This window comes from Elephas maximus, chromosome 19 (assembly GCF_024166365.1).
Source record: "Elephas maximus indicus isolate mEleMax1 chromosome 19, mEleMax1 primary haplotype, whole genome shotgun sequence".
Classification (NCBI taxonomy): domain Eukaryota; kingdom Metazoa; phylum Chordata; class Mammalia; order Proboscidea; family Elephantidae; genus Elephas; species Elephas maximus.
Genome location: NC_064837.1, coordinates 60,113,624 through 60,257,802, shown reverse-complemented (window position 1 = coordinate 60,257,802; position 144,179 = coordinate 60,113,624).

Sequence of the window (144,179 nt, the reverse complement as noted above, 5' to 3'; positions counted from 1 at the left end):
ATGCTCAGACTTGCCAATTATCTGGACACCAGTCTTTGAGAAAGAGAAAGTAACTTTATTGCAATGCGCAGAGCAAGGAGCCGGGAGGAAGTTCCTCAGATCTGGCTCCCCTAGCTACTGGGAAGTAGGTCTTATATGTAATTTGGGCAGCAAGATGGTGGCCAAGCAGGTGTACTGTAGAGGGAAAATTCTAGAATTCTAGAAGGTAGCCAGGAAACAGGAGGTGGTGTGGCTCTTGTCAGACCTCTAGCTTCAGAATAGGGTCCAGGTGGTGATTTTCCCTCTGATTTATTCCCTCTGTTTCTGCATCCTCTGATGAGGCCAATTAGCCATCAAAGCTGGCCCTTCTGTGTATGCAGAATGGGCTAAATCCATCCTGGGCTAGTTTAAGGACTAATGGAAATTTACCAGCTTTCCTAGAGTCAGATTACAAGATGAATGTTGCACACAGCCAGCCAGTTGGTGCATCACCCATGTCAGTAAACAGCACTGTGGGTGCTCTGAAAAAAGAAAAAAAAAAAAAAAGAGAACCTACAAAATACCCCAAGGAACAGAAACCAAAATTTGAGTATCTGCCTCAATGAGAGAGCGCTGGTCCTAGATTACAACTGAACCAATTGAGAAATATCTTTTAAGACCCTATTTCTCCTCTCTGACCCTACATCACTAAGGAGGGGCCAGTGACAACATAGTGGGTGAGGGAGGAAGAATGGAAAACTATGGTGGAAACTCCTACCTTCCCTACTATAGATTTCTGAGCTTCAAGTCAGGAGATCAAGGAAGAAGCTTTAAATATGATGAGACAGTGAAGGATTTTTTTTTTTTTTATGGTTTGTTTTCTTTTGTTTTTAAGCTCAAACTGGACTTTTGTATACCTGAGAATGCATTTACCAGAAATCGTCCAAAGATAGGGAGGAACATTCAACACAGCACTTTAAAAAATAAAAACTGTTGTGAAAGAAAAATACAAAGAAAATAATTGTGAGAAACATTTCACAGTTTTATCCCCAGGAACCCAGCTCCTTTGATCAACATGTATATGAATTTTCAAGTTGCATTACAAAACATTTTTTATCCTTTTATAGCATCTTCAGCAACTACTGGTATACAGCAGTGGGTGATACTATCAGAGGGGGAGACACCAAAATGACAATAAAATTTGTGTGCAGTGTTTTGGTAGAAATTTATTATTTTTTATAAAAATACTCCTGTAGTTAGTTATAACAACAAAAACATTTTTCATAAGCCCAGCTCACATGTATCAATATACCTAACATACCTACAAGGCTAAAATTCCATGCTAATCTACTTTTTGAACCTTCCAGTTCAAATCCTGCGGGACAGTTCTACTCTGTCCTGTACGGTCACCATGAGTCGGAATCAACTCAGCGGCACTGGGGGTGGGTTTAATGCACTCCAGTAAGAGCTGTTATTATTGCCCAATTACAATGACACTGGAATCATGTGGTTTTGTCTGCATGTACTACAAGCACACGCTGCTGTTTTTACTGCTGCTGGTGTTTTTGTAGTTGCTGATATTGTCAAATTCTCTGCTGTTTTACCTACAATATTGTGGCACTGAGGCCAAAGATGAAGAAATTGAAGATTTTTACCAGCTTCTACAGTCTGAGATTGACTGAACATGCAATCTGGATGCATTCATAATTACTGGTGATTGGAATGCAAAAGTTGGAAACAAAGAAGAAGGATCGGTAGTTGGAAAATATGGCCTTGGTGATAGAAACATTGCCAGAGATTGCATGATAGCATTTTGCAAGACCAATGACTTCTTCATTACACATACATTTTTTCAACAAAAACAGTGACTATACACGTGGAGCTCACCAAAGGAATACACAGGAATCAGATGGACTACATCTGTGGAAAGAGATGATGGAAAAGGTCAATATCATCAGTCAGAACAAGGCCAGGGGCCAGTTGTGGATCAGACCATCAATTGTTCATATACAAGTTCAAGTTGATACTGAGGAAAATTAGAACAAGTCGATGAGAGCCAAAGTATGACCTTGAGCATATCCCACCTGAATTTAGAGACCATGTCAAGGTTAGATTTGATGTGTTGAACGCTAAGGACCGAAGACCAGACAAGTTATGTAATGACTTCAAGGACATCATACATGAAGAAAGCAAGAGGTCATTAAACAGAGAGGAAGGAAAGAAAAGACCAAAATGTATGTCACAAGAGACTCTGTAACTTGCCCTGGAATGTTAAGTACCTAAAGCAAATGGAAGAAATAATGAGGTAAAAGAACTGAACAGAAGATTTCAAAGGGCGTCTCGAGAAGACAAAGTAAATTATTGTAATGATCTGTGCAAAGACCTGGAGATGGAAAACCAAAAGGGAAGAACACGTTAGGCATTTCTCAAGCTGAAGGAACTGAAGAAAATAACTCAACCCTCTAGTTGCAATAGTGAAGGATTCTATGGGGAAAATACTAAATGACACTGGAAGCATCAAAAGAAGGTGGAGGAATATACAGAGTCATTATACCAAAAAGGTCGACATTCAGCCATTTCAAGAGGTAGCATATGATCTAGAATCAATGGTACTGAAGAAAGAAGTCCAACCTTCTCTGAAGGCATTGGTGAAAAGCAACGCTCCTGGAATGGACGGAATACCAATTGAGATGTTTCAACAAACAGATGCAGTGCTAGAAGTGCTCACTCATCTATGCCAGGAAATTAGGAAGACAGCTACCTGGCCAACTTACTGGAGGAGATCCATATTTATGCCCATTCCCAAGAGAGGTGATCCAACCAAATGCAGAAATTATTGAACAATATCATTAATATCACACTCAAGTAAAATTTTGCTGAAGATCACTCAAAAGCAGCTGCAGCAGCGTATCAACAAGAAACTGCCAGAAATTCAGGCCGGATTCAGAAGAAGATGTGGAACCAGGGATACCATTGCTGATGTCCAATGTATCCTGGCTGAAAGCAGAGAGTATCAGAAAGATGTTTACCTGTGTTTTATTGACTATGGAAAGGAATGTGACTGTGTGGATCATACAAATTATGGATAACATTGTGAAGAATGGGAATTCCCGGACACTTAAGCGTGCTCATGAGGAACCTGTACATAGATCAAGAAGCAGTTGTTTGGGCAGAACAAGGGGATACTGCACGGTTTAAAGTCAGGAAAGGTGTGCATCAGGGTTGTATTCTTTCACCATACCATTCAATCTCTATGCTGAGCAAATAATCCGAGAAGCTGGACTATATGAAGAACAGGGCATCAAGATTGGAGGACCTGAGTTAACAACCTGAGTAATGCAGGTGATAGAACCTTGCTTGTTGAAAGTGAAGAGGACTTGAAGCACTTACTAATGAAGATCAAAGACCACAGCCTTCAGTATGGATAACACCTCAACACAAAGAAAACAAAAATCCTCACAACTGGACCAATAAGCAACATCATGAGAAACGGAGGTAAGACTGAAGTTGACAAGGATTTCATTTTACTTGGATCCACAATCAACAGCCATGGAAGCAGCAGTCAAGAAATCAAAAGATGCATTGCACAGGGCAAATCTGCTACAAAAGACCTCTTTAAAGTGTTGAAAAGCAAAGACATCATCTTGAAGATTAAGGTGCGCCTGACCCAAGCCATGGTGTTTTCAATAGCCTCATATGCATGTGAAAGGTGGACAGTGAATAAGGAAGACTGAAGAAGAATTGAGACCTTTGAACTGTGGTGTTGGTGAAGAATATTGAATTATACCGTGGACTGCCAAAAGAACGAACAAATCTGTCTTAGAAGTAGTACAACCAGAATGCTCCTTAGGAGCAAGGATGGCGAGACTACATCTCACATACTTTGGACATGTTATCAGGAGGGACCAGTCCCTGGAGAAGGACATCATGCTTGGTAAAGTAGAAGGTCAGCAAAAAAGAGGAAGACCCTCGACGAAATTGATTGACACAGTGGTTGCAACAATGGACTTAAACATAACAATTGTGAGCATGGCACAGGACCGGGCAGTGTTTTGTTCTGTGGTACATGGGGTCCCTATGAGCCGGAACCGACTAGATAGCACCTAACAACAACAACAACAGTATTTGTGAACCTATATCAATAACTTTTTTGAGAATGAAGTAGTAATTAAAGGAAAAGAAAGAGAAAAATCAAAAAAGGCTTCCTTTCAGTTGCTAATAATGTTGTAATTCAATGTAGAAAGATTTCACAAAACAATTTTGTTAGTATCCATATTTAAGCAATTTACAACTATATTTGTTGCATATTATTCGATAACTAAAACTGATAATAAACATTACTAAGGATTCTGTATGATCTGGTATGGGATGATGTCCACCATGGGGGGGTGGGGAAGGACGATACCATGAGTTACCACACTGGGCGACACTAAACCTAGTGACACCGCTGTCAGAAATTAAGAAGAATGAGCTCCATAATGCTCTTCCTAGCTTAGGAAATTCTCATTTGATGTTTTTAATAGCTTAATAGGTGAAAAGCAACCTCAACTTAATGGCTTTTTTTATTATTAGCATAGTTGAATGTTTTTCATTTGCATGTCTACTGTATTTATTTGCTCACTTTTAACTTAGTTGTAACATTTGCCAGTGTCTCTATTAGTTAATTATTTTCTTATAAATTTGCATGAGGCATTATAGAAATGAACCCTTTTCTCTATATAAGATGCAATTATTGCTATAATCTGTGGGTTGGCTTTTGTATAATTTTTTTTTTACATAAGAAAATTTTAAAACGTATTAAAACTCCAACTGTCAACATTTACTTTGAATTTCTCTACTTTGTAAATTTGAAACAAAAATGTCTTTTTTTTTTCAGTCTTTTATCTTGGAATGTCTAATGTTTAAATGTTTGATTGTTTCTTCCATCTGGAGTTTATTTGTTTAAGGCTCAGAGTTTGATAAGCATGAGTTGAGTATAAAAGCTTCACCAGGAAAATCCTGTTGTTTGTGAAGCTGTATAACTTTTAGCAATATTCACATTCTAGTTTAAAGCACAGAATTGTTCTCACTCTCTGGTAAAGACTGAAGAGATTTTTCCTTATAAAAAGAATCCAAAGTGTCTCTTTTTCTAAGTATCAAGATGCCTGAGCTCAGCTCTCTTTTTTCTGCCACAGTCCCTCCCTATTAGAATTTACACACCACCCATCGTCAGGGACACAAGCTGCTCAACAGTTTGTTAATGTCCAAGAAAGGCCATCACCTCTGAATCATATTTTCCCCAAACATAAATCCTTAGGCCAACAAAAGAAAGTGGTATTTTTCCATCTCCATAATTCCTGTTATTTTAAGTCTGTCCTTTAACCAAAGTGGCTTTCTGTTTCTTTTTCCTTGATAACTCACAGGTTCAAATGTAAAAATTTATTATTATAAGGAACAATTACGAGGTTCAAAGCATACTGTGTGCATTCCATGCTCCTAGCTTCTGGTACTGATATATGGAATGAAATACTTGTGGTTGTCTACTCGCATGAAGTGAATGGGTTCCAACTGCTGGTGGTGAGAGGCTTAATGAATGCCTGCCTTCATCAGACCCAACCGGGACCTAGCGTCATGGGAGGTTGCCCAAGTGGCATATTGCAGGCATCTCTAAAACAAACTTTTGACCATTTAACTTACCCATTCCAGTTACTCTTCAACGTCAACAATGGCAACCACAAGAGGGGGAAAAAAGAATGGCTTTGCTGATTTCCTTACTTTAAATATTATTATGCATTGTAAAATTCCTAGATCCCTTCCCCCAAGCCTTGAAGTAGATGAACGATGGACCTTTTTAAACACCTTTAATTTTTACTTTTTTAGGGCAGAATGTTCAGCATTTTAATAACTCCCTACTGGTAAAGTCTTCCTTACTTAATGAGATAGTACTTTTACACGACAAAACAGAACAACAATAACAAAAGGGAAGGGCATCCTTAGTAACTGTTGACTATTTCCTCACTGTAGCTGTTTACTTTCTGTAAAAGCAGGACATAATAGTTCCCTTTTCCGTATTTCTCTAACACACTTAAGATTATTTTAATATAGTACTTAAAGCATTGTATTTTAGTTATTTGTTAAATGTTTCTCCTCCCTGGGAATACTGAAGGCTTTTTGAGGACGATTTATCCTATTGATGCTTATTTGCCTAGCTCCTAACACATGGTAGATTGTTGCAGTGGTTCTTGTTGTTAGGTGCCATCAAGTCCATTTCAACTCATAGTGATCCCATATGACAGAGAAGAACTGCCTCATAAGGTTTTCTAGGCTGTAATCTTTACCGGAACAGATCTTCTGCAGAGACACTGGCTACATTCGAACTGCCAACCTTACAGTTAGCAGCTGAGTGCCTAACCACTGTACCACCAGGGCTCCTTCTAATACATGGTAGATAGTCAATGATGTTTTTGAATAAACGAATGACTTCTGATCTACAGTACTTTGAACACCTCGATATCTTCAGTTCCTTATATATATAAGTATCATACTATCAACAGTGCTTTTGTCACTAAATGTTCAATGACTATCAATAACATTTCATAGAACCCTAAGCAACACTGTAAAACATAAGTGCACTTGTTCCCATATACTAAATTCTGTGTCCTTTAGTGTGATAGTAGCCCTGGTGGTATAGTGGTTAAGAACTTGGCTGCTGACCAAAAAGGTCGGCAGTTTGAATCCACTGGTCACTCTTTAGAAACCCTATGAGGCAGTTCTACTCTGTCCTATAGAGTTGCTATGAGTTGGAATCAACTCAGTGGCAACGGCTTTTTTAGTTTTAGTGTGGCAGAGACTGCACATATTCACCAAAATCCATCGTCTTTTCCCATTGGCACACACAGTGAGAATACATTTCCCATTACCCTTTGCGATTAGATGTAACCATGTGACTTAATTCTGGCCAATGAAATGTGGGCAGAAATGACACTAGTTTCAGGCCCAGTTCAAACAAAGTCCCACAAGAGATCCTTGCTCTCTTTCCCCATGTGTCTCTGAGAGGAGATGAGCCTAAGAATCTAGAAAAAAGCAGAACCACAAGATGTAAGAAACTTGAATCCTTAAATGACCACAGAGAAAGATGCCTGATCAGGAACACCCACTGTGGACAACGATATGAGTCGGAAATAAATCATCATAGCACTCAAGCTCTGAGATTACAGGGTTTATTTGCCACAGTAGCTAAAGTTACCTTAACTAATTTTGAAATTGGTACTCTGAAGTGGGGTGCTCACATAGCACAAATCGTAAATTTGTGGCATTGGCTTACTGGTCAGTTAGTAAGAAGTAGAGAAACTGATACCTGAGCCTAGAAAGATGGAGGTCCAGTCCTTGTTATTTCTTGGCAAAAACATATGGTAGAACTATTAACCACTAAATAGAAAGGCAGACCAAACCATATGCCTGTTGAGCCTGTAGTTCTTGGACAAAAAGTTGGTAAAATGAGAGTGGTAATATCTGTTTGCTGCTATTGGCTGCCCTTAGTGAGATATTACAAGAAAGAGATGAGCACACACCAAAACTGGCTTGTTTAGAGGTAGAAATCAAGGTGGATATCAGATCTAGAGATCAACAATTTTTAGGATTGGAAAACCAAACCACTTCTGCATCCCAGATAATATTGAAAAAAGTCTTTGAATGACAATGACCCAATAAGATTCTTAACAAAGAAAACAATAGAATCCTAAGATACAGAACATAACAAGGGTATGTTCTTTAAACATATTGATTCAGACAGTTTTAAGGAGGCATGAAGGGGGGCGGGTGAGGCAGCCAAAAATAAAACAGGTTTAAGAAGTATCACTATGAAAGAACTTCAAATATAGTTGCTGACACATGGAATTGACTAGAAACGAAAAGATTAAAAAACCAATTTGTTTTGGAGACAATTATTTCACCAAAGACACCAGGAGGATGGACTAAAAATGCCAGCTGCTTGGGCCTTAAGATTACTTAGCAGTCTCCCAATTTTCCCCAATGGCAAGGAGAGTGTCCAACACCCACTTTAGGAAAGCCCTGGGGGATAGTGGACAAAGAAGAACCTCCCAGAGGCCTAAGCCAAGTATCATGGAGAACAATGGAGAGGGAAGGTCTTAGAGAGCAGAATTAGGGGCTAACTAAAGAACTTTCCGTATAAGGGGTCTTCAAAATATCTGCCTAGCAGTATTTCAAAATTCTATGGATCAATGACTCCTGGGAAACCCTGGTGAAGTGCTACGGCTGCTAACTAAAAGGCTGGCAGTTCATATCCAAAAGGTGCTCCTTGGAAACTCTATGGGGCAGTGCTACCCTGTCCTATAGCGTTGCTATGAGTCAGAATCAACTCGACAGCAACGGGTTTGGTTTTGGGGTTTAATGACTCCTGTGTGTCTCTCATTCTTTCCTTTTTAAGATGTGAGTTTAAAATATTGTTTATGTCTTGTCTTCCATGCGGGAGACCTAGGTTCAATTCCTGGCCAACGCACCTCAGGCGAAGCGACTACCCATCTATCAGTGGAGGCTTGCAAGTTGTCATGGTGCTGAAAAGGTTTCAGCAGAGCTTTCAGGCTAAGACAGGCTAGGAACTAATGCCTGGTGACCTACTTCTAAACATCTGCCAGTGAAAACCATATGGATCACAATAGTCTGATCTGCAAAAGAGCATGGGTATGGCACAAGACCAGGTCATCATGAGCTTGGGCCAGCTGGACCACTGGCATCACCACTGGATATTGAGTGTGGATTTGTGTGTGGGGGGGTGTGTGTCAGAAAGCATATAATTTTTCTTTTTAACTCTTAAGTTCAAGAAATCTCCTTCAGTCCTGATTTAGAGGTCTGAACATCACCTAAGGATCCTAGAATTTAAGCTTGAGGCAAGGACTGGTGGGGGCCTTGAGAAAGGGCAAGTGTTTTCCATGTATAGTAGAAAGGATGCAGAGGGACAGACTGGGCAAAAGCTGACTAGTTCTTCATCAAATACATTTTGTTTCTTTAGAATACATTTCCCAACTTCCACTGTACTAAGGTGTGACTATATAACTGAGTAATCCCAATGGAATGTTCTTATTGTTGTTCTTAGGTGCTGTCAAGTTGGTTCCAACTCACAGCAACCCTGTATACCACAGAACTAAACACTACCTGGTCCTGTGCCATGCTCAGAATCATTGCTATGCTTGCACTCATTATTGCAGCAACTGTGTCAGTCCATCTCATTGGGGGTCTTCCTCTTGTTCATTGACCCTGTAGTTTACCAAGCATGATGTCCTTCTTCACGGACTGGTCCCTCCTGACAGCATGTCCAAAGTATGTAAGATGCATTCTCGCCATCCTTGCTTTTAAGGAGAATTCTGATTTACTTCTTCCAAAACAGATTTGTTCATTCTTTTGGCAGTCCATGGTATATTCAATATTCTTCGCCAACACAATTCAAAGGCTTTAATTCTTCTTAGGTCTTCCTATTCATTGTCCAGCTTTCAAATGCATATGTTGCAATTGAAAATACCATGGCTTGGGTTACGTGCACTTCAGTCTTCAAGGTGAAATCTTTGCTTTTCAACACTCTAAAGAGGTCTTTTGTAGCAGATTTGCCCAGCGCAATGCATCTTTTGATTTCTTGACTGCTGCTTCCATGGCTGTTGATTGTGGATCCAAGTAAAATGAAATCCTTGACAACTTCAGTCTTTTCTCCGTTTATTGTGATGTTGCTTATTGGTCCAGTTGTGAGGATTTTTGTTTTCTTTATGTTGAGGTGTAATCCATACTGAAGGCTGTGGTCTTTGATCTTCATTAGTAAGTGCTTCAAGTCCTCTTCACTTTCAACAAGCAAGGTTGCATCATCTGTATAACACAGGTTGTTAATGGGTCTTCCTCCAATTCTGATGCCCCATTCTTCTTCATATAGTCCAACTTCTCGGATTATTTTCTCAGCATAGAGATTGAATAGGTGTGGTGAAAGGATACAACCATGATGAACACCTTTCCTGACTTTAAACCATGCAGTATCTCCTTGTTCTGTTCAAACAACTGTCTCTTCATCTACATACAGATTCCTCATGAGCACAATCAAGTGCTCTGGAATTCCCATTCTTGCCAATGGAATATGGGTGGAAAACCTGTTTACTACTTCGAGACCTGGGCTATAAAACCGTACACACAAAAGCCTCACTCTCTTTCTCCATTATGTTGACTGAATGGAGAGATTTTGAGGCCCTATAGGAGGGTATAGCCAGAGAATAGAAAGAATTTGGGTCCCTGAACAGTGACTTGGAAGACTGCCCCAGCATAAATCCTAGCATTGATCCCTGACATAAGAAATACACTTCTATTTATGTAGGCCATCGAGAGTTGGTCTACAGTTTATGTTGGGCAGAATAATACCACCATCATCCCCAAAGATTCTATAAACAGATGAGGCAGACATGCTAATACATTGGAAACATGCTATTTAACTTCAGACTAGTGAAACAGGATGCCCTTTTGTCACTGATCAAATTGTTAAATCGGTGCATTGGCTGGAGCTTTTGGTGCTTCTCTGAAGATTCCCTGGATCCCAACCTCTGTGGTGTTAAAACAAACAGAGTAAATATTTTCCTGCAGTTTACATCCCAGATCTAAATATTTCCATGCATGTACAGCTCACTTTTCTCCACCGCTCCCAGCAGGGCCCATGTAGACTTCGGCTGCCAAAGAACCTGGTTGAACTTGTCTTGGGAGGGGCTCCATCCCTGAAGACAGACAAGGCTCAGCAGAGGCCAACAGCAGCGTCTTTGCAGCTGTGCTACTCAGCTTGGCAGGGGCAGCTTGTCCAGCAGGTGTGCTGTCTGCTGACTTCAACAGGCAGGCAGGGAGGGAGGTTCTGTCCCTGCTGTCTGCTCCCTTAGTTTGAGTATCTGCCATTTCCCTTTTCACAGAAGCACCAACCCTAGGAAAACTGTGTTTTCTTTCATTAGCTTTTGGTATGCAATTCCTCATTTCCTTCTGAGGACAGAAATTGCCTTATTTCACAGGTGCAACTAGCTTAAGAAGAGGAAACTGCTTAAACAGAGGACTCAAAATATGCAACTTTACTTAAGCTAGTTGCATCTGTCAAATATGGCAATTTCACTAAGGAAGCTAGCAGAGAATACTAAACCCTTTGCCATCTTGCCATTGAGTCGATTCCTACTCATAGCAATCCTTTGGACAGAGTAGAACTGCCCCATAGGGTTTCCAAGGAGCAGCTGATGGATTTGAACTGCTGACATTTTGGTTAGCAGCCCAGCTCTTAGCCACTGTGCCACCAGGGCTTTGACAGTACTAGCAGACTGTTCTTGCTTTTCCTTGATGCCTTTGGGGTTTTTTGTGCTTTCAGTCCACAACGCAGTTAAAGGTATCTTAGAAAAAGAAAACACAATATCACAACTGAGTAGGGTGCCGTTTCAGTATTTCTTTAGACCATGTAGCATCTTGCACCCTTACTCCAAAGGTGTTTCAACACAATGGAAAAGGCAGTGCTCGAGTTTCTTTTTCTTTTTTAGTTACAGGCAGGAAATTCTCAAATTTCCATAACAAAATTCAATTTAACTGAACTCAACTGTGAACACTGACATCCATGTCTTGAGCTTAGTGAGGTGCTCTAAAATGGATGATAAAGTAACTCCTGACTGTAAAGTATGTATTTCCATTTACCTGTATGTAAAGTATGTACTTCCATTTACCTGTAGTTACCCAGTGTGCGAAGCTAACTCCGACAAGAATAGCTAGTGATATTATATAATAAATGAGAAGTCTCAGGTATTGCTCGGTAAAGTAGAGCATCAGCAAAAAAAGAGGAAGACCCTCAATGAAATGGAGATGCAACAATGGGCTCAAACATAGCTAAGATGGTGAGGATGATGAGGAACTGAGCTGGGACACTATGAGTTAGAACTGACCCAACAGCACTTAATAACAAATACAACAAAGTATCAGATGATTAAGTGACATTGGAATTTATCAGAAGGGAACATTGGTTTTAGGACAAAATAGATGCTGGCTGTTTGGGGATCAGTAGGGGGACGGTAACCCATCATTACCTGTTGGCTGTTGTTCTGTGAAAGTCAATCGCTCAGTGTACAGAGTCCTCACCTTGCAAATGAGCCTTATTTTAAATGGCTTTCCTGTTTTCTGTGCCTGATGATGAAGCTGCAAGACAAGTCACAGTGGTAACAGGTAAAAACATACTTCCAGAGAGGCAGAGCCAAGAGGGCGGAATAGAAAGACTCTTCCAGCGAGCCCTCTTTACAACAAAGACCAGAAAAAAACAAGTGAAACGAGTATATTTATAACAAGATAGGAGCCCTGAATATAAAAGGCAGGGGAGAAAGAGACGGTTCAGAAGCGGAGAGGAGTTATCAGGCCTGAATTGCGGGGAGCCCTCAGGCACCATTCCTGGAGAGGCAGTGGCAGACTGGTACTAGCATTCAGCTGGGGTTTCCTCAGGAAGAAGCAGCCAGCCAGCCAGCCTACTCACACCTCTGGAACCTGAGAATGGTGCTCTTGGCAAAAGCTAAGTACTTATGTGTATTTTACTGTTCCCACCCCTCCCCCCCCGAAGCTGGCTTCAGCAGCTGACCTTTCTGTGCCTGAGATAGGGCTGGGTGAGTGCCAAGAACCATCCTCCTGGCCTTGGAGAAGGAATAAATTTGCAACTAGGGGAAGAGATAACTTGCCAGCTCCACTAACTGGGGGAGCTCAGGACAGAAGCAGCTCTTCTCCAGGCATAAAGGGTCCGTGGACTTCGAGTACCTTTCCCCTCTGCATGGACCTGTGTGGGCCTATTTCAGGAGAATAGGCCCTTGTTGGCAGACTCTAACCATTTCAGCTGTGCAGCAGAGAGGTGGGTGTTTGATGTTTGACATTGCTTTGCCTATTGAACAGGGTCCTCACCTACCCACATCAGGGGCCTAAGGACTGGTAGCTCCACTCAGGTCACCCAGCCACCCAAGATAGGGGTCCAAGGATAACTGATACCTCTCAGTCCTTACAACCAAAAACACTGGGTGCCCATGGTCTGTCTCCAGAACCCACCCACCTGTACACTCCAGGGAACAGGGACACGCTTTCCTCAGAGACATGTGTGGGATGATTCTCAGCCCCCTGCCTTGTTCAGAGTGTGACCCCCTGCTGCAACTAGAAACCGGTACCTACACCAATCACCTCTGCCTCTCTAAGACTGTAGGACACAGCCTGCACCACACACTTGATGATCAGCCACCTGGACACCTAAGCTGAATTCATACAAGAAAAGTGAATGCACTTCTAGACTGATATACCTGATAACAGCTCATGGATAGGAAGACTTAACATTATAAAAATGTCTATTCTACCAAAAGTGATCCATACATTTAATGCAATTCTGGTCCAAATCCCAAGGCATTCTTTAATGAGATGGAGAAACAAATCACCAACTTCATATGGAAGTGAAAGAGGCCCCGGATAAGTAAAGCATTACTGAAAAAGAAGAACAAAGTGGAAGGCCTTACTCTATCTGATTTTAGAACCTATTGTACTGCCATAGTAGTCAAAACAGCCTGGTACTGGTACAACAACAGATACATAGACCAGTGGAACAGAACTGAGAATCCAGACATAAATCCATCCACATATGAGCAGTTGATATTTGACAAAGGCCCCAAAACAGTTAAATGGGGAAAAGACAGTCTTTTTAACAAATGGTACTGGCATAACTGGATATCCATCTACAAAAAAAATGAAACAAGACCCATACCTCACTCCATGCACAAAAATGAGCTCAAAATGGATCAAAGGCCTAAATATAAAATCTAAAACAATAAAGATCATTGAAGAAAAAATAGGGACAACCTTAGGAACCCTAATACATGGCATAAACAGTATACAAAACATTTTAAAGAATATAGAAGAAAAACTAGATAACTGGGAGCTCCTAAAAATCAAACACTTATGCTCATCCAAAGACTTCACCAAAAGAGTAAAAAGATCACGTACAGACTGGGAAAATGTTTTTAGCTATGACGTTTCTGATCAGCGCCTGATCTCTAAAATCTACATGATACTGCAAAAGCTCAACTACAAAAAGACAAATAACCCAATTAAAAAACGGGCAAAAGATATGAACAGGCACTTCACTGAAGAAGACATTCAGGTACCTAACAGATACACGAGGAAACGCTCACGATCATTAGTCATTAGAGAAATGCAAATCAAAACTACAATGAGGTTTCATCTCACCCAACAAGGCTGGCATTAATCCAAAAAACACAAAATAATAAATGTTGGAGAGGCTATGGAAAGATTGGAACACTTCTACACTGCTGGTGGGAATGTCAAATGGTACAACCACTTTGGAAATTGATTTGGCACTTCCTTAAAAAGCTAGAAATAGAGCTACCATACCATCCAGCAATCCCATGCCTTGGAATATAGCCTAGAGAAATAAGAGCCTTTACATGGACAGATATATGCAAACCCATGTTTATTGCAGCACTGTTTACAATAGCAAAAACATGGAAGCAACCAAGATGCCCATCAGTGGATGAATGGATAAATAAATTGTGGTACATTCACACAATGGAATATTATGCATGGATAGAGAACAGTGATGAATCTGTGAAACATTTCATAACATGGAGGAATCTGGAAGGCATTATGCTGAGTGAAATTAGTCAATTGCAAAAGGACAAATATTGTATAAGACCACTATTCTAAGAACTCAAGAAATAGTTTAAACAGAGAAGAAAATATTCTTTGATGGTAACGAGAGGGGGGAGGGACGGAGGGTGGGAGAAGGGTACTTACTAATTAGATAGTAGATAAGAACTACTTTAGTTGAAGGGAAAGGCAACACACAATACAGGGGAGGTCAGCACAATTGGACTAAACCAAAAGCAAAGAATTTTCCTGAACAAGCTGAATGCTTCGAAGTCCAGCAAAGCAGGGGCGGGTTTTGGGGACCATGGTCTCAGGGGACATCTAAGTCAATTGGCATAATAAAATCTATTAAGAAAACATTCTGGATCCCACTTTGGAGGGTGGCATCTCGGGTCTTAAACACTAGCAAGAGGCCATCTAAGATGCATCAGCTGGTTTCAACCCACCTGAAGCAAAGGAGAATGAAAAAAACCAAGGACACAAGGTAATTAATTACGAGCCCAAGAGACAGAAAGGGCCACATAAACTAGAGACTACATCAGCCTGAGACCAGAAGAACTAGATAGTGCCTGGCTACAACCGATGGCTGCCCTGACAGGGAACACAACAAAGAACCCCTGAGGGAACGGAAGAACAGTGGGATGCAGACCCCAAATTCTGGTGAAAAGGCCAGACTTAATGGTCTGACTGAGACTAGAAGGACCCCGGTGGTCATGGCCCCCAGACCTTCTGTTAGCCCAGGGCAGGAACCATTCCAAAGGCAACTCTTCAAACATGTATTGGACTGGACAATGGGTTGGAGAGGGATGCTGGTGAGGAGTGAGCTTCTTGGATCAGGTGGACACTTGAAACTATGTTGGCATCTCCTCCCTGGAGGGGAGATGAGAGGGTAGAGGGGGTTAGAAGCTGGCGAAATGGACACGAAAATAGACAGTGAAGGGAGTGGGCACTCTCATTAGAGAGAGCAGTTGGGAGTAGGAAGCAAGGTGCGTATAAGTTTTTGTGTGAGAGACTGACTTGATTTGTAAACTTTCAGTTAAAGCACAATAAAAATTAAAAAAAGAAAACGTTAGACAAAGTAAAAAAAATATTTTCAGAATTACCTTTGCTGGAAGATCTGCCCTACTTGGCTCCTTTCTCCCTGGGCTGCTGTGGTTCCCAGGGACTCTCAGCTTTCCCCATCCCAGCTTCCAGGCAGGCATTGGCATCTGGAAAAGGCGCCCTGCCTCTCTTCTTGCTTGGCTGGTTTGTGGGTTAATCCAAATCCACAACAGCTTGATCTTGCTTTTGCTCTCACCTGCCTTGTTTTTGCAGAGATTTCCTTAGCTGACCGTGCTCTTCCTGGCACTCTCACTGTCCTCATTTCTACATTTAAGCTCTCATCTCCATTCATGAGATTCTATTACCTATATTCTATTACCCCTGTGATCTCCCAAGTTTGACCTATCATTAACAGGATCTGCTCTGCCTTTGTACAAAAAGGCAGTCCAACATGGAGGCAAAGCGCACAGTTACTGATTAGATGTGTGACCTTGAGTGAGTCGTTGACTATCCCTCACCTTCAGTTGTCCTATTTCTAAAATAAGGATAGTAATTCCAATCTCAGGCCATCACGACGATCATGAGCCAGCTGCCTTGGAAGCAAGAGCCTTTTTGGAAGAAGTAAAGTCAAAACAAAAACACAAAATCCTAGCAAAAATTGTTATAATGTATCAAACTCTTAGTAGATGCCAGGTACCATGCAAAGTGCTTCATCGTAATATATAACCCTCCAGCAGAAATTCTAAGGAATTAAATAGCAAGAAGTTGTGCCACTTGGGAATCAAAACATGATTCCTCTTTTGCTGCTCTTCGCCACAGATCTAATCTGTAACCACTTCCTTGCACATGATCCTCTCTCCTTCCCCCCTTTCTTTTCCATTTTCACTGCCACCCATCACAGCTTAAGCCTTGGAAGCTTAACCAGTAACCAGCTGCCACTGAATCAATTCCCATTCATGGTGAACCCATCTGTGTCAGAGTAGAACTGCACTCTGTAGGGTTTTCATAGCTGAGACCTTTTGGAAGAAGATTTCCAGGCCTTTCTACTGAGGTACCTATGGGAGGGTTTGAATCACCAGTCTTTTGATTGGTTGTTATTGGTGGTGGTTGCTGTCAAGTCAATTCAGTTCCGACTCATGGCAACTCCATGTGGGCAAAGTAGAACTACTGCACAGGGTTTTCAAGGCTGAGACCTTTCAGAAGTAATCTCCAGACCTGTCTTCCAAGGAACCTCTGCATGAGCTCCAACCACCAACCTTTCGGCTAGTAGTTAAGTGCTTAACCATTTGCACCATCCAGGGACTCCTTAGAAGCTAATACCTCTGTATTTAAATGCTGCCTAATCCGTTTCTCTGAATCCAATTGAAGGGACCTGCACAATTCCCCTGCTTTGTCAGGCTTGGAGCAAGGTGAAGGCAATCCTCAGCTAGGCTGTGCCTTACCTGCTAAAGCAGGGCTTTTTTTTTTTTATCCATAATAGAGATAATAAGAATAACAACAACAACAGCTGAAGTAGTGTGCTGGAGCAAGGCCACTCTCCAAGCCTTGATACAAAACAGGATTGCTAATCTGAAGAGAACATAAAATGTCGAACAGAGTCCAAGATACTAAATCAAAACACAGTGCAAAACCCAGGCAGACTAACGAACAGAGAGTGTCTAAACACATTAAAATTCACCATTTTAAAGCGTACAATTTAGTGGCTTTTAGTATATTAAGGAAGATTGAGAAACCATCACCACTTTCTAATTCTAGAACATTTTCATCATTCCAAAAAGAAACTATGTAGCAGTGAGCAGTCACTTCCCTATTCCTCTGCCCCCCGCCCGCATCCCTGGAAACCCCTAATCTATTTTCTGTCTCTGTGGACTTTCGTGTTGTGGACAATGTGCTCCGACTTCTGGTTGGCATTGTTCTGCTGGGTGCATTTAAAGGAACTGGAATGAAGTACACACCTTGTGTACCTCTATCCAGTTAATTCTCTTCATGCGTTACACTAATTTTGCCAACCCCTTCCATCAAGATTTCAATGTTCCCTTTCCCTTCTTTTTCCCTTCCTGCAGAACTGTCTACATAGTGGAGCCTAAACTCCTTCATTTGACTTGACTGCTCAGCCTAAATTCCATCCTTCCAACAATTTTACACTTCTTTATCTTCAGACTTGTGCTCATATGCTGCCTCTACTAGGAATTCAAAAGCTTACATACTCCTTAAGAGCAGATCCACTGCCCCTCCTCCATGATGTTTCCCTTAATCCACCCAAGAAGTTAACTCTACCCTCTTTGATGACCTCCAGCTCCTCATGAACTCTGTACCACCCCATGGTACTTATAACTATAAAAAAATTTTTTTTTTATACTTTTAAGTACCATGGTTACCCCATTTGCTGTAGTTATTTCTCACCTCTTGACTTCGGACTCCATGACTGATAGCGTCAAGTCTCTGTCATTGTCTTTGTCACTAACAATGCCTGGCACACTGTTAGTGCTTAGCAAGCGCTTCCTGAATCAATATATGCGTAAGATCCCCAAAGTAACCTCAACTTAGATAACCATTACAAAAAGTTCTGGAATTAAAAGCCAGAATAATACTGTGTCGAATATTACAAATACAGTAATTTGACTAGATATTTATAAACTTTGAGTACAATAATAAATGCAAGACAGAACTATAAATTGTTGGAAATACACTTAAAGGCACTTATGTAACCGGGAGACTCATAAATTGAAATCTGGTATACCCCTTGGCTTAAGAGTGAATGGAGACCATTTTCCCAGTGACTTCAGATTGTTATCCTATTGAGATTTAGACGTTGATAGATCTCTGGAACAAAGAATCTGGACTCAATAATTTCTCCCTTCTTGGCAAGCCATCATCTTCAACACCTCTATTCTTATGCCTTCATGTGAAAATGATACTGTATTGCCATAATAATTGCTCCTATACACACAGGTTATACACACAGGGGAATCCGCTTATAGCTTTCATTTTTCCTAATAACAGTTCATGAGTCAGCCTGCCTTCCTAGCCAGTTTGCTTTGATCAGTGAAGAGTCTTCCCAAACAAGCTTCTTTCTTTTGGCATACATCTTAAAGTTTAATCATTTAATTCATTGTGCAAACATTTTATGAAAGTGCTATCGCGTGTGAGGCACAGTGTTCTACAAAGATAAGCTAAGGCTTCTGTCTTCATGGAACTTATGGTCTGGTAAGGGGCAAAGATAACTCAAGTTAATAAGAGGTTTAAATAAGGTATCTGTGAGCTCAGAGAATGGATGGGATGCAACAAAAGTGTTTTTCCAACATGCTTGTTTTTATCTGATATCGTTGCTGGGTGCCATTGAGTCAATTCCAACTCAGAGCGACCCTATGTGACAGAGTAGGACTGCGTCATAGGGTTTTCTTGGCTGTAGTCTTTACTGAAGCAGATTGCCAGTTCTTGCTCCCACTAAGTTACTGGGTGGGTTCTAACCACTGAACTTTTCAGTTGGCAGTGGACTGGTTAACAGTTACTCAACTGTGAATATCACACCTGATCATTTTTCCCTCTTTGCTCTGTCTACGTCGTTTTTTGTAACCTACCTCTAGCCATGTTATCTGACTTACAGTGCAAATTTTATGAATTAATTTTTGCCACTTTGACTTTCCCTTTACCCCTCCTCCCCCTTTTTTAAAATTGTGATTTACATAAAAGTAAACAGTAAATTAGTTTTTCATTAAATAGTTGATACATGAACTGTTTTGTGACTTTGGTTGCCAAACCCACAATGTGTCTACACTCTCCTCTTTTCCACCCAGGTTCCCTGTTTCCATCTGCCCAGTTTTCCCGTACCTTCCTGCCTTCTCGTCTTTGCTTTTGGGCTGGTGTGCCAATTAGTCTAGTATACATGATTGAACTATGAAGTATGTCCCTCATGTGTGATATTGTTGGCCCTATAGACATGTCTAATCTTTGGCTGAAGGGTGAACCTTAGGAACAACTTCAGAACTGAGTTAAAAGGGTGTCTGGAGGCCACATCTCTTGGGGTTTCTCCAGTCTCTGTCAGACCAGCAAGCCTGGTCTTTTCTTCTTTTTTTCTTTTTTGTGAATTTGAAATTTATTCTACATTTTTCTCCCACTCTGTCCAGGACCCTCTGTTGTGATCCCTGCTAGAGCAGTTGATGATGGTAACTGGGTACCATTTTTTTTTTTTAATTCTTTATTTCATTTTTACTTTTGTTGAGTTCTAGGTATCTCTTTAAGTCATGTAAAAAATATATTTTAAATGAGGTTAGATGTAAGTACTAATGCTAAAAATAATTCTGAGGATGGCACAGTAAAGAGAAATGTAGATTTCCTTGCACCTATTTACTCTAAGTGCAATCATATCATCGGAGCCTGGTGGTACAGTGGTTAGGAGCTCGCCTGCTAAACAAAGGTTGGCGGTTCGAGTCCACCAGCTGCTCGTTGGAAACGCAATGATGCCATTCTACCCTGTCCTATAAGGTCGCTATGAGTTGGAATTGACAGCAATGGGATTTTTTTGTTTTTTGTTTTATTGTGCTTTAAGTGAAAGTTTACAATTCAAGTCAGTTTCTCATACAAAAACTTATACACATATTGTTATGTGACCCTAGTTGCTCTCCCTATAAAGTGACAGCATACTGCTCCCCTCCACCCTGTATTTCCCATGTCCATTCAACCAGCTCCTGTCCCCCCCCTCGCCTCCTCATCTCGCCTCCAGACAGGAGCTGCCCACATAGTTCTATATGTCTACACGAGCTAAGAAGCACACTCCCCACCAGTATCATTTTATAGCTTATAATCCAATCTAGTCTTTGTCTGAAGAGTTGGCTTCAGAAATAGTTTTCAGTTTGGGGCTAACAGAGAGTCCGGGGGCCACGTCTTCTGGGGTCCTTCCAGTCTCAGTCAGAGCATTAAGTCTGGTCTTTTTTACTAGAATTTGAGTTCTGTATCCTACTTTTCTCCTGCTCCACCAGGGATCCTTTGTTCTTGTGTTCCCTGTCAGGGCAGTCATTGGTGATAGCCACGCACCATCTAGTTCTTCTCGGGCTGATGGAGTCTCTGGTTTACGTGGTCCTTTCTGTCTCTTGGGCTCATAATTATCTTGTGTCTTTGGTGTTCTTCATTCTCCTTTGCTCCAGGTGGGCTGAGGTATCTTAGATGGCCGCTTGCTAGCTTTTAAGACCCCAGACACCACTCGACAAAGTGGGATGCAGAACGTTTTCTTAATACACTTTATTATTCCAATTGACTTAGATGTCCCCTGAAACCATGGTCTCCAGGCCCCTGCCCCTGCTATTCTGTCCCTGGAAGTGTTTGTTGTATTCAGAAAGCTTCCTTAGCTTTTGGTTTAGTCCAGTTGTGCTGACTTCCCCGTTATTGTGTGTTGGCCTTCCCTTCACCTAAAATAGCTCTTGTCTACTATCTAGTTAGTGAATACCCCTCTTCCTTCCTCCCCATCCTTATAACCATTAAATAATGTTTTTTTTTTCTTCTGTGTATAAACCTTTTCTTGAATTCTTATAATAGTGGTCTCACAGAATATTTGTCCTTTTTCCACTGACTAATTTCATTGAGCATAATGCTTTTCAAATTCCTCATGTTGTGAAATGTTTCACAGATTCATCGTTGTTCTTTATCATTGTGTAGTATTCCACTGTGGGAATATACCGTAATTTTTTTATCTGTTCATCCACTGACGGGCACCTTGTTTGTTTCCATCTTTTTGCTATTGTATACAGTACTGCAATGAACATCAGTGTGTATTTATCTGTTTGTGTGAGGGCTCTTATTTCTCTCAGATATATTCCAAGGAGTAGGATTGCTGGGTCATATGATAGTCTATTTCTAGCATTTTAAGAAAGTGCCAAATCGATTTCCAAAGTGGTTGTATCATTTTACTTTTCCACCAGCAGTGTTTAAGTGTTCCAGTCTCTCTACAACCTCTCCAACATTTATTATTTTGTGTTTTTTGGATTAATGCCAGCCTTGTTGGGGTGAGATGGTGTATCATTGTGGTTTTGATTTGCATTTCTCTCATGGCTGATGATAGTGAGCATTTCCTCATGTATCTGTTAGCCACCTGAATGTCTTCTTTGGTGAAGTGCCTGTTCATATTCTTTGTCCATTTTTTTTTAATTGAACTTTAGATAAAGGTTTGCAAAACAAACTAGTTTCTCATCAAACAGTATACACATTGTTGTATGACATTAGTTAACAACTCCACGACATGTCAACACTCCCCCTTCTCAACCCTTGGTTCCCCATTATCAGCTTTCCTATTTTCTCCTACCCTCCAATCCCTGCCCCAGGGCTGCTGCACCCCTTTAGTCTTGTTTTGTTCTGGGGGCCTGTTCAGTCTGTGGCTGAAGAGTGAACCCCAGGAGTGGCCTCATTACTGAGCTGAAAGTGTGTCCAGGGGCCTTACTCTCAGGGTTTCTCCAGTCTCTGTCAGGCCAAGAAGTCTGGTCTTTCTTTCTGAGTTAGAGTTTTGTTCTACGTTTTCCCCCAGCACTGTCCAGGACCCTCTATTGTAATCCCTGTCAGAGCAGTCAGTGGTGGTAGCCTGGCACCATCTAGTTGTACTGGACTCAATCTGATGGAGGCCACAGTAGATGTGGTCCATTAGCCCTTTGGACTAATCTTTCCCTTATGTCTTTAGTTTTCTTCATTCTTCCTTGCTCCCAAAGGGGTGAGATTAGTGGAGTATCTTAGATGGCTGCTCACAGGCTTTTAAGACCCCAGACTCTACTCACCAAAGTAGAATGTAGAACATATTCTTTATAAACTATGTTATGCCAGTTGAGCTAGATGTTGCCTGAGACCATGGTCCTTTGCCCATTTTCTAATTGGGTTATTTGTCTTTTCGTTGTTGATGTTTTGCAGTGTCTTGTAGATTTTAGAGATTAGGCGCTGATCAGATTTGTTGTAGACAAATATTTTTTCCTGGTCTATAGATTGTCTTTTTACTCTTTTGATAAAGTCTTTGGATGAGCGTAAGTGTTTGATTTTTAGGAGCTCCCAGTTGCCTAGTTTCTCTTCTGGTGTTTGTGCATTGTTAGTAATGGTTTGTATACTGTTTATGCCATATATTAGGGCTCCTAGCACTGTCCCTATTTTTTCTTCCATGATCTTTTTTGCTTTAGATTTTAAATTTAGGCCTTTGATCCATTTGGAGTTAGTTTTTGTGCATGGTGTGAGTTACTGGTCTTGTTTCATTTTTTTGCAGATGGATATCAAATTATGCCAGCACCATTTGTTAAAAAGTCTGTCTTTTCCCCATTTAACAGACTTTGGGCCTTTGTCAAATATCAGCTGCTCCATTGATCTATGTATCTGTTGTTGCACCAGTACCAGGCTGTTTTGACTGCTGTGGAGGTACAATAGGTTCTAAAATTAGGTAGTGTAAAGCCTCTGGCTTTGTTCTTCTTTTTCAGTAATGCTTTACTTATCTGGGGCCTCTTCCCTTTCCATATGAACTTAGTGATTTGTTTCTCCATCTCATTAAAAACTGCTGTTGGAATTTGGATCAGGAATACATTGTGTCTATAGACCCATTTGGGTAGAGCAGACGTTTTCACAACATTGAGTCTTCCTGTCCATGGGCAAGGTATGATTTTCCACTTATGTAGGTCTCTTGGTTTCTTGCAGTAGTGTCTTGTAGTTTTCTTTGTATAGGTCTTTTATGTCTCTAGTTAGATTTATTCCTAAGTATTTTATCTTCTTAGGGGCTATTGTAAATGGTATTGATTTGGTGATTTCCTCATTGATATTCTCTTTGTTGGTGTAGAGGAATCCAACTGATTTTTGTATGTTTATCTTGTATCCCAATACTCCGTTGAAATCTTCTATTAGTTCCAGCAGTTTTCTTGTGGATTCTTTGGGGTTTTCTGTGTATAGGATCATATCATCTTCAAATAGAGATACTTTTACTTCTTCCTTACCAATTTGGATGCACTTAATTTCTTTTTATGGCCTAATTGCTCTGGCTAGGACCTCCAGTACAATGTTGAATAAGAGTGGTGATAAAGGGCATCCTTATCTGGTTCCCATTCTCAAAGAAAATGCTTTCAGACTCTCTCCATTTAGAATGGTGTTGGCTGTTGGCTTTGTATAAATGTCCTTTATTATGTTGAGGAATTTTCCTTCTATTCCTTTTTTGCTGAGAGTTTTTTCATAAATCGGTGTTGAATTTTGTCCAATGCGTTTTCTGCACCAATTGATAAAATCATGTGGTTCTTATCTTTTGTTTTATGTAATGGATTACATTGATTGCTTTTCTAATGTTAAACCATCCTTGCATACCTGGTATGAATCCCACTTGGCTATGTTGAATTATTATTATTTTTTTTTGATATGTTGTTGAATTCTATTGGCTAGAATTTTGTTGAGGATTTTTGCTTCTAAGTTGATGAGGGATATTGACCTATAATTTTCTTTTTTTGTGGTGTCTTTACCTGGTTTTGGCATCAGGGTTATGCTGGTTTCGTAGAATGAGTATGGGAGTATTTCTTCCTTTTCTATGCTCTGAAATACCTTTAGAAGTAATGGTGTTAACTCTTCTCTGAAAGTTTTGTTGAATTCTCCAGGAAAGCCGTCAGGGCCAGGGCTTTTTTTGTTGAGAGTTTTTTCATTACCTTTTCAATCTCTTCTTTTGTGATAGGTTTATTTAGTTGTTCTACCTCTGTTTGTGTTATTTTAGGTAGATAGTGTGTTTCTAGAAATTTGCCCATTTCCTCTAGGTTTTCAAATTTGTTACAGTACTATTTTTCATAGTATTCCGTTAAGATTCTTTTCAGTTGGGTCTGTTGTGATATTGCCCATCTCATTTCTTTTTTGGGTTGTTTGCTTCCTCTCCTGTTTTTCTTTTGTCAGTTTAGCCAATGGTTTATTGATTTTATTGATCTTTTCAAGGAACCAGTTTTTGGTCTTAACTCTTTCAATTGTTTTTCTGTTTTCTATTTCATTTAATTCTGCTCTAATTTTTATTATTTGCTTTCTTCTGGTGCCCAAGGGCTTCTTTTTCCACTCTTTGTATTTGTTCAAGTTGTAGGGCTAATTCTTTGATTTTGACCCTTTCTTCTTTTTTGATGTGTGCATTTATTGCTATAAATTGACCTCTGAGCACTGCTTTTGCTATGTCACAAAGGTTCTGGTAAGAATAATTTGATTCTATGAGTTTATTTTTTCTATTCTTTATTCCTTCTATAACCCAGTCATTTTTAAGCAAGATGTTGCCCAGTTTCCGTGTATTTGATTTTTTTTCCTTGCTTTTTCTGTCATTGATTTCACTTTTACGGCTTTATGGTCAGAAAAGATGCATTGTGATATCTTGATGTTTCGCATGCTGTTAAGGCTTGCTTTATGGACTAATGTGTGGTCTATTCTGGACAGTGTTCCATGTGTGTTGAAAAAGAAAATATACTTGGCTACTCTTGGGTGGATTGTTCTGTATATGTCTCTGAGGTCAAGTTTGTTGATTGTGCCGTACAGATCTTCTGGGTGTTTACTGAGCTTCTTTCTGGATGTTCTGTTCTTCACCGAATGTGGTGTGTTGAAGTCTCCTACTACTATTGTGGAGCTGTCTATCTCACTTTTCAGTGCTGTTAGAGTTTTCTTTATGTATATGGAGCCCTGTTTTGGGGTGCGTAAATATTTATTATGGTTATATCCTCCTGGTATATTGACCCTTTAATCATTATATAGTGCCCTTTCTTATCCTTTGGGGTGGATTTTACTTTAGAGTCTATCTTGCCAGTAACTACTATTATCAGTCCTTCTCTTTTTTGATTGTTGTTTGCTTGATATGTTTTCCATCCTTTGGGTTTTAGTTTGTTGTGTCTTTAAGTCTCAAGCGTGTCTCTGGTAGGCAGCATATAGATCATGTTTTTTTGTGTGTGTCCATTTTGCCACTCTCTGTCTCTTTACTGGTGCATTTAGTCCATTTACATTCAAAGTAATTATGGATAGGTATAAGTTTAGTGCTGTCATTTGATGTCTTTTTTTGTGTGTTGACAGTTTCTTTTTCCACTTAATTTTCTGTGCTAAGTCGTTTTTCTTTATACATTCTTTTTCTCTTTTTCATTTTTCTTGCTTTTGTATTTGCTCAGACTTTATGTTTTTCTTGTTTTTTATTTTGATGTGTAGTATTGTTAGTTTCTTTTGTGGTTACCTAATATTTACCCCTATTTTTCTAAGTTTAAACCAATCTTTTATTTCTTTATATCACCTTGACTTTCTCTCCATATGAAAGATCTACGACTACCTTTTTTAGTCTCTCTTTTTTGTTTTAATGTTGTCATCTTTTACATAATGATGTCTCTGTTTCCCTGTTTTGAGTGTTTTAGCTTTGATTTATTTTTGTGATTTCCCTGTCTGGGTTGATATCTCGTTGCTCTGTCCTGAATTCTAGTCTTGGGTTTTTATCTGATGTTATTGATTTTCTAACTGGAGGACTCCCTTTAGTATTTTTTGTAATTTTGGTTTGGTTTCCACAAATTCCCTAAACTTCTGTTTACCTGGAAATGTCCTAATTTTGCCTTCATATTTGAGAGACAGTTTTGCTGTATATGTAATTCTTGGCTGGCAATTTTTATTTTCCATCAAGGCTTTATGTATGCCATCCCATTGCCTCCTTGCCTACATGGTTTCTGCTGAGTAGTTCAAGCTTAGTCTTATTGACTCTCCTTTGTACGTGACTTTTCATTTATCCCTAGCTGCTCTTAAAATTCTCTCTTTACCTTTGGTTTTGGAAAGTTTGATTATAATATGTCTTTGTGACTTTCTTTTCAGATCTAACTTGTATGGGGTTCGATGAGCATCTTGGGTAGATATCTTTTTGTCTTTCGCAATATCAGGGAAGTTTTCTGCCAAAAACCTTCAACAATTCTCTCTATATTTTCTGTTATCCACCCCCACCCCTCCCCCCATTCCGGTACTCCAATCACTCGTAAGTTACATCTCTTGATAGAGTCCCACATAATTCTTAGGGTTTCTTCTTTTTTTTTTTTTAATTTTTTTTATCTGATTTGTCCTCAATATGTTGATGTCAAGTGCTTTGTGTTCAGTCTCAGTAATTCTGGCTTCCATTTCCTCAATTCCGCTCCTATGACTTTGTATTGAGTTGTCTAATTCTGAAATTTTATTGTTAATCTGGATTTCTGTTTGCTGTCTGTGGATTCTTACAGCCTATTAAATTTGCCATCAGTTCTTCTCCAATTTTCTTAAGTTACTCTAATGCTTTGCGTGTGTGCTGCTTGGCTTGTTCTGCATTTTGCCTGATCTCCTTCCTGATCCATTGAAGTGTTCTATATATTAATCTTTTGCATTCTGCCTCTGGTAATTCTAGAAAGCTCTCTTCAACTGGAAGATTTCTATTTGCTTTGGGAGCTTGCTGAAGCCATCATGGCCTGCCTCTTCATGTGATTTGATATTGACTGTTGTCTCTTAAAAAAAAAACAAACCAAACCCAGTGCCATCGAGTCGATTCCAACTCATAGCAACCCTACAGGGCAGAGTAGAACTGCCCCATAGAGTTTCCAAGGAGCGCCTGGTGGATTTGAACTGCTGACCCTTTGGTTAGCAGCCAGAGCACTTAGCCACTATGCCACCAGGGTTTCCTTAGCCTTCAATAATTTATTGTACTTATTTATTTTATGTTTGCTCATTGTTTTGTTTTGATTTGATGTGCCCAAATAGGCTGTTTGAGTAAGCTGGTTTGATTATTGGTACCTGTCTTAGTCATCTAGTGCTGCTATAACAGAAATACCACAAGTGGATGGCTTTAGAAAGGGAAATTTATTTCCTTACAGTAAAGTAGGTTAAAAGTCCAAATTCAGGGTGTCAGCTCCAGGGGAAGGCTTTCCCTCTCTGTCGTCTCTGGAAGAAAGTTTTCGTCCTCAATCTTCCCCTGTTTGAGGAGTTTCTCAGGTGCAGGGACCCTGGGTTCAAAGGACACTCTCTGATCCCAGTGTTGCTTTCTTGGTGATAAGGTTCCCAGCTCTCGACTTGCTTCCCTTTCCTTTCATCTCTTGTAAGATAAAAAGTGGTGCAGGCCACACTCCAGGGAAATTCCCTTTACATTGGATGAGGGCTTTGACCTTAGTAAGGATGTTACAATCCCAGGCTAATCCTCTTTAATATAAAATTACAATCACAAAATGGAGGATGACCACACAGTACTGGGAATCATGGCCCAGCCAAATTGATACGCACTTTTTTGGGGGACAGAATTCGATCCATGACAGTGCCTTTGAACCTCTGATGTCCTGTCACCAGGTGGTTAGAGCTGTTATTAGGTATATGAGCCCAGGAGTCCATTTAATTTTCTTGTATGGATTCAGCTCAGGTTTCCAGGTAGTCGGTCACCAAGTGTGTGGTACAGGCTCTAAGCTACAGTCTCAGACAAGCAGGTGTGATTGGTGTAGGCACAGGTATCTGGCTATAGTAAGGGGTCACGTGTTGAGCAAGGCAGGCGGCTGAAAATCACCCCTGAGAGTGTGTGAGGAAACTGTGTCCCTGTTCCCTAGAGCACGTAGGTGGGTGGGTTTTGCAGCCGCACTATGGGCACCCTATACTGTTGGCTGCAAGGACTAGGAGGCACCACCTATCCTTGGACCCCTGTCGCAGGTGGCTAGGTGGCGTGGGTGGAGCCACTAGTCCTCAGGCCCCTGATGTGGGTAGGTGAGCAGCTTGCTTAATAGGCAGAGTGGTATCAAACATCATGAACCTGTCTCTCCACCATATAGCTGAAACAGTTGAAGTTAGGCTTCAGGTATATAGCCTGTTGTACTGTGCTAATGAGGGCCTACACTGTTGAAATGGGCCCACACAGGTCTATGGAGGGGTGAAAGGTATTCAGAGCCCATGGACCCCTTATGCCTGTGCCTAGGCAAAGGAGCTGTTTCTGCCCTGAGTTCCTGGCTTAGGGGATCCAGTGGATTATTTTTTCCATTTGTCATTTTGTTCCTTCTCCAAGGCTGGGAGAATGGCCCATGGTGTGTAACAGATCCTACTTCTGGCCCAAGAAAAGTGACTATCACTGAAGTTGACTCAGGGCCAGACTCAGAGTGGGGAGGAGTCAGGTAAATGAGAGAGAGCTTTTGTCCAAAGGGGTGTTTTTTGCTTCACATGGTAAATTAGACTCAAGTATGTATCTTTTGACAATTGAGCAACTCTTTTTGTGGATTCTAGAGGCATGAGTGGACTCTCCACTACTTGGTCTCTCCTGATGTGAAAAATGCCTCCCAAATGCCTCTGCTTGCCTCAAGACACTCATGCCAATGGATCTGGCCTGCAGGGTGCCAGTTCCCACTGGGTCAGGTCTGGCAACTCCTCACTGCTTCTGAACCATCTCTCCCTTCCCCTGCCACTCAGTCTGATTCCTCAACTTTGTCTTCGATGTTCAAGGCTCCTAGATTGTCATATATAATTGATTCACTTGTTTTGGGGGGGGTCTTTTTTGTAAGAGGGACCACAGGAAGTGTCTGACTACTCTGCCAACTTGCCGCCTCCTCTCCATTTTTTTTTAAAATCATATACCTAGTTGAAAAATTGCAGAGGATATTAATTAGAGAGGGGAGACATATATGCATTTTTCATAGCCTATAGATGCGCATATTGTCTTAGACTGAATTCTCTAGAGAAGCAAAACCAGTAAATCATATAAATATACAGAAAGATTTATATTAAGGGAGTGGCCTGGGAGGTTGTAGAGACTGGAACATTCCAAGTCTGTGGATCAGGATGGAGGCCTCTCCTGATTCACACAACCACAGGGGCTGGTGAAACCAAGATTGGCAAGTCAGACAGCAGAGCTCAGGCTCACAGGCCACAAAGGCCAATGAATCCCAAGAACAGCAGGCAAGATGGCAGGTAAACTGCTAGCTTAAGTCCCAAGAATCAGAGGTTGCATGAACAGGAGCCAGCTGTAGGATCCAGAGCAAACAAAAGCCCTCTAGCCTTGCCAGAAAGTCCACCTATATTGGATGCAGGCCACACCCCCAAGAATATGCCCTTTCAAATGATTGGCTACTCACAGCAGATCCCACAATGGAGGTGATCACATTATACCAAATCTCATTATGGAGGTGATCACAACATCATACAACTGCCAAGCCACATTATAACTGCCAAACCACTGAGAATCATGGCCTAGCCAAGCTGGCACACAACCTTAATGATCACACATACCATTGCTTGAATTATTTGGTGTAAGCAGAGACACACATGAACAAAAGCAAAATAACTAAATATAGGCCTTGAAAACACTCAGTATGTGATCTGGGCTCACTTTAATTCTATCACATCCTAATCAGTCAATGAGGACTCAGGGAAGTTGAGATATCATGTTTGTTTACTTCAGTTAAGCAACTGTTATGGGTTGAATTGTGTCCAGCAAAAAGATATGTTGAAATCTTAATTCTTGATATCTGTAAGTGTGATCTTATTTGGAACTAAGGTCTTTACATATGCAACCAGCTAAGTTAACATGAGATAATAGTGAAGTAGGATGGTCCCCAATCTGATACGACTAGTGCCCTTTTAAAAAGGAAGAGTCCCTGGGTGGTGCAAACCATTAACACACCTGGCTGCTAATCAAAAGGTTGGAGGTTCCAGTCTACTCAGAGGCACCTTGGAAGAAAGACCTGGAGATTTACTTCTGAAAAATCACCCATTGAAAATCCAATGGAGCACAGTTCTACTGTGGCATACGTGAGGTCCCAGGAGTCAGATTCTACTTGATGGCAATTTTTTTTGGGGGGTGGGTCTTATAAGAAGAGAAGAGATACCAACAGATGCAGAGGGAAGACGGGGCATAAATTGAAGTGATGGATCTACCAGCCAAGAAATGCCTGGGACCACTGGAAGCTAGAAGATACAAGGAGGAATTCCTCCTCTATAGCCTTCAGAGAGAGCATGATATGCTGGCACCTTAATATCAGGCATCTTACCTCCAAAACTGTGAGACAATTAACTTTTGAGTTTTAAGACACCTAGTTTGTGGTACTTGTTAAACTAAATCCAAACCAAAAACCAAACCTATTGCCATCGAGCCAATACCAACTCATAGTGTCCCTATAGGACTGAGTAGAACTGCCCCATAGGGTTTCCAAAGAGCACCTGGTAGATTTGAACTGCTGACCTTTTGGTTAGTAGCCATAGCTGTTAACCACTATGCCACCAAGGTTTCCACAATTAAATCAGCAACTAATAATAAGCCACTACTCAGAGCTCTTAAATCTGCTGGGTGCTGTGGGTTATGAAGAAATAAACTGCTTGAGTCCTGCCCTCAATATTGCTGGTAAGGCACAGAACATAAAACACCACAAAATGCTGAAGTGCAAAGATACAACTCTAAGTTAAACTTTAAAAAAGTGGTTTACCCACGAAGGCTGGAGAAGTTAGAAAGGCTTCATTTGATGAGTTGAATCTTGACCTTGGCTTGAAGCCCAGGAGGAATTCAGATATGTGAAGGGCATCCCAAGAAGGAGGATGATCATAAGCAGAACCATAAATATGAAAAGGAGCCAGGCATAAGTGAGACCTTGTGAGAATTCTGCTGACACAAGTGGAGAATCCCACTGGGGACTGTTGGATAATAAAGAGAAGCACTAACTCCAAGCCAGATTCAGAAAAGCCTAGGAAGCTAGGCAGTTATTTTATCCTGGTTTATTTCAGTGTAGTCCCTGGGTGGTGCAAACGGTTAACACACTTGGCTGCCAACTGAAACGTTGGAGGATCACTTTTCCCCAAAGTCACCTTGAAAGAAAGGCCTGGCAATCTATTTCAGAAAAAATCAGCCATTGAAAACCCTATGGCGCATAGTTCTGATACATACGGGGTCACGATGAGTTGAAATCAACTCCACAGCAACTGGTTTGATTATCGTTTGTTTGTTTTACTTCAATACAGTCCAGCCTCCAACTTGACTGGGAAAACACAGCAGAAAATTCTCTCTCGTGTCTCTTTCTTTGAGCACCTACCTTTTTCCTTCATGTCTTTTTGCTGAGCACACTTTCTTAGAGTTTGTTAACAAACACGAGGATAGAACTATAAAGCATGCCAGCCCCAAAAAGGCTTATGACTTTACTTTTATTCTATATCTATTATCTTCATTAGACTGGCACAGTGGTTGAAGTGATGGACCGCTAACAGAGAGATCAGCGGCTCAAAACCACCAGCAGTTTCTCAGGAGAAAGAAGTGGTAGTCTGCTTCCATAGAGGTTTACAGCCATGGAAACCCTACAGGGTCATTATGAGTCAGAATTGACTCAATGACAGTGGGTTTTGTTTGTTAAGTCTTCTTTCTCACCCACATGTTGTCTTATATTTTTATAAGACTTTCTCCTAGAAAAGAAGTCCCTACTTTCTTCATATGTGATGTAATGGGGATTTATTTTTGGATTCCTTAATAAAATATCACCCTCCTTCTCATCATCGTTATCACCATTATCCATTTTATTAACCCCTTGCTTCCAACCGTTGCTACCTTGATTTACGCTCTTGTTCAGCATCTCCACTCTTTCTTTGGCCATTGGTTACAAGGCTCCAGCCAGCATTTCCTACAGCACTCAGTAATGCCAGGATAATCGTTTTTCCATTGAAAAATACCACACGTACAATATTTCCAATGGAAATACCACAAGAACAGTGTTTCCACTGAGCATACCACAAGAAGAGTGCTTTTGTGGTATCTAAATTTTGAGATGAACTCATAATGTTCATCTTGGATTCATTATAACTAGAGTTCCTACTTTCTGAAAAGTGCTGAAACGGGGATGGAATTTTTATTTGTAGTTAAAAAAAATACAGTAAAAATAAAAGTTAGGGGGATGCCAAAACAATTTTGCACTTGCTTTTGTGTGTGAAATAGATTTAGCAAGTAAAAAGGGGGGGGGGCAAAACATCACAAAAAATGTACAGAGAGGCTTAACAGCTGGAAAAGCAAGTGTGTGTACGTGTGTGTGTGCAAGAGAGAGAGAGAGAGAGAGAGAGGAAGAGAGAGATAACATTTAAAGCAGCCCAGCAGCTGGGAAAGCGACAACCTGTAAAAACACTTAACGTTTACAGCCACTCAGTGGCTGGAAAACTGACTTCTCATAAAATCGATTTAACATTTTGGTCACTGGTGAAGACATTTAATGCATGCATGTTTATAGATCTATGTTTACACTGTAGCCCCATGGATTTCCGTGGGTTTTAACAGTCATAGACTAGAAGAACTCATTTGAAACTGTTGAGGGTGTATGATATTTTTGCACCACAAAGAATAACAATGGTTACCCACACATGCAGATTGCTTTTAGGTATATGGGCAAGTATACCTAGAATCTGATTAATTACAGTCTCTTTATTAACTTGCATATTAGTACCATCTCCCTGATCTGTACTGCCCTACTTTCAAAAAGTCTTTTTTTTTTTTTTTTTAATATTTCCAGTTGGAATCATTCTCTTATTTTCCAGGAGTTTAAGACTAAGCCTTTTAAATCCTGATTTGCCCGTACTTTGGCAAACACAGTTATCTGTCAGGATAGTCCCATTTTTTCCATTTCCCTTGTTATGTCTTAAATCAGTTCAGCTAAAGAGGGTAACATTTTTTTCATTTCAGGTTCTTTCTTGGATGTTGCAGATAATAAATGTTATTCCTGACTGTTTGAGCAGGATTTTTTTTTTTAATTGAAAAAGTAAGTGGATTTTTTCAAAGAATTTACTTAAAACTTCTAAACTTCATAATACTGGAGCAAGTAACACTGGAAACATGCTTCTTAAAATACCACCCATTATTTTATGAAGATGTGCCAGTGAAGGTGGAAAAGTCACAACATCCAGAAGTTCAAGTTTCTATTTGTACAATAAAGATAACCATACTTGCTTTATCCAAGTGATGTAATAATATGGAGGAATGTGTTAATTTGATAGTGAAGCACTTGAAGGGAATAATATTATAAAATTGCATGATAAATCTATAGCTCTCATGCATTATGCTATGTAAGCAATAAATAGCACATTATAACTAAATGCCCAGTCAAAATTATGGTGATGGATATGTTCCTAGATTCCCATGAAGTGGGCATGTTTCATCCCTTTGAAGGATGAAAGTTGGAGAAATTGGAAAATCAAGAGATGGACCGTACAGAGATGATCATGAAGTTGTCCACTCTGAAGCCAGGTAGTCCTTTCTGTTGGCTTGCTTCTCTAATCAGAACCTACCTCTGAGCAGATGCATTCAAATGGATTAATTGCCCATTAAGCTATTTTATTTTACTTAAGATTTGAGTCCTTTTTGTTTGTTTAGAGAAAGGCTTCATAGTTATTTTTAACATTATTTTCTCAAAGCAGCTCTAGGAGGTGTAAGATCTTAGGCTATTATTGTAACATAATACTGTAGCAGAGTAAGTATGATGGAGGGTGTTGGGATTTGTTGTTGTTATTTGTTCTGGGGTTGTTGTTTATTTTTTTCTTATATGTACCCCAAAAAGAGACACTGCAGAGAAAATGGACTTCAAGCACCTTTTCCCTACGAGTCATTCTCATGGCATGGAACCCAAACGACATTGCTATATTTAGGGTCATGTTCTCAGCTAAGTTTCCCCCCCCCCCAAAATGAATAGAAATTCCTTGATAGAGAGAAACCCCAGGGGTTGCTGTAGGTCAGAATCAACTAGACTGCAATGGGGTAACGGGGTGATAGAGATGGTTATGACCTTGAAATTTCAACTCTGATTTCTCCAGATTAAAAACAAATATCAATAACTACCAGTGTTTAAAACACAATAAACCATAACTCTATAACCTTTGGCTCTAGCCAGGAGTGCCAAAATCTACCCGCAATTCTTTTATTGGATTTATATTGAATTAGGTTTAAATGGTATTAGAAATAAAATAAGAAAAAAGAAATAAAAGTTGTTAACTATTAGACATTTGGGAGATCCTTCTCCGAAGAAGCATTACTTTCTTCTAAAAGAAGCAAGGTTTGAGAGGGGTGTTATTGAACTTACTCAGAACTTCATAAAGAAGCTTGTCTTGTGTTCAATAATAGCATTAAATTAAAAACATTCTGTTAAGAAGGACCAAATATCAATATACCTTAGTGGTGAGGCTTGGATATTTCAAACTCAGAGGACAAACAAATAATGTTTTTTAAAGTGTGAACCAGAGGGCCATGAACTAACCCACAAAAGTCTCAACCGATGTCTAGGTTCCAGTTCACTGGTCGGGGTTTCCACGGGGTTCAAACCGCTGTCCTTTCCTCCTTCCCTGTATATATCCAAACAGTGCAGGTTAACCACAGACCCCAGTGCAGTGCAGTCATCCTTTCTGTGCGTAAGTGGCAAGGCTTCGATAATAAGGAAATTTCCAAAGTTCAAAAATTGTAAACAAGATAAATCAAGAACTACTACGGCAGAACCAGAAGAAATTGAAATGGAGAGTCAGTAATCTAATTGGCTTTGCCTTTTCCCCATTCTCTTGCTACTGAAGTCAAAGAGAGCTTCTTTAAGATGCACAAATGCATTGGGTAATGGGTTAACTACGCTTAGTCAGACTTCCGACATATATATATATTAAAAAAAAGAAATCCCAAACCTGTTGCCGTCAAGTTGATTGCAACTCATAGTGACCCTATAAGACAGAGTAGAACCACCCCATAGGGTTTCCAAGAAGCAGCTAGTGAATTCCAACTGCCAACACTTTTGGTTAGCAGTAATTGCTATACCACCAGGGCACCACAGGTTTTATAATTATAGTGTATTTTCAGAGGGATTAAATTTAAAGTGTAAATGAACTTGGAAGATGGCTGTATCCTCTTATTGATCCTACTATGACTCAAGGGAAAAGAAAACTGTCAGTATGGACAGAGTATGTGCAATCAATATTTGTTGGTAATGCGTAATAGTTGATCTGATATCTCACATCCCAAACTCAAGGTACTCTAAATAAAACCCAGCCCATTGCCATCAAGTCAATTCCTACTCACAGCGACCCTGTAGGACAGAGTACAACTGCTCCATAGGGTTTCTCAGGCCATCATCTTTATGGAAACAGACTACCATATTTTTCTCCTGAGGTGCAGCTGGGTTCGAACTGCCAACCCTTCAGTTAGCAGCCAAGCGCTTAACCACTGCACCACCAGGGTTCATAGACTCTAAATAGTAAATTAAATTTTATGGAACAGAACAGGTATCCACTTCTCGGGTTGTGTTTAATCTATAGCTGTTTTGACTCCTGGCCAAGAATTTTAAAATAACAGCAACAGAAGTGCAGAGGGTGAAGAAACAGGCAACAATGGCTGGATAAGAAGCAATGAGAGGCTACAGCAAAGATGCAGTTGGATCCAGGAGGCAGTAGAAACTAACACTAGTGAAGAGGAAAGCAGGGGAGAAACTTCTGGAAAAAGATACTCTCTTGGCAAGATAAATGGAAAATAAAACTACAGAATGAAAGACTGCTTAAAAAGCAGTCCCTAATCGTCTGCCAGCACAGGCTAATTTGTATTTCTGGAACTAGCAGAAAGGATGTCAGCTGAAGCCCATGTTAGAGTCACCTTGCAGCAAATGTTCCACCGTACATGTGCAGCCGGGAGGGCTTCACAAGTGAAAAATGACTTCAGGAACTCCAAACATCCCATTCCTGACTTCAGCTTAGGACATATGCTCTTTCTTTCTAATTGCACATGGAAATAAAGAGAACAGGGGTTGGGCTGTCAATTAAGATCTAAATTTGGCTCCAAGTGCAGAGAAATCGCACCCATCCAGCTGTAAATACTTCTCTAATGAGGTATGAAGGACTAAGCTGGACACCAAAGGAAATGTTCCAACTGGAGAGTCCCAAGAATTACAAGAGAGGTGGACAAACCATGTTAACTCCAGATGAACATTCTCATTCCTTAATTTCTGTTCTGGTTAGTGTGAAAACTAATAAGCACATGGTATTCTTTTTCTGTGCTCTTTTTCCTTCATGAAGATGGCTATTAGAATCTAGGTCCCTAGAAAGTAATTCCTCCTTCAATCTTTTCTTGCTCCTTCCCACTCTTTCTTTTTCCCTACCTTCCAGCCTTCTTATAAATTCTTAGTTAAAAAAAACAGATAAAGTACAGCTTGCTGAATTCTCACAAAGTGAACAAACCTGGTAAGCAAAATTAGAACACTTCACAAAATGGAAAATTTCCAGAGTAGCAGAAGCTCTGTATGCCCCACTTTCAGTCACAACCAAAGGTGAGCATAGTTCTAGCTTAAACCATCACCATCTGGCTATCAGTTTGTCATACTGGGATGGCTGCGTGTTGCTATGATGCTGTAAGCTGTGCTACCAGTATTTCAAATACCAGCAACATCACCCATGGTGGACAGGTTTCAGCAGAGCTTCCAGACCAAGGCAGACTAGGAAGAAAGGCCTGCCAATCTATTTCTAAAAATTAGCCAATGAAAACCTTATGGATCACAATAGAATATTGTCTGATATTGTGCTGAAAGACGAGTCCCTTATGTTTGAAGGCACTCAGAGTACACAGTAACCACAACAATAGACTCAAGCACAATCACGAAGATGGTGCAGGACCAGACAACTTTTCATTCTGTTTGTACATGGGGTTGTCATGAGTTGAAGTTGACTCCACAGTAACAAACAACAACAATGACTTAGAACAACCTAATTTGCTTATATTTGAACTTTATATGAATAGAATCATATAGTCCAGTCTGTTTTGTGTTTGGCTTCTTTTTGTTAAGCATTAAGTTTGTAAGATTCATCCATGTTGTTGTATGTAATAGCTTTTCATATTCATTCTCTGTTGTATGGATATACTTTATATGCTATTAATAGAAATTATGGTACATGTCTTTTGGTACACATGAGTATGTATATCCTTGGAGTGTACACCTAGAAAAGTAGAATTGCTAATGTATACAATATGCTTTTTTCAACTTTAATAACCATTTGGATTTCCTATTTATCAAGCTCCTGTTCAAACATTACACATTTCTGTTGGTTTTCTGCCTTTTTACTCTCTTAATGGCTTAGTTTTATGAACAGAAGTTCTTACTTTAATCTAGTTCAATTTATCCTTTTTTTCCCGTTTAAGGATGGTTAACGTTTTGTCTGACTTAAGAAATCTTTGCCTACTTGAAGATCATGAAAATATCTCCTATGTCTTCTTCTAGAAGCTTATTTAGATTTACATTTAGAACTGCCGTCCATCTGAAATCGACTTTTGTGTATGGGGAGAGTAGGAGGTGAGAGTAAAGACAGTTGCATCCACAACATTAATTCCCAGGACAGAGAACGTCTAACAAACATGAGGAGGTAGTTCTCATGTAAACATCTGTAACATGACCTGTTTGGTCCAGGAAATTCTTGCAAACCAATTTGTCCAGGCAAATATTTTATTTATGTGGGAAAACAGCTCTCCTATCAAGACAATAAATTTTTCACCTGAGCAAGTAGCTCACTTATGAAAAATAAGTTTACTTATCTAGAATCACTTCAAACCCCTGGTTTCTCTGTGTCCACCAATCCTGGAATACTATGTCATGGATTTTTTCCTAATCTCAATCATTTCCCAGGCTTGAAAGATCTATCTTTATCCCTTTATGCCCAAATCTCAAAGCCTCAAATATCCATCTCTGACTTTTGTCAAATATAGATCGAATAAACTTAGCTGGTTTGACCTACAGGGTCAGGAGATCTCCGGTGGAGCTGACAGCAAACAGAGGCAAGATGTATTTAGAGTCTTGGAGATATCAAGTTATATCAAATTGACATCCCATTTATTGGAAAGACCATCCTTTCTGTACCTCACTGAAGTTTTACCTTTGTAGTAAATCAACTGATCGTATATGTGTGTTCTGTTACTAAGCTTTCTGTTTTGTTGTGTGTTTGTCTTGATATCTGGGGTTATACATCCCCCAACTTTGTTGTTGTTCTTCAAGATTGTCTTAGCTACTTTTGATCCTCTGCATGAGTAGATAAATTTTTGAATCAGATTGCCAGTTTCCACAAAGCATCTCCAGGGCTTTCACTGATCTATTGAGAATTGAAATCTGCAAACTATTTAATCTTCCAAAGATATATTTATTTATTTAGGTCTTCTTTAGCTTCTTTCACTAATGTTTTACATCTATCATTATATTTATTTATAACTATTTCATTACTATTAACTCTATTGCAAATGGTATATTTATTTTATTTTATTTTCTATTTGTTTTTGTATCCAGAGACCTTGCTATATGGCTTATTAATGAAAATTCTTGATGAGTAGATTCTTGTGGATTGTCTGCTTATACACTCATGCCATCTGTGAATAAGGACCATTTTATTTCTTCCCAATCTATGGGTGTGAGTGCATGTATGTGTGTGAAAATACTTTTTATTGGCAAAGTGGCATTTGGCTTTATTGTAATAGGTCCGATCACCATGTTTTAAGTGGTCTTTTGTGGAGGTGACATGTGACAGAGGCAAGGTGTATTTAGTTCGTTTGAATTTCCATCCTTAATAAACTATGGGATTGAAATCAGAAGACCGAGTTCAAGTCTATCATAATTTTCAAAAGGGTAAAATTATGGCTTCCATACAAACATAATAAACACATGTAAAATTTTTTACTTAACTGACTAATGGATGAGGAAACTTGTAAGATGTTAATCAACTTCAAAAGAGAATCCGAAGACAAAAGCAAATACAGGCAGCCAAGAGTGCTGAAGTGAATTTGCTGATCAATGCAAAATGGGGCAATATCCACATTCCTTCTGCCTGTGTAAGCTCCTCTTACATTACTTGTGGTGCAGGTCTCCTGGCTGTGAATTCTCAAAGTTTCTGTCTGAGAAAGTCTTTATTTCTCCTCATTTTGGAAAGGTATACCTCCTGGGTAAAGAATTCTGAGCTGAGGATTCCTTTCCTCAGCTGCAGCTGCAGGCACTGGGTTCTCCTTAGGAAGCTAAAACCAAGTTAGGGTGAGGTCCACATTTTCTCCTATGCATGTAGATGGGTAGACGCCCACCCAGCACTTGCTCACTCAGTGGCCTCTGAGGTCATCTGCATCTATGTGACCTTCATCCTGCACTTTAATGAGATGGTCCTGGAGGATAAAAGCAATGCCCTCATTAAATCAGGCAGTGTAAATGTTCAACCTTTCTGGCCTGATTCGTTTGCAAAGGCCTTGGTCAAACAGCAACATTGCACTGGGACCTCATCTGCAATATAGGAGCTAGTGGACCTGCCCAGCAGGGGGCACTGCATCAGCAGGGGGACACTGCCCCCTCCACCACTGCTGCCCCAGCTGAGAAGAAAGTGGAAGCAAAGAAAGAAGAATCTGTGGAATCTTGAGTAGTAATGATGACATGAATTTTGCCTTTTTTGACTAAATCCCTTTTGTAACATGATCATTAAAAGGCTGAACTCTTCACCTGTTATTTATTTTGGAAAATTCTCAGGCATTACTCATTTATGTATTTCTAATGCCACATTTTCTCCTGTATTTTCCTTCTGGGATTTCAATTATATGTGTGTTTTATCATTTGATATTGTCCCACAGCTCTTTGATGCACTAACCACCACCTCCCCATGTGTGTTATAGTTTGGGAAATTTCTTTTGACCTATCTTTAGGTTAGCTAATTCTTTTTTTAACTATGTGGAGGCTACTGGTGAACCCATCAAAGACATTCTTCACCTCTGTTACAGTGTTTTATCTTTCTAGTATTTCCATTTTGTAAGCAGGGTCATAATAACAGTAGCTAAATCATCTGCCCAGCTCATCATAATGGCATCCAACTACCTGTCTCTCCACTGATGCCCATAATGTTCCATACGGGCAGGACATAGAGAGGTTTTACCCCCACAATTATTAAGTTTGGGGAAAAATTGTCACAAATACTTTATGCCCAAATAATTACCACTTATTCACTATTTAAAGGAGTCCTGGTGGTACAGTGGTTAAGTGCTTGGCTGCTAACCAAAAGATCAGCAGTTTGAACCCACCAGCCACTTCATGGGATAAAAATGTGGCAGTCTGCTCCCATAAAGATTACAGCCTTGAAAAGCCTATGGGATGGTTCTACTCTGTCCTACTGGTTGCTATGAGTCAGAATCAACTCAAAGGCAATGGGTTTGGTTTATTCACTATTTACTCACAAATCTGTGTGTTTTTTGTTTGTTTTTGTTTTAATATTTGACCTCTCCTTTGAGTTTTATGTACATGTATATACTCTGTAATGCACATTTGACTATTTTATGGTAATCACAGCTATAATCTTCCCTACACTATGGCCTGATCTTCCTCCTGTATTTCTATTTTATTCCATGGAACCAACATTCCCTGGGCCAGAAACCAGAGAGTCATTCTGGAGTCAGCTTTCTCCCTCAATACCCACATTCAATGAATCATACTCTTGGTTATTCCATCTCTTAAATACTTATCTAATTTTTTCCTTCCTCTCTATTCTTTTACCCCAAGCTTGTGTTGAAAATCACCACCTGAATTATCTCTTTGCCTCTGTCTTCTCAACTTCAATTTTATGCTCTATACTCTTCCCGTACTCCCATCTAAAGGATGACCCAGATTATCACCCTTCCTCATCACCTACTATAAGGTAAAATCCAAATTTCTTAGCATGACGTACCACTAACTTTCTATGTATTCCTTGACTGTATTCTACTTATATCTCTGACTTCTTGCCTTGGATTTTACATTCCAAATACTAAATTAAATTTGGTTCCTCCCTTCCCTCAACATACACACACACACCCACACTCCCCCAACATACACACATGTTGGTCCACAACTTTTTGCCTTTGCTTATCATGTCACTTTTAACTATAGTGCTTTTCATACTTCTTCACTTTCATTTATAATTCAAGACTCAGATCATGTGCTGTTTCCTGTAGGAAGCCTTCCTTGATTGCTCTAAGCTAAGCAAAATATTCCCTCCTCAGCGCCCTATGTTGTTGTTAGTTGCTGTCTTAGTCATCTAGTGTTGCTATAACAGAAATACCACAAGTGGAAGGCTTTAACAAAAAAAATTATTCTTTCACAGTAAAGTAGGCTGAAAGTCCAAATTCAGGATGTCGGCTCCAGGGGAAGGCTTTCTCTCTCTGTTGGCTCTGGAGGAAGGTCTTTGTCCTCAGTCTTCCCTTGGTGGAAGAGCTTCTCAGGCACAGGGACCGTGGGTCCAAAGGACTCAGTCTGCTCCCAGTACTGCTTTCTTGGTGGTATGAGGTCCCCACTTTCCTATCCGCTAGTTTCCCTTTCCTCTTATCTCTCGAGAGATAAAAGATGGTGCAGGCCACACCCCAGGGAAACTCCCTTTACAATGGGTCAGGGAGGTGACCTGAGCAAGACTGTTACATCCCACCCTAATCCTTTTAACCACAGGCAGAGATTATGATTTATAACACATAGGAAAATCACAAAATGGAGGACAACGACACATGGCCTAACCAAGTTAATACAGACATTTTCGGGGGACCGAATTCAATCCATGACAGTTGAGTCAGCTCTGATTTATGGCAATTGCATGTATAACAGCATGAAACATTACCCAGTCCTGTAACGTCTTCATGATCTAGGTGTTTTTGAGTCTGGAGTCCCATAGCATCTTGATGCTTACCATTTTATGCCTCTGTCTCCCTTTCTAGATTAAAAGCTTCTCAAGCATAAAGATATCTCTAATTTAACCTTTATCTTCTCAGAACCTTCCATGAGAAGATAGGTGAAGTTAGAGGGAAAACTCAGCAGATTCTTTGTTGGGTGAAATAACTTCTGCGACTCCATGAATTTTTCTAAGTTACCAAGCTGCTTACCAGGCCCAATTCTACCCGACATGGTCTCTTAAGTTCCCAGGGCATCTCTGTCCCAGCTCATCCCCTGCCAGCCCTTCAGTGGCTGGTGCCTCATGCAGAGAAGGCCCATCCCTGCCTGAGTCTAGGAGCTTCTTTCTTCTCCATTACCTCAGTGTCTGGAAGTTTCTGCATCTCTGTACTTTGATTCTGACAGAATTTCCATCATGACTTCAGTGAAGAGCTGTCACCCCAGTGCCATGTGCCATGGTTAGATGCTTATCCTGATGTTTGATCTTCTGACTCTAAGCTGTGGCTTCTTTTGCTCCCTTTCTCTCAATGTCTTCAACAAAGCTCTCTACTCATTTTCCTGTGATCCAGGTAGTTTCCAGCTAACCACCAGCTCTCCCTCCACAATTCTCCATGGCTTGGTTCTCTGCCCCTCCGAGAATGCCACATAGCTGGCACCAAGCTAAAACCTCAAGCACTAACCTTGGCTATAATGCCTTCTCATGCACTCTAAACAGCTAATGTGAATAATCCCATCTTCTGTACCTGTCACAACCAGATTTTCTTCATTTAAAATGTGGGATAACTTTCAGGGGCCTCCACTTTTTCTAACTTTCCATAGAAAGCCCTTAGCATTGCCAAACAAATCTGCCTCAGCCATGAATTACACTTAGCACTATCTATATAACCTTGGTGAAGTCAGCATGGGTAGGCAACTTGAAACATGTTGGTTTCACATCTGGATTTGCTCTGGGATTATGGGCAGCTTTTTTTGCAATCTGCTTGCATTCTACCTTTCCAAGTTTCAGTGGTATAAAACTGTGGTCACTTTTACTGACTAGTTTATGTGGGTGGTAATTAAACTTCCTGTAGAAGTAGTTTCTCTGGCTTATAGTCTGGGTGAGAGATGAATTTCTAACATTAATTACCAGTCTTTAACATTCTTATTATGATGTTGTGACTCTCTAAAATTGTCACTACCAAATAGCTTGTGCACCAGCCAAATAACATTTTTAGGTCTGATCTATTTCTACCACAAGAGAGATCTTAAAAGATGTATTTGAAAATGTATTTATTACCTAATTCCAAAATACCTGGGATGAAATAACTTTAATGTTTAATCTCCATGTGAAGGGGACATTTTCCTCTCTAATGCCAAACAATCTAGTTGTGGGTTAAATAGTCTCTTTGTACTAGATGTTCAATATTTGATCTTTTCTTGAGAAAGAAACATCTAAAATAAATAATTAAAAATTGTGTACAGCTTGCCCTTCCGTGCTCCTCATTCCATCTTGACCTGTGGCATGAGTTTTTTGGGGAATTGTGGCCAAAGCTCTCTGATTACCTTTGGTGAAACAGACCCTTACTAGTAATGCCAGAATGCCCCATATGCAAGTACTTGGAGCTCAAGCTACCAAAGAGTTTTAAAAGCAACAAAGATACAACAGAAGTCACAAGATGTCACAAGTGGAAGAAACTTCCGAGATCAGCTAACACAAGGACACATTTCTCAGATCAGAGTATCGAGAAAGGTAAAGTGACTCATCAACAAGTTTGTAGCAGAACAAGAATCTCCTGACCCATTTACCTGTTCATTCATTTATTTGTTGATCCATTCTTTTTTTTTTTTTTTTTAAACAAATATTTGCTGAGCACTAGTTGTGCTGGACACTCTTCCAGCCACTGGTATACAGTAATGAGCAAGGCAGATGTAGCCTCTGCCTTTGTGAAGTTTAACCAGTAACCAGTTGTCATCGAGCTGATTCTAACTCATGGCAACCCCATGCATTACATATTAGAACTGCCCTCCATAGTTTTGTGGCTGTGACTTTTTGGCAGCAGGTCTCCAGGCCTTTCTTCCTAGGCATCTCTTGGTAGGTTCAAACGGCCAACGTTTTGGCTAGTAGTCAAGTGCTTAACTGTTTGTGCCACCCAGGGACTCTTTCTGGAGCTTATTCCTAGTTCATTCAGCTAAATCCACAATATTGGTTTCTCCATTCAATCACCATGGAGTTGTAGAGGTGCCGGATGAAGTGAATGAACTCGCGAGATCACTGACAGCACAAAGAATTCAAGCCCAGAAATGTTGCTTCTTACTGACACACTCCATTGCCGCACTCCATACACACTGATCTCTCTAAAGCATAGCACTCCATTTCTCACTTCTGATTCTAACCTTGAATTAAACTGCCCTTTTACTATACCTTCTGACTACCATGTAACATTATGCAACATTCCTTGGATTCTCACAGCCTTAATCAAGACAAAGACCACCACATCCCAGTCCCAGACAGTCGTGAAAAGCAGATAATGCTATCTTCTCCAGGGATGAAGGCTGTATCTCCCTTTATATCAGTGGTTCTCCACCAGGGGCAATTTTACCTCCAAGAGACATTAAAGTGTTTGGCTGCTAAATTAAAGGTTAGAGGTTCAAGCGTACCTAGAGGCACCTCAGAAGAAATCCCTAGTGATCTACTTCCAAAAATTCAGCCACTGAAAACCCTGTGGAGCACAGTTTTACTCTCACACGCATGGGACTGCCATGAGTTGGAATCAACTCAACAGCAACTAGTTTTTGAAGACAGTTTGTGTTGTCACGACTGGGTAGGGGTACCGCTGGCATATAGTGAATAGAAGCCAGGGATGTTGCTAAATATTCTACAGTGCACAGGACAGTGCCCCCACAACAGAGAATTACCCACCCCCAAAATGTTAACATTGCGAAGCTTGAGAAACCCTGGATTAGCATTCTCTGGCAGCCTCTTACAAAAGTAACCTATAATCCCTGAGAGCATCATTGACTCTTCAGACCCACTCAGAATAACCTGGTATAATTGCTTTCGATAGTATCAAACACCAAACCCTTTGGAGGCACCCAAATCACCTTGATTGTTCTAGTTTAATCTTTAGTGAGAAGCTGGAGAATGTTAATCAACTCAAGCATATGCTCACATAAAATACATTCCAACAATTAATATGGAATCTTCAATAACATGAAACTACTATTAGTATTGGAAACCCTGGTGGCGTAGCAGTTAAGTGCGATGACTGCTAACCAAAAGGTCAGCAGTTCAAATCCACCAGGCACTCTTTGGAAACTCTATGGAGCAGTTCTAATTTGTCCTATAGGGTCGCTATGAGTCGGCACCAACTCGATGGCAACAGGCAACTATCAGTATTAGCTGTCTTTGGTGTTGCACTTAATGATAAATCAATTATAGCTTACGATGCCTACAAAAATACAGCAAAGAAAGTTTCCTCACAAACTTGGAAAAGAACCCCATAAGAAACCATAAATGATAAAGATTATGAATCCTTTCTGCAGAAATACAGTAATCGCATTTTGAAACAGAGTACTATCCACCTGAATTCTGAGCTGAATCAGTCCAAGAAAGTGGGACAGACCAAAGTATTTGCTTTCAATATCACCACTTCAACTCTTTGAACTACTCAAAGCCTTCATTTCCTATTTAACAAAATAAATAACAGAACTGGCGATGTCATGGTAATAGAATTTATAAAAATGAATTCTTTTAGCACAACTACTAAGGTAGTAAATAATTGCAAGATGAACAGCTCGCACACTACAAAGTGTGATATGCATAACCAATAGTCATCATCACGCATTGAATTCCTATCCTGTGCCACTTGTGGTCTTCAAAATTAAGGCTCAGAAGCCTTAGAAAAAAACAGGTAATATTTTCTCTAGTTCTGATAAGAAAATAAGCTTAACCAGACTGACTAACTTGCCCTAGCTCACACCATAAAAACAAAAACAAACCCATTGCCATCAAGTCAATTCCGACTCATAGAGATCCTACAGGACAGAGCAGAACTGCCCGTACAGTTTCCAGAGAATGCCTGGTGGATTTGAACTGTCAACCTATTGGTTGGCAGCCATAGCTCTTAACGACTACAGCATCAGGTTTCCCAACAAAAGAAAGCTAAATTCGTCAGGCCTAGCTCCAAGTTCCAAACTGCTTCCTCTCCAGCCCTGTCTCCACCTTCTCACTGTGGATCTTATGCTTATCTCCTGCCAGTTTAGAATTCCACAGAAGGACCCCACTGTATTCTCTTTCTACAGCTCCTCAGATTGTTCTGACATATTCCATGTTCTCTGAGAGTTCCCAGACTAAAGCATTAGAGAAAAGGAAAAGTCTACCAAGACCACAGTTCTGAGTTCTGTCATATTAACTCACCTGACACTGCTTAATTTTATGTCCACCTCCTTCAGATGAGGCACCACTAGCTAGACCAGCCCCATCCAGCCAGTGACCTAGAATTGCCTTTGATCAGAAGCAAAAGTGGTTTGTGGATCTGACTGGTTTTAGATGCCAAAAAAACAAATAAAATGATTTTTTTGGAGCTAGACAAACACTGGGAACGCTTACTAGCAACCACAAAGTTAGTGTATTTGATCTTCAATGCTTGACGTCAACACATGATTTTTAAATATCCTCTTAGTTGGCTTGCTCTCAATTTAGCATTTGATATGTTTATAGATATTGCTGTTAATAATATTGACACATACAAGGAATGGGAGTCACTTACAAGAAGAAAACACGCCGTTTAAAAAACAAACCAGTATAAGGAACAGTAGTTCTCCACCCGGACTGCACAATAGAAATCTCTTGGGTAGTGAGGGGAGGTGTTTAAGTACTATGCTCTCAGTTACTAAAGGAGCTTTAGTGGTGGCACAAAGGTTAAGCACTTGGCTGCTAACTGGAAGGTTGGTGGTTCAAATCCATCTAGCCTCTCCCTGGGAGAAAGACTCAACCCAGACTGACTGAGGAGGGGAGAGGGGTAAGTTGGTATTGATTTTAAACTTCCAGGTTGATTTTAATGAACAGCAAGGATTGAAATGCCTGGCACAAGAGAGGGTTCAGGACAGTCAGTCCTATGTGCAAATCTTAGAACCAGTGTTAGTAATGGCATGTTTTTGTTGTTGTTGGGTTCAGTTCAGTTGATTCTGACTCATAGCAACCCCATGTGACAGAGTAGAACTGCTCCCATAGAATTTTCTAAACTGTAATCTTTATGGGAGCAGATTGCCATGTCTTTCTCCCAGGGAGCCACGGGGTGGGTTCAAACCACCAACCTCCCAGTTAGTAGCCAAGTGCTTAACCTTCATGCCACCAATGCTCCTTTACTAACTAACAGCATAGACTTTGACGAAAACCCATATATAATCTCCTAACCTCATTTTCCTTGCCAGTGATGTAGGATAAATGGTACCTACCACTTTTTTTTTTTTTAACCACTTAATGATGTTGTAAGGATTAAGGCTAGGTACAAAATGCACCTGCCATTTAATAAAGGGTCAATATTTTTATTATTATTATCCTAAGATCCAAACATTCTATTTACATTCTCTTAAAGGGAAAGGATTTTAATTGTGAAATGGGTGAATAGAGAAACTTGACACAAGAACCTACTCGCCTATCTGTTTTATTTTAATAACTGGGTAAGCAATCAGGTCATGTGCCCTGCTTTCACCTGAGTTGAAATTAAGCCTCTCACTGTTGAAGTACAAAGGGCAATGGTGCTAGCTCTGATTGTGCAGGTTGCATTCCTTCACCATCACTAAGCTGTTCTTTCCTGGGATCCTGAGCACAGCAGGCTTAACCAGAGAATCAAAAGTAGGTAATGACTGCATGGAAACATCTACTACGAAGTGATTGCTTACTATGACTCATGAAGGATGCTAAGCACTTTACACTATTGTTTCATTTATGTTTTATAGATGCCAAAGCATAGGTATGATCTTGACCTTACCAACAAAGAAATTGAAATTAAGTAGTGGGCCAAAGTTTTCCCAGTTAGTAAATAGCATTCCTAGCATCTGAAAAAAAAGTTACACTTATTTAATTAAAAAGCCTATTGTTTTAACCAATCCATCTTCTTTTTTTCCCCAGTTGCTAATCAGTCAGTTCCAACTCATGGCAACTCCATGTGTTGCAGAGTAGGACTGTGCCCCATTAGGGTTTTCAAGGTTGTGACCTTTCAGAAGCAGATTGCCAGGCCATTTTTTTGAGGCATTTCTAGGTGAGTTCAAGCCACCAACCTTTCAGTTAGTAGCAAAGCACTTACTGTTAGCACCACCCAAACGCCAAAAAAGCCAAACCTGTTGCCACTGAATCGATTCCAATTCATGGCAACCCCATGTGTTGCAGAGTAGAACTGGGCTCCCTATGGCTTTCAAGGCTCTGACCTTTTGGAAGCAGATCACAACATCTTTCTTCCAAGGCATTTCTAGATGGTTTCAAACCACCAACTTTTTGGTAAGTAGCCAAATGCTTAACCTTTTGCATCACCCAGGGATGCCTAATCAATCCATTGTACATGGAATTAAAAGACAACACAACACAGACAGGATGAAAGTGACCACCAAGACAATGGATTGCCTTCTTGAGATTTGTGACTTTGTGAGTGAGCTAAACTGCAGGTGTGTAACTTTATCATAATAGCAGTTTTCTTGGGCTGATTGTTAATATGCAGATTTCTAGATGCTACCTGCCATTGATTCTGAAATTGTACATCTGAATTGACGTGATGGGGCTCTCAATCTACATTTCTGCATTCATTTGGGGAATCTCTAATTTCTATTTTGTTTTCTATAAGAAATGTGATTCTAAAGTATAGCATTTATTTTATTGGTTTAAACTTATTGTCCTAAAACAGGAGTCCTCTGGTCAAATCCAATCTGCTGCCTATTTTTTTTAAATAAAGATTTATTAGAACATAGGAACCCCCATTGATTTACATATTGTATGTGGCTCCTTCCATGACTGCAGAGTTGAGTAGCTGCAACAGAGACTATACGGCCAACAAAGCTGAAAATATTTACTCTCTGGCCCTTTACAGAAAACATTTGCCAACTCCTGTCTTAAAATAACTCTACTGCTAAGTTTTGGCAAAAATGCTGACCACTGATTAATTTGCAAATACTTTTCTATATCTAATATCATCTGAGTTCTTCAGCTTCTGGGATTCAATGAGTTTATGAAAAGCTTATTTTAGTCATGGAAAACATATCATTCGTTATGTCTTAGGACATGGTTGTCAGGCCAGTGCTTAAATAAATTTATTCCTTCTCCTAATTTCCGATGAATCAATTCAATGGCAATGCATTTGGTTTGGGGTTTAATTTCTGATTAGCCGCAAATTCAAAGGCAAGAGAAACAGAATTTTCTGTAACATATTATGACCAAAAAAAGCAGGTGCTTCCCAAATCTTCAAGATAAATGGACAGAAATCCAAGGAATCCATTAAGAATTCCTCTTAATTTATTTACTTAAAAAGAAAGCAAGGCACTGTCTTTTCCTGGTTGTCATATAATTAAAAAAAAAACAAATCAAGATTGAGGGGAAGAGCCAACTGACACTGGTGGAGGTAACTCCTTCCAGTTGCTGACTATTAGGAAAGTTAACCCACCTCTTCCTTCCCAACCCATCATTATGTAAAGGAAATAGTTGCCACATTATGTCAAGTTCCAGAGAAGGGAAAAGGGACAAAATATCAAGCCAGAGAAAAGACAGGAGATGAGTAAGAAATAGCCAAGGGTCCATAAGTATGTAGTTTGGAGGGTTAAAAGGAGGAAATGGCAAAGAAGGTATAGATCAATATGAAACCTGAGATTATGAATATCACCTTATATGGTACAAACATGCAAGAGATGCTCAATGCTTGTTGAACAAATACACTTAGAAAACTAAAGTGGAAATGAAGGTTCCAAAGAGAAACGCAATGCTAGGAGCTCAAAGAAAGAAAATAATAACATTATTTTTACACATTACCATCTAGTATCATATGAATGATCTCTAAGTATTTTCCCAATAGGGAAAATAAAAGCCCAAATTCCTCACTTTGAGTTTCCTGGAAGAGCTAAAGGTTTGACCAGTTCTAGACTACATTTTCTGCTCAGCCATTTGCCAGCATTTCTGGCATCAGTGGCTAGGGTCCAGGGACTGCCTTGCTCTGTCCCCATTGGCTTGATGAGCTGCAGATTTCTCTGTCTGGCTCAACAAGAAATGTGTACTGTCTGTGAGATGCTACTCAGCTGTTTTTAAGAGCTGAGCTACATACAGGTGTTTATGATTCTAGATCTCATTTGGGGAAACAAAATATTTGCCAAGGAGATTGCAGTGAGCATGTTTATCAGCCAAACATATGGCCTGAGGAAGGGAATGTCCAAGGGAACAACTGGAACAAGGCTCTTTCCTCAGCTCTGCAAAAGCCATCATTGCCTTTTGCCAGACTGTAGTATCAGATTCTAAGAAATGATCATTTGCTGGCAGGAGTGGGGTGCTGCACTTTTACCTAGATTTCAGGAATGGCAGTGATTCTTACACTCTTTTTCACACCAATGCACTGGTGGAGGTTCTATTTTAGCTTACATATGTTGACCAGGAATCCTACGGGTTTAATGCCAATTGAGTTGTCAATGAAATATTCTGGGCACAATGCTGAGTTCTATCTAGTACAACTTGGTTGACCTTGGCAGAAACCCTGATTTTTGCACTGTAGTCTATTCATATTTATGAAGCCACTCAAACCATAAAAAGAACCCTGGATATTTAGAGGATATTTAAAAACCATTTAGTCTATTTACATTCCATTAGACAGCACAGAACATGTAAGTAGAATATATTAACACTTTCAGATTTTTGTTGTTGTTGTTGTTGTTCTTATTTGTCCCTTTTCTACTTAATCTTAAATAAAACTAATTTGAATTATCCAATGTTCCTTACACACTCTTTGGGCTTTTCTACCTATATACTTTTGCTCATGTTATCCTCTGAGCTTAGAATACTTTATCCTGCCATCTCTGGATAGATCATTCTTTTATTTACTTATTCAAATTTCCATCTCAAATAGTCGCTTCTGAATTCCCTCACTCAAAAGAACTTCTGTCTCCTTTGAAATTCCACAAATTGTCTTTTCACCTTTTGCATTCCATTTGCCATTTTCTTTTCTTCTTTTTCCCCTGCATATGTTAATGTCCACACTAGTCTTTAAGCTCTTTGAGGGCAGAATAGTACAGTGAAACCTGTGAGATCCAGAACTTAACAGGATCGCCTTGTTTTTCCAGGTCTCACAAGTTTTCCACCTTTGACAGGGTGTAGTCTTTCCACTTTTCTGTCGCTCATTTTAGTGGAAAACATTTGAATGTTCCTTCTCTGATAGGTTTCCACCTTACACAGCTTTCAGCTTTCAGAATTTTTACTGTGTATGATTTATTTATTCATCTTTTCTAAGGCCTAGCAGGGTACCATGAACATAAGTCAGTATGCAATGACTACTGAATAAATGAATGAACAAATATATGACTGAAAATAAGAAGTGAAATAACGTGTTTCTTACCTAGCAGATATCTTAATAAAGCATCCACTCTTCTTAGACTCTCCTTCCATCACCTGACTCACATATGCCTCTTGAATCCTGGCAAGTTTCAGAAGTCATGCAGCCTGTTAGTGACTCCACTTCCTAATCTTACCCATCTTTGACTTTTCCAGCCTCTATATTTTTTTTTTTTATATAAACCACCAGCAGAGAGGTCTGTTTTAACATTTCCATATTTCTACATAAGAGATAGTAGATTTCTCTTTTGGTGAAATAAACTCATATAAAAGCCAGCTGTGCCTCTTTGATTAGGTTATTTTGACCTTAAAGACATTTCTGGAACTAACTGTGTTCAGCATTAAAGAATGTAAATTATGAAATTATAAGGCACATCTTTTTTTTTTTCTTGTGAGTTTTTCAGACGTGTGTTAAATCTTTTAATTATCTGGCAACGTGTTATTTTAAATCTTACTGGTGTTGAAAGCAAGTGCCCTTAATTCTTACAGAAAACCAAGCCAATTACAAAGACGTGAGGACTGTCTCCATAAAGTTTTGTTGAGCGTTCAAGCTTTAACTTAACATTGAAAATGCATTCGGTGGCAGCACTAGGTGACTGAGTAATATTATTCCTGGAAGAAAATGATGACATCATTTCGTTATCCAGCTCACTTGGAATTCTGTAACCACTGAGCTAAATGAGAAAGTATGATAGACTATATCCACCCAGTTGTTGTTCTTCTTCATATAGTCCAGCATCTCGGTTTATTTGCTCAGCATACAGATTGAATAAGTATGGTGAAAGGATTAAATCCTGATGCACACCTTGCCTGAATTTAAATCATGCAGTATCCCTCACAGCAACCCTATAGCGCCCCATAGAGTTTCCAAGTAGCAGCTGGTGGACTCGAATAGCTGACCTTCTGGTTATCAGCTGAGCTCTTAACCACTGCACCACCAGAGCTCCTCATAAAAATAATAGTAAGCAGTTACTGAATGTTTACAATGTGGAAGTCACTATATTAAACAATATACATCTAACAACTCATTGAATCTTCATAAAAATTATGTAATCAACTATTAACCCTGTTAGGCACGCATATTGACTTTAAGTAAAATTGGAGATGATTTTCTAAGAACATCATAGGTTCTAGGTAGGGAATGGTGTTAACTGAAGGAGCATTTATATCATGCACCGAGACAGGTCAAGGTAGAAGGAAAAGCGTGACTCAGGCAATCCTAAAGACATCTTCCTATTTAAAACATTGAGGAAATTAATGCAAAATAGACCATTAGACCAAAATCTAAGACATGAAATTAAAGCTTCTGAAAGAAAACATGGGAGAAAATCTTTACAATTGTAGTTTATACGAAGCTTTCATTGATACAACACCAAAAATACGATCCAAAAAAGAAAAATAGTAAATTGGACTTCATAAAAATTTCAAGCAGTCTGCTACTGAGAGACATTTTTTTTTATAATTTTTATTGTGCTTTAAGTGAAAGTTTACAAATCAAGTCAGTCTCTCACACAAAAACCCATATACACCTTGCTAAACACTCCCAGTTACTCTCCCCCTAATGAGACAGCCTGATCTCTCCTTCCACTCTCTCTTTTAGTGTCCTTTTCTCCAGCTTCTAACCCCCTCCACCCTCTCATATCCCCTCTAGGCAGGAGATGCCAACATAGTCTCAAGTGTCCACCTAATCCAAGAAGCTCACTCTTCACCAGCATCCCTCTCCAACCCATTGTCCAGTCCAATCCATGTCTGAAGAGTTGGCTTCGGGAATGGTTCCGGTCCTGGGCCAACAGAAGGTCTGGGGGCCATGACCACTGGGGTCCTTCCAGTCTCAGTCAGACCATTAAGTCTGGTCTTATAAGAATTTGGGGTCTGCATCCCACTGCTCTCCTGCTCCCTCAGGGGTTCTCTGTTGTGTTCCCTCTCAGGGTAGTCATCAGTTGTAGCCGGGCACCATCTAGTTCTTCGAGTCTCAGGATGATGTAGTCACTGGTTCATGTGGCCCTTTCTGTCTCTTGGGCTCGTAATTACCTTGTGTCCTTGGCGTTCATCATTCTCCTTTGATCCAGGTAGGTTGAGACAAATTGATGCATCTTAGATGGCTGCTTGCTAGTGTTTAAGACCCCAGATGCCACTCTTCAAAGTGGGTTGCAAAATGTTTTCTTAATAGACTTTATTATGCCAATTGACTTATATGTCCCCTGAAACCATGGTCCCCAAACCCCTGCCCCTGCTACACTGGCCTTCAAAGCATTCAGTTTATTCAGCAAACTTCTTTGCTTTTGGTTTAGTCCAATTGTGCTGACCTCCCCTGTATTGTGTGTCTTTCCCTTCACCTAAAGTAGTTCTTATCTACTATCTAATTAGAGAATACCCCTTTCCTACCCTCCCTCCCTCCCCCCTCTCATACCCACAAAAGAATGTTTTCTTCTCAGTATAAACTATTTCTCAAGGTCTTATAATAGTGGTCTTATACAATATTTGTCCTTTTGCAATTGACTAATTTCACTCAGCGTAATACCTTCCAGGTCCCTCCATGTTATGAAATGTTTCACAGATTCCTCACTGTTCTTTATCGATGCGTAATATTCCGTTATGTGAATATACCATAATTTATTTATCCATTCTTCCATTGATGGGCACCTTGGTTGCTTCCATGTTTTTGCTATTGTAAACAGTGCTGCAATAAACATGGGTGTGCATATATCTATTTGTGTACAGGCTCTTATTTCTCTAGGATATATTCCAAGGAGTGGGATTGCTGGATGGTATGGTAGTTCTGTTTCTAGCTTCCTAAGGAAGCGCCAAATCAATTTTCAAAGTGGTTGTACCATTTGACATTCCCACCAGCAGTGTAGAAGTGTTCCAACCTCTCCACAGCCTCTCCAACATTTATTATTTTGTGTTTTTTGGATTAATTCCAGCCTTGTTGGAGTGAGATGAAATCTCATTGTAGTTTTGATCTGCATTTCTCTAATGGCTAATGATCGTGAACATTTCCTCCTTTATCTGTTAGGTACCTGAATGTCTTCTTTAGTGAAGTGTCTATTCATATCTTTTGCCCATTTTTTAACTGGGTTATTTGTCTTTTTGCAGTTGAGTTTTTGCAGTATCATGTAGGTTTTAGAGATCGGGCGCTGATCAGACATGTCATAGCTGAAAACATTTTCCCAGTCTGTAGGTAGTCTTTTTACTCTTTTGGTGAAGTCCTTGGATGAGCATAGGTGTTTGATTTTTAGGAGCTCCCAGTTATCTAGTTTTTCTTCTACATTCTTTATAATGTTTTGTATACTGTTTATGCCATATACTAGGGCTCCTAAGGTTGTCCCTATTTTTTCTTCAGTGATCTTTATTGTTTTAGACTTTATATTCAGGTCTTTGATCCATTTTGAGTTAGTTTTTGTGCATGGAGTGAGGTATGGGTCTTGTTTCATTTTTTTGCAGATGGATATCCAGTTATGCCAGCACCATTTGTTAAAAAGATTGTCTTTTCCCTATTTAACTGTTTTGAGGCCTTTGTCAAATATCAACTGCTCATATGTGGATGGATTTATGTCTGGATTCTCAATTCTGTTCCATTGGTCCATGTATCTGTTGTTGTACCAGTGCCAGGCTGTTTTGACTACAATGGCAGTATAATAGGTTCTAAAATCAGGTAGAGTAAGGCCTTCCACTTTGTTCTTCTTTTTCAGTAATGCCTTATTTATCCAGGGCCTCTTTCCCTTCCATATGAAGTTGGTGATTTGTTTCTCCATCTCATTAAAGAATGCCTTGGGATTTGGACCAGAATTGCATTAAATGTATGGATCACTTTTGGTAGAATAGACATTTTTATAATGTTAAGTCTTCGTATCCACGAGCAAGGTATGTTCTTCCACTTATGTAAGTCTCTTTTGGTTTCTTGCAGAAGTGTACTGTAGTTTTCTTTGTATAAGTCTTTTACATCTCTGTTAAGATTTATTCCTAAGTATTTTATCTTCTTGGGGGCTACTGTAAATAGCATTGATTTGGTGATTTCCTCTTCGATGTTCTTTTTGTTGGTGTAGAGGAATCCAACTGATTTTGGTATGTTTATCTTGTATCCTGATACTCTGCTGAACTCTTATACTAGTTTCAGTAGTTTTCTGGAGGATTCCTTAGGGTTTTCTGTGTATAAGATCATGTCATCTACAAATAGGGATACTTTTACTTCTTCTTTGCCAATCTGCATGCCCCTTTTTTCTTTATCTGGGCTAATTACTCTGGCTAGGACTTCCAGCACTATGTTGAATAAGAGTGGTGATAAAGGGCATCCTTGTCTGGTTCCTGATCTCAGTGGGAATGTTTTCAGGCTCTCTCCATTTAGGTGATGTCGGCCGTTGGCTTTGTATAAATGCCCTTTATTATGTTGAGAAGTTTTCCTTCTATTCCTATTTTGCTGAGAGTTTTTATCATGAATGAGTGTTGAACTTTGTCAAATGCCTTTTCTGCATCAATTGATAAAATCATGTGATCCTTGTCTTTTGTTTTACTTATGTGGTGGATTACATTAATTGTTTTTCTAATGTTGAACCATCCCTGCATACCTGGTATGAATCCCACTCGGTCATGGTGAATTTTTTTTTTTTGATATGTTGTTGAATTCTATTGGCTAGAATTTTGTTGAGGATTTTTGCATCTACATTCATGAGGGATATAGGTCTATAATTTTCTTTTCTTGTGCTGTCTTTACCTGGTTTTGGTATCAGGGATATGGTGGCTTCATAGAATGAGTTTGGGAGTATTCAGTCCTTTCCTATGCTCTGCAATAACTTTAGTAGTAGTGGTGTTAACTCTTCTTTGAAAGTTTGGTAGAACTCTGCAGTGAAGCCATCTGGGCCAGGGGTTTTTTTTTGGGGGGGGAGTTTTTTGATTACCTTTTCAATCTCTTCTTTTGTTATGGGTCTATTTAGCTGTTCTACCTCTGTGTTAGTTTAGGTAGGTTGTGCGTTTCTAGGAATTCTTCTATTTCTTCTAGGTTTTCAAATTTGTTTGAGTATAGTTTTTCATAATTGATATGATTCTTTTAATTTCGGTTGGGTCTGTTGTAATGTCACCCCTCTCATTTCTTATTCGGGTTTTTTGCTTCCTCTCCTGATTTTCTCTTGTCAGTTTGGCTAATGGTTTATCAATTTTGTTGAGTTTTTCAAAAAACCAGCTATTGGTCTTGTTAATTCTTTCAATTGTTTTTCTGTTTTCTATTTCATTTAGTTCAGCTCTAATTTTTATTATTTGTTTTCTTCTTGTGCCTGTGGGTTTCTTTTGTTGCTGTCTTTCTATTTGTTCAAGTTGTAGGGATAATTCTTTGATTTTGGCCCTTTCTTCTTTTTGTATGTGTGCATTTATTGATATAAATTGGCCTCTGAGCATCGCTTTTGCTGTGTCTCAAAGGTTCTGATAGGAAGTGTTTTCATTCTCATTGGATTCTATGAATTTCTTTATTCCATCCTTAATGTCTTCTATAATCCAGTCTTTTTTGAGCAGGGTATCGTTCAGTTTCCAAGTGTTTGATTTCTTTTCTCTGCTTTTCCTGTTATTGATTTCCACTTTTATGGCCTTATGGTCAGAGAAGATGCTTTGTAATATTTCAATATTTTGGATTCTGCTAAGGCTCGCTTTATGACCTAATATGTGGTCTAGTCTAGAGAATGTTCCATGTGCACTAGAAAAGAAAGTATAGTTGGTTGCTGTTGGGTGGAGTGTTCTGTATGTCTACGAGGTCAAGTTGGTTGATCGTGGCATTTAGATCTTCCATGTCTTTATTGAGAGTCTTTCCGGATGTCCTGTCTTTCACTGAAAGTGGTGTGTTGAAGTCTCCTGCTATTACTGTGGAACTGTCTGTTTCACTTTTCAGTGCTGATAGAGTTTGTTTTATGTATCTTGCAGCCCTGTCACTGGGTGCATAAATATTTAATACGGTTATATCTGCTTGGTGTATTGTTCCTTTAATCATTATGTAGTGTCCTCCCTTATCCTTTATGATGGATTTAAAGTCTATTTTGTCAGAAATTAATATTGCCACTCCTGCTCTTTTTTGATTGTTTTTGCTTGATATATTTTTTCCAAACTTTGAGTTTTAGTTTGTTTGTGTCTCTAAGTTTAAGGTGTGTCTCTTGTAGGCAGCATATAGATGGATCTTGTTTTTTAATCCATTCTGCCACTCTCTGTCTCTTTATTGGTGCATTTAGTCCATTTACATTCAGGGTAATTACGGATAGGTATGAATTTTGTGCCATCATTTTGATGTCTTTTTTTGTGTGTTGACAGTTTCTTTTTCCCACTTGATTTTTTGGCTGAGTAGATTTTCTTTATATATTGTTCTTTCCTCATATTTGTTGTTGTTGATTTTGTTTCTGCTGAGTCTGTATTTTTCCCTTGTATTTTATTTTGATGAGTAGGATAGTTTGTCTCCTTTGTGGTTACTTTATTATTTACCCCTGTTTTTCTAAATTTAAAACTAACTTTTATTTCTTTGTATTGCTGTATCTTCCTCTCCATATGGAAGGTGTATGATTACATTTCTTAGTCCCTCTTTATTATTTTAATGTTGTCTTCTTTTTTATAATAACATCGCCATTACCCTGTGTTGGGCTTTTTTTTTTTTTTTAATCTTGCTTTGTTTTTTTGGATTTCCCTGTCTGGGTTGTCTTCTGGTTACTCTGCCCAGTGTTCTAGTCTTGGGTTGATACCTGACATTATTGATTTTCTAACCAAAGAACTCCCTTTAGTATTTCTTGTAGTTTGGGTTTGGTTTTTACAAATTCCCTCAACTTGTGTTTATCTGGAAATGTCTTAATTTCACCTTCATATATAAGAGACAATTTTGATGGATATATGATTCTTGGCAGGCAATTTTTTTCCTTCAGTTCTTTAAATATGTCATCCCGTTGCCTTCTTGCCTGCATGGTTTCTGCCGAGTAGTGCGAGCTTATTCTTATTGGCTCTCCTTTGTAGGTGACTTGTCTTTTATCCCTTGCTGTTTATCTTTGGTTTTGGCAAGTTTGATTATAATAAGTCTTTGCAACTTTCTTTTAAGACCTACCTTATGCGGAGTTCGATGAGGATCTTGGATAGATATCTTCTCATCTTTCACAATATCAGTATAGTTTTCTGCCAACAAATCTTCAACAATTTTCTCTGTATTTTCTGTTATCCCTCCCTGTTCTGGTACTCCAATCACTCGTAGGTTATTTCTCTTGATAGATTCCCACATGATTCTTAAGATTTCTTCATTTTTTTAATTCTTTTATCTGATTTTTCTTCAAATATATTAGTGCCAAGTGATTTATCTTCGAGTTCAGAAATTCTAGCTTCTACTTGCTCAATTCTGCTCCTCTGACTTTCTATTGAGTTATCTACTTCTGTAATTTTATTGTTAATCCTCTGAATTTCTGATTGCTGTCTGTCTATGGATTTTTCCAGCTTATTAAACTTTTCATTATGTTCCTGAATAATCTTTCTAATTCCTCCGGTTGCTTTATCTGTGTGTTCCTTGGCTTGTTCTGCGTATTGCCTCATTTCCTTCCTGATGTCTTGAAAGGTTCTGTATACTAAACTTTTGTATTCTGCATCTAGTAATTCCAGGAATGCACTTTCATCTAAAAGATCCCTGCATTCTTTGTTTTGAGAGCCTGTTGAGGTGATCATGGCCTGTTTCTTTATGTGACTTGATATTGACTGTTGTCTCTGAGCCATCTATAAGTTATTGTATTAGTTTATGCTTGCTTACTGTGTCGTAGCTGCTTGCTTTGTTTTGTTTTGGTATACCCCTATGGGTTGCTTGAGTGAGCTAGCTTGAGTATTTTCACCTTTGGAGCTCTGATGTCCTGTCCCCAGCTGGCTAGAGCTGTTATCAGGCATATCAGTCTAGGAGTCCATTCAGTTTTCTTGTATGAATTCAGCTCAGGTTTCCAGGTAGTTTTTATCAAGTGTTTGGTACAGGCTCTGTCCTACAGTCTTAGAGGGGCAGGGGTAATTGGTGTGTATACCCGCATCTGATTGCAGCAGGAATTCATGCTCTGAACAAGGCAGGGGGCTGAGAACCAACCCCCAAGTGTCTCTGAGGAAATCGCATCTCTTTTCCCTAGATCATGCTGGTGGGTGGGTTCTGCAGAGGGACCGCGGGCACCCAAAGTTTTTGTTGTAACGACTGGGAAGTACCACTTATCTTTGGACCCCTATTATGGGTGGCTGGGTGACCCGAGTGGAGCTACCAGTCCTTAGGTCCCTGTTGTGAGTAGGTGAGGACCTTGTTAAATAGGCAAAGCAATGTCAAATGTCAAACACACACCTCTCCACCTCACAGCTGAAATGGTTGGAGTTTACCAACAAGGGCCTATTCTCCCAAAATAGGCCCACACAGGTCCATGCAGAAGGGAAAGGTGCTCAAGGTCCATGGACGGTTTATGCCTGGACAGGAGCTGCTTCTGTTCTGAGCTCCCCCAGTTAATAATCCTGGTTAATGGAGCTGGCAAATTATCTCTTCCCCCCATTTGCAAATTTTTTTCTTTCTCCAAGGCTGGGAGGATGACTCTAGGTGCTCACTAGGGTCTATCTCAGGCCCAGGGATTCAGCCGCTGAAGCCAGCTTGGCGGTGTGGAGGAGGGGCACAGTAAAATATACGCAAGTACTTAGCTTTTGCCGAGAGGGCCACTGTCCTTAGGTTCCAGAGGTTTAAGTGGGCTGTGTGGCTGGCTGCTTCTCCCTGAGGAAACTGGGGCCCAACGCTAGTACCAGCCCACTGCTGTCACCACTACCACCATTCCAGGGATGGTGCCTGAGGGCTCCCTGTGATTCAGGTCCGGGACCTCCTCTCCACTTCTGAATGACCTGTTCCTCCCCCTGCCCCTCAGTTCATTGTCTAAGCTTGCCTTGATGCTCAGGGGTCCCAGCTTGTCACAAATACACTCGTTCCACTTTTTTTTGGGTCTTTGTTGTAAAGAGGGCTCAGCAGAAGTGTCTGTCTATTCTGCCATCTTGGCTCCGCCTCCTCCTGAGAGACATTTTTAAGAGAATAAAATGGCAAGCTGCAGACTGGGAGAAAATCAATGTAAAACAAGTATTTGATAAAGGTCTTATATACAGAATATTTAAAGAACAATCAAAACTCAACAATAAGGAACCCAATAACCCAATAAAAAAAAAGTAAGCAAGATATTTGAACAAATACTTCATTAAAGAAAATATACAGATGGAGAATAAGTGCATGAAAAGATGCTCAACATCACAAATCATTAGGGAAATGCAGAATTAACATCACAATGAGATACTACTACACATCTATTAGAATGTCTAAAATGAAAAATAATGGCCATAACAAGTGTTGTTGAAGATGTAGTGCTACTGGAAATATTAAATATGGTGAAAGTGTAGAAAAGTATAACAACTTTGGTAAAAGAGTCTAGCAGTTTATACAAAAAGTTAAAACATACGCCTACCATATGATCTGATCATTGTATTCCTAGTATTCACCCAGTAGAAATTAAAGCTTATGTCCATAGAAAAACTGTACTGAAAGAAATAATAACTGGAATAACAAGAATTAGAAACTACAGGTGAATGGTGTTGTTGTTGTTAGGTGCTCTCTAGTCAGTTCCAACTCATGGTGACTCTATGTACAATAGAGCAAAACAATTCCCAGTCCTGCCCAATCCTCAAAGTTGTTGCTATGCTTGACCGCATTGTTGCAGCCACTGGGTCAATCCATCCCACTGAGGGTCTTCCGCAACAGCTAACCCTCTACCTTAGCAAGCATGATGCCTTTTTCCAGGGATTTGTCCCTCCTGATAACATGTTCAAAGTACATGAGAGGAAGTCTCTCTATTCTTGTTTCCAAGGAGCATCCTGGCTGTATTCCTTCCACTACATATTTGTTTGTTCTTCTGGTAGTCCATGGTACATTCAATGTACTTCACCAACACCATAATTCAAATGCATTAGTTCTTCTTTGTTCTTCCTTATTCATTGCCCAGCTTTCACATACATATGAGGCAACTGAAAATACCAGGGCTTAATTTTAGGTTAGGTGCATCTTAGTCCTTGTGACATTTAAGATTGTGTGTCAACTTGGCTGGGCCATGATTCTCAATGTTTATGTGTGATCATTCCCATGATGGGATCTGCTATGAATAGCCCGTTAGTTGAAAGGGAGTTTCCTTGGGGGTGTAGCCTGCATCCAAATATAAGCAGATGTTCTGGCTTTTTGTTCACTCTGGATCCTGCGGCTGCCACCTGTTCATCTGACCTCCAGTTCTTGGGACTTGAGCTATCAACTTATCTGCTGATCTTGGAATCCATGAATCTTCACAGCCTGTGAGTGGAGCCCTCCTCTCTGACCTGCTGATCTTCGGTCCCCCAGCCCCTGCAGCTAGCTACATGAATCAGAAGCCTTGCGGTCTTGCTTGCCAATTTTGGGATTCATCGATATTTGCACCCGGTGAGCAAGAACCCTGCTTTCCGATCTGCCAATCTTGTGTTCACCAGCTCCTGTGGCTACGTGAATTGGGAGAAGTCTCTGTCTTGATCCACAGACTTGGGACGTTCCAGCATTTGCAATCATGTCAGCCATTTCTTTGATATAAGTCTCTCTCTATATATATTTATATGCTTTACTGGTTTTGCTACTCTAGAGAACCCAGCCTAAGACAGTCCTCAAAGTGACATATTTACTTTTTAACACTTTACAGAGGACTTTTGCAGCAGATTTTCCTAATGCAATATGTTGTTTGATTTTTTGGCTGTTGCTTCCATGGGCATTCATTGTGGATCCAAATAAAATGAAATCCTTGACAACTTCAATATTTTCTCTATCATCATGTTGCTTATCGGTCCAGTTGTGAGGATTATTGGTTTCTCTATGTTGAAGTATAATCGATACTGAAGGCTATAGTCTTTGATCTTCATCAGTAAGTGCTTCAAGTTGTCTTCACTTTCAGTAAGCAAGGCTGTGTCATCTGCACATCACAAGATATTAATGAATTTACCTCCAATCCTAATGCTGTGTTCTTCATATACTCCGGCTTCTCTGATTATTTGCTCAGCATACAGACTGAATAAGGATGGCAAAAGGATACAACCCTGATGCACACCTTTTCTGATTTCAAACTACTCGGTATCTCTTTCTTCTATTCCATGGCTGCCACTTCATCCATGTACAGGTTTTGCATGAGCACAATTAAGTGTTCTGAAATTCTCATTCTTCATAATGTTACCCTTAATTTGTTATGATCCACACAGCCAAATGCCTTTGAATAGTCAATAAAACACAGGTAAACATCTTTCTGGTATTCTCTGCTTTCAGCCAAGATCCATCTGACAGCAGCAGTGATATCCCTTGTTCCAGGTCCTCCTCTAAACACAGTTTGAATTTCTAACAGTTTCCTGGCAATGTATTGCTGCAACTGCTTTTAAGTGACCTTCAGCAAAATTTTACTTGCGTGTGATATTAATGATATTGTTCAATGATTTCCGCACTCTGTTGGATCACCTTTCTTTGGAATGAGTAAAAATATGGATCTCTTCCAGTCATTGGCCAGGTAGATATCTTCCAAATTTCTTGGCATAGATGAGTGAGCGCTTCCAGCTTTGCACCCATTTGTTGAAACATCTCAGTTGGCATTCCATAAATTCCTGGAGCCTTGTTTTTCACCAATACGTTCACTATACTTTGGACTTCTTTCTTCCTTCAGTACCATTGGTTCTTGACCATGTGCTACCTCCTGAAATGGCTGAACATCAACCTATCCTTTTTGTACAGTGACTCTGTATATTCATTTCATTTATTTCATTTTATTGTTGTACTTTAGATGAAGGTTTACAGAAAAAACTAGCATCTCATTAAACAATTAGTACACATATTGTTTTGTGATATTGGTTACCAACCCCACAACATGTCAACACTCTCCCTTCTCGACGTTGGGTTCCCTATTACCGGCTTTCCTGTCCCCTCCTGCCTTCTAGTCCTTTCCCCTGGGCTGGTGTGCCCCTTTAGTCTCATTTCGTTTTATGGGCCTGTCTAATCTTTGGATGAAGGGTGAACCTCAGGAATGGCTTCATTTCTTAGCTAAAAGGGTGTCCAAGGGCCATACTTTTAGGGCTTCTCCAGCCTCTGTCAGGCCAGTAAGTCTGGTCTTTTTTCATGAGTTAGAATTTTGTTCTACATTTTTCTCCCCTATTGTGATCCCTGTTAGAGCAGTCAGTGGTGGTGGCCAGGTACCATCTAGTTTTGCTGAACTCGGTCTGGTGGAGGCTGTGGTAGTTGTGGTTCATTAGTCCCTTGGACTGGTCTTTCCATTGTACATTTGGTTTTCTTCATTTTCCATTGCTCCCCAAAGGGCTAGACCAGTGAATTATCTTCGATGGCCGTTCAGAAGCTTTTAAGACCTCAGACACTACTCACTAAAGTAGAATGTAGAACATTTTCTTTATAAACTATATTATACCAGTTGCCTTCTATCTTCTTTTTTTTTAAGTTCATTACCATTTATTTCTTCTATCATCAACCACTTATTGAATACCTACTATGTGCCAGGCAGAGTCCCTATATGGTGCAAGCAGTTAATGCTCTTGGCTGCTAACCCAAAGTTTGCCTTCCATCTTCTTTTGATGCTTCCTGCATCATTCAGTGTTTCGCCCACAGAATCCTTCAACACTGCATCTTGAGTCTTGAGTTTTTTTCTTCAGTTCTTTCAGCTTGAGAAATCCTGAGAGTATTCTTCCCTTTTGGTTTTCTATTTCCAGGTGTTTGCATATTTCATTATAATACTTTACTTGTCTTTTTGAGCCACCCTTTGATATCTTCTGTTCAGGTCTTTTACATGATAATTTCTTCCCTTCGCTTTAGCTACCCTATGTTCAAGAGCAAGTTTCAGATTCTCCTCTGACATCCATTTTGGTCTTTTCTTTCTTTCCTGTCTTTTTAATGACCTCTTGTTTTCTTCACGTATAATATCCTTGATACCATCCCAAACCCGTCTGATCTTTGGTCATTACTGTTCAATGCATCAAATCTATTCTTGAGATGATCTCTAAATTCAGGTAGGATATACTCTGGTTCCTGAACTTAGGCCATATTTTGGCTTTCCTGGACTGGTTGTACTTCAGCATCAACTTTAACTTACATGTGAGCAATCGATGGTCTGTTCTGCAGTCAGCCCCTGGCTTTGCTCTGACTGATGATGCTGAGCTTCTCCATCACTTCTTTCCACAGACGTAGTCAATTTGATTCCTGTGTACTCCATCCGGGGAGTTCCACATCTATAGTTGCTGTTTATGTTGTTTAAAAAAAGTTATTTGCAGTGAATAAGTCATTCATCTTACAAAATTCTATCACGCAATCTCTGACATTGTTTCTGACACCAAGGCCATATCTTCTAACTATTGGTCCTTCTTTGTTTCCAAGTTTACCATTCCAGTCACCAGTGATTATCAATGCATCTTGACTGATGTTCGATCGATTTCAGACTGCAGATATTGTTAAATTTATTCATCTTTGGCATTAGTGGTTGGTGTGTAAATTTGAATAATAGTCATATTAACTGGTCTTCCTTGCAGGCACATGGATATTAGCCCATCACTGACACCATTGTACTTCAGGATAGATCTTGAAATGTTCTTTTTGATGATTAATGTGATGCCCTTCCTCTTCAATATGTCAATCCTGGCATAGTAGACCATATGATTGCCTGATTCAAAATGGCCAATAGCAGTCCATTTCAGCTCACTAATGCCTAGGATATCAATCTTTATGGGTTCCACTTTATCTCTGATCACTTTCAGATTTCCTAGATTCGTACTTTACACATTTCACATTCTGATTGTTAATGGATGTTTGCAGCTATTTCTTCTCATTTTGAGCCCTGTCACATCAGCAATTGGAGGTTCCAAACCCTTTACTCCATTAATATCATTAAGGTCGACTCTACCTTAAGGAGTCAGCTCTTTCCCAGTCATACTTTGAATGCCTTCCAACCTGAAGGGCTTATCTTCCAGCACTAACCCTGATAAGTAGAAGTAGATTGCCAGGTTCTTCTTTCTAGTCTGTCTTAGTCTGGAAACTCTGCTGAAACCTGTCCACCACGGCAACCTTGCTAGTATTTCAAATACTGATGGCATAACTTCCAGCATCATAGCAACACACAGACAAACTGACAGACAAGCAAATGGTTAAACAAGTTGTGATATATCCATACAATGGAATATTTGTCAATAATTCAAAGGGATGTACTATTGGTACATGTGGCAACATGAATGAATCTGAAAAATAATCATGCTGATGAAAAGACACTAGTCAAAAAAGAGTACATGCTGTACTTTTCCAATCGTACACAGTTCTAGAAAGAGCTATAGTGACAGAAAGCAAATCTTTGGGTTGTCTGATGATGGGGCACAGAGGAGAAACAAAGGAGGGATTAAAAAGGAGCACAAGGATATCTTAGGGGTGGTGGCTATGGTGACCAGCATTTGCCAGAGATTCTGGGGGAGGGAGAAATAGGTAGCACAGAGGGGATTTTTAAGGTGGTGAAGCTTCTGTATGATACTGTAATTACGGGTATATGTTATTATGCATTTGTCAAAACCCATAGAGCTGTACGACACAAAGAGTAAACCCTGATGTGAACTATAGACTTTAGCTAATATTAATGTATCAATATTGGTTCATCAGTTGTAACAAATGTATCACAGTAATGCAAGATACTAATAATAGGAGAAGGAATCCTTGTGGTGCAATGTTTAAGTACACAGGTGCCAACAGAAAGGTCTGCGTTTCAAACCCACTAGCAACTCCATACAAGAAAAGACTTGGCAATGTGCTCTTGTAAAGATTACAGCCCAGGAAACCCTATGAGGCTGTTATGATCTGTCATATAGGGTTTCTATGAGTCACAATCAACTTGATAGCATACAACAACAATAATAGGGAAAACAGCATGCAGGGGAAGAGGGAGTATGTGGGAACTTTCTGTGCAATTTTTCTGTAAATCTAAAACTGCTTGAAAAAATAACAAAAAGGAAATTCTAGAACTTAAAAATATAGTCATTTGAGTGAACTTATCAGCAGCATGCTTATTTGAAGCTAGATCAGCAAAAAGTGTCCAAAATGAAACATAGAAACTCAGGTTTTTTTTTTTTTTTTTTAATGAGCAGAGCATCAGTGACCTAAGAGATAATAGAAAGCAGTCTAACATACGTACAACTGGGCTCCAGAAGAAGATGAAAGAATGGGCCAGAAAAAAAACATATGAAGAATTAGTGACCGAAATTTTCTAAATTTGATGAATAGCATTAACACATATTCAAAAAGCTCTCCAAACTAAGCAGAGTAAATACAAAGAAAACCACACCTATGCAGGTTGTTGAAAACCAACGATAAAGAGAAAATCTTGAAGCAGCTAAGGGGAAAATTTATATTTTATACATGGGGTGACAATGATAGCAATGACTACTAACTTCTCATGAGAAACAAAGCTAGCTAGACAATCATGAAATAGCACTTCTAAAGTTATGGGGGAAAGAAAAGAATGCACTCATCCTAGAATTTTATATCCAGCAAAGAGATACTTCAAAAATGAAGGCAACATAAAGACATTTTCACCTAACAAAACCTGAGAGAACTTGTCACCAGTCAACCTGCGCTACAAGAAACTCTACAGTCTTTTTCAGGTTCAAGGGAGATGATATTTATGGAAAAGCCTGTCACTAGGAATAGCAAATACATGGGTAAATAGAAAAAAAAATTATTTTCTCTTTTGTTAATTCCTTTAAAAGATAATTGACTGCTGTAAAGCAAAAATAGCCGTGTACTGAGAAGCTTGTAACATACATAGAAGTAAATGAATGACAATAGTAACACAATGGAGAGAAGTGAGGTAGGTGGCAATATACCGTGAAGTGACAATATTAATTCAGGATAGACCAGAATACTTAATAATGCGTATTGTAATCTCTACACTAAATGCTAAAAAGAAAGAAAGGAAACAAAAGAAGAAACAGAAAGGAAAGGAAAAGAGGTACCACTAAAAATGTAAATCAAAGCAAGTGTGGCTAAAAAGTTAATTAAAAAATTTAATAGAGGGGATAAAATGAAAGACCAGAAACAATCCAAATGTAAGACACCAGCTCCTTCACTTCTAATTATTCTTTTAGCTAGAAACATTTTATGTACCCGTGAGTATTTTCTTGACAGACCTAAACAATATCCAATTTAGAGTTAAATAAAAAGATCCCTCCTAAACGATTTTCAAACTATTTAAATGAGTTCATTCTGTAGTCATTATTTGGTGAATGTCTACTTTATTATGCTATATTGGAAAATCAAGAGACATAGAAGAGATGATATAGTCCTTGCCCTGATAGGACTTTCGTATAGTTGTGAATATCCTTAGAAAGTAATCTTTCTTTTTGTTGTACATAAGCAACTTCAGCCACGGTTTTTTTTTTTCCAACATTGTTGTAAATATGTCACATAACTTGTTCCAATTCAGCTTTTTACAGCTGTACAACTTATTGACAGCAATTACAATGATCAGTTGTGCAATCCAACACTTAATCACTGCTATATTTCCATCATTGTCAACCCCCCACTTCCCCCTCCTTCCTGCCCAGAGTAACCACTAATAACCTTTGTTCTCTGTACATTTGCTTTTTTTGGTCTTTTTATATAAGTGAGATTTCACAATATTTGCCCTTTTGTAAATGACTTATTTCTCTCAGCATGTTTTCCAGCTCCATCCATATTATAGCATGTATCAAGACTTCATTTCTTCTACTGGCTGAGTAGTATCCCATTGTATGTATGTACCACATTTTGTTTATCCATTCATTTGCTGACATTGGTTTGGAGGTTTATGATAATGATTTCATGGGACATCCCAGTTAACTAATCAGTTAATTAGCCTAACAGCACGTTCTACCTCCTAGGTCATTGCGTAGTGCCTGAGGTCTTAAAAGCTTGCAAGTGGCCATCAAAGGCACAACAAATGATCTCTATTTGCCTGAAACAACAGAGAAAGGAGAGTCAGAAAGAGGAGGAGGATATGGAATGTGTGGTTAATTGCTTCCATGAACAACTGCCTCCTTTGCCATGAGACCAGAAGAACGGGATGGGGCCTAGCTACCACTACTGAACATTTTGATCAAAGATTTTATAGAAGAATCCTGATCAAAAGGGAGGAAATGCAGAATAGAATTTCAAATTCTCATGGATTCCAGGCTTCTTAGAGCCATGAAGTTTGGATGAACCCCTGAAACTAGTGCCCTGAGATTATCTTTAAACCTTAAACCAAAATTATCTTCTGAAGTCTTCTTAAAACCAAATAGTTTAGCTTAACTAGTAAAAAATGTCTGCCTTAAGCATTATGCTCTTTTAAGAACTATTTATATGGGATCAAATTGACAAGAGCAACTCAAAAGATCAGATAGGAACCTTCCAAGAACTCTCTGCCTCACTGAGAGCCACAAAAATGGTTTAGAACCAGTCTTGACTGGTCTGAGTACCCTGTTGGTGACCTATACAGCATTAAGTGCCTCATGCATATTAGCTTCTCCACCCCCGGGTGAAACTTAGCCACCATTTTTTTTAATAGGCAACTTCTGAAATAGTATGTAGCCCCCACTGTGCCTGTGTACTATGACCAAGAATGTTATGAAAGTGAGTTACACGATCTCTTTTTTTTGTCAGCCCTATATAAGTACCTTGTCCACTAACCCTTGGTGAGTAGTCTTGGAGGCACCAGCCCCAACTGTTTCCTTCCTTACGCAATAAAAGAAAGGCGCCTTTCTGATCTACCTCAGCCTCTTGTTTATTGGCTATGACAAGTTGCACTGAACAAAACCTGGGGTTTCCCACCTGGCAACAAATTTATGTTAATGGGGGAAGAAAAACTCTGAAAAGGAGGGTGAGAATGGTTGCACAACTTGAAGAATGTAATCAACGTCATGTGGAATTGGTGTGTTTTGTTGTGTATATTCTCAACAACACCACAAAATAAATAATATTTTTAAAAAGTAATCTTTCTTAAAAAGATCACACTTCTAGCCCTTTCTGATATCCAGGAGCTATTTTGCAATTATAGACAGCAGAAATTATTAAATCTAACCAATGATATTTAAAGGATCAAAGACTTCTATTAAGTATTAGAAATTGTTATAGGGTTAGGATATTTGGAAATACAGATAAAAGACCAATGTCCAGACATATTTCCAATTTGTTGGTTCAGCATAACTCAGAACATTATTTGTGCAAGCACATTTTCCATATTTAAGAACCCTTTTGTGTTTCAAAGGAAATGCAATCCATATTTCTTGAATCATTTACATTCAGCTCATTGAAATATTGATTATTTGGCAATTCATGAACTATGAAATCTTTTTTAATCCTTTACATTTTCTGAGGTACAAAAGATAATGTGTTAGCTCCTTGTTGTGGAATCCAAATTCTGAAAGATGCAAGCAGAAATGGAAGTGGCTGTATGGACAAGGTTTGCAATACCTTCAAAAGACATGTAACAATAACATATTTCGATGATATATATGTCTCATCAAGATTTAACCATCCACCTATTTGTTATCAGGGGAAAAGCAAGGTTTTCGTTTCTCATTAAATTGTTCTTTGGGAGGATACCAACATCTTATTCCCAGAAAAAGGGCACAATATATCCAACTCTCAGCATTTTTTCCTACATAAATTGAATTGTGGTTTATTATTTGATTTACAAATTTTTACAGGAAAAAAAAAGACAAATATACTGTAGCTAACAAAACTAGTTTTTAAAGGATTGGAGGCAAATAGCCTCAGAATAACCCTGAACATTCCTTTGATGATGCATTCCCAAAGCAAATGTTTTAAAGATAAATAATTGTATATATATTTGGCTAGTGCAAAAGCTGATTGTCTTTTCAGACACCCTTCTTGATGTGGTTGGAAATTGGAAGCAGTTTGGAAGGCAATTTGACATTTTATAGCATAGATATTTCCTTCTTTGCTCTCTACTTTCAGAAATGGAACACTTCGTGATAGACAGAGCAGCCAGTGGCATGCAATTCAACCAGGAATAAATATTATAAAATACAGGTAGCTTGTACCCTTCTGAATGATATCCCTTCACATGTTTTATACATTTCCTTCCCTTGTTATTCTACCAGGTACAACTAAGAAAACATTTCATAATATTTCTGAATGCACCAATGAGAAATATATTTTGTATATTCACTACTACACTTAAGTTTTGGTTGAACCTGGAAAATTGCATTGGGTCGGGTGGTTTTTCTGTTTTGTTTTTGTAGAAAATTACTTTTTCCAAACAGGGCAAAGAGAGATGAAAGAAAAGGATATTCTATTAACGTAGTATTACTACATTAAATGATCATGGGAAGAAATGCTTAAAGTACTTGTGGGGAAGTTGAAATTGCATCCTACACTGCCGAGGATTTTGCATGCCAGAAGCTTAACTTACTTACTGTCCATTGAAACACCAAGAAAGAACCCATGGAAAATATTCAACTTCCACAAGGGGAAAGTAAATTTTAGTGATTGAATGGGCAAGGGTGTCCAGTTTTATTTACTACAACCAAAATGTACTGCAGATGTGTCTTTTTTTATGTTAGCAAGGCCTTTCTAGTATTTGAGCAGATTTAACTGAGCCGTGAAGCTCTTTCAAGGATTTCTCTTTGTCAAGTTTCACAGTCACTTCACTGAGAGGAAGAGTAGAGAGTAGCATTCCCTTATAACATCAGCTTGCATCTGCCCCTCTCAGTGCCACCCAAAACCAACTCTTCTCATCTACTCACACTTTCCCCTTTCTAGGTTTTTAAGAAGGAAATAATGGAATTTGGTCATCGCTCAATAAAAAATATCTAATGAATGAGAACATGTTAATTATTCAAAATTGTCCCACTGAGCTAACTCTTTCTCACCTTCCATTTTAATACAACTTGAATAACACTAAAATAATAATATAATAACAATAAACTATGGAACACAGTTCTATTGTGAAATGCATGGGGTGGCCATGAGTTGGAATTGACTCAAAGGCAACTGGTAAACACTTTTTTGCTTCCTAGTTTATTCCAGAAACTGTGCCAGGTCTACATACAGCTACTTGCTCTGTTTCTCCAACAGTTTCCCTCATTTTAAAAAGAATTAAACAGAATCACTTAAGCAACTTGCCCAACCCGGTTTATAAGTAGCAAAATCTGGACGTGTTCCCAAGTCTGTCTGATTCCAAAGACTATGCTTAAACTGAAACTTCAAGCATAAATTCAAATCACCTTGATAGATTCTTAGTCTTTTTAGAGATCAACAGCCTGTTTAGATTTAGGACAAAGCATCAAATATCACTAGATAGAATTTCCATTCTAGCCATGAAAAACCAAAGGATTTTTAACTTTGAGGCATTTCCTGACTTAATTGCATCTGATTCTGATTGCGCCTTTATTCTGTCTCCTCTTTGTGTAAATATACACATTCTGTATTGCAAAGAAATCCCATTAGTTCAGACCTAGCTTATTTAGAATTTTTGATAATTTGACCAAGATCACAGGGGCTTAAATCAACTTTTCTATTATCTACAAAGAAAGAATTTTTGAAGAAAGAGAATGCTATTAAAATGATTTCCTGGAGCTTTATCTACCTAAGAAAATATAGCAATTCTCAAGAACCTAGCAGCCACAATTTGCATATAAATGATTAATTTTAAAATATCTTTTATGAAGTTATCAGACTGCCCCAAAAACTTGGCAGCACTCAAATATTAGTTCAAGTTACTTTTCATAGTTGAAAGAACTTTCCAAATTAAAAATTAGAAGCCCATCTATAACTCTCTTTATCCCCAATTAGAACAGATAAGAGTTGTACAAATTCACTTGTTTTATATGCTCTCTAATGTTTGGGGTAGGTGTATATGTACATCCTAAAAGACGGGAAGTCTACATTTTATCACAGAATTTTTTTTTTTTTTTTCTTAAAATGAGTTTTAGACAAAGATGTTAATCCAGGTTCTGACTTTAACAGTTTGAATTTAAGCAAAGTAGTTTTTAATCTGAACCTATTTCCATTAAAAACAGGGAAAATACCCAACTTACATGTACTGCTGAAAAGTAAGCAATGAAAGCAACTAACATGGTATCTAGCATATAGTAAGAGCTTGCTTCCCTTGCACACACACCCCACTCTAGTCATCCGTGTGCATTACAGGTGGTTTAAAGGTGAGCCATCCCCCACATGTCTGTCAGTTTGTTGTACTGTGGGGGTTTGTGTGTTGCTGTGGTGCTGGAAGATATGCCACCAGTATTCACATATTAGCAGGGTCACCCATGGTGGACAGGTTTCAGCTGAGCCTCCAGATTAAGACAGACTAGGAAGAAGAAGCTGGCAGTCTACTTCTGAAAAGATTTAGCCAGTGAAAACCTTATGAATAGCAGCAGAACATTGTCTGCTATAGTGCCAGAAGATGAGCCCCTCAGGTTCGATGGCACTTACAATACAACCAGGGAAGAGCTACCTACTCAAAGTAGAGTCAACCTTAATGATGTGGATAGAGTCAAGCTTTCAGGACCTTCATTTGCTGATGTGGCAAGACCCAAAACAAAAAGAAACAGCTAGAAACATCCACTAATAATTAGAACGCGGAATGTATGAAGTATGAATCAAGGAAAATCGGAAGTCATCAAAAATGAAATTGAATGTATAAACACCAATATCCTAGGGATTAGTGAGCTGAAATGGACTAGTATTGGCCATTTTGAATCAGACAATCATATGGTCTACTATGCCTGGAATGACAACTTGAAGAGGAATGGTGTTGCATTCATCATCAAAAAGAATATTTCAAATTCTATCCTGAAGTGCAACACTCTCAGTGATAGGATAATATCCGTATGCCCACAAGGAAGGCCAGTTAATACAACTATTATTCAAATTTACACACCAACCACTAAGGCCAAAGATGAAGAAATTGAAGATTTTTACCAGCTTCAGCAGTCTGAAATTGATCAAACATGCAATCAGGATGCATTGATAATTACTGGAGATTGGAATGAGAAAGTTGGAAACAAAGAAGAAGGATCGGTAGTTGAAAAATATGGCCTTCATGATAGAAGCAATGCCAGAGATCACATGATGGAATTTTGCAAGACCAATGATTTCTTCACTGCAAATACCTTTCTTCACCAACATAAACGGTGACTACACACATGGACCTTGCCAGATGGAATACACAGGAATCAAATCGACTACATCAGTGGAATGAGACGATGGAATAGCTCATTAGTCAGAACAAGGCCAAGGGCCAACTGCAGAACAGATCATCAATTGCTTATATGCAAGTTCAAGCTGAAACTGAAGAAAATTAGAACAAGTCGATGAGAGCCAAAGTACGACCTTGAGTATATTCCACCTTAATTTAGAAACCATCTCAAAAATAGGTTTGACTTGTTGAACACTAATGACCGAGGACCAGATGAGTTGTGGAATGGCATCAAGGACATCATACGTGAAGAAAGCAAGAGGTCATTAAAAAGACAGGAAAGAAAGAAAAAACCAAAATGGATGTCAGAAAAGACATTGAAACTTGCTCTTGAAAGTAAGGTAGCTAAAGCAAAAGGAAGAAATGAGGAAGTAAAAGAATTGAACAGAAGATTTCAAAGGGTGGCTAGAGAAGACAAAGTAAAGTATTATAATGACATGTACAAAGAGCTGGAGACAGAAAACCAAAAGGGAATAACATGCCCTGCATTTCTCAAGCTGAAAGAACTGAAGAAAAAATTCAAGACTTGAGTTGCAATATTAAAGGATTCTATCGGAAAAAATATTTAACAACTCAGGAAGCATGGAAAGAAAATGGAAGGAATACACAGAGTCACTACACCAAAAAGAACTAGTTGACATTCAACCGTCTCAAGAGGTACCGTATGAGCAGGAACCAATGATACTGAAGGAAGAAGTCCACGTTGCACTGAAGGGATGGGCGAAAAACAAGGCTCCAGGAATTGACGGAATACCAATTGAGATGTTTCAACAAACGGATGTAGCACTGGAAGTACTAACTCATATATGCCAAGAAATTTGGTAGATAGCTACCTGGCCAACTGACTGGAAGAAATCTATATTTATGCCTATTCCCAAGAAAGATGAGCCCACGATACGTGGAAATTATTGAACAATATCATTAATATCACACAGAGTGAAATTTTGCTGAAGGTCATTCAAAAGTGGCTGCAGCAGTATATCGACGGGGAATTGCCAAATATTCAAGCCAAATTCAAAAGAGGATGTGGAACCAGGGATATCATTGATGATGTCAGATGGACACTAGCTGAAAGCAGAGAATACCAGAAAGATGTTTACCTGCTTTTTCTTGACTATGCAAAGGCATTTGACTGTGCAGATCTTAACAAATTATGAATAGCATTGTAAAGAATGGGAATTCCAGAACCCTTAATTGTGCTCATAAGGAACCTGTACCTAGATCAAGAGGCAGTGGTTCAAAAAGAACAAGGGGATACTGCGTGGTTTAAAGTCAAGAAAGGTGTGTGTCAGAGTTGTATCCTTTCACCATACCTATTCAATCTGTATGCTGAGTAAATAATCTCAGAAGCTGGATTATATGAAGAAGAATGTGGCATCAGGATCAGAGAAAGACTCATTAACAACCTGAGTTATGCAGACAGACGGCACAAGCTTGGTTGCTGAAAGTGAAGAGGACTTGAACACTTACGGATGAAGATCGAAGACCACAACCTTTGGTATGGATTATACCTCAACATAAAGAAAACAAAAATCCTCACAATTGGACCAATAAGCAACATCATGATAAAGGCAGAAAAGACAGAAGTTGCCAAGGATTTCATTTTACTTGGATCCACAATCAATACCCATGGTAGCAGCAGTCAAAAGAAATCAAAAGACGCATTGCATTGGGCAAATCTGCTGCAAAAGACCTCTTTAAAGTATTGAAAAGCAAAGATGTCACCTTGAAGACTAAGGTGCACCTGACCCAAGCCATGGTGTTTTCAATCCTATGCATGTGAAAACTGGACGATAAAAAGATAAGACCAAAGAAGAATTGACACCTTTGAATTGTGGTGTTGGAGAAGAATACTGAACATAGCATGGACTGCAAAAGAATGAACAAATCTGTCGTGGAAGAAGTACAACCAGAATGCTCCTTAGAAGCACAGACGGTGAGGCTGCGTTTTACGTACTTTGGACATGTTGTCAGAAGGAATCAGTCCCTGGAGAAGGGCAACAAAAAAGAGGAAGACTCTCAATGAGATGGCGGATTGACACAGTGGCTGCAACAATGGGCTTAAACATAACACTGATTGTAAGAATGGTGCAGGACCAGACAGTGTTTTGTTCTGTTGTACATAGTGATGCTATGAGTCAGGGCCAACTTGATGGCACCTAACGACATCAGTGCAAATGACCCTCCACTAAAAAAAAAACCCACTGCCGTCGAGTCGCAAATGACCCTGTCACCTTGATTTCTTCACCAGGTAGTTGTGTTTTCCTCCCTCTCCTAGCCCACACTGTCCAACCTCCCCTGCCCTGAGCCTACCCTCTAGTGAAGTCTCCCAAGAACTCAGAAGGGTCTCAGACTTTCAGAAAAAGAGCAAATCAGTCAGTTCTAGATTAAAATATAATAACTAACAAATAATAATGATATCATTGAGAGTGCCTGATAAAGCTGTTCCTCTGTCGTAAAGTTCCAGCACCAGTTCCAAAACAAATTAAACCCATTGCCATCGAGTCGATTCGGACTCATAGCAGCCCTATAGGACAGAGTAGAACTTCCCCAGTGGGTTTCCTAGGCTGTAAATCTTTATGGGAGCAGACTGCCACATCCTACTGCCTAGCGGCTGGTGAGTTCAAACAGCTGACGTTTTGGTTAGCAGTCAAGCACTTAACCACTGAGCCGCCAAGGTTCCCTCCAGCACCAGTTACTGGTGAAAGTTAAGAATGGGCAACAGTAAAACTAAACTACTTCAGGAAAAGCATTAAGTCCCTTACTGTATGGGACTCCAGGCTGTCACAAGAAATATATTTTTCCTTGTGTTGCAAGCCTGAGCACCTGGTTATGATGTGAACCATCAGTCATGGTCAGTCATCTGTGCTGACACCCTGCCAATCAAAAGATCTTCGTCTGTTAATGGGGACTGCTCAGCACCCTTTGTAAAAAGACACTTCCAAAATCTGTTCTTTATGTGTTCTTTATGCTGTGGTCATCAGAATGTGTTTCATATTAACCAGACTCATGAGGAAGTTTATGAATAAAGATGTAAACTTACTTAATTTTATTTGTGCTTTTTCTGGGATATATGGATAAGAATGTCTATTGGGATGAGCTAAGAAGAGCATCTTTTTATGGCACCTTGAACATTTAGAAAACATACTGCTGAACTTAAAACTCTGTTCCTCCCTAGGGCAAGTATGGTGAGTAGAAAGGAGGCAAACAAAAGGCACTAGAAGCCATGTGTGTAGCATTTTACTTCCATTCAACCATGTAAACAATGTACTGACATTGGTTAGGAATCAACATCACCACCATTCTCATCTTCATCATTGTTATTGATTTACAGATAGGTGGGCAAATGTTACAGACAGCGAATGATTTACCTGGATCTCATAACCCCCGGGGCATAAAATCCTGTATGTGGCATTATGGAAATGCCACTGGTTTAAAGAAAGTAGATGCATTCTCACCCACTTCTGCCACTTAAAATCCATGTGTTTTGAGTACATTAGATTTTCTCCCAGAACATCAATTTTCTCTGAAAGGTAAGAGGATTGAGTGAGATAATAAGGATGCCTGGTGGTGCAACAGTTAAGCTCTTGGCTGCTAACCAAAAGTTTTCCCAGTTCAAACCCACACAGCATCTCCTCAGGACAAAGACGTGACCATCTGCTTTCCATAAAGATTACAGCCAAAAAACACTATGGGGTAGTTCTATTTTGTCACATGGGATCACTTTGAGGCTGAATAGACTCCACAGTGCCCAACAACAAAAACAATAAGTGAAATAATTGTTGTTGTTGCTTTTAGGTGCCATAAAGTCAGTTCCAACTCTTAATGGCCTTACCTACAACAGAGCAAAACACTGCCTGGTCCTGCCCAATCCTCACAATTGTTGGTATGCTTGGAGCCCATTGTTGCAGCCATTGCATCAATTCATCTTGTTGAGGGTCTTCCTCTTTTTCACTGACCCTCTACTTTACCGAGCATGATTTCTTTCTCCAAGGACTGGTCTCTGCTGATAACATGTCCAAAATATTTGAGACAAAATCTCACTATCCTCATTTCCAAAAGCACTGTCGCTGTATTTTTTTCAAGACAGGTTTGTTTGTTCTTATGGCAGTTCATAGTATATTCAGTATTCTTGGCCAACAGCATAATTCAAAGACATCAATTCTTCTTTGGTGTCTGTTATTCATTGTCCAGCTTTTATACGCACACGAGGCAATTGAAAACATCATGGCTTAGGTCAGACACAGCTTTGTCCTCAAAGGGACATCTTCACTTTTCAACACTTTAAAAAGTTCTTTGCCCGATGCAGTGTGTCTTTTGATTACTTGTTCTTCCATGGGTGTTGATTGTGGATCCAAGTAAAATTAAATCTTTGACAACTTCAATCCTTTCTCCATTTATCATGAAGTTGCTCACTGGTCCAGCTGTGAGGATTTTGTTTTCTTTATGTTGAGGTGTAATCCATACTGAAGGCTGTGGTCTTTTATCTTCATCAGTGTTTCAAGCCCTCTTCACTTTCAGCAAGCAAGGTTGTGTCATCTGCATATTGCAGGGTGTCAGTGAGCCTTACACCAATCCTGATGCCATGTTCTTCTTCTTATAGTTCAGCTTCTTGGATTACTTGCTCAGCATACGGATTCAATAAGTATGGCGAAAGGATACAATGCTGATGCACACTTTTCCTGATTTTAAGCCATGCCATATTCCCTTGTTCTGTTCAAACAACTACCTCTTGGTCTATGTACAGGCTCCACATGAGCACATTTAAGTGTTCTGGAGTTCCCGTTCTTTGCTGTGTTATCTATAATTTGTTATGATCCACACAGTCCAATGCCTTTGCATAGTCAATAAAACACAGTTAAACATCTTTCTGGTATTCTCTGTTTCAGCCAAGATACATCTGACATCAGCAATGATATCCCTCATTTGACATCCTCTTTTGAATCCAGCTTGAATATCTGGCAGTTACCTGTCAAGGCACTGCTGAAACCATTTTTGAATTATCTTTAGCAAAATTTTACTTTTATGTGGTATTAATGATATTGTTCAATAATATCCTCATTCTGTTGGGTCATCTTTCTTTGGAATTGGCACAAATATGGATTGCTTCCAGTTGGATGACCAGGTGACTGCTTTCCAAATTTCTTGTTATAGACTAGTGAGCATTTCCAGTGTTGCAGCTGTTTGTTAAAACATCTCAGCTGGTATTCTGTCAACTCTTGGAGCCTTGTTTTTCACCAGTGCCTTCAGTTTAGCTTGTACTTCTTCCTTCAATACCATCAGTTCCTGATGCTATGCTACCTCCTGAAATGGTTGAATGTCAATGGGTTCTTTTTGGTATAGTGACTCTGTGTATTCTTTCCATCTTCTTTCGATGTTTCCTGTGTCATTGAATATTTTGCCCATAGAATCCTTCAAAATTGCAACTCGAGGTTTGAATTTTTAGTTCAGCTCCTTCAGCTGGCAAAATGCTGAGAGTGTTCTTCCCTCTTGGTTTTCTAACACCAGGTATTTGCACATGTCATTATAATATTTTACTTTGTCTTCTCAAGGTGCCTTTTGCAATCCTCATTTCTTCCATTCACTTTAGCTACTCTGCATTCAAGAGCAGGTTTCAGGGTGTCTTCAGAGTTGTTTTGTTTTTTTTTTTTCCTTTCTTTAGTGTCTTTTTAATGACCTTTTGCTTTCTTCATGTAACGCTAAAGATATTTCCCTTATGTTTATGTTTTACTCTCTCAGTAGCTGTCTTTTCTAAGAGACAGAAGAATTGTCAAAGAAATAAGAATTGACAGAACACAAAATCTTTGCTGCCAACTCTCGAAGTTTGGAGGGCCATTCTTCCTCTGTAAAACACTAGAGAAAAGAAAGAAAAGAGACTATATAAACAGCTGTGATTGTCCAGTCTCTCGCTGCACTTCTGAACTTCACCACTAAAATAAAATCCATGCAACAGGGCAGCATGAAACTGCTTTCTGATCTCAGATCCAGGACAAACACAGGAGCCCCAAATTATATTTCCAAACAATCTATCCAGGTCCTCTAAAAAGGAAAAGCTTTTTCCTGGACTGATGGATGAACTCAAATTAGCAGAGAATGCTTTACATTCACAAATGGGCCTAGGCGTTCACAAGCCACAAGACAGGGCAAAAGTACCTACCCACTGAATAACCCTGCCTCTTGTCTCAAGGCATGAAAAAAATTATATACTGCAAAGCTTATCTAGAGCAATCTTAAGGCACTTTTTATAGGGGATGGAGCTCCCACCAAAAAAAAAAAAAAAAACTGTTACCGTCAAGTCAATTCTGATTCACAGTGACCCTATAGGACAGAGTAGAACTGTCCCATAGGGTTTCCAAGAAGAGGCTGGTGGAATCAAACTTCCAACATTTTGGCTAGCAGCCAAAAGCTTAACCACAGTGCCAAGTTCCTACAAAAAAAAAAAAAAACACCAAACAGACACCTTTAAATAGAAATATCAGGATTTCAAAAAGCATAAATCGCTATACCCTTTTTTATCTGTAAATATTCTTTTCTGGAGGTCTGCCATAAAAATCAACATATTCGCATCATTTGGGATGTTTTAATCGGACAAAAGGTCAGCAATATGGAATGATTTGGGGCAAATATTTGGCAGAAGATATAAATATCTTCAGACAAAGATTTGAGATTGGGGGTGGGGTAGAGGGACATTCTCTTGGGAAGTTTATTAGCACATATATCTGGCACTTAAGAATTTTCCAACTTGGACACCTACAGAGGAGGAAAGTTAGTATAACCATTACAATATTTTTATGCAAGTAACACACGCTTTCTGTGTTTGTTTGCCTGCCACTCCCTTACCCCCACGAGGAGCCCCCACAAGTCCTGCCATGCCAATCCTCTTCCACGTGTTGTTGTAAAAAAAAAAAAAAAAATTAGCATACTGCACTTAAGAAAATACCTAGCAAGGGAGGGCTTGCAAACAAACACAGAAGGCGCACTTTGTGTGGGTAAAAATATGGTAATACCAAAAGGAGATGCTGCTCAGCCCATTTGTAGTTTTGTAAAAAAAAAAAAAAAGTTCAATAGCAGCAGTAACTCAGTCCTTCAACATATTTGCATGTGCCTAGGAAGCTTCCATGACTGTTCCTGGGGCTGAGGGCTGGGGACCATGGTCTCAGGGCACATCTAGGTCAATTGGCATAACATGGTTCGTAAAGAAAATGTTCTACTTCCTACTTTGGTAAGTAGCATCTCGGGTCTTAAAATCTTGATAGCGGCCACCTAGGATACATCTATTGGTCCCGACCCATTCAGACCAAAGAAGAATGAAGAAAACCAAAGATATGAGGAAAATTTTAGTCCGAAGGATTAATACACCACATGAACCACAGCATCCACCAGTCTGAGCTGAGAAGAACTAGATTGTAATCGGCTACTACCATCGACTGTTCTAACAGGGGTCTCAGCAGAGGATCCCAGACAGACCAAGAGAAAAATGTAGAACAAAATTCAAATTCACAAAAAAGACCAAATTTACTGGTCTGTTAGAGACTGAGGGACACCCGAAGCTACGGCCCCTGGACACTCTGCTTACTCGGAACTGAAGACATTCCCAAAGTTCACCTTTTAGCCAAAGATTGGACAGGCCTATAAAACAAACAATAACACACGTGAGGAAAGTGCTTCTTAGATCAGTCAAGTACACAAGACCAAATGGGCAACACCTGCCCAAACGCAAATGAGAAGGAAGGAAGGGACAGGAAAACAGGATGAATGGAACAGAGAACCCTAGTTGTAAAGGGGGAGAGTTCTGACATATTGCAGGGTTTGCACTCAATGTCACAAAAGAAAAAAAATTGTGCATAAATTTTTCATTAAGAAACTAGTCTGCACTGTAAACTTTCACCTAAAGCACACACACACACACACACACACACAATTGCAGTAAACCAGGAAATACGAATATTCAAAAAGAAAATAAAATACCTGCAATTCCATTAATCCAGGGGTGGCAACAATTAGCACTTTAGTATGTCCTTCCAGACAGTTTAATATGCACAAATATCTATACTTTGTTGTTTATTGCTACATTTTTGTTAAGTCCCATCCAGGTGATTCCAACTCATGGTGGCTCTGTGTATAACAGAACAAAATACCGCCCCAAAATACTGCTTGAGCCCACTGTTGCAGCCACTGTGTCAGTCCATCTCATTGAGGGTCTTCCTCTTTTTTGGCTGACCCTCTACTTCACCAAGCGTGATGTCCTTCTCCAGGGACTAGTACTTCCTGATAACGTGTCCAAAGTATGTGAGATGAAGTTTTGCCATCCTCATTTCTAATGAGTATTCTGGCTATACTTCTTCCAAGACATACTTGTTTCTTCTTCTGACAGTCCATGGTATATATTCAATGTTCTTCACCAACTCCTTAATTAAAAGGCATCAATTCTTCTTCGGACTTCCGTATCCATTGTCCAGCTTTCACATGCATATGTTGCTGTCGTTAGGTGCCACAGAGTCAGTTCTGACTCACAGGGCCCCTCTGTACAGCAAAGCGAAACACTGCCTGGTCCTGCACCATCCACACAACCATTGTTATGCTTGAGCCCATTGTTGCAGCCACTGTGTCATCCATCTTGTTGAGGGCCTTCCTCTCCTTCGCTGACCCTCTGCTTTACCAGGCGTAATGTCCTTCTCCAGGGACTGGTCCCTCCTGATAACATGTTCAAAGTATGTGAGACCTAGTCTCCCCATCCTTTCTTCTAAGGAGCTTTCTGGTTGTATATCTTCTAAGACAGATGTATTCATTCCTTTGGCAAAAAAAAAAAAAAATTCTTTTGGCAGTCCATGGTATATTCAATATTCTTTGCCAACAGCACAATTGGAAGACATCAATTCTTCTTCAATCTTCCTTATTCATCACCCAGCTTTCACATGCATATGAGGCAATTGAAAACACCATGGCTTGGGTAAGGTACACCTTAGTCTTCAAGGTGACATTTTTGCTTTTCAACACTTCAAAGAGGTCTTTTGCAGCAGATTTGCCCCATGCAATGCATCTTTTGATTTCTTGACTGCTGCTTCCCTGGATGTTGATTGTGGATCCAAGTAAAGTGAAATCCTTGACAACTTTTTTCTCCATTTATCATGCCGTTGCTTAGTGGTTCAGTTGTGAGGATTTTTGTTTTCTTTATGTTGAGGTGTAAACCATAATGAAGTCTATGATCTTTGATCTTTATCAGTAAGTGCTTCAGGTCCTCTTCACTTTCAGCAAGCAAGGTTGTGTTATCTTCATAATGCAGGTTGTTAATGAGTCTTCTTCCAATCTTCACATTCTCTTCCTACAGTCCAGCTACACAGATTATTTGCTGAGCATAAAGAATGAATCGGTGTGGTGAAAGGATACAAACCTGATGCACACCTTTCCTGTCTTTAACCCATACAGCACTCCCTTGTTCTATCCAACAAGTGCCTCTTGATCTATGTACAGGTTCCTCAATGAGCACAATTCAGTGTTCTGGAATTCCAATTCTTCTCAATGTTATTCATAATTTGTTATGATCCAAACAGTCGAATGCCTTTGCATGCTCAATAAAACACATGTAAACGTCTTTCTGGTATTCTCTGCCACGATCCACCCAACATCAGCAATGATATCCATGATTCCATGCCCTCTTTTGAGTCAGCTTGAATTTCTGGCAGTTTCCTGTCAATTTACTGCGGCAGCCACTTTTGAATGATCTTCAGCCAAATTTTCTTGCAGGTGATATTAATGTTATTGTTCCATAATTTCCACATTCAATAGGTTCACCTTTCTTGGGAATGGGCATAAAAATGGATCTCTTCCAGTCAGTTGTCCAGGTAGCTGTCTTCTAAATTTCTTGGCGTAGATAAGTGAGCACTTCCAACACTGCATCCATTTGTTGAAACACCTCAGTTGATATTCCATCAATTCCTGGAGCCTTGTTTTTTGCCAATGCCTTCAGTGCAGCTTGGATTTCTTCCTTCAGTACTATCGCTTCCTGATCATATATGCTATTTCCTGAAATGCTTGAAAGTCAACCAATTCTTTTTGGTACAGTGACTCTGTGTATCCCTTCCATCTTCTTTTGATACTTCCTGCATCGTTGAATATTTTGCCCATAGAATCCTTCAGAAGAACAACTCGAGGCTTGTATTTTTTCTTCAGCTCTTTCAGCTTGAGAAATGGAGAGCATATTCTTCCCTTTTGGTTTTCCATCTCCACCTCTTTCCATGTGTCATTACAACACTTTACTTTGTCTTCTCGAGCCAACCTTTGAAATCTTCTGTTCATTTATTTGCTTTGTCATTTCTTCCTTTTGCTTTAACTACTCGACATTCAAGAGCAAGTTTCAGAGTCTCTTCTGACATCCTTTTTGGTCTTTTCTTTCTCTCCCGTGTTTTCAGTGACCTCTTGCTTTCTTCAGGTATGATGTCCTTGATGCCATTCCACAACTCATCTGATCTTCAGTCATTAGTGTTCAACATGTTAAATCTATTCTTGAGATGGTCTCTAAATTCAGGTGGGATATATTAGATGAGTTTATACTCAAGGTCATACTTTGGCTCTCATGGAGTTGTTCTAATTTTCTTCAGTTTCAACTTGGACTTGCATATGAGCAACTGATGATCTGTTCTGCAGTCGGCTCCTAGACTTGATGACATTTAGCTTTTCCATCGACTCTTTCCACAGGTATAGTCAATTTGATTCCTGAATATTCCATCTGGTGAGGTCTACGTGTATAGGTACGTTTTATGCTGCTGAAAAAGGGTATTTGCAATGAAGAAGTCATTGGTCTTGCAAAATTCTATCGTGTGATCCTTGGCATCATTTCTATCACCAAGGCAATATTTTCCAACTACTGATCCTTATTCTTTGTTTGCAGCTTTCTTGTTCCAATCACCAGTAATTATCAATGCACCCTGATTGCCTGTTTGATCAATTTCAGACTGTAGAAGTTGTTAAAAATCTTCAATTTCTTCATCTTCGACCTTAGTGGTTGGTGCGTAAATTTGAATACAGTTGTATTAACTGGTCTTCGTTGTAGGTGTATGGATATTATTCTGTCACCATCAGTGCTGTATTTCAGGATAGGTCTTGAAATGTTCTTTTTGGTGATGAAAGCAATGCCATTCTTCTTCAAGTTTTCATTCCTGTCATAGTAGACCACATGATTGTCAGATTCAAAATGGCCAATACCAGTCCATTTCAGCTCGCTAATGCCTAGGATATTAATATTTCTGCGTTCCATTTTATTTTTGATGACTTCAAATTTTCCTAGATACATACTTCGTACATTGCACATTCTGATTATTGATGGATATTTCCAGCTGTTTCTTCTCGTTTTGGATCTTGCCACATCAGCAAATGAAGGTCCTGAAAGCTTGACTCCATCCATGTCATTAAGGTCGACTCTACTTTGAGTAGGCACCTCTTCCCTAGTCATATTTTGAGTGCCTTCCAACTTGAGGGGTTCATCTTCTGGCACTATATCGGACAATATTCTGCTGCTATTCATGAGGTTTTCACCAGCAGTTTTTTTGAAGTAAATGCCAGGTCCTTTTTCCTAGTCTGTCTCTGGAAGCTCTGCTGAAACCTATCCACCAAGGGTGACCTTGCCGGTACATGAAATAATGGAGGCAAAGCTTCCAGCAACACAACAACACACAAGTCACCACAGTATAACAAACAGACAGGATGTGTGATGGGTTTATTGCTATAGGTAACTATTTTTGTCTTACAAAACAAAAAGAAATGGATTCATAATATACGTACTTGTTTTTTACACTGTCTGAGATCATTATAGAAATTATGGAAAATTCATATAAACAAAAAATAGAATATTTTAAATCACCCAGTCCTCTAGGTTATTAGTGTATATCACTGCTGATATTTGTGTGCGCTTTTGTACATTTAACATATTTGTAAGAGACATTATTCTATAGGATATATTCTGTTACCTGATTTTTTCATTAGCCCTGAATTATTTTTCATGTCAAAAAATGTGGGTATGCATCACCATTTTTGACAACCTACTAGTCCATCCATGAATATTTTTGTTTTTCCAGAAAAGACATTTCTGGATCAGAAGGTGTGCATTTTACCCTCTCCAATGTAAGATAATGCTGTTTTCCTCATAACCTGTCCAATACTTGACATTATTATTTTTTTTATTATTGCTAGTTTCATAGAAAGAATGCTATTAGTATTTATTAAATAAATTGATATTCACCCTATGTCTTGGTTATCTAATGCTGCTATAATAGAAATACCACAAGTGGACGGCTTTAACAAAGAGAAATTTATTCTCTCATGGTTTAGGAGGCTATAAGTCCAAATTCAGGGCATCAGCTCCAGGGGAAGGCTTTAACTCTCTGTCAGCTCTGGGAGAAGGTCTTTGTAACCAATCTTAACTTGGACTAAGACCTTCTCCTCAAAGGGACCCTAGGTCCAAAGGACATGCTCTTCTGCTTTCTTAGTGGTATGAGTTCCCCCATGTTTCTCTGCTCTCTTCTCTATTTTATATCTCAAAAGAGATTGGCTTAAGGCATAATCTAATCTTGTAGATCTCATCAATGTAACTGCCCTTAGTCCATCTCATTAACATCATAGTGATAGGATTTACAACACATAGGAAAATCACATCAGGTGACAAAATGTTGGAGAATCATACAATACTGGGAACCGTGGCCTAGCCAAGTTGAAACATATTTTGGAGGGACGCAATCCCTGACATCCTGGAAGATGTCTGTGTTTATATGTACAATTGTTTTTAGATCCTTACTATGTGCCATGCACTGTTCTAAGTACTTAATAATTATTAATTTAATCCTCTTAACACCCCTGTCAGACAGGTGCTACTATTATCACCTCCATGTCCAGTTGGATAAGCCAAGGGATGAAGAGGTGAAGTGGCATGACCAGGAGCACACAGCTAGTAAATGAAGGAGTGGAATTCAAATCCAGCAGGTGGGCTCTGGCATTCAGTTCTACACTTTGGCACTTGGCATCTCTTTCCCGTGTCCATCACTGGAGCAAGCAAATTCTCTTCACAACTCTGTTTCTTTTGGTAGAAATAAAAAAAACCTTTGAAATACTCCCCAGAAAATTTTTCCATATAGGATGACCACATCACATAGCCACTCCAGTTGCAAGAGAGTCTTGGAAATGAAACAGGGGGTCAAAAGTTTCAGGATTACTAAGAATGGCTTACAGAAATGATGACTCGTCCCCTGGGACTTGGCTTACTGCCACCCTGAACACAATTCAGGGTTCTGTTTGCAAACAAGAGGTGGGGATGGTAGTGACAGCTGTTGAGTAACCCACTATAGGCCTCTGCTGCCTCAGGTGTCATGTACTTCTATGTCCGCAGATACCAGCAGGGGTCTTCATTTGTGTCCAGGTGTAAATAGCAATCTCCATTCAAGATAACAGAGCTTTTCAGACACAACAGGAACACATTGGAGTTCTGGCTTCACTCTCGGATAAATGAACATGGGACTGGACTTTTTAGTACATATGTATATACATAATTTTTATTGTTGTTGTTGAGAAAATACACAGCAGAACATGCACCAATTCAACAATTTCTATACATACAATTCAGCGACACTAATTACATTCTTTGAGTTGTAGAACCATTCTCATCTCCATTTTCTGAATTTTTCCTCCCCATTAACATAAACTCACCAGCCTGTAAACATCCTACCTAAACTTTCTAGTTGCTGTTGTCAATTTGATCCCATATGAAACATATAGATAGATCTTAAGAGAGTGCAATGTTGAAGGCAGATATTCTTTACTTGTTAAGCTACACTATTGTTCAGCAGGACTGGACTTTTGATATAAATCAGTTTCAAGTCATGCATGCAACATCCCTGAGCGAAGGAATGGGACTCTCACAGGGTGTGGACAGCCTGGAAAAGGGCAGACCAGGAGGTGAACCACAACAATATCAGAAGGGGCTAGAATAGCAGCATGCAGTCCAAGCATCACAAATGGGGTGCTAGACACCCTAGAAAGGCAGGGCATCCTAGAGGATAGACCAGGCTGAAAACACAGCCAAGAATCAGTCTATGTAGATAGCTCAAGGATGATATTCAAATGTCTAAATTTGGTTGAAGGTAAGAGAAAGAGACATGCCTTAATTTTAAAGATGTAAACCGACTAGGGTGAGAATTTTAATGTACAAGGCTGAGGTTAAGTTCTTGAGTCTTTGCTGAATAGGAAGGAGGAAGGGGAAGAGAATTCAGAGTAGTAATAGTACCTCAAGTTCAAAAACAGGTACATCTGCACAGTAACATAGGTCCAGAGCTATGTGACCAATGAGTGCTGGCCAGTACAGGTACCTTTCCAGAACATATCAGGAGTCTGGATGGGCAGAGGGGCTCCTCTCCCGTTCATACTCAATGCCTATTACACACATTGATAAGCTGAGGTTTCTGTGGGTTAAATGAGCTGGGTGACTTATCAAGATGACTCAGGTTTTTCAAAGCTGTGAGCTGGAAATCACACCAGTGCTCTTTTCATTTGCATCCTCGCCTGCTCAGTCCTCTACAAAACCTAACCACATTAACCTAATTTGTTATGCAAGTTATAATTCACTGTTCAAAGCCACCAAAAGTTTTCTTGACCTTTCAACTATATCCCATGTAATTAAACCCAAACAAATGAACATAGTTGAGGCACCTCTTTCTCCAAGCATAGAGTATTAAAGCATATAGTAACTAAAGAAATAATTAATATGAGTCAGGAAGTCAGTGGAGACCTTAAAGACACATTCGTACATGCAAGCACGCTTGCATGCTTGCACACATGCACACACACACACATGCACACATAGATTTGCTAATTTGAGCCAGCAGGACAACTTTTCTTCTGAGTATCTCCCACCCTTCCACACTCTCTTCCTAACCTTTAAAGAACCAGAGTATGTTTCTTATTGGAAAATGTAAAAAATAAATCCGTAGAAATGCCCCCCCCATGATTGAAAACAGAAGCTGGCCATTAGACATTCTCATTGGAAAAAAAAAAAAAAAAAAAAACTAATGGAAAGTCAAATGAAATGGAACACCACCAGTGCATTTTATCAACTGCATGTTGAGAAACCACACCCAACACATTTTATCAAAGGAATGACAGACACGCCAGGCTGTTAATTACCTACAGGCTTCTCTTCTAAATTTATACTCCTCATGGGACAAAGGCTGAAAGAGGAATATGTTGGCTATAGAGGGAGTGCTGGGAAGGAAGGTGGACTAGCCAGGGACTCAGAAAACCACGGCACTCCGTTTCTTCATCTTTATGCCATGATCATTCAGCTGAGCCAGAAAACACGCCTGCAGAGAATGGGGTTGGCGCCACCCTGGCAAGGCTCTGCTCCCTGAAATAGAGAAGCACCTACTATCAAAACAACTAACTCGGTATCAGCCCTGAGCTTGTGTCATATTTGTCCATTTTGTCATCAGTTTAAAAAAAAAAATGAGGTACAGAAAAAGTCGTGAATATCCAGGTTTATTTTCTACCTTTTTCATTTACTACTGGAGAACTAATCGTGATTTCAGAGGATCCTACAGGAAGTATTCCTAATGTCATCCGTTTATTCACTCTCTTATCTATCGATCTATTACCTATCTCTCTCTCAATCTCTCTTTCTTATACCAGTTGCCATCAAGTTGATTCCCATTCATAGCAACCCTGTAGGACAGAATAAAACTGCCCCATAGGGTTTCCAAAGTTGTAATCTTTATGGAGGCAGACTGATGTCTTTCTCCCTCAGAACGGCTGATGGGTTCGAACCCCCAACCTTTCCATTAGCAGCCAAGTGCTTAACCACTGTGCCACCAGGACTCTCTCTCTCATAGACCCCCCCCAGAATTTTTAAAATCAAAATAAAATGGTAATGATTTTATGAGGATATTTATTTATTGTTGTTAAAGACGTGGGACTGTTTTGCACGGAATGAACAGCACTGCAGCCTTTGCCAACAGAAGCTGGCTGTGAATTTGGGAAAGAGCGTGGCTGAAAAGCTGACAAGAGAGAAGTGTGTTAGTGCATGCATGTGAGTGTGCATGTATGTGTGTGGTGCAGGGAGGGGACAAGGGATAAAGTGATATAAAAATGTCCTTGCTCATTGGGGAATCTATCCTCAGCATTCATTTAAATAATAGAGCCAAGCAGAAGCTTGATTCTGTCTCCCTTTATCCACCAGGCTTACTGTTATTACCAACACACACGCTAACCGTAGCTGGCTTTTGGAACACAGTGTGAGAAATTTTTTGAAAATATCTGATAATGGCAATCATAAGGAAGTGTGAAATATACAGATATATTTTTATTAAAAAACCACAGTGAACTTTTTCCTTCCTTCTGGGGGCAAAACTTCTGAAGGTCTTGATTCTAAGGCTGCATTTCTGAAGGAGTTTTCTGTCTTTTCTCCTTTAAAACAGCTGTAAAAGTATCCCTCAATTTCTCTTCTGTCTCCATTTCTCTGAAGAAGGGGAGGCTGTTTGCTCAGCGCCGCCTGGGGCAGACGGTTCGTCAGGTCTGCCTTCTTCTGGGAGCAGCTATCATTTCCATCAGTGGGAGCTGGGAGGCCAGGCTCTGTGGGTTGGAAGCATGCAGGGAGAAGCCAACAACAACAACGGAACTTTTTGTCAACACTGTCCTGTGCTGATGTGAATGAAGTATAAATATTGCACAACGAACCATTTTTTTTAATTCTTCAAAATATTTCGCTTTTGCTTTACGGGTGACTAAGTGGAAGCAGCGACCTTCTGTTTTATCCCAGCAGAAGTTAATAGCAGCCCAGGAGCTGGAAAACCAACTTCAGAAACACTTAATGATTAGATCTACTTAGTGGTTGGAAAACAGCTTTTTTTTTTTTCCTCAAATGTTTAAGAGCTGCTCCAGCAAGTGGAAACAGCGATGCCTTGTAAACAAACCTTTAACATGAAGCTATTTCTCAGTGGCGGAAAACCTAACTTCGTAAAGTTGGATTTCTGAGATTTTTTTCAACTCTTCAGAGACTACAAAAGTAACCACATTCTGTCACTTGATGCATCAAATAAACAAATGCAAAAGAGAGATTTTCCGTATCCTATGTCAACTAAATGTGTGTCTGAGACAACACATGTGAACCTTGGGTGCTTGTTAACTGTGGAGAAAATCATAGGGAAAATCAGTTATAACAAACAGCAAGCATGCTTTCAGCTCTGTTAGCTACTCCATAAGGGGTATTAGTGACAATTTTAAATGTAACGTAAGCACATCTGTTTTCAGATCCATCTCTTTCCAGCTACCGTGATGGATCCAATTAACTGCATCAGTCCTGAAGGACTGTGTCTGGCTCAGTTAAAAATCCTCTGCTCTCTTCATGCCATAGCCCACCTAACCCTGGAGGCTGGAGAAACCGGAGTCCCATTAGGAAGGGCAGGAGCCCCATTGGCACAATGGTTAAGCGCTTGGCTGCTAACTGAAAGGTCAGGGTTCGAACCCACCAGTGGCTCTGCGGGAGAAAGACCTGGTAATCCCTCCCTTAAAGATTACAGCCAGTTTTAGAGTCACTTCTATTCTGCCTTCTTGGGTCCCTATGAGTTGTAATCAGCTCAACAGCAACAGGTATAATCTTTACAGGAGGAGATCACCAAGTCTTACTGTCCAGCTTTCACGTGCATACGATGTGAATGAAAATACCACCGCTTGGGTCAGGCGCTCCTTAGTCTTCAAGGTGACATCTTTGCTTTTCAACACTTTAAAGGGGTCTTTTGCAGCAGATTTGCCCAATGCAATGCATCTGTTGATTTCTTGACTGCTGCTTCCATGGGTGTTGATTGTGGATTCAAGTAAAATGGAATCTTTGACAACTTCAGTCTTTTCTCTGTTTATCATAGAGCCAGTGGGTGGGTTCAAACCACTAACTTTTCAATTAGCAGCTGAGCACTTAACCATTGCGCCACCAGCATTCTTTAAGGTGATCATTAGGGCGTGGTAAAAAATGTTAAAACCTTTGTTTTATTATTTATCTCAGCTTGAATATATTTATACAGCATTGCTTGTATATAATATATAAATAAATAAGTAAAACAAATACTGGGATACGTTTTCTTTTTCTTCTGATGAGAGCAAAAAGTTTGGAGACAAGAGACATCCAGCTAGCAGCCTACAACCAAAAAAAAAAGAAAAACAACAACAAACCAGACCCAATGCTGTCAAGTTGATTCTGGCTTATAGCAACACTGTAAGACAGAGTAGAACTTCTCTATAGGGTTTCCAAGGAGCGGCTGGTGGATTTGAACTGCTGACCTTTTGGTTAGCAGCAAAGCTCTAACACTGTGCAATCAGGGCTCCAGCAGCCTATAAGTCACTGATTTTTAGAAACATAAAGAGAGGAGACATTGAGAAATAAGTACTGGGAAAATGTGCTAGAACACAAAGAAAGATGCTAGTTCAAAATAGACTCACTAGAATCCAAGTTGAGAAAGACCTTAGAGATCATCTTGTCCTGTACCCCTGGACCTAAGGAACCCAAGTTCTAGGCCAGAGAAACAAAGTATCCAAGATTACCTGATGGCAGAGATGGGCACTGAACATAGGTGTCCTAATTCTCATTCCACGGCTTTTTTTTGTTACCTGATTCCATCCAATTAGTCACTTTTGGCTAATCCATTCCAGGCATCAGGATCACCTTGTGGGCTTGTTAAATTGCTGAGCCCACCCCAGTTTTTCTGATTCAGCTGGGCCCAAGAATTTTTCTTTCTAACAAGCCCCCAGGTGATGTCGATGACGCTGGTCTGGGGACCTCACTTCCATAATCACTGTCCTAGAGTCAGGAGCTGCCTATCAGTGACCACAGATCTCTGAAATTGAAATAATGCTGATGCAACTATATTAGATTAAATAAAGTGATGGGAATGGAGGAGTTGATTTATGATAAGACAGATAGGAATGAAGAAAAGGCACTAACAAGTACTGGATATGTACACTGTGTCTTGGGCACTTTATGATATGTTGTAGATACAACAGTGAACAAACAGTTCTTCAGCCTTTGCAGTGAAAGACAATAAACAACATAAATAAGTGAAACATGTGAGAGCATGGTAAGTGCTAAGCAAGAAAATATAAAAGGAAAGAGGACTAGAGAGGCAGATGTGTCATTTTTAATTACCTGGTGAGGGAAGTTCTCACTGAGAAGAAGCAGTAAGACTTGAAAGAATGAGGAAGTCGTCCTGCAGATATCTGGGTGAAAACACATTCCAGGCATAAGAAACATTTACAAAAGCTCTGAGGCTGGAGCACAGCCAGTGCTCTTGAGGAGAGGAAGGAGGTCAATGTAGCTGGAGCAAAGCGAGAAGGTCAGAGGGGAGAGGAGATAGTGTGAGGTCACAAGGGTTCCAGAGAAAGGGGGCAGGTCATCAGCACCTTGAAGGTTATTGTCTGCACCTTGAAGGTCATTGTCAGAATTTTGGCTTGTTCTCTGAGAGGAGAAACCATAAAGAACACCATGGTCTGGTTGAAGTATTTAACAGAAACTCCCTGGCTGGTGGGCCAAGAATAGATTGAAGGACACGTATAGGACAGAATAAAGATAGGTAAGGGACTATTGCAGCAATCCAGGTAAGTGATGGTGGTGACTTGGACCTAGGTGTTTGTGATAGACATAAGAGGTGATCAGATTCCAGATATATTTTGAATTTAGAGTCATTAAGTTGTGCTGACAGATTGGCTATGGAGTGGGTGCCAGAGAAAGAGAGGAATCAAGGACCGTACTGGCACATTTGCCTTTAGCAGGTGGAAGTATGGAGTTACCATTTCCTGAAATACACGGAGCCAAATACAGTGCCTGGCACATGCCATGGGACTAAGAAGTACTGGTCAAATGCACAAATAACCAGTTTTAAAAACGAGAAAACTGAAGCTCAGAGAGGTTAATATACTTGCTCAAAGGCATACCATGACTACGGGCAGGGACAGAATGAAAACGCCAGCCTGTTCAGCCCAAAGGCCTGTGATTTCTCCACTCAGCCATCTGTGATGTTCCTGAAGAGAACCTGAGCCAAGAGTGAGACAAACAGGCTCTCTGGTTCCCATTCTGAGCATATCATCCTTCTTCTTGTCCAACCTGACCACAGCTCCATCCAAGGGTCACAAATTGGAGACCTGTTGGCCTAATAAGGCCTGCAGACGTGTTTTGTTTGGCTCCAATAGCTTTATAAAAATAATTCAAGTTCAAATGCCTTTAGGAAGGGCTTGTCCTTTCCAGTTCAGCCACAATACACACCACTCCCCCTTGCTTAGAGCAGCGCTGTTCAGATTTTACCTGCCTGGGACCCAAAGGGAAACCCTGGTGGCATAGTGGTTAACAGCCATGGCTGCTAAGCAAAAGGTCAGCAGTTCGAATCTGCCAGGTGCTCCTTGGAAACTCCTATAGGGTTGCTATGAGTCAGAATCGACTCAGAGGCAGTGGGTTTGGCTTGGGTTCGAAACTCAAAGATATTTGATTTTCAACCAGTGATTCAAACCAACAAGCCAATGGGAATTTAGCTATTAGCCAGTCTGTATGTGAGAAAGAAGCCCATGGAGTCAGATATACATTCACGCCTCACCCTTGTCATTTACCATCTGCGTGAGCTTAAGCAAACTACGTTGCCTCTCTTTCCCCATCTGTAAAGTGGAGTGAACAGTATCCTATTTGAACTAGTTTCATGGGATCTGAAAGAGAGAAGGCATATAATATACCCAAAAAGTTGTTGGTGTTGGTGTTGGTGTTGGTGTTGGTGTTGGTGTTGGTGTTGGTGTTGGTGTTGGTGTTGGTGTTGGTGTTGGTGTTGGTATTGGTGTTAGCTGCCATCTACTTGATCCCAACTCATGGCAACCCCACGCACAACTTAGCGAAACGCTGCCCCGTCCTGTACCATCCTCATAACCAGTTGCTGATTGGACTGTTGTAATCCTTACGGTTTTTATTGGCTGATTTTCTGAAGTAGGTCACCATGTCTTTCTTCCTAGTCCATCTTAGTCTGGAAGCTCTACCAAAACCTGTTCAGAATTACAGCAACACGTGAACCTCCACTGACAAACAAGTGGTGGCTGCACTTGAGGTACATTGGCCAGAAATCAAACCCATGTCCCATGCATTTAAGACAAGAATTCTACCACTGAACCACCAATGTCCCATGTACCTAGCATCAGGGACAGATTATCCTATAATGAAGGTAAAGACGAGCTTACATGGTTTTCACCACACCACATCAAAGTGAAACCTATATGAAATTATTTACCACAGATGATGAAGTAAGCACAAGTAAACCCATGCTTGCCTTGCCTACCCAATCATCCTCCTTTGTCAGGGACTGTACATTTGAAAAGAGGCTTTGATTCTGTAGGAAGGTGCTGTGGGGTTGGGAGAGAGGCAAAAGCCAGCCATACTTAGAAGCAGAATCTTTGATGTGGTGAAAAAAATGTGCAATTTTTCACTCAGACTAGTAAGTAAGCACAAGTCAGCCTTACCTTTCTTATTGAATAATTCACTCCTGCCCAGGATAGTAAGCACTAAACTTTTGGTCTTTGTAACAGAGCAGGGATCAGCAAACTTCTTCTGTAAAGGGCTGGATATTTTAGCCTTTGCAGGGCTTATGTCTTTCCATGACTACTCCCCTCTGGCATTATAGTGTGACAGCAGCTACAGACAATAGATAAATGAATAACCAGGGTAAAGTCTGAATAGAACTTTATTTTCAAGCACAGGTAGCAGCTGAATTTAGCCATTGGGCCATAGCTTGCTGACCCTTGTTTTGGAGCATTTGCTGTGCTATTCTCAAACCATCATGGTTAGCCCATTCTACTCTAGCAATACCTACACCCCTGCCAAAAAAAGTGATGGGCAAGGATTAGTTCATGTTCTTTTAATTGAAGCTATAAAGTGACATCACGATTATACTAGTGGCTACTCTCAAGTGTCCCCACCAGCAATGAAAAGAAAGGAAAAACTTTCAGTGACCTCATTTAACATAAGAAATGGTCAGTGAGAATAATTTCCCCAGGGGTGGGGGGTTCTTAGCTAGTGCTGCTGTAACAGAAATACCACAAGTGGGGTGGCTTTCAAAAACATAATTTACTTTCTCACAGTGCAGGAGGCTAGGAGTCCAAATTCAGGTCACCACCTTTACAGGAAGTCTCCCTCTCTGTCTGCTCTAGAGGAAGATCCTTGTCTTAGCTTCTGTAGCCTGGGCGTTCCACAGTTGCTTGGCAATTTTCATGTGGCATCTATCTCCCCTTGTATGTGTGATTGCTTGTCTCCATGTTTAATCTGTTCTTTGTCACTTAAAAGTGACTGAATTTAGGACTCACCCTGTACTTATATTACCTGATTAACATCGCGAAAAGCCCTATTCCCAAACAAGATTACATCCAACTGTTGTTGTTTGCCATCCACTGAATTCCAACTCATAGCTGTGACAGAGTAAAAGTGTCCCATAGGGTTTTCTAGGCTGTAGTCTTTATGGATTAGGAGCCCTGGTGACACAGTGGTTAAGCATTCGGCAATTAACCGAAATGTCAGTGGTTCAAACCCACCAGGCACTCCATGAGAGAAAGATGGGCCAGTCTGCTTCCTTAAGATTTATGGCCTTGGAAACTCTATGGGGCAGTTCTACTCCATCCTATAGGGTTGTTATGAGTTGAAATTGACTCAACGGCAACGGGTTTTAATCTTTATGGGAGCAGATTGCCGCATCTTTCTCCCTAAGGGCTTCTGGGTAGGTTCGAACTGCCAACCGTTCTTTCAGTTAGCGGCCAAGCGCTTAACCACCTTACCACCAGGGCTCCTTTCCACAAGTATAGGGGTTAGGATTCCAACACAATTGGGAAGATACAGTTCAATCCATAACAGGAAACTTTCCTTTGTCAGGTGCTTGGCAAGCATAGATTGGAAAGTGTTCATTCCGAGACCTCTGAAATCTGGGGGGTGTGGTGGAGAAGGTAAAAGGCTCCTGGGGAGAGGCTGCTTCTTCCTAGCAGGTTAGAAGACTCCAAGAAGTGGGGGAGGTTCCCTGAATGACATCTCCCTTGAGGCTCTGTCCTAAGATTTGCAAGAACAGGAAGGCTCCTCTGGTACTGGAGGGCCCCCTGGGCAGCTCCACCACCACATTTCCCATCCTTTAACCTAATCTGAGCTTTGATTTGCAGTCTGTGAGGGAGAAGCTGCTGAGTTGTTCCCACTGGGCTATTTTTGGGATGTGGCATCCAAAGGGAAGATGGAGAGTTAGGTTCTGTACCACTGGGGCAGTGCCAAACGGGAGCTCTGCGTCAGCCCTGTAGTCGACTTAGGTCATTTCCTCACACAAATCCCCAGAGTTAGGCAGTACTACCAACTCTAGCTAGGGGCAGATACAGAGGAAGCTGATGTCTTCATTTTCCTAGAGAAATGATTTTGTTTTCTGTTTACCCAATTTCATCTCAAATGGTCTGAAGTAAAATTTCGAAAGAACTTGCATGTTTTGGAGGACAAAACGGGGGCCAAATTAAGAGATAAAAGGATAAAACTCTTACCATGAAATTATAATACAGATGCAGGTTTCCCCTACTGTTAGAATGTAGAACATTCCTATGAAACCTTTCATAAGCCGGTTATCATTAACTTATATGGGGAAATTTTTTGAGCATTCTCAGACCCAGAAAATCACCTACCATATCAAACCAAATAACACATAAAACCTAAGATAACACTAACATATAATAAAAGCAGAAAGTGTAGTAGCCAGGGAAGGAGTTTGATGATACCACACTTGGTTGCCTGCAAAACAAACCCTCAACGCTATTAGGGCTTTTTACCTTTTTTCGTAAAAGTGAAAATCATCTTTGGATTTCTTTCGGTTATCGAAAACAGGTACTAATGCAGGTCTTTTGTAAAAGTGAGGTGGTATAAAGCAAACTTTCAGAAAGTGGGTGTCACGGATTGAATTATATCTTCCCAAAAAATGTATCAACTTGTTTAGGCCATAATTCCCAGTATTCTGTGGTTGTCCTCCATTTTGTTATTGTAATTTTATGTTAAAGAGGATTGGGGTGGGATTGTAACACCTTACCAGGTCGCTCCCTGATCCAATGTAAAGGGAATTTCCCTGGGGTGTGGTCTATACCACCTTTTATCTCTTAAGAGATAAAAGGAAAGGGGAGCTAGCAGAGAGGGGAGACCTCATACCACCAAGAAAGCAGTGCCAGGAGCAGAGCTCGTCCTTTGGACCCGGGGTCCCTGTGCAGACAAGCTCCTAGTCCGGCGGAAGGCTGATGAGAAGGCCAACAGAGACAGAAAGTCTTCCTTGGAGCTGACACCCAGAATTTGGACTTTTAGCCTCCTTTACTGTGAGGAAATAAGTTTCTCTTTGTTAAACCCATCCGCTTGTGACACTTCTGTTATAGCAGCTCTGAATGAATAAGACAATGGGGGATATCTGCTTACTGTATTTCTGTTTACATACTCTAAGTGTATTTATGCTTGTACATTAAAGAGTAAGATTTTAGCTCCCCCAGAATCAATTTTTACCCTCTTGGGGATGAGAGCACCCTAGTTGAAAATGCATATTCTAGATCTAGAGAATCATACCTCAACACCTAACATCTACCCAGGGGCAAGGGCTAATCTGCAAAAGCAATGATAACAGCAGTAGCTATCTCTTCTTGAACAAGGCACTGTTCTGAGTGCTTTACATGCATTAACTCATCTAACATCTAAAACAATCCTATTCTAATGCCCACTTGCAGTTGAGGAAATAGAAGCACAGAAAGTTTAAATAACTTGTCCCAAATTAATCACACAGCTAATAAATGGCAGGGCTAGAATTTGAACATGGTCCACACTGGTGCCAGGGCCCATGCCCTTGAACCCCATGTGAAGTACAGGTGTGATTGCTTAACATACATACTTGACCTTCTCTACACTGAGAGTTGCATATTTTGCAGTACATTGTTGGTAGATAGAGGCACTATTGATGAAGACAATTTTGGCACTCTTTGGGCCAAATCCTCTGCAGCAGAATCAAAAGCTATCCATGAGTTTGATGATACTCAATTTTCTTGGTGGCTTCTGATATTTGAAAACTGATGTTATCCTAGAGAAGGGAGATATAGCATTACAAACCATTATTTCCAGGTTCTTGTCTGGGACACAAATTGGTCAACTTCTCTTTTCTTTTGTTCTTAAAAAATCCTACATGGTTTAAATAGAAAGACTCGTTAGTTTAGGGTTCTAACAATTTGTGTGAACCTGGTCAAGTTAATGAACTGATCTCCAATATTCCTTCCAGCTTGAATCTTTTTTAATTGACCCTTCTCTTGATAACATAGGTTGTTGTTGTTAGATGCTGTTGAGTCGGTTCCAACTCATACAGACCCTATGTACCACAGAACAAAAATGTAGATAGAGGGAACAAAAGCCTAAACAACATATTTGCACTGAAATAATTATAACAAACATTTGTGGTGGGGCTTGAAATGATAAATGGCCTCAGGGGTGAAGTAACATAAGTGAATAAAGAAAAACGACAGAGGCAGAAAGTAGAATAATAGAATCCTGGCAGGGTGTGCCCTCACCAAAGAAGGTTGTGAATAGTCGGCTTCTGTAGAACATCGCTAGTTAGGAATAGGGAACCAGTGCCAACAAATATTCTAATTTTTCAAAACGAACTAAAAAACTAGATTCTTATGTATACTGTCCTAATTTCTAAACGGGCAAATGTAGCATGCATATCCTACTGTAGTCCCCTTGGTTCCCCTGCCTGGTGTCCATGCTCTGTATAATCTTCTCCTCTCCTTGAGTGCAGGCAGGGCCTGTAACTTGCTTCTACCCAAAGGAATACGAAAACAGTGAAGGTTTGCAGATGTAACTAAGGCCCAAAATTGGTTGATTTCGAATGAATCAAAAGGGAGATGATGGTGGGTAGGTCTGTGAGAGAGTCTCCTTGAGGGTTTGAAGAAGCAAGTGGCAATACTGGAGAATACCACTTGGCGAGAAACTGCAGGCAGTCTTCAGCCAACAGCCAGCCAAACGTGGGGCCCTTGATCATACAGAAGAAGATGACAAGGCTATAAATTCTGCCAATTTGAATGGGCTTGGAAGTGGATTCTTCCCCAGTGGAGTCTCCAGATGAGAATACAGCCCAGCTGTCACCTTAATTGCGGCCTGGTGATTCCCTGAACAAGGGACCCAGCTAAGCTACATCTGGATCTCTGACTCATGCAGACGGTAAGATAATAAATGTCGCTTGTTTTAAGCTTCTAAGTGTATAATAATCTGTTGCACAGCAACAGAAAATTAATACAATGACTTATGTAAATTTGGAAAACATTTTGCGGGCCAAAAACACCTGTGGGGGATATGGGTTCTAGGGGCAGCCATTGTGTAACCTACGATTATTGGAGTGCCATAAAATTCCACCTCTTGCGTTAGGTCTTAGGCATTAGGAAATAAAAGGCACACTGGCAGTGAGAAAGATAAATACCACAATTCAACACATTATGGTAATTGCAGAACCTCAGACTATAGAGGGCTGGACATCCTGAAGAAGTAGATATTGTTGTGGTGCCATTGAGTTGATTTCAACTCATAGCGACCCTATAGGAGAGAATAGAACTGCCCCATAGGGTTTCCTAGGCTGTATTCTTCATAGGAGCAGATTGCCAGATCTTTTTTCCCATGGAGCAGCTGGTAGGTTTGAGTCATTGGCCTTTCAGTTAGCAGCCCAGTGCTTAACCATTGTGCCACCAGTGCTCCTTTGGAGAAGTAGATATCGGAACCTAGTTGTAACCAGCTTAAATGCAGGAGCTGCCATTTTATCATCTTATTGGTATGCCCTTTGGAAGAATAACTGCTACATCTCCATTCTCTTTTTTTTCTGGGAAGCTCCATCTGCACTATGCACTTTGCTTTATAATCTTCTCACCAATGGTTCTCATTTTTCTTAACATAAGTTAAGGTGTCTCCTTGGAGCCTAAACGATAAGAGAACTATGCTTGTCCTTTTAAGCAGGGTTTTATTTAAACGTGCTTTCAATTTTTTGTCAGTTAGCCAGTTTCAGGATTTTCCTAGATCAAGAGGACAACGGTGAAAGGGACAGAAGAGGGGAAATTTGGGTATGTCACTGGTTCTCTGTCAGAATGCACAGCATATTCTCTAAATTTATGTGCACCCAACATTGACCATGGCATTCAGATCCCTGAAAGAATTGCAACTAACCTTGTACGGTGGGTCTTGGAACCTGTCATGGAAAATTTCTGAACCCCAGTACCCATTGCTGTTGAGGCAATTCCTACTATAGTGACCCTATTGGACAGGGTAGAAATGAGCCAATAACCTCACCTAATTACCTCTTGCCTGACCTCAAAAAGAAAAGAAAAAAGCAACGACAAAGACAATAACAACAAAACAACTAACGGAGGAAGGGAGGATTAAAAAGGGATAAAAGGAAAGAAAAAAGCTTCCTGAAGCCAAGAGTGGCTATCTTGCAATGTGGTAGAATAAAACTTGCCCCGTCATTCCACTTGGGGAAAAATAAATGGGAAATCTGGAAAATAAATACAAAGTACACACTTGCTCTTTGCACTACCAATACCACATGAAGAGCAGGGTAATTATGTATTCGAATATCATTGCTGGGAAAAACTCAGTGTGACCCAAAGTTCAATACTCAAACACATTGGTTCCAGGCGAGATTGCCTTTCATGGTGGTATCCCTTTCTCCTCTTCTGCCTTGCTTCCAAAAGAAATTAGACACTGCTCCTATTTACCAGAATGGGTTCTAATAAGGGCATCTTCTTGATTATAGAGCTACAAGAATCAGCACTTTCTCTCTTGCTCAGGAGAAACCACATTAAATGAAACAACAGAAACCTGTAAGTACGTCTTTAGTAAATCACTCTGGCCCAGCAATATCCAATTGACTGAAAGCAGGTTTCTAGAGGAAGGAGAGTGACCAGAGTGAGATGAGGTATGTCAGCGCCATATTTATTTCCCTTCCAGTTGTTGCTCCCAGGTCTAGATGGATCCAGATGAGTTCACACGTAGGCCCAGCTCCTGCAATTTACCACTTTGGCCACCTCCACTCTAATCTAGGGATTAAAAGCACACAACTTTTCTCAGACCCAGAATCTGGTGGCCCTGCCACTAAATCCAGAGCTGTACATTGTGTTCTATGGGTGCATCAGTGGTTCAGTGGCAGAATTCTTGCCTTGCATACAGAAGACTCGAGTTTGATTCCTGGCCAATGCACCTCACGTGCAGCCACCACCTGTCTGTCAGTAAAGGCTTGCGTGTTGCTATGATGCTGAACAGGTTTTAGCAGAGCTTCCAGACTAAGACAAACTAGGAAGAAAGGCCTAGCAATCTACTTCTAAAAATCAGCCAGTAAAAACCCTGTGGATCACACTGGTCCCATCCGCAGTCAATCATGGCAGATGGCACAGGACTGGGCAATGTTTCATTCCACTGTTCATGGGGTTTCCATGGGTCAGGCCCAACCCGACGGTGGCTACAACAACATCATTGTGTTCTAACTCCCTGCTGCCTACCCTGAGCCTCCTTTATCAATCAAAGCTGTATGCTGTGTGCCAAGGGGACCTGCTCGGTCTCTTTGAAGTTCTTCCCTCTCTCCCATTCCCAAAATCTCTTACCCATTTCCTATTTCATGTCATGGTACTGAGCTTTTGCCTTGGGTCAGGACTAAGCAAATCAACTTCCCCACATATGCTGTGGAAATGAAGAAAGCCTCATTCCAAACCCCGAACCTTATAGCTGGGGTCCTATTACCTTGATCTTGTCAATCTCCTTAACTGGGTCAAGAGCCTTAATTTGAGGTCAGATTTCCCACACCTGCTGCCCACCCACATTGCTCATCACTTGTGATCTCTTATCTAGAGTCGACTTTCTGTGTCACGTGATGAATCACAATTCAGCTCCTCTGTCCTTTGAAGCCTGAGGCTGGGCTGCCCAACTGCCATTGCCAGGATCAATCTCTCCAGCAATCCCTTAGCCCTTCCCTAGTAAATAGGGCTCGACATGTTCCTAACTCCATGCTCACCCCACCACCCCCATCTCTAAAATCCCAGGGTATTGTGTCCACCTGTCTTTTTATTCTGGGCCCTTAGGTTCTCAGTCTGCTTGCGTTGACAAAACACACCTTTAGGATTTTTATCAATTGGGAGAGCCCAAAACTGTTCCTACTTTTTATTCACCAAAATGGGAGAAAATACCCTCCCTAGTAAGTTTGACTGTGTAGCCCAAAAAAAGCTGTTTACTTCTTTGCTGGCTCAGGTTTAAGCCTTTATTTGCTTTGTCTTGATACAATAAAATATGATTTTTGAACATTCGCCTTCAAATATATTTATTTAAGAGGATTTTCCTCCATTACGTAAAATAAAACAAAAAGGATTGGGGGGGGGGGTGAATGTAACGTAAGTCCATCATTTAGTAAGCTTTTCCAATTATATCTATTTGATTTTGACTTTCCGCCCAGATGCGAATGGAAAGTTGTTTTTTTTTTCCATTTAAAAAGCAAATATCTTTCATTGAAAATAGAGCAAACCAAAAGTGTACTTTTATTTTTCTCCTTGTCTAGCCACATTTGCTGCCTTTATCTCATAATGACCTTTCCTCAACATATTTTTCTGTTTCTCTTTAATGCCTAGTTTCTAAAAATAAAGTGGCTAGTAGATCTTTGGGTGTAGGGATAATATTTTTATTTAACTGATACATAGAATCAGGAAACATATTTCTGTTCATACTCCTAAAATCGGCTAAGAGTTGTAGATGAACCCACGTTCTGTCAGCACTTTTTTTTTCAAACCTGGAAAATGTAACAAAATCCAAAGCAGCTGTAGGAAGTAGAATATACACCCCATTTGCACTCAGCAGGAGGAGAACTAACCGGAGGTAACAGGATAGTTCCCACATGAAAAAATTACAAAGAATTTAACCTGTAATGAAAACTCTGATAATCTCCAGGAATGAAAGATGCTTGGATGATGGGTTAGGGTTTTTTCATGAGTTCAAAGGACCTGGTTTTCCCTATAAACGCTACACAGGAATAGGAGACGTCCATGTGGTCATTGTTATGTCTGATAGCCAACAAAAGTTCAGACTTCATCTTTAAACCATTAAGCAGTGACTGTGTGTGTGTTTTAAGACCACGGATTAGTCTGCCTATGCATTTCTCTGAAGGACATAGAAAGCATAATTGCATTGACTTCTCATCTTCTGGTCCAAGATGGAGACTCTAATGTGCAATTTAGTTTAAAGATGGTGTCCTTTAATAGTCAATGTGTGAAGATCCTAAAGAAAAGAGCTTCTCAAACTTTGATATGCACAGAAAGAACCAGTGAACTTTTTAAAATGCAGGTTCTGATTCAGTAAGTCTGGATGGAATGGGACCTCAGATTCTGCATTTCTGTCAAACTCTCTGATAGTCTGTGAATGGCCATTGGGGTAGCAAAGGTGCCGAGGATTTCTGCCTTAGAAACCCTATCCCTTCAGTGATAGGAAACCTCTGCAATGGCTCCCAATACTCTCTGCCTCCAATATTTAGCTTCTTGTGTAATTTCCTCCCCTTGAAGGTGACTCACTTCTAACGAAGTGAATATGGTTAAAATGATGGGACATCCTTTTTGAGGTCAGGTTATAAGAAAACTGAAGCTTCCATCAAGCTCACTTACTCTCTCTCTCACCCATTTTCTCTGTTGGAATCCTCGCTTGGGGGGAAGGTAGCTGCCATGTTGGGAGCTTCCCTTGGAGATGCCCACATGGCAAGGAACTGATGTCTCTGGCCCCACATCTAGTGAGGACTAGGACCTGTCAACAGCCATCTGAGCAAGTTTGAAAGATCATCCCCCAGTCAAGCCTTGAGAAGACTGCAGACCCAGCCAACACCTAACTGCAGCCTCGTGAGAAACCCTGAGCCAGAGGCATTTAACAAGGCCATGTCCAGATCTCTGATGCATAGAAACTAAGGTAATAAATATTTGTTGTTTCATGCAGCTAAATATTGGGATGATTTGTTATGCAGCAGCTGTTGCTGTCAGTTCCAACTCATGAAGATTCCATGTGACAGAATAGAACTGTACCAGAGGGTTTTTTTGGCTGTAATCTTTACAGAAGCAGATCCCCAGGTCTTTTTCCCATGGGATCACTTGGTTTGTTTGAACCTCCAATCTTTCAGTTAGCAGCTGAGCTCTTAACCATTGTGTCACGTGGACTTCTTCATGCAGTAATAACCAAAAAAAAAAAAAAAAAAACCAAACCCACTGCCGTCGAGTCGATGCCGACCCATGTAGTAATAGATAACTAAAATATATCATTCATCAAACTAAACTCTTAAAAGCTAAGTTTTCAAAAATCCATAGTGAATATCTTACTTGCCATTTACTAAGAGCCAAACATCCTAGATGCTCAAGATCCACTCTCCTGCTAGTCAGTCTAGTCCTGAGCATACCCATGTACCACTTGGGCTGGATTGGGATTTATAGGATCTCCTTTCTTTGGGATTCAAGCCAGTCCTGGTAGAGCTGACTCAGAGGACAATTAATTCCAGGGCCCTTTTATGACATCAGATTCTGATCTTTGAGAATGACTTGAAGGTGGAACCAGTGTTCCAGGCTACTTGAGATATGGTTCAATAGTCTAGAAGATTTTGTTTCTGGTTATTTTCTGGAGCTTTCTAAGGCAGGAACAAAGCAATTCTACTTTAAGAAAGGCAATGTGTATTTATAAAAGCGGCAGGGCAGAAGAGTTAAAAATAAACCAAAGCAGGTGGAAAAGCAAAAAGGAGGAGTTATTGCTTAAGGGGTACTAAGTTTCCATCAAGGGTGAGGAAAAAATTTGGAAATGAAAGTGGTGACGGTTGCACAGCACGATGAACATAATGACTGTCACTGAATTGTGCTTGTAAAATGGTTGGAATGGCAAATGTTGATAAAAATTAAAAAACAAACCAAAGCTGGTAGTTCATGGCCCTATAGATATGTTTGTGATTCCTGCTCTTGGACACATAGGTTCTCTTCCATTTTTCTTAACCTGCAGTTGAGCTAACCTAGATCCTTGTGAGGACTCAGCTTCAGTGACTTGAACATTCTTTTGATCCTAATTTCCATCTCTGGTATCTGCACTTACTTTTTTCTGTATTCACAATAGCCATGACAATGGGCTCAAACATATCAAAGATCATTAAGATGGCACAGGTCTCCTTGAGTAATAGGTCGCTCAAGTGCAACCTATAACCAAAACATCGCAATTGGATTTTTTTCAAAAGGAAGGGAGATAAAAGAAAAAAAGAAAGGTATTTGGAAACAAAGCAAAACTGTGATAAGTTTGATGCCTGATAAAATACAACCTACATGTATTTGAATTTCAAAGTATGTTCACATAACCGTTTCTTTCCATTCCTATGACTATTACAGTAGATTACTTAACTATTACCTCATCCAGACTATGCTGCAAACACCAACCCTTAGTATATTGATTTTCTAAAGCACAGCATCACTCTGCCCCATAAAACTTGGAAAGTTCCACCCTGCTCACATGATAAAGACCACTGTTCAGAGCTCTCTAGAGTCCAACTGCTGCATGCCTTTGCAACATCACCCATTACTCACTTCCTTCAAGTGTTACACCACCAGGGCAACACTTGAACTCCAAATGTTCTTCGACGTCATTGTCCATGCCATTCATTCTGCATGAATTCCATCTCTATTTTCTTCTCACACAAATGGATTTTCCTCAAACCATCCAGATCTAGATGAGATGCCACCTCTTCCCAAATAGTTCCAGTTCATGATGATATCTTTCTTCTCTGAAAGACATATTGTCAGTTTGTATGGCACTTGCTCATAATCTTCCTTTGTCCCTTTCTTCCATTGTTGTAGGGAACTGTCATTTCCTGCTTACATTCTTCCCAACTTTCAGTATTCGTGTATTATTTCATTCCCCAAAGAAATTGCTAGTTACTAGATTAAAGCAACCCTGTATTTATATTACTTATTTATTAAGCATTTAATTCTTCATATTCTAGATATTCATTTAATTGAGGCTTAATAAATATTTGTGAGTCTCGCTAATAGGACTTACTTTTCCCATTGCTCTGGGTCTACTGACAAATTTCCTAGGAAGCACCAGAAATGTAATTACTAAATCAATTACTAAACAAGACCACGAAGTGGCTGAAATACGTATATTTACAAAAACCTAACCACACTGAAGATGCCTGTTTCTATCTGCATGCTTTGATTAACCTAACTCATCAGACTCTATTTGCTAGCATGTGGGCAAGCCTTTTTCTCATAGATTTTAATCTGTCTCACAGATTAGCACAAGCAAAATTGATGTAGTACAAAAATCCCTCACATTCTAGATAAATTGCTTGGAGCTTGTAATCACAGATTGTTAAAACTACAAATGATTTTGAAGGCCTGCTTTCCCACACTCGGTATTTTACTGAGCATCATGATGGTTATGAGACTTGAAAATACTCAGACACGTATGCAAAGTAGGGCGTCGAATTGATAGCTCTGATTCCCGGCCCAGAGAGAGCTTGCATTCACATTCTCTCTCTCTCTCCTACTACATTGTCTTCCAAATTCCAAGAAACATCATTTGAATCTATAACAAGTCTGTATGTCAGAATACATTGGTGGAAGCTGAGAAAACTGATGTTAAAGATAAACTCTGGAAGGACTTATTAAAAAAAAAAACAAACCAAACCCAGTGCTGTCAAGTCAATTCCAACTTATAGCGACACTATAAGACAGAGTAGAACTGCCCCATAGGGTTTCCAAGGGAGAGCCAGGCGGATTCAAACCGCCGACCCTTTGATTAGCAGCCCTAGCACTTGACCACTACACCACCAGGGTTTCTGAAGGACTTCTTAACTGGGATCAAAGGTGGAAGATGACAATGGGTGTGATAATTAACTTTGTGTATCAACTTGACTGGGCCATAATTCTCAGTGGTTTGGCAGTTATGATGTAGTTTGGCAGTCATATGATGATGTGATCACCTCCAAGATAAGATTTGGTATAATGTGATCATCTCCCTGACAGAATCTGCTATAAGTAGCCAATCAGTTGAAAGGGAGTTTCCTTTGTGGCCTACATCCAATATAAGTGGACTCTATGGCTTTTGCTCAGTCTAGATCCTGCAGCTGGCTCCTGTTCATCTGACCTCCAGTTCTTGGGACTTGAGCTAGCAGTTTACGTGCCATCTTGCCTGCGGATCTTAGGATTTGTCTATCTTCGCAGCCTGTGAACAAAAGCCCTGCCGTCTGACCTGCTGATCTTGGGCTCACCCGTCCCTGTGGCTACATGAATCAGGAGAAGCCTCTATTCTGACCCACAGACTTGGGACATACCAGCCTCTACAACTGTGTGAGCCATTTCCTTGATGGAAATGTCTCTATCTATGTATACACTTTCCTGGTTTTGCTTCTCTCGGGAGCCCGGCCTAAGAGAACGGGCATTAGAATAAGCTTGAAAAGCAAAAAGAAACAACCTTGGAAGGCAACCAGAAGCAAAGGGCACCCACCAAGGAAATGAATTGTAAATTTCCACCTTCATCTTATATCTCGTTTTCCTTATCCACCACACAGGACTGCTACACACACACACACATGCTGATTTTGAAACATATGGCTTGGTTAGTGATCAAGTTGAGCTGGCAAAGAAATATATGTAGTTCTGAATGTTTTGATTTGGCAGTACCAATGAAAGGGGCTATGTGGTCATTCAACGATGGAGATTCTGCCCATCTGGTTCACACACACACACACGTGTACAAAATGCATAATTCAGTAGATGCTACATGAGAAAGCCAGTCCTGGGGAAGAAGAAAATTGGTGATCCCAGGAAAAGAGCATTGAGAATGGCACTGGGAAAGAAGGGTAGTTGGCACGTCTAAGGAAGGCCATGGAAATCTGAGTGATGGTGGCCCAAATGGGGGAGAAAGCCCTATGTTCCTGCCTGCTAATTTCAAGGAGAAGAAACAAGGTATAATGCAACACGCACATGAGGCAAGCAAGTTTTTAAAAACCATGGTCACAGAGGGATGGCTGGGACCCCTCTGTCCCTATTTACATGCTTAATGTTTGGTGCAGAACTAATTTAACTCTTTTTTTTTGGTAAATAACACATCTCTACGACACAATACTTGTCCACTATTTAAGGAAATCCAAGAAAATTGGAACACACGTGCACATGCACACATACATAACTATCACCAAGTTGCTACTACTAACTAATTCTCTAAGAAATTTAGGTAAAACTTCATCAATACAAGTGTGACATGAACATCAATAGTGTCCGTAAATGCTATCATTTTAATTGTTCTCAACTGCATCAGATTTGAGGGTTTGTTCAAGCAGATTACTAAAAGTGTGTTATCAAATATCTTTCCCTTTCTCTTTTGCTGAAAAAAAATTGCTGAAAGGGGGAAAAAAAGAGAGAGGGAAAGAAAAATCTCCTTCCTCAACTTAAAGACTTCAAGTGATAAAACTAAAGGATTTTCCTTAGCTACCTAGAAACCTTAGAATTGCCTTCACAGATACCAAGTTCTACCATGATCTGCCACCAATCAGTAATCAGGCATATTGTAACCCTGTGAGTGTGTGTGTGTGTGTATCTGAAAGTGTGTATGCATGTGAGTATATATGTATGTGTACATGTGAGTGTGTGTGCATGTGAGGGGATATACAAGTGTGTGTGAGAGTGAATATGTGCCTGTATGCCTATGTGTGTTAAGAAATCTTTGGTATCAAATCTTGGCTTTATTACCTTGTCTTAGTTATCTAGTGCTGCTGTAACAGAAATACCACAAGTGGATGGCTTTAACAAACAGAAATTTATTTTCCCACAATTTAGCAGGCTAGAAGTCTTAATTCAGGGTGCCAGCTCTAGAGGAAGGCTTTCTCTCTCTGTGGGCTCTTGAGGAAGGTTCTTCTCTCTGAGCCTCTGCTCCTGGGTAATCTTCATGTGGCTTGGCATCTCTTTTCCCCCATCTCTGCTTCTCTCACTTGCATGTTTAATCTCTTTTATATCTCAAAAGAGATGAATTTAAGATACACCCGACACTAATCCTGTTTCATTAACATAACAAAACCCATTCCCAAATGGGATTATAGCCACAGATATAGGGATTAGGATTTACGTATTTTTTAGAGGACAAAATTCAATACATAACACACCTACTAGCTATGTGATCCAGGGAAAGATGATTAACTTCTCCATGCCTCAGTTTTCTTAAAAATGGAGTTGATAATGAGAGTACTTACTTTACAAAGTTATTGCAAGTCCAAAGTAAGTTAATGTACCTAAAATGGTTAGAACAGAGCCCAGCACAGAGTAACCCCCGAGTGAATGTTTATTGTTATAATTGTAATTATTTCTAAGTTAGGACTAGTACTAGGACTTCTGATTCCCAGTTCTATACCCTTCACACGGACCATATAATATTGACCAAAAACCAAACCCATTGCTGCAAGTCGATTCCAACTCATAGCGACCCTATAGGATAAAAGTAGAACTGCCCCCATAGGGTTTCCAAGGCTGTAATCTTTATGCAAGCAGACTGCATCGTCCTTCTTCTGCAGAGCGGACGGTGGGTTTGAACCGCTGACCTTTAGGTTAGTAGCTGAGCACTTAACCACTTTGCCACCAGGGCTCCTTATATTATGTATACCTCCATAATTAAAGCTACAACCCAATGATGTTGCTTTCAGAGTAAGAGAGCTTAGATAAGTAACAGTCAAGCAGTAAACAAACCTGCATTGAGTGTTGCCCTATGGCTTGGTCAGTGCTGGGTTTACAAAAGTAAACAAGATAGGCACAGATCCATCCGTCTTAGAGCTATAGCTCCTATAACCTATAAGAGGCTTAGTGATTGCATCTATTCAAAGAGAACAATGGTGGGTACTTTGAGACTTCATAACATCATTCTTTAATATTGTAGTTTAAGGACAATTCAGATATGCCCAAGATCCTCTTCCTAAATCCCAAAAATACTTAAAAAAAATGTGAGGTGAAAATAAGACCTTTAAGGCAGCAAATGTTTCTTGGAATTATCAGTCTTCCAAAATTCTTTTCTCCATCTTCCAAGAAACTCATCCGGCCAGCCAAAAATTTTCAGTGAGACAATGTGCCCCACCAGAGATGTGTGAGATGATTTTTCTGGACACTTGCTGCTCATTGCTCTAAAGTTGGGGAAGAAGGAGGGGAGAAAAGTAACCCCAGACTCCCTTTGGATCGAGATGAAGTAATCTAGCAACGTGAACCAAAGTGAAGCATCTAAGGAAATGGTAATAAGCAAGTCTTCATGGCTTTGGAACAAGTGTGCCTTCTTTGCTTGCTAACAATCTATCATTGAGTGCCACAGTGCTGTTTCATATCAAGATTTCAAACACCATTACAAGCGGCATAGGTATTGGAGGCTCAACCAGATGTGATGAAGTTTCCATTGTTTTACTTAGTGTATGGAAAATATTACTAATGGCCGGTGTCAGGGGAGGCTTAACTGACCCCAACTGACCAAACTCATCTAGGCGCATTTCTTTAAGTCAGACCCTTTACATGCTCTTGTTATTTAACAAGCCCCCACCACATTTTATGAGATTTTGACTATATAAAGCTCATTTTAGGTAAAGTAGAAATTCCATGACTACATGAACAGGTGGGCTGGGGACTTGGGGGGTAGGAGATCTTTCCTTGAGTCTGGTATTCCTTTTTTTTAACAGCCAATCCTTGATTATCTTTGAACGTGAAAGACAAAGTAGAGCGTAGTGAAGAAAATAACTCCTCAAGATTTCCATTCAGTCTCTTTCCCTACCAGTATCCTCAAAGGACTACTCAAAAGTTACAACATCTACAAATCTAATTGAGAAAAATTGCATCTCCTTTTATTATTCCTATCTGCTGTCTATAATGCACAGGCTGACATACAAGAAAATGGTCAGGTAGAAAGAAGAGAGAAAATGCCTTAGGAAAACTCCTAGGCATATTAGCCTAGACTTCACACTCAATAATTTACTTTTAACATTTGTGTTTTAAATTTTCTGGGAGATACTGACAACCACAAATATCAGAGAAATACCTGACTTTCATTTTTATACCATACCATGGTCACCAACACAATGCAGTTCTTTCTACAGTCACACATCTGTTCCTGTCTCTCTCCCTCTCTTTCATTTTCCTTTTCTTTCTTTTTAATTTAAAAAGCCCCAGAATGGATCAATGTTTCCTTCATGTTGTGACTGTAAAAGTTTCATTCATTCAATGTATCCTTCATCCCTTTTGTAAACTTGACATATTCTCCAGAAATGACCTCATCCAGACCCAGAGTTCAGTCTCAGTTCAGGAGAACATGGAAAAATTCTAACGTTTTCCCAAACCTCATGTGACTTTATCTGAACCTCAAGTGACTTTCCCTTACCCTCTTGTGTTTGTCTCTGAACCTCTTCTGTCAGCAGCACTGGGAATAACCTTCCTTGCAAGAAGGTTTCTAGCACTTAAGGCTTAGCCTTGAAATTATAAGTTGCAAAATAGTGAAGACAATAAAGTGTAACTATAATTTTAGAAATGAACAATGTTTTAGAGAGTTCCATACCTTCATTTTTTTTTTCTTAAATGTGTTACTCATTAAATAGGACTTGAATGAAGCTGCATTGAATTTTGAAAAATTCTTATAACTATTATATAAATGCAAGTGGTCATAAGTCTTTTAAAAAATCAAAACTCAGATATGCCTGGTTCTTGAAGGCTGGTTAAAAAATATAAGATACCACTAATAGAAGGTGAAATTCTCTAGATTTTACAGTCCTGCATCAAATTAAACTTCAATAAAGGTTTTTCTTTGTGTGAGAAGAGGACCATGTTTGTTGAATAGATGATGTATTCTCATTGGCATCCTGGTTGTTTCTGTTAATATTATGTGCCCCTACAAACGATCTCTTGCTGCCAAACTGAGTATTCAATTGGATGTTTGCCTCAATTTCATGAAAATAGATAGAGCTGCAAAAAAGGACAGAAACAGTGCCCACCCAAAAGAACCAGCATCAAGGCTGAAAACATCTAACGTCATCAAAAGTGATTGGTCTGAATTGCACTGGGTCTTCCAGTCTTGTTTTTAAATAGTCCTGAAATACCAAGGTCTCTGAGCCGGCTTAAACACTTAGAGCCTGGAATGAATTTAAAACTTAAGGGAACAAATGAATGTTGTATGAAGAAAAACCTTGCTCTAGAAGAACCATGAGCAATTCCCAGGGCACGCTACTGTCAGAACTCACTGCTGAAATATAACGGAATTTCTAATTTGTTTTAATTAGGAGAAAGTAAACACCACCCTCAATATGTCATCATGTTTATATAGGAGCCCAACCAGCCGATTTTCTGCTGGCATGGCCCTGGAACCACTCAATTAAATCCCAGGGCACAATTTCTTTTTATGAATGAAATACCATTAGTATGAAGCCAGAGGATTTTTTTTTTTTTCATGTGCACCCTTGGCTGTGACTCGTCATGGACAAGTGACCAAGCAAAGTCTTCCAATTTGAAATTAACCAATGATAATCTCCAAGACTACATCATTTACAGTCCTTCTTTTTAAGGCATCAGCATCTTTATTTTAAAACTTTTGATTTGGCCAGACTAAGGGAACAACCTGAAAATACTCTTAGTATACAACACTGGCAGCAAAATAATTGATACAAAAAAGAAAGAGAGAAAATATTAGTGTGTAATATAATAGGCTTCAGGTAAACTCATAAGGCCAAATACTAGTTAAAGTTTATCACAAGAATTAGAATATTAATTGAACTTTCCTGGGAGTGAACAGAACTTAGGAAATTATCTTTATGCTACAGATTATGCAATAAGCACTCAACTTTCATAAATGTCATTGTTGAGGATGTAAACATTCTAACACTCCTCTGAGTCAATTATCCTACAAGTTTTTAGATCTAGGAAACATGAATCACAGTTCAAATTAAGAACATTTTGTTTGAGAAGCTTAAACCCATTTCCATCAAGTCAATTCCAACTCATAGTGACCCTATAGAACAGAGTAGAACTGCCCCATAGGGTTTCCAAGGAGTGGCTGGGGGATTTGAACTGCCCACCTTTTGGTTAACACCCATAGCTCTTAACCACTGCTCCACCGGGGCTCCTTGAGATTTTAGCAGTAAATCGTCTTCAAAAAATTTTTTTGCATTAAAAAGGGTAGAGATCATAGCAAAGATTCCTAGTACTCTATAGCATGATAATTTTGTAATTAAATATAATGAAAAGTTTATTCTACTACTGATACGAAAAGATGAAACATTAACTCTTAGTTTTACAGTCTCCCAAACAGCTGCATACCTTGTGCAAAAGAACAAGAGAAAAATCTGCTTCTGAATCCTGGGGGATTTTTTTTCCCCCAGCTGATCACCTCCATAACAACTTCAACTTCAAGGTGAGTGCGGCTGCTTTATGTACTTCCCAGCGGAGGAAACAAGCCCTTGCAATTCCCAAGTGTTAGCCATTGAGGTTTGTTAAACACACGTTAGCAAGACTCATACTTGGGCTTTGAGAATAACTCTCGGTCAACACCTTTGGCATCAAAACCAGGTCTCAAAATAAAGCTCAGTTACAGTTGCCGCTTCTGGTAGTCCTTTGTCTAGTTAATTTTAGGACTTCGATAAGGTACAAGCTTCCATACCTTGCTTTTGTCATTTTTTTTTTAACATGAAGAAAATAAAGAGCATTTGCCCTATGTATAAACTTGCTGCAACTCAAAGATCCATAGAGGGGAAAGTATTTTCATAATATTTATATAGTTTCTTCCAGTTTCCACTGATCCATCACTACAGAGAAGAAAAAGGCTAAAGACAGCTGAGTCAGCCAAAGTTAAAAAGAGGGATACAAAAATAAATTGAATAAATGAATAAATAAATAAGAACTGAGCAATTATTACTCCAAAGAGAACAAATACAGTATTTTGATGCATTTCACACATCTCCTAAAGTATTTAACCTATATGTGTTTAATCGAATTGTGTTCAACTTTCATCTGAAAGTACAGTATGGTCTTTAATTAAAAGATCCAGGAGCCAAGTGGAATAAGTGGAAAAAGAAAAAAAAAGGTATCGATGTAGCTTCTACAGGGGCCAGCCTACATAATACCAAGTGAACTTCACCCAACGCACAAATATGAACACACACACGATTTTTTTTTTAAACACATGTAATTCAAATCATGTTTTGTCTCCTATATTGAGCCTACGCTTACTTCTCCTTTAAAAAACAGAAAGGTTTACTGGTTTTACTTCAGACTTGAGTTTACTCAAGGCAAAAATACACCCTTTATCAACATGAGATCTTGCCATCCTAGATCTTTAAGTACATTGTCCCTTAATTTGTCAAGGTGGTCAGATCCCAGGCGGGAATTTATGAAATTTTTTTAACCATCCATCATACCAGACATCTTCAAAGATGTTGCCTGCCAAGGGAAATTCCTTGTCTCTGAGTAACCCTAGATACCAAACATATCTTTCTGCACCTCTATTGCCAAATCTACTCAAGGATAATGCAAATGACAATTTGTCGGTGAGATGAGACACAAATGAAAAGTCACTGCCGGTTGTTGTTGTTAAGTTCCGTCCAGTTGATTCCAACTCATGGTGACCGCATGTGACAGAGTAGATCTGCCCTTTAGGCTTTTCTTGGATGTAATCTTTATGCGAGCAGATTGCCAGCTCTTTCTCCAAGGAGACACTTGGTGGGTTCGAACCGTCAACCTTGGTTAGCAGCTGAGCACTTAATCATTGTGCCACCAAGGCTCTTCACTATAGGTTAAATTGGCAAATAAATTACCATCAGAACTCACTTTGAGTAGTAGTTACTGGAAACAGAGAGGGGGTAATGTAAGTTCCAGCTTGATTCCTGTTCTCAGGAAGATTTCAATTTTATGTGCTCATAGTATGTCTTCAAATGAAGTCCCAATAGAACCATTTTAAAAAGTTTGTGATGCCCATTTCCTAAGGATCTGGTATGGCAAGGTCTATGATAAAATATAAAGGGCCAACTATGGAGATGGCACTGGGTTACTGGGTTATGGAGATGAGAGTTGTCAATTACTCAGTCAATTCCAATCATATAGAAACCAAGGTAGACTCTTTCGGCTTGGTGATGCAGAGCAGAATTTCAACTTGGAAGGCATCCTGGTATTTTGAGCCTACACACAGAGATTGACATTCTCTCCTACTTATATATTCTAGATATTTGTATTTTATTTCCAGACTTTGAGAGACATAGCATATCATTGTTTTAGAGTAGCCTGTGGGGTTAACTTTGTGTGGGAATTTGGCTTTTACAAGTATAGCATTTATCTCTTTTCTTATCTATTTGTCTGTCTGTCTATCTATCCATCTACCTAGCTATCCAGCCAGCTAGCGGTCAACTACCTATCTATCCTCTTTGAGAAATGATGATTCATTTTGCAAATGTTGTTGCTGTTCTTAGGTGCCGTCAGGTTGGTTCCGACTCATAGCAACCCTGTGCACAACAGAATGAAACACAGCCCGGTCCTGCGCCATCCTTAAAATCGTTGTTATGCTTGAGCTCATTGTCGCAGCCACCGTGTCAATCCACCTCGTTGAGGGTCTTCCTCTTTTCCGCTGACCCTGTACTCTGCCAAGCATGATGTCCTTCTCCAGGGACTGAACCCTCCTGACAACATGTCCAAAGTATGTAAGGCGCAATCTCGCCATCCTTGCCTCTAGGGAGCATTCTGGCCGCACTTCTTCCAAGACAGATTTGTTCATTCTTTTGGCAGTCCATGGTATATTCAATATTCTTCGCCAACACCACAATTCAAAGGCGTCAACTCTTCTTCTGTCTTCCTTATTCATTGTCCACCTTTCACATGCATACGATGTGATTAAAAATACCATGGCTTTGGTTTTTTTTTTTTTTGGTCAGGCGCACCTTAGTCTTCAGGGTGACATCATTGCTCTTCAACACTTTGAAGAGGTCTTTTGTAGCAGATTTACCCAATGCAATGCATCTTTTGATTTCTTGACTGCTGCTTCCATGGCTGTTGATTGTGGATCCAAGTAAAATGAAATCCTTAACAACTTCAATCTTTTCTCCATTTGTCATGATGTTGCTCATTGGTCCAGTTGTGAGGATTTTTGTTTTCTTTATGTTGAGGTGTAATCCATACTGAAGGCTGTGTCTTTGATCTTCATTAGTAAGTGCTTCAAGTCCTCTTCACCTTCAGCAAGCAAGGTTGTGTCACCTGCATAACGCAGATTGTTAATGAGTCTTCCTCTAAACCTGATGCCCCGTTCTTCTTCATATAGTCCAGATTCTCAGATTATTTGTTCAGCATATAGATTAAATAGGTATGGTGAAAGAATACAACCCTGACGCACACCTTTCCTGACTTTAAACCAATCAGTATCCCCTTGTTCTGTGCAAACAACTGCCTCTTGATCTATGTAAAGGTTCCTCATGAGCACAATTAAGTGTTCTGGAATTCCCATTCTTCCCAGTGTTATCCATAGTTTGTTATGATCCACACAGTCGAATGCCTTTGCATAATCAATAAAACACAGGTAAACATCCTTCTGGTGTTCTCTGCTTTCAGCCAGGATCCATCTGACATCAGGAATGATATCCCTGGTTCCACATCCTCTTCTGAAACGGGCCTGAATTTCTGGCAGTTCCCTGTCAGTATATTGCTGCAGCCGTTTTTGAATGATCTTCAGCAGAATTTTGCTTGCGTGTGATATTAATGATATTGTTCTATAATTTCCACATTCAGTTGGATCACCTTTCTTGGGAATAGGCATAAATATGGATCTCTTCCAGTCAATTGGCCAGGAAGCTGTCTTCCATATTTCTTGGCATAGATGAGTGAGCACCTCCAGCGCTGCATCTGTTTGTTGAAACATCTCAATTGATATTCCATCAATTCCTGGAGCCTTGTTTTCCACCAATGCCTTCAGAGCAGCTTGGACTTCTTCCTTCAGTACCATCGGTTCCTGATCATATGCCACTTCTTGAAGTGTTTGAATCATTTTGCAAATAGGCACAATTAATTGGGAAATAATTTTTTTTTTCATTTGAAATCCAGTTTGTAAAATCCAAAAAGGAAAAAAAAAGAAAGATTTTTTTAAGTCACCTTAATTAGTATTCTCTAAGGTTTCCCTTAAGCCCTGTCCTTGCTTTATTTTTATATTTCACAGTGTGATAGATGTTTTCCAAATCAGATTAGAATGAAAAACCCAACATACTTTAGAAGAGGTCAATTCATATGTAGTGGCTTTCATGAATAGGCTTCTGATATCTGCCACACTAATTATGTAATGAAGTAATGTCCTATTGCCAGCATCATTTCTTCCAAAAAGCCTTCTTCAATCCTGACAGCCTCCCCTATGCTCTCAAGCAAACTTTACCTTATCACACCCCTCTGGAGCCATCAGTTTATCTGCTCTGCCCCATTAGATGAGCACTTCTTGAGAATCGGACTCTGTCTTAGATTTCTTTGTACCTCTCACACCTAGCATGTTGCCTGGCCCATGTTGTTGTTGTGTGCCACTGAGTCAATTCTAACTCATAAAAACCCTATAGGACAGAGTAGAACAGCCCCATAGAGTTTCCTGGGCTGTAATCTTTATGGGAGCAGATCACCAGGTCTTTTCTTCCGTGGAGTGGCTGGCAGCATAATGTATGTCAATACTTGTTGACTGAAAGAATGAATGCAATGAAGTTTAGTAATCACTGAATGAGTGCTTGTCATGTGCTCCACTCTTCTAGGTATTGGGGGTATAGGGATCACCTTAGACTCCTAGTGATGAGACCAAAAAACCAAACCCAATGTTGTTGAATCAATTCTGACTCATAGTGACCATATCAGACAGAGTAGAACTACCTCATAGAGTTTCCAAGGATTTGATTTGGTTAGCAGTTGAGCTCTTAACACTGTGCCACCAGTGATGAGAGGAAACATTAAATACACAAATAATTACATAAATACTAATTTTCAGGTAGCCTGAATTCCTATGAAAAATGTCAAACAGAGAAATTGGGTAGAAAATGGCTAGAGAGAGAGGGAGAGCTACTGCAGCCACGACTGGCCAACCACTTTGAGGAGATGACACCAGAGCAAAGGTCTGAAAACTGAGAGGAGTCAGCCTCATCATCCCCTGGGCAAGAGTATTCCAGGCCGAAGAGAAATGATTGCAAAGGCCCAGGATTCAACCTGCTTTATCAAATCACACACCCATCATAGAAGTTCTTCCCTGAAATAGAGAAGGGAGATGACCTTAGATTATGAGTTTCTGTAATCGCTATCATTTAAATTTTCTGCTGCTGAAAAAGAAGTTGTAGGATAACAGGCTATTTCTCCAAGAAAATAACTTTGTCCCTGGAGAATTTTCTTAGTTGAGTTGGTGGGAGGTACTGAGAAACAAATGATTTACTTGAGATTCACTTTGGCCCCTAAAATTAAAACAGCAATTTTAGCAATAGGATCATATTTAATGATCTGCAGACATTTATTTGGTTGAATTTTATTTTTAAGGTTAGTTTAGCTGAGGTATTTCTTATTTAGTCAGAAATATGTGCCCATTTTCCTTAACGATATGTGCTCTTACTATAAATTTGTTTTTACCTTTTTTTTTTTTTTTTTGCTTTCTCCCAAGAAGTACACCCTGATTAAGGTTTAGCCAATTTTATGCATTAGAAAATGTGGAGCTATTCCCTGGGCTGGAATCCTCTGGAAGAGTGGAAGAAAGCATGCTTCTAATCCTAATCAATTCAGAATTCTGACCCAAGTCAGACTTTTGGGGGTTCAAACTCATTTACATTTCTAGAGAGACAAAGGCTTTGAAAGTTGCAAGGAAATGGTTCAAAAGGCATCCAGGACATCAAATAGCTTTAACAAATCCTGCTTGATGAGTTAAGTGTAAAGGAATCAGAAACATATGGATTGCATTTCCCCTAAAATACACATAGATTTAACAGTGAGGAAGGAAAAAAAAAAAAAAAAAAACGTGGCTGGCCCAGCATGGTTTGGGTTTTTTCGAACCGAAAACATCTGGAAAATAGTTCAAGGTGGTTAATGAACGCCAAAGTGAGCCCAGCCTGCCCTTCTTACCATGAGGGGGATTGTGCTAGATTTCTACTCAAATGCGTTTCTGCTGGTTTACTGACAACTCTTTGTCACACAAACAGTGCCTCCTAGGGACGAAAAAAAAAAAGAATAGGCCTATAGAGAGGGCAGGCCTGGACTTTTCTGAGAAACACAGAACACTTTGGATCCCACTGTCAGAAAGTTCACGTTTCTTGGCCCTAACACTCAAATTCAGTCATTGCGAGTCACAGCTTTGGAAAGGTTTCTCCTCCCCTTCCTTCCCATGCCCACCACCATCATGCCTTAAATAAAGGAAAGAAAGGCCCAATATGTCTAAAACTCTGTCCACTGGGGTATTGTTACAATTTGAACTCATTTAGGAAATGAGGAGTTTGAATAAATTGCATTCCCAGGCTTAAATTACTCTGTCATTCTTGGTGATACAATGAACCCTTTCACCTAGCATTGTGTCCTGGGAAATGACAATTTCTGCGTGGAATGAACCTTCTTGGAGGGCAAGCTTGAGCCCAGCCTCTGAGCAGAGGGGCAGTGGCTCAGCATTAGTCAGAGAAGATCCAGAGTCCATGAGTCAAGACTTCTTCTGGCTGCAGGAAGCAATTTTGACCACTTACCCCCAAGTATCCTCAGCCCCACTCATACCAACGAGCTACCATATATTGCAAAAAAAGAAATGTTCACACACTGACTGTAGTACTGGGACCAAGAAACCCACTTGGTCACGCTGCTCCGTAAACTCATAATCAATGCCTCTCTAACTTTCAGAAGGAGTCCTGGTGGCGCAGTTGTTAAGCGCTTGGTTGCTAACTGACAGGTCAGCCATTTGAACCCACCAGCCCCTCCGTGGAAGAAAGATGTACCAGTCTTCCATAAAGGTTACAACCTTGGAAACCCTGTGGGGCAGTCCTACCCTGTCCTATACGGTCACTATGAGTCAGAATCAACTGAACAGCAAGGGGCTTGGTTAGGGTTTGGTTCTAAATCGCAGACAGACTAAACACACCCTATACTTCTTCGTGATGCTAATTTTGGAATGAAGTGCCCCAGACATTACCCCACTTTTGGTTAAGTGTTCACCTGCTAACCAAAAGGCCAGCAGTTTGAATCCACCAGTCACCCCTTGGAAACCCTGTGGGGCAGCTATACTCTGTCCTATACGGTCTTTATGAGTCTGAATTGACTCAATGGCAACAGGTTTATTCAACTTCTAAAACACATCACCTTTAAGATTACCATCTACTTTCCATTTTCACTACCACAGCTGAAATTCACAATAAACTGTCCTACACCTTTACACTTTCCACCTTATACCCCTCCACCCCACTGTGATGAATAACACCCGATTCCCCTGGGAGCCCACAGTTTCCCCGTAACTGCATTAGTTCATCTACCACAGGCAAAACATCTTTCTGCTTGGAAGTTCTTGTCCATTGGTTCTCCTGTACCATTTCATGGTGCTCTCATCAATCAACTTCCCAGTCACCCCCTCATTCATTGAGGAATTTGGCACTGGGCTTTCAGTCTTCATCTCCTTTTCAGTTCCTGCCATCATCCTGGGAAACTTCAGTAGGCACATGGGTGACACCTTGAATATCCTGTCCTCTCACTCCTCAACACCCTCATCTCCAATCAACACCCTCCCCTGTGGTCTTCTTTACACTCTCCCCATTCCCAAAGTCAAATATAACCCTTGGTTACATTAAATATTAACATCTTACTTCCCTGGTCTCAGCCGCCTAAACTTTCAGACCCCCTCACTTAAAAGCCCCCTCTTTACCTGTACTTCCTTTTCACAAAAATCTTCAACTTTTATCCCCCCTTATTTGTCCTCATCATAATATCTCTCTCAAGTCATTTCCTTCCATATCCAGCTTAGTGTTATGAGTTCATAGACTTCTCTGCCAGCATCTTCACCTCCCTTACTGCATTGTCTTTCTCCCCACCCCCCTCCCCCAGATAAATCCAAATACATCACCTTTCCAACTGTTTGGAGGAAATCACACCTCTTACAGGTTGAGACTTCAAAATTCACATAGCCGCTAACCTCAAAGCATTCTCGATGATGTTCAACTACTTTCTGAGATTGCACTGTTCAGCTCTCACTTTCCAAAGGGACTATTTAAAACCTTTTTGAACTCCTCAGCATTTTACCACTGCTACTTTTTCCAACCAGGGCTTCAGACTGGTTCAGTCATGGCTGGCAATGTGAAACCAGAAGGGGCCCAGATTTTTAAGCTTTGGGTGATCTGGAACCATAACTGGAACAGGAAAAAGTGCAGGTCGAATCCCTGGAATTGGAGACTTGGAAGAGGCACAGTGAGCCATTTCGGGAGCCTGATACATGAAACTGGATTATTGCCAGGACTGAGAAGAGTGACACACATTCAAAGTGGTGCAATCAGCTGCCATCTTTGAGTGGGGCTCTGCTGTTTCCAACTTTACAAAATCTGAGGGGCAAGAGATTTTGTTGCTATGAAACCTGTACACTGCCCTTATTATCTAAGAGGTAGATTAAGTTTCTAGTAGGGCTTCCACCCATAGTTTTTCCCATTCCAGTTATGGTTCTGGTTCTGGTGTTGCTTCCTCGGCCATGACTGAACCAAGAAGAACCGGTTTGAAGCCCTGCTTCCAACATATTCTGCAAATGATCACACTGCCTATGTCATAGAGGTTACAGCCAGCAAATCAAAGCTCTCTCAGCTTCCTTCCAGTAGGACTACAAACTATCCTGAATCTGAATTCTCTTTCATTCCAAGCAAAGAGATGCCCTTCCCCCTGTATTCTAAATCCCACCTCTTACTGCTTCTCAGCGGCTTTGCCGTTTTGATTAATTACCTCATTTCTCTCCCAGGCTATCAACCTCTTCTTAAGTATTAGCTCATTTTAAACAGCATTTAAACATAGTCAAGACTTTCCTATCCAATACAAATAAACACTCCTTCAAACCCATATCTCCCACCACCCACCTCTCTTCTTCCCTCTCCTTCACTAACACAGTGTCTTGAAAGAATGACTAGACTTCTAGTATCCACGCCCTCATTTTCCACATGACCACCTCTTCCTCTGAGAACTCTCTTGTCTTGTACTCTCCTGTTCTTTCACCTCATTCAGCAGTCTATCCTACAGGTGCCCTTCCTTCTCTACCTCTGCCCATCTCCTTAGTGTTGATGTTTCTCAGGACCCCATTGAACTAGGAATGCATCTCTTTGCACCCTGCCAATAATCTCTGAGCCACACCAGTGATTCCAGAATAACCATTTTACTTTATGCACAGCTCATTTCAATGAACATTTTCTAAATGGCAGGCAGGTAGTTAAGCAGTGAAGGTACAAAGATAAAGAAAACATGATTCCTGCCCACAGAAAGCTCATCACCTAGCAGAAGAGACAGAAATATACACACATAATTAGAGTGTGGTTAGTATGGTAACAAGATGACTTACTATTCACCTAAATGAGGAGGTAATTATGGCAGATTAACAAATCTTATTGCCATATATTAATAACTCAATTTACAAAGATAAGTTTTTGTTCAATTCCCCAGGAATACAATTCAAATAAAAGCTGTTCCTAGCTCCAAAATTTATTCCTATTTATAACCTGTTGCAGTAAAAAAAAAAAAAAAAGTTATTTTATATGTGATTAGAAAATCCGCATATATATTCCTAAGTTAAACATCATAGTTTTCAAAATGTATACTATTTATCAAATATTTTACCTCTCCAGTCTGCAATCAGAATGAGATACTGAGACAATTAAGAAGCTAGTTGAAAGGAAAGCTAATTAATTAATCTCTTTCCTATATTTACAAACTTAAAAGAACTCTGAAGCTCCAGAACACTGAATGCAATCACACCTAAGTCTCCTCGACAACAAATAGCAGTATGTGCTGAAAATATCATTGAGTGTTTTTCAAACAATATTCCTGAGAAAATTTCTTAATTTTTTTTCTGAAATAGGAAAGTGAATGAAATATAGAGAAGGCAACACAGATAATGCAGTGCTGAACAACCTGCATGATGCTGATGACACAACCTTGCTTGCTGAAAGTGAAGAGGACTTAAAGCACTTACGGATAAAGATCAAAAACCACAGCCTTCATTCAGCATGGATTACACCTCAACATAAAGAAAACAAAAATCCTCACAACTTGACCAATAAGCAACATCATGACAAACAGAGAAAACGTTGAGGTTGTCAAGGATTTCATTTTACTTGGATCCACAATCAACACCCATAGAAGCCAAAACCAAAAACCAAACCCAGTGCTGCTGAGTTGATTCCAACTCATAGCAACCCTATAGGGCAGAGTAGAACTGTCCCATAGAGTTTCCAAGGAGTGCCTGGCGGATTCAAACTACTGACCTTTTGGTTACCAGACGTAGCACTTAACCACTATGCCACCACGGTTTCCACAGAAGCAGCAGTCAAGAAATCAAAAGACGCATCGCATTGGGTAAATTGGTTGCAAAAGACCTCTTTAAAGTGTTGAAAAGCAAAGATGTCACCTTGAGGACTAAGGTGCACTTGACCCAAGCCATGGCATTTTCAATCACCTTATAAGCATATGAAAGCTGGACAATGAATAAGTAAGACCAAAGAAAAATTGATGCCTTTGAATTGTGGTGTTGGAGAAGAATATTGAATGTACCACGGCCTGCCAAAAGAATGAACAAATCTGTCTTGGAAGGGGTACAACAAGAATGCTCCGTAGAAGCAAGGATGGTGAGATTAAAACTCACATTAGTTTGGACATGTTATCAGGTGGGATCAGTCCCTGGAGAAGGTAAAATAGAGCGTCAACAAAAAAGAGGAAGAGTCTCAACAGCATGGGTTGGCACCATGGCTGCAACAGCGGGCTGAAGCATAGCAACAATTGTGGGGATGGTGCAGGACCAGGCAATGTTTCATTCTGTTGTGCACAGGGTCACTATGAGTTGGAATTGGCTCAACACCAGTGGGCTTTTTTTTTTTCCCCCTAGGGCCCTTCCTCTAGCCCTGGGAGGAGCCCCAATAATATGGTCACATGGGTATAAGTTTTCATGAATTTGTAAACTTAGGATGTTTTAACTGCAAACCATTAAGACTACCATGTCTTTCCGCTCTAACTTCTTCTCATGTTAGGTGATATTACAGTGGCTCTAGACATATCCAAGTATGGGGATGTTGAAATCAAAATAAAATTAATGTGGGTGAGTGGGGCACAGTAGGTTATCCATAGTCATGTCCATATATACTTAACATGCTGAATATAGAAATGATTTCCAAGAAAATTTGTACAGCCTGCTCTGTTGACAACACAGCATCACCATACAAAGATATAAGAGGACTAGAGACTGGAGATAGTCTGTAGAAATTCTTTCCAAATCATATAGCTCGTATATGAAAGAAACATGATAGTTTTTTCAATATAACAAGTGTTAAAATGTATGTGCCTTGCCAATAATTTTCTAGAAAACTGAATGAAACTTTTCTAAATAATCAATTAAAAAAAAATGTCTTCCAGATAGAATGTAGTATGTACTTATAAGTCTTTGCTCCTGTTGTTAACTAGGGGAAAAAAGGACAAATTACAAATATTATATTTTAAAGGCTTCAGAAAACTGAAGAAGTAATGAAGACTAGATAAACTAAAATTTCAAATAGAAGTTATTCCTGAAAGAGTTGTCAACTGATGGTTGCTTCTTCTGTGCAGATGTTTGCCAGTTCTGGGTGCAGGGTGAGGACTGGTTTTGACATGGCTAGAAAGACCCCAATGCAGAAAGTTGAGACAAATGGAGTTTTCAAAAGACACAAAGGCTGGCATTACAGGCAGGGATCTGGAGGAGCCCAAACACATGATCCCACATGACATTTGTTGAGTGGTGAGGCATTGCAGGGGATGAGGTACTTATCTGCAGACCCATGGTGAAAGAAAGAAGAAATAGGAGCAAAATAGTGACATAGAAGATTTAACCAAATACAAAAGTAATTAACATATGTAAACGGACTAAATATTCTAAATAAAATATTGTCAGAATGGGCAGAGGGAACCCTATATGCTACTACAAGTGACACACTAACTATGGATCCCACAGAGTTTAAAAGTAAAATATTTGAAAAACATATCCTCAGCAAAAATAACTCAAAGAAACGAGGCCTACCTGTTCTGATATCAGATGAAATAGAAGATAAGACAAGAGGCATTACCACAAGTAAAGAAAAAAAAGTATAATAATGAAAGGGCCAATTCAACAGGAAGGTATAATAGTCCTAAGCTTATATGTACCTAATAACATAATTTATATACATAAAATAAATATTGATGCAATTGAAAAGAGAAACAGCTAAATCCGCAACTAGAGTTAGTTTCATATACTTCTCTCAGTAACCAATGGAACAAGCAAGAAAAGTAATCAGAAAGAATACAGAGAATTTGAATAACACAATTAACCAATTTGACTTAATTAACTTATAGAACTTGCACCCTAAACTTCAAAATTAAAATTCTGCACCCAACAGCTGCAGAATAGCAGCTGTTTGTTTTTTCAGATGCTCAGAGGCTATTTAACACGTAGAGCAAACCCTGGGCAATGATGCAATTCTTACCTAACTTCAAAGCATTAAAAAATCGAATAGAATGTTTACAGACAATAAAATTAAGATAAAATCAACAACAGATAAATTATTTGAAAATCCCCAGATATTTGGAAAATAACCAACAAAATTCTATCCTGATACATTAACCAAAGAAAAAGTAACAATAAAAAAAAAAAAATAGAACTTATAAAATATTTTAACCAAATGATAAAAACATGGTATATCAAAACTTGTGAGATACAGCCAAAGCAGTGCTAAGAGAAATTTATACCTCTAAATGAGTATACCAGAAAAAAAAAGAAAATCAATTATTTAAGATCTCCATGAATCTAGAAAAAGAATAGTTTAATAAACCCCAAGGAAGTAGAAGAAAATAACAAAAAGAAAAGCAGAACTTGATGAAATAGAAAGCAATTATAAAATAGAAAAAATATACAAAGGCAAAAAGGTTTTCCTTGAAAAGACTGATAAAACTGACAGACAACTTACAAAACTGATAAAATGGAAAACACGAGTTACCAATATCGGTAGTGAAAAAGAGAACATTACTAGAGAGTCTACAGACACTGAAGAGGTAATAAGAAGATAATTATGAACAAATTTATAGCAATAAAATGAACAATTAAGTAAAATTTTTTAAATCCCTAAGGTCACAACTTACCAAGTTTGTCAAAGGAGGAAATGGAAAATCTGAATTACATCTATAATTACAAAGCCTTCCCATAAGAAATATCCAGGCCCAGATGGTTTCATTAGTGAATTCATCCAAACATTTATGGACAAAATAATGTCAATGTTACACAAACTCTTTCAGAGACTAGGGGAAAAAGGAAATGCTTCCTAACATTTCTTTGGGGTGAGCAAAATTTGATTACAAAATCTGAAAAAAAAATTACAAAAAAGCAAAATCACAGGGCAATCTCTCTCGTGAACTTAGATGTAAAAATCCTTAACAAAATGATAGTAAATTGAATCCAGTAATATATAAAATGGATAATATACCAAATCCAAAGGTGGTTTATTCCAGGTAGGCACGAGTGTGTTAATATTCCAAGCTCAATGTAATACATCCCATTAGCAAAGCAGAAAATTTTAATCAAAGCAGAAAAAGCATTTGAAAAAATTTAACACCCGTTTTTGATTAAAAAACAAAAAACCTCTTAGCAAACTGATAAAAGAAATCAACACCAAAAAAAAAAAAAAATCACAAACTCATATTTAATGGTAAAATATTTTTAAAACTCCCCCAATATGAGGTTGTTAGCCAACGTCATAAAACAATATGTGTACTAACAACAACAACAAAAGAAAAATTCCTCCAATATGAAATGGAGGTCTTGGCCATCTCAAGAAAGCTATAAATGTAAGAAAAATAAAGATTCAGAAAACCTTTTATACAGCCATAGTAATTAAGACAATGTATATTGGTACAAAAATAGACATAATTATTAATGGTACAGTATGAAACCAATAGAGACCCACACATGTATGCTTCCTGATTTACAACAAAGGCAACACTGCAATACAAAGGTGACATGGTGGCCATTTCAACAAAGGGTGCTAGATCAACTGGATAGCCATATGCACAAAATGAGTCACCTCAGAAGACTGGAAAGCCTGAGGCTGCTATGACCAGCCTTATTATTGTTACATCAGCCAAGTCTCTTGCACTTGAGTCTCAGCCACCCGATGTCTACAGCTTAGAGGACCCAAAGTTGTTAAGTAGACATTAATAGTACAAACATATTATATTGTCTTTCTCTTATTCTAAATCTCACACTCCAAATTTGACCACATACAAGCAAATCTGCCACAGAACAACCTTCTACTCCAAATTATCCAAGAAATTGCCTGCGTACCTGCAGTGTTCTATTATGACCTTGGCATGAAAGAACAAAAGGGAGAGAATGGCATCAAACAGATACACAAAAAGTGAGTAATATTTGTCTCGCCAACATAGACTTCACAGTGAAAGCAAAAAAGAGGACATTTGTGGAATTTCCATGAGTTTGGATTCAATCTGAACCATATGGAGCTCCAGATTAGGTCATATTCTCATGATAAATTTACTAATTTTGTCTTCAATTCAGTCTGCTACTCAGTATTTCCATGATCTCTTATTAGCTGATCTCATACATTATTTATTTGGTCTGTATCACTCAGAAGATAAGGGACCTTGACTAAAACACTGAAGTTGCACCAGGAGGTTTGTTACTCAGTTACTAAGCTGTCAACAGAAAGGTAAGAGAACAGGGTGCCATGGAGCACAGACTCTGGAACAAGTCTGTTGTTTTTGTGTGCCGTTGAGTTGATTCCAATTCATAGTAGCCCTGTGTGACGGAGTATAGCTGCCCCATAAGGTTTCCTAGGCTGTAGTCTTTATGGGAGTAGATGGCCAGGTCTTCCTTCTGCAGAGTTGCTGCTGGGTTCGAACTGTTGACCTTTTGGTTAGCAGCCGATTACTTATCAATTGTGCCACCAGGGCTCCTTGGATCAAGACTACTTGGATAAAAAGCCCCGTTACTTGATAGCAGTGTGATCTTAGGCAAATTACTTCTCTCTGTGCCTCAATTTTCTTGTCTATAAAATGAATTTAATAATAGTACCTACATCAGTACGATATTGTGAGAATTAAACAAGTTAAAAGATAAGGTACTTACTATGTAGTGCTTGGCATATGACTAATTCTACAAAGATAATAAACCAAAACCAAACCAAACCCATTGCCATCGAGTCAATTCCAGCTCATAGAAACCCTGCAGGACAGAGTAGAACTGCCCCATAAGGTTTCCAAGGAGTGGATGGTGGATTCGAACTGCCCACCCTTTTTGGTTAGCAGCCAAGCTCTTGGCCATTGCACCAACAGGGCTCCATAAAGATAATAGTTATTATTATTCAGATGGCAAGAGTCATATAGAACATTCTTGTTTTGCAAGCTGCACAGGCTTTTGCTAATTACATATTAGCCCTGGGCTTTCTGTAAATTGTGATGACCTGGAACAAATCACTATTTCCCCTTTAGGCACAGTTATCCCAGGGCTTCTATCAGGAAACCATGCCTTGCTGGTTTCCTGCTAGAAAACTGTTGAGAAGAGGCAGTAGAACAGAGTGGAGAATTGAAGAGCTTAGACTCTGCAGTCAATGGCCTCCACTTAAAAATATTCCTCCACTTGTTGCCTGATGTGCAACCTTGCAGTGATTGATTTAACTTCACTTTTCATTTTTAAAATGGGGTCAGAGTAGCATCAACCTAGTGAGATAGTTGTTGCCGTTGTTAGGTGCCATCTGGTCAGTTCTGATTCATAGTGACCCTATGTACAACAGAATGAAGCACTGGTGGGTCCTGCATCATCCTCTAAATCCTTGTTATGCTTGAGCTCACTGTTGCAGCCACTGTGTCAATCCATCTCGTGGAGGATCTTCCTTCTTTTTTGCTGACTCTCTACTTTACCAAGCATGATGTCATTCTCCAGGGGCGGGACCCACCTGACAACATGTCCAAAGTATGTGAGATGAAGTCTAGCCATTCTTGCTTCTAAGGAGCATTCTGGCTATACTTCTTCCAAGGCAGATTTGTTCATTCTCCTGAGAGTCCATGGTATATTCAATACTCTGCCAGCACCATAATTCAAAGGCATCAATTCTTCTTTGGTCTTCCTTATTCATTGTCCAGCTTTTGCATGCATATGAGGTGATTGAAAACACCACAGCTTTGAACAGGGGCAGCTTAGTCCTTAAAGTGACATCTTTGCTTTTTAACACTTCATCAGATTTACCCAACATAATGCATCTTTTGATTTCTTCACTGCTACGTCCATGGGCGTTGATTGTGAATCCAAATAAAATGAAATCCTTGACAAATACAATCTTTTCTCCATTTATCATTGTGTTGTTTATTCGTCCAGTTGTGAGGATTTTTGTGTTTTTTATGTCAAGGTGTAATCCATACTGAAGGCTGTAGTCTTTGATCTTCACAGGTAAGAGCTTCAAGTCCTCTTCACTTTCAGCAAGCAAGGTTGCGTCATCTGTATAATACAGGATGTTAATGAGTCATCCTCCAATCCTGATGCCCCATTATTCTTCATATAGTCCAGCTTCTTGGATTATTTGTTCAGCAGACGGATTGATTAGGTATGGTGAAAGGACACAACCCTGATGCACAACTTTCCTGACTTTAAAGCAAGCAGCACCTCCTTGTTCTGTTTGAATGAGTGCCTCTTGATCTACGTACAGGTTCCTCATGAGCAAAATTAAGTGTTCTGGAATTCTCATTCCTCGCAATGTTATCCATAATTTGTTATAATCTTCACTGTCATATGCCTTTGCATAGTCAATAAAACACAGGTGAACATCTTTCTGGTATTCTCTGCTTTCAGTCAGGATCCATCTGACATCAGCAATGATATCCCTGGTTCCACACTCTCTTCTGAATCTGGCCTGTCGATGTACTGCTGCAATCACTTTTGAATGATCTCCAGCAAAATTTTACTTGAGCGTAATATTAATGATATTGTTCAATGATTTCCACATTTAGTTGGAACACATTTCTTTGGAATAAACATAAATATGGGTCTCTTCCAGCCAGTTGGTCAGGTAGCTATCTTCCAAATTTCTTGACATAGATAAGTGAGCACTTCCAGCACTGCATCCATTTGTTGAAATGTGTCAATTGGTATTCTATCAATTCCTGGAGCTTTGTTTTTCACTGGAGCACTGGTGGCACAGTGGTTAAGCATTCGGCTGCTACCCAAATAGTTGGCATTTAGAGTCCTCCTGCTGCTCCTTGGGGCAATTCTACTCTGTCCTATAGGGTCCCTATGTGCTAGAATGGACTTCATGGCGATCAGTTTGTGTTTTTTTATTTTGTTTTTCACCACTGTCTTCAGTACAGCTTGGGCTTCTTTCTTCAGTACTATCGGTTACCTCTTGAAATGATTGAACATTGACCAATGCTTTTTGGTACAGTGACTATGTAGTCCTTCCATCTTCTTTTGATGCTTCTTGCATCGTTCAGTGTTTTGCCCATTGAAGCCTTCAAAATTGCAACTCGAGTCTTGAATTTTTTGTTCGGTTCTTTTAGCTTGAGAAATGCTGAGCATGTTCTTCCTTTTTGGCTTTCTAACTCCAGGTCTTTGCATATATCATTATAATACTTTACTTTGTCTTCTCCAGCCACCCTTTGAAATCTGTTCAACTCTTTTACTTCATCATTTCTTCTATTTGCTTTAGCTACTTGCATGTTCAAGAACAAGTTTCAGAATCTTTTCTGACACTTATTTTCGTCCTTTCTTTCTTTCTAATGACGTCTTGCTTTCTTCATGTATGATGTCTTTGATGTCATCTCACAACTTATATGGCCTTCGGTCATTAGTGTTTGATGTGTCAAATCTATTCTTGAGGTTGTCTCTAAATTCAGGTGATATATACTCAAGGTTGTACTTTGGCTCTCGTGGACTTGTTCTAATTTTCTTCAGCTCCAACTGGAACTTCCGTATGAACAACTGATGGTCCTCTTCTGCACTTGGCCCCTGGCCTTGTTCTGCCTAATGATATTGAGCTTTTCCATCACCTCTTTCCACATATGTAGTTGATTTGATTCCTGTGTATTTCATCTGGTGAGGTCCACATGTATAGTTGCCATTTATGTTGTTGAAAAAAAAATATTTGCAATGAAGAAGTAATTGATCTTTCAAAATTCTGTCATGATTTCTGGCACCGTTTCTATCACCAAGGCCATATTTTTCAACTACTGATCCTTCTTCTTTATTTACTACTTTTGCATTCCAATCACCAGTAGTTATCGGTGCATTTGATTGCATGTTTGATCAATTTCAGACTGGAGAAGTTAGTAAAATTTTTCAATTTCTTCATTTTTGGCATTAGTGGTTGGTGTGGAAATTTGAACATAGTCGTATTAACCGGTTGTCCTTGTAGGTGTATGGATATTATCCTATCATTGACAGTATTGTACTTCAGGATAGACTTTGAAATGTTCTTTTTGACGATGAATGCAATGCTATTCCTCTTCAATTTGTCATTCCCAGCATAGTAAACCAAATGATTGTCAGATTCAAAATGGCCACTACCAGTCCATTTCAGCTCACCAGTGCCTAGGATATAGATGTTTATGTGTTTGATTTCATTTTTGATGATTTCCAATTTTCCTAGATTCATTCTTCATACATTCCTCATTACTATTACTAAAGGGTATTTGCATTTGTTTCTTCTCATTTTGAGTTGTGCCACATCAGCAAATGAAGATCCCAAAAGCTTGACTCCATCCATGTCATTAAGGTCAACTTTACTTTGAGGAGGCAGCTGTTCCCCAGTCGTATTTTGAGTGACTTCCAACTTGAGGGGCTTATCTTTCACCACTATATCAATGTTCTCCTGCTATTCATAAGGTTTTCATGGCTAATTTTCTTTTCATGTCCTTTTTCCTAGTCTGTCTTAGTTTGGAAACTCAGCTGAAACCTGCCCACCTCGGGTAACCCTGCTGGTATTTGAATACCAGTGGCATAGCTTCCATCATCACTGCAACATGCAAGCCAACACAGTATGAAAAACTGACAAACACATGGGGAGTTAGATAGTAGAGTTAAATAAGATAATGCATCCAAATTATTTACCGAGTATTTCAAGTACTTACTAAGTATGGCACCATATCATTATTATATTCTTATTTTTATGTAGGTCCCAATGTATAAATGCTTTGAATACACTGGTAAAAATTGGATTTTAATAATTCAAAACATATTATTTCCTTTTCATCTTCAATAGCAGAGGCTCTGCTTCTCTTAGCATGGTATTGAGTAAACCACACATGTTTGAGTCTTCATCCAATTACAGTACTGATTGGAGCATCTTTGAGGTTCTTCATTGACAACACCATTAATGTACAAACCTCAGGCACACTCATCTATTTAAATATCAGATATGATCCACAAAATATGTGTATATAGACCAAACCGTCTTTGAAATGCAATGTGTAGTTCATTTGCCCTTGATTTAAAGATGATTTTTAGAGAGGATCAAAACATATCTTGTGTATAAATCACGAAATCAATCTCATCACTTTGTGATTTTAGGCTCTCTCAAAATAGTATCTCTTGACCACTACTTCTTTTCCCTGATCCTCCTAACACTGATAAACCAAAAACCAGTACCAAACCCCTTGCCATCAGGGTGATTCTGACTCATAGCAACCCTATAGGACAGAGTAGATCTGCCCCATAGGATTTCCAAGGAGCAGCTGGTGGATTTTAACGGCCAGCCTTTTGGTTAGCAGCCAAACTCTTAACCACTGGGCCACCAGGGCTCCCCTAACACTAATAGTCCAGTGTTATTACCACCTGCCTGTGAAAAGCACTACAAAATAATAAATTAAAAAATAATAATAAAACACCTCACAGAGTTCAGTTCTATTGGCTGATTGTGGTGTGAGTGGCCAGGAATAAGAATGAAGAAAAATAAATAAATAAAAGAGTTTCACAATTCCACATGGAGTTGATTAGTAATGAAAGTTCCAGTGGAATGGAATGGAAAAGTCAACTGGACTTACCAAAGAGACCGAAGAAAGTTGCCCAAACATGACTGAACTTGTCTAGCGAGTCCCTAGATAGTTGTTAGCACCCAGTTCTCCGGTAAGAGTGATCAGTGGGTCAGCAGTAAGACCAGAAGTTCTACAAAGAATTATAAACTATTAAAGGGGAGATTTACTTTAAAGAATAAGCCAGAATTGCCTCCAGGAATTTTGGAAACGTCACATTGGAGCAGGCAGTGAAATCCAGTGGTTGTTAGTAAAACACAAAGAGCCTGAAGCAAAGTAATCAGGGGAAAAAATTATAAGGTAGCAGGGTATATTGGTTCAGACCCAGTAACATAAGACATTCATTACCCTGAGACACTCTAACTCTCTGAACACTCCTTAAGTCTCTCAACTGTTTCATATAAGATTAGAATAAACGTGCAGGTCAATGAAATGATTGGCTATTTCCATATCCAAAAAGCAGAAAAAGTTTACCAGTGGAAAAATACAGAGGCTATATAGTGAACTTTTTAAATAAACAATTTGACCTCATGGTATTCTATACTGAAGATTTTCATTACCAACAAATTCTGATTCCTGAGTCTTTGTGCTTCTAGCAGAGCCTGCTGGCCACCAGGATACAAGAGGCTGAGTTCTTCTCTGGTTCAAGTGTCAGCCACCGCATGTAGAAAGGGTATTTGAAGGATGAGTGTTGTATAACCACAGGCTGAATCTCAAAAGCCAATTCCAGTTAAGCCTGATAATAGTTTCTGACATTTAGAGACATTGTATCCTTCAAAACTCTCCCACAGCTAAACTCTGCTGCCTGAATTTGCTGTTTCCATGGTCACTGATGGAGGTTTTCAAGTGTTAATCATGGTTGACCTCATATCTTTCATTCCTTTGTATTTTGGCTCTTCTCTAAAATTTCAGTGCAGAGTTAAATGGTCATCCTTCCTCTCATCAGTTAGATTTACATCTTGCAGAGTTGTGGTGGTCCCCCAAGCTGGGGACTTGTACACCAGGAGGTGTCCACAACAATTCATTGTGGGTATTAAAAGGAAATATTAGGACTTCTGTCTATATTTATTTTAATCTAAAAATAAGAAGGAAAAGAGTCTTTACCAATACTCAGAATAAGGGGTGAATACTGGTACTCCCTATATCAGAAAAGGCTATGCTCGATAAAGAAATGTGAGGTTTCCTAAAGGAGGAGTGGCATTCTGGGGCAGAGGGGAGTGACAATGGTACCCTCATCCTCTTCTCCCCTTTCATCTTATTGCAGCTTAGCACAGTTTACTTGACTTCAGTTCACTGAAATTCTGGATTCTGTTAACTCGTTTTCACTAAACGAACCACTACAAAAAGGACAAATGGCTTATAAGATCCCTGCAAAGAAGCCAGGCATTAAAAATGTATTGTGGGTGTAAAGGCAAGAAAATAAAACAAAAAAAGGCAGAGCTGAAACAGGATAGCAGGGGATGAGAAGGCAGCTCGGAAGGCAGTCTTCCTGGGCTCGGCTTCCTGGCCTCAGGATTCACTTAATCAGTGACTCTGGGCAAGGCACTTAATCTTGTGATGTATCGGTCTCTCCCTGTTACATAAGGAGGCAATGTGAGGGACACCCTCAGCCCTATCACATGGGCGTGGGGAAAGTAAATGAGTGAAACCTGTAGTACATAGTGAGTGTAGGGGAAAAAAAAAAGGCTTTTATCATTATCCTTCTAATAAGGGCAAAAAGCCCTGATGATCTAATCAAGTTTGACAATCTAAAATTATCGAGATTCATTGTAACATGGGTTTCCATCCACTATTATTAACAATAAACCTCTCACTGAGGTTATTTGGGCTGTGAGGTACAGCTAATACTAGTGTGTGTGTGTGTGTGTGCGCGCGCGTGCGTGTGTGTATGTATGAAGCAAAAAAGAAAAAGATACAAGCAGCTAGGGCGGCAGGCAGGAAGGAAAGATGGACACACTAAGCATTTGGAACAAGAAGACAAATTTCTGCAGTTTTCTCAGTGTTTCTAAAGTCATGCAATATACAATCTCGACTCTACAAAATCTCATGAACTAGATGAAAAATGTTTAGAGACAGTGTTTGAGCCTTTTTACTTAATGACAAAACAGCCATCTTCTGTAGGAAGACATCTGTTGTTCCCAACAAGGTAAAAACAGTTAAAATGATCCATGGAAAGCCTTTCTTAATCTGATTTATTTTTAGCACAAACAGAGCAACTTTGCTAAGGAGTTGAAGAAACAGCTATTGATTAATATTATGGAGATTTGCTATTTGTTAAAGGAAAAAAATGTGTTTCCAGCATGTCTTACTGAAACATGTACTTGGTAAATTATATTTCAATAATAAAAAATATTTTCATAGCCTGTGAGCATCCATCTAGGATACTCCACTGGTCTCACCCCTGGGAGCAAGGAAGAATGAAGAAAACTAAAGATACGAGGGAAAGATTAGTCCACGGGACTAATGGACTGAGTCTAGTACAATGAGATGGTGCCCAGCTCTACCACTGACTGCTCTGACAGGGATCACAATAGAGGGTCCTGGACAGAGCTAGAGAAAAATGTAGAACAAAATTCTAACTCAAAAAGAAAGACCAGACTTGCTGGCCTAGCAGAGACTGGAGAAACCCTGAGAGTATGACCCTGGGACACCCTGTCAGCTCAGTAATAAAGTCACTCCTGAGGTTCACCCTTCCAGCCAAAGATCAGACAGGTCCATAAAACAAAACAGGACTAAATGGGCACACCAGCCCTGGGGCAAGGACTAGAGGGCAGGAGGGGTCAGGAAAGCTGGTAATAGGGAACATAAGGTTGAGAAGGAGTGTTGACATGTTGTGGGATGGTTAACCAACGTTATAAAACAATATGTGTACTGATTGTTTAATGAGAAACTAGTTTGTTCTCTAAACCTTCATTGAAAGTACAATAAAAATTTTACAAAAAAATACTTTGATGAACCAATAAAGGCAAGATGCACCTAAGAAAAGCATGTTCTCAACAACAAATTATTTCTTTATTTAAAAAAAGTCTTACGAAAATGTTACATAAAGAAACACTGAAGAAGAGGGTCCTTTGAATGAAATGAAGGACTCCAGAGTGAATTTGCAAAGTGAGAACAACACCGAAAATATTCACAGCAAAAAAGTTGGAGTCGAAACTATATAAAGTACTATAAGATATCATCCCTGTGCTTGCTTTTATAAAATAATAATTCTAAAATATTAATTATTTTGTATCATACAGAGTTTTGCTAATTATTTTTAGTCAGGTATTTAAAATAATTGTCAAATTTAAATCATGAGAATTTTTTTTTTCTTTTATTAAAATACATGTCCCTTCCTTTGATGGGAAACATCTATCGGTGGTACGTTTGCTACAGTAGGGGTGCATACTCAAACATGGGTTCTCAATCAAAATTTTTAGAGACCACTATTTAGAAATTATGCATAATAATAGACTTTAAAGAGACATAACCATTTCCAAGAAGAAGAGTCCATAACTTTTCTCCAAAACTTGTTTCAGTATTTAACATTTATAGAATAAAAGACCTTTCTTATATCAAGCTTAAATCTCTGGTGCTTAGGAGCCCTGGTGGCACAGTGGTTAAGTGCTCAGCTGCTAACTGAAGGTTTGGCAGTTCAAACCTACCACTCGCTCCACAGGAAAAAGATGCCCCAGTTTCTTCCAAAAAGGTTACAGCCTTGGAAATCCCATGGGGCAGTTCTACTCTGTCCTATAGGGTTGCTATGACTCGACGGCAACAGATTTTGTTTTGATTTTTAGTGTAAATTTTTAAAAGGTCGTATACTCTTCTAAACAAAAGAACAATTCACATACCTATAAGGGTGTTCATTGTCTGTTGATGCGATTTTCTGGGCTTCACTAAAAAGAATCATCTTAGGCCAAAATATTGAGTTTTAGTCACAAAGACAGAAACCAAATTTGAAAGTCTGCATATTGGCAGTAGTAAACATTTTGAAGGAGTCCCTGGGTGGTGCAAATGGTTAACACGATCGACTGCTAACCAAAAGGTTGGAGGTTCAAGTGCACCTAGTGGTACCTAAGAAGAAAAACCTGGTGATCTAGTTCCAAAAAATCAGCCATTGAAAAAACCACTCACTGAAAATCATCACAGTTCTACTCTGACACACATGGGATTGTCATGAGTTTGAATCTACTCAGTAGCAACTAACTGGAACTGGAAACATTTGAGTGAACTACAGAATCGAGCTCCTTTGAAGAAGTTGTTCAACCTGCATGATGGCTTGGTACAGCCATGTAGATTTGGAGCTGTAGCTGACTGAATATCTGTACCAACATTCTGGCCACCAACTGCACAATCTTCCACATGGTGCCAAAGCATAACAAAGACAGGGACTGTTTGATCAGTCCAGATGTTACATTCCATGTATTCAGAAGAAACTTGAAGGAGATGGTTTTCACTTTCTCTGGAGGAAAGAGGATGAGGTAGGACATAGGAGAGAAAGAACTGATTGCAGCTTGAATTGCTGAACTTTGAGAACTAAACCAAGCTTTCCACATGGCATAAGTTTGCCTCTAGATAGTTTTACCGGCACCTTATGCTACACTTGAGAGGGTACTTTCAACGTCAGTGTAAATGGTTTCATTGACTCATTCATTCAAAGGTGAACATTTAGTGAACCCTTGATTAAGGACCAGGGACAGAGCTAGATACTAAAGTGAAATACAAAATTGAGTAAGACAGTCTCCGACTATAGGAGAAAGTGAAAAGGAAAATAAAGTTATTACAGAGTTACACTAAATTCTGGTAACCTTATATATAAAATATACACATTATTTCAGTTGATTCTCATACCAGTCTGAATTGGTAAACATTACCTTTGGGTGAAGAAAATGAAGCTTGGGAAAGTCATGTAACCCACCCAGGTACGAAGCTAGTGAGGAACAGAACCCGGATTCAAAACTTGGTCTAACCCCTGAATCTTTGCTCTCCTGCTACCCTGAGCTGCCACTGGATATACCTTTGATCCCATCTCTTCTGAGTAAGGCACCCTGTACACACGTTGTAGATTCATTAAATCTCTTTGGGCAATAAGGTACTCTGATATTGGATTTGCCTTGGAAAATAAGTTGCAAAGATTCCATGTAAGCTTGATGGGCTCTAGAGTTCCTACTTGTAGAGTTTCTACTCCCACCTCATTTCTAAAATCAATGCTAAAAGCACTAGCTTCCTGTTTAAGGGTCATCCCAACATTTCATATTGGCTCTCGTTCAGACAACTCTTCAGGTATACCCAGATTCATTCATTCATTCAATGAAAATTATTTTCCCTAATTTCCCCAAATATCATAGTCTGAAATCTAGTGTTTATTAAAATGTACTAGCCATAGTCCATGTTCTAACTAGTAAAAAACACTGTTGTTTGAGGTACATAGTGGTGTAAAAAAAAAAAGTACCTTGCTTAAATGGATATATAGGAGCTTATTATAAGCTTTACAAGTTGCATAGTAATTATTCAGACTCTTGCATAATCACCCACAAAGCAAACTTCTTAACATGTTTAAAAAAGATATCTCCATATATGTACTTTATTGTCACACCCAATTATTCCAACCAAGCTAATCAGAATGCACCAATAAATTCTGTATTCAGGGTTCATAAAACAATCTTGTCTCATTTCAGTCCTCAAGTTCTGTGTCACCCTGTTCAATTCAGAATTTTGGCACCTAATTCATATCTTCTTATATTAAGGGCACCAGTTAAATTTTTTCTTAAATTTCTGATTGATAGATAAACCCAACTCAGGCCTTGGACCCAAGCAAGAAAAATTTAGGAAGCCAGAAGGCTATATTTCAACAGTTTCCTCCAAGTTTGTATCACAGATCTGCTTTCTGGACTAGAAGAGAAAGGAAAACTTAGAATATTGACCTCAATAACCACACCTAGAAGCAAAACATTTAATACTGGTAGAGCAGCTAAAGAGAGAGAAGAAAGTAGATTTCCTTTATCCTTTTGTCCCCTGCCTTTGTGGTAGAATGACGCTGCTAGTGAATCATAGTAAACACCTGAGAGGTAGTCAGTATTAAGTACTACGTATTATTAAGGTCTTCCCGAGTTGACCCCAGGGTTGTTTGAAGGAGGCACCTGCTCCAGAATAGGATCCTGGAGCCATCTCAGTTTCATAGGAACTAGTGCAGAAATAGTTAGCCACTGACACAGCAGGTCAGTTTTCAGACCTTTTAGGACTAAATGCCTGGCTTTTGGAATTTGTTTCCATTGGTGCCGCAAAGAAGCAACTTAGACAAGCCCACTAACATTCCATTGGCCAAAGCAGTCACATGGCAAAAACTCAAAGCCAAAGAGTGGGAAAATACACTCCACCTCCTTGTTGTTGTTAGGTTGCCATCAAGTAGGTTTCGACGCTTAGCGACCCTTTGCGCAACAGAATGAAACACTGCCCAGTCCTGCACCATCCTCACAATTGTTGCTATGCTTGAGCCCATTGTTTCAGCCACTGTGTCAGTCCATCTCCTTGAGGGTCTTCCTCTTTTTTGCTGACCCTCTAACAAGCATGATGTCCTTCTACAAGGACAGATCCCTCCTGACAACATGTCCAGAGTGTGTGAGACGCAGTCTCCCTATCCTTGCTTACAAGAAGCATTCTGGTTGTACTTCTTCCAAGACAGACCTGTTCGTTCTTTTGGCAGTCCATGGTATATTCAATATTCTTTGCCGACACCACAATTCAAAGGCATCCATTCTTCTTCTGTCTTCCTTATTCATTGTCCAGCTTTCGCATGCATATGAGGTGATTGGAAACACCACGGCCTGGGTCAGGCACAACTTAGTCCTCAAGGTGTCATATTTGCTTCCTAACATTTTAAAGAGATCTCTTTGCCCAATGCAATGCGTCTTTTGATTTCTTGACTGCTCCTTCCATGGGTATTGATTGTGGATCCAAGTAAAATGAAATCCTTGACAACCTCAATCTTTTCTCCCTTTACCATGATGTTGCTTACTGATCCAGGTGTGAGGATTTTTGTTTACTTTATGTTGAGGTGCAATCCATACTGAAGGCTGCGGTCTTTGATCTTCATCAATAAGTGCTTCAAGTCCTCTTCACTTTCAGCAAGCAAGGTTGTGTCATCTGCATAACTCAGGTTGTTAATGAGTCTTCCACCAATCCTGATGCCCTGTTCTTCTTCATATAGTCCAACTTCTCGGATTATTTGTTCAGCATACAGATTGAATGGGTATGGTGAAAGGATACAACCCTGACGCACACCTTTCCTGACTTTAAACCATGAAGTTTTCCCTTGTTCTGTTCGAATGACTGCCTCTTGGTCCACGTACAGATTCCTTATGCGAGGAATTCTGTGTTCAGGAATTCCCACTCTCCATCATATTATCCATAATTTGTTATGGTTCACGCAGTCAAATGCCTTAGCATAGTCAATAAAACACGCATAAACATCTTTTTGTGATTCTTTGCTTTCAGCCAGGATCCATCTGACATCAGTAATGATATCCCTGTTTCCACATCCTCTTCTAAATCCATCTTGAATTTCTGGCAGATTCCTGTCAATGTATTGCTGCAGTTGCTTTTGAATGATCTTCAGCAAAATTTTGCTTGCGTGTAATATTAACGATACTGTTCGATAATTTCCTCATTTGGTTGGATCACCTTTCTTGAGAATAGACATAAATATGAATCTCTTCCAGTTGGTTGGCTAGGTAGCTGTCTTCCAAATTTCTTGGCATAGACGAGTGAGCACTTCCAGCACTGCATCCATTTGTTGAAATACCTCAATTGGTATTCAGTCAATTCCTGACGCCTTGTTTTTCACCAACGCCTTCAGGGCAGTTTGGACTTCTTCGTTCAGTATCATCAGTTCCTGAACATATGTTACCTCCTGAAATGGTTGAACATTGACCAATTCGTTCTGGTATAGTGACTCTGTGTATTCCTTCCGTCTCAGAAGAAGGACCCGGCAGTCTACTTCTGAAAAGAATTAGTAAAAACCTTATGAATAGCAGAGGAACCACCTCTTTAGTGGGAGGAACTGCAAAGATATATGGCAAAGGGCAGGGATTCAAAGAAGGGTGAAGAATTAGGGCCATTAATGAAACCTATTATCATAATGGGGGAATGTGATGATTAGAACAGACCTTTAGAAACCTTCACCTCTTCTATAGCTTTTTAGATATTTTATTGGTTTATGCATATTGATAAGATGTAAATTTAGTAAACAGTAGAAGTATAGCTATATGAAGAACATGGCATCAGGATTGGAGGAAGGCTAATTAACACCCTGTGACATGCAGATGAAAGTTAAGAGGACTTGAAGCACTCACTGATGAAGATCAAAGATTTCAGCCTTCAATATGGATTACACCTTGACATGAAGAAAACAAAAATTCTCACAATCAGGCTCATAAACAGCATCATGATAAACAGTGAAAAAATTGAAGTTGTCAAAGATTTCATTCTACTTGGATCAACAATCAACACCCAAGGAAGCAGCAGTCAAGAAATCAAGCAACATATTGCATTGGGGAGATCTGCTGTATAAGACCTCTTTAAAGTTCTAAAAAGCAAAGATATCACTTTGATGATTAAAGTATGCCTGACCCAAGCCATGGTCTCTTCAATTGCCTCATATGCATACGAAAGCTAGGCAGCGAAAAAAAAGATTTAGTGAGTTTGAATTGTGGTGTTGATGAAGAATATCAATATACCATGGACTGTCAGAAGAAAAAACAAATCAGTCTTAGAAGAAATAAAACCAGAATGCTCCTTAGAAGCGAGTATGGTGAGACTTCATCTTGCTTATTTTAGACACAACATCAGGAAAGACCAATCATTAGAAAAGGACATCATTTTTGGTAAAGCAGAGGGTCAGTGAAAATGAAGGAAGCCCTAAATGAGATGGATTAACACAATACCCACAACTGTGAGCTCAAACATATCAAAGATGATGAAGATGGAGTAGGAGTGAACAATGTTTTATTCTGTTACATATAAATCACCATGAGTCAGAGCCAAGTGGATGGCAACTAACAACAATAACAGCCTGGCTAAAAAGGATTTGAATATAGTTCAGAAAAATTCATGTAATTAATAGATGCTATTTTGGGGGCTTTTTTTTTATTTGGGCACTTTGAAATTGGTACTGAAGTATAAGCTTTGGTGATGGGACCTTAGCCATATCAGGGGAATGCCCCAGTTGCGGGTGGGGGGAGGGGCTGGGAGGCTAAAAGAAAGTGTAAAAACCCAGAGTACTAGTCATCAGGTAGGCTAGGATATCAAAAGGGCATGAAGAAATGGTAAAAATGAGAGGTGAATGAGAAATAAAGATAAACTTAACTTTTATCTAAATTTTGGTCAGAGATAGCCCTGAAGGCAATTGTTTCTCAAATCTTCTTGCCGTCAAATGGCATTAAAATGGAAGCAACACCAATATTCTCAAAGGGGGGGGGGAAGAATTCTTGTGTGATAAATATATATCTAACACTGGGACACTGCATTTTATTAAGGAAGTTCTTAAAATGGATGCCTACCTTTAAAGTCAGCTTGCTCAAGTTTACTAATTTCCTCCCTTGGGCACCTGGGCGAATAGGTGCCAAAAATAAATAAGCAAAGAATAAAATGAGGAATGGGCAAATGACCTTTTGCTCATTCAGATGGAGGAAAATCTCTTGAACTGGTTTCTAAATATTTGATTCAGAAAAATCTAACCCTTGTTTGTCAACTACATTCTTTTCCTCATTTAAAAAAAAAAAAAAGACCTCTCATGAGTGTAATGGTGGAAATTCAATCCGTATGTTTTCTGATTCATTTACACTTACTCATCAA